General features: G+C 42.3%; 1 protein-coding gene and 1 non-coding gene across 2 annotated transcripts; both read right to left on the reverse strand.

Annotated features, from left to right (window-relative positions):
• Positions 1-2687: 2687 nt before the first annotated feature.
• Positions 2688-79604, reverse strand: KPNA3 (karyopherin subunit alpha 3). Its single transcript, XM_056132758.1, has 17 exons — positions 79316-79604; positions 48122-48166; positions 38397-38486; positions 38237-38266; positions 38096-38148; positions 37869-37964; positions 32800-32885; positions 28297-28383; positions 27761-27930; positions 26355-26399; positions 12621-12752; positions 11459-11587; positions 9373-9477; positions 9216-9287; positions 8892-9054; positions 6427-6521; positions 2688-5282 (listed from the first exon to the last, which is right to left on the reverse strand). The coding sequence occupies exons 1-17, from the start codon at positions 79382-79384 to the stop codon at positions 5184-5186; spliced, it is 1566 nt and encodes a 521-aa protein (XP_055988733.1). The 5' UTR covers positions 79385-79604; the 3' UTR covers positions 2688-5183.
• On the reverse strand, positions 41220-41362 carry LOC130041003 (small nucleolar RNA SNORA70). The gene has a single exon (XR_008795037.1). It is a non-coding gene; the product is annotated as a small nucleolar RNA SNORA70 (small nucleolar RNA).
• Positions 79605-144179: the final 64575 nt, after the last annotated feature.

A 144179-nucleotide genomic window follows, 5' to 3' on the forward strand; every position in this document is an offset into this window, starting at 1 on the left:
GCATGGGCAGTTCAGCTTGATCTCTCTTCTATATGGGAATGACAGAAAATCTGAGTCTCATAAGTTCACTTATGAGTCACCTAGGAGCATTGGTTTTTATTCAACGGGAAGATAAACCTTGGTAAGAACTAAGGTTATTCAACAAAGCAGAACAGGCTTCCTGGGCTGGTGACTAATCATGTGCTTCTCCAACTCTTCTCTCACTCCTGCAGGACTCTTTCCATAAAACGGCCTGCTTCAAAAATATGATTCCAGTTAAAAATGTGTCCCTTATACTTTATTACCATACAACTCCTTTACTTACCAGCACATTCAAACTCTGCCTTGTGAAGAGGTACTTTGCTTGTCTTGTGGTTTTACATGTGACCTGGCATAGGGCCCCATTTATCAGGACCAGTTGAAATTAGATTTAAGCAGGTGGATTGGGCTGCAGTGATAGCACAGCAGGTAGGGTGTTTGCCTTACACACGGCTGACCCGGGTTTGATTCCTCTGTCCCTCTTGGAGAGCCTGGCAAGCTACTGGAAGTATCCGGCCCGCACGGCAGAGTCTGCCAAGATCCCTGTGGCGTAATTGATATGCCAAAAATAGTCACAAGTCTCACCATGGAGACGTTACTGGTGCCCGCTCGAGCAAATCGATGACCAACGGGAGGACAGTGCTACAGTGCAAGCAGGTGGATGATAATGTTCGTTAGGGCAAGGAAGAAGAAATCACCCACAAGGAAACCATACTTAATAGCATGGTTCGATCAGTTTCTTTGGTTTAAATAATTTAAAAATAAATTTCTAAGTGCCCTATTACGGCTGATCACTCCAACACTTCATAAGCATTTTTCAAATTTCGTTGTGATGTTCTGGTCCAACTTCAGCTTCCCAGGCCCAGAGAATATATGATCTCAACTAAGAATACCTAAGGGGGGGAAACCCACAACTAAACAGCTACAGGGCAGTATTGAGAAGATTGTGGGCAATCAATGCATATGATTATTTCACACGCCTTCCCTTTTTCTTAGGCAGAAGACACATTTAAGAAGGCAACTACTCCACATTCCAATTTTTAGCCTAAGTCCTTTGCAAAAAAATAATAAAGTGCATTTATGTGAAAATTTTCTTTAAAACTTTAGACAAATGAGTTATGGGTTCAACACAGAGAGCTCATCTTGGATTATATACATTTAGATTCATAGCTTAATATGCAAAAATATTATACTCCCTTTCTCCAGATCTAATTAAAATTCTCCAGTTTAACTAAGGTTAAAAGTCATACTCGGGGCTGGAGCAATAGCACAGCAGGTAGGGTGTTTGCCTTGCACGCGGCAGACCCGGGTTCAATTCCCAGCATCCCATATGGTCCCCTGAGCATCGCCAGGGGTGATTCCTGAGTGCAGAACCAGGAGTAACACCTGTGCGTCGCCAGGTATGACCCAAAAAACAAAAACAAAAAAAACAGTCATACTCATCTTTGCAGGAACACTAATGTTCATGGAGTTTCACTTGCAATAATCAAATTATTAACACTCTGAATTAAACTACTCTTCTGAAGGAAATTGTAGCAAGATTATTTTAGTGTATGATCATTATTTATTTACTTACACATTTTCTTTCAAAAGAATTTGAGGTGTCAGGGAGGTAGCACAAGGTGAAGTGTTTGCTTTGCATGCACCTGGCCCCAGTTTGATCCCTGACACTGATATGGTCCATGGAACACAGCCAGGGGTGATCCCTGAGCACAGAGCCAGGAGTAAACCCTGAGTACTACCAGGTGTGGCCCAGCCCCCTCCTCCCACGACCCCCCCAAGAAATAAGGCATGGAGAGAGAGAGAGTATAGGGGGTAAGGCATTTGCCTTATATGCAGCTGACCCTGTTAAGATTCCTGGCATTGCTGTGATCTTCCAACCACTGCCAGAAGAGTGATCCCTGAGCACAGAACCAGGAGTAAGCTCTGAGCACTTCGGGGTGTGGTTGGCCCAAACACCAAAAACTGAAAAATAATTTTAACTTGCGCTTGAAATAAAAATGGTTATAAACTCAAAGTCTGGCTGCTCCTTTGCCATCTGGATTAATCTAAGATTTATTTCAGAGCCACTACCTCTAAGAGGCTAAAACTTCCACGTTTACTTCAATGATATTCGATGGTTACTTATTTGTAGGAGTTAGATCTTACGTAAAGTTTTATCTTTGAAATCTGTTAACAAAAAAATCATCACACACTCTCCTCAAACGGCTTTTCTCCAAGATGTCATCTATAAGCCCGAGATGCAGAGAGAGGCTGGGGGATGTGACTCCAGGTCAAGGACACCCCCGGAAACTGGAACCACGAGGAGCCAGACAGGGCAAAGGCCCCCTCTCTCCACCTGAGACTGTCCTGCCACCATCGGGTACCACATGACTGGCCACCAGAACCAGGCAACTCGAAACTCCTACTGTTCAAAGTCACCTGGCTTGTAGTAGTTTGTTATTACAGTTTGTGAATTAATGTACAGAATTTGATTCTTCTCATTGGTCACAAAACGGTCGTCAATCTGTTATTGTTGCTGGTCATCCTGGTGTGTCAAGGTGGGATAGAATATTAAAAGACGATGAGAGCTGAGGCTGATAAGACTGCCACTATGGCTGATGCCAGCAAAGTCATTTCAAATTCACATTTAATTATGCATATAACAAAATTAGGGAGTTTTTTAGAAATAAGTTCTTCAATGTTTTATCATATTTGATAGCAGCTTTTTTTTTATTGGTTACAAAACCTAAGCCCATATACAAAATTAGGAACACATTTAGATGCCTCTTTTGAAAGAACGTTTTAGTCTTTTTTTAAACTGAGTTTAAAAAAAAAAATAAAAACAATGCAATTTTTTCCAACACTGTTTTGAAAACTTAAAAGTGCAGCGATATACTTCGTTTCCTTTATCTATGAAATGGTGCGGTTCCAATTCCAAACTGATAAGGTCACAACAAATTGAATCAAGCAAATGCATACATAAGTCTGCACTACTTGATGCTAATGTTTATGTATGTTAATTCGCACCTAAAACTCAAGAGGAAAATAGGAATCGATATAAGAAGAGGCCCAATTTAATCTCAATGTGTGCAAAATTTAAAAGGTAACTGTTGGTAAGTATGGAGAGTCCAGAGGAAACTAAACTGGAAGGGGGACAATTCACAATATCAAGAAGATTTGGACTTAAAGGGTTTCACCGAAGTTTGTGACCTTAGTAACTTTGACTTTGTTATTCCTACTTTGAGTGAACACCACACAGTTTGAGAAATTTAGACTACAGTGTCTGATACAGGATGCAGTTACCATATGAAGCTTTAACTCAAAACTTGGATTAAAAAAAAAGGCACAATGAACTTCAACTCAATTTTATGTGCACAAGAGTTGAAAAATCTGAGCCACCTTAAAGAGAAATTGATTCTAAAATTTATAAAACCTATAAATAATCAGAGGCCAAACCACTATATTAAAACAGATTCTCTAGCAAGTAAAAATCTTGCAGTTTAAACATACGCTTGTATCCACTTTAGATACAAGACAAAACTCACTCTTTAAAGTGGCTCTACCTTGGCAGATACATATATTTGTAATGAATGCACACCTGCTATGTGTTGTTGATCAGTGAAAACACCCTAGCTGATTTACAAAGCTCTGATGGCATCTGTCTCATCTTCCTCACAGTAAATACACCCCCCATCAGATAACTAAATTCGTTTAAATTTTTTATCCCGTTCACATCAATGCATTGGGAAACTATACCCAGTAAACAACAGCAACAAAGTCATTTCTGTGACAGCACAAATTATTCAGTTTGAAAATTTTCAAATTCATACTCTTTCATTAATAACTGGATCAGACAATTTACCAAAAATCAATGACTTTACATAGTAACACCAGATTTTGCAGAATTACTAAAATATCACTGCAAATCAGGTCTATGTTAAACACCTGCAGATTATTCCTCTACACAGATCCTTGTCTGAATCGTTTACTGTATGAATATGCTTTTAGAGTCGGATCTGAATTATCTTTCCCAATACTCAAAGAATGAAGTTTTATGACACTTCTAAATAGTTGCTGGTTTGTTGCCAACCACATTATCAAAAGCACTGGTTACTAAGTAAAAAATATTTTAAGACTAAATTACAGTAAACATGAAAGCTCCACAGTTTAAACCCAATATAAATCAACCATATCCAATTATCAATTTAAAACGAAAAATATTAACTCCTGAAAGCTGAAAGCAAGATTTTCGTGGTTTTTTTTTGTTTGTTTTGCTTTTTTAAAAAAACATCACCAATGGGTACTTTAGACCTTTTTGTTTCCTTATAGTCAGGGACTCTTGCTTTCAACTTAAACAGAAGTTCAAGTCCATAACAGGTTGCAGCTCAGGTAAAATACCATGCACAGCATTTGATTACTTCAAAACAGCAGGAACACACAGGCTGAAGTGAGTGGTCAAATAGGGCTTGCTGTTCTCAAAAATTAGGTATAATGGTGAAAGCATTACCATCCATAGCTAAAGTTCTTCCTCCAACCCTGGCTTCTGAGGCAGATAATAAACACATCAATTACTGGTAGATGAAGTACAGTTTTTTAAAAACTTATCTGTTGAATCAATAACCAAGTTTCTTTTTTTTTAAGTTTACTTTTTGTGTGATAGTTCCACCAATGAAAATCATTTGGCTTGTACTTTTAAAATCTATTCTTCCACATAAAGATATGAAAATATGTTTGTGGAGGATGATGATGGAGGCTCAGATCAGACTGCACCTCTTTAAAAAGTCTTCCAATGTGTATATGCTTCATCCCAAAGTGTCTTGATCCACAGCGCACCATTTTCCAAAGGAGTATCAAGTGGGCAGCTGACATGCCACCAACTATGGAATATTCTAATCTGAAGACTGCTGTTGTCAGCGTGTGGCACCAGGGAACGGGGGAAAGAGGGTAGTTGAGATCGTTAAGGAGAATTCTAAAACAGTTTAGGAAATCATGCATATGCATTTACAGTCCATGTGATAGTGACTTTTGGCAACTGCAAAGTGACTGAGACATGGCTTGCTTTAGAAGCATCGAAACGAAGAGGCATGTGTGTCTCGGAGCCTTTTGTTGCTGTTCTTGTCATTTGGTAGCCATCTGGTGGTGCTTCGTATTGAACGTGGGAAAGATGCTGCACTCAACTGAACTTAAAAATTAAACTCTTTTGTTTGAAGGTTGGCTGTCGGGTCAAAATTGTAAGTACCTCCTTGTGTGGCTTCAGGAATGAGGCTAGGATCTTCATCAATCTATAAAAAAGCAAGGGAGACTCTTATTACATGTTAATACACATTTGCTGCGTGCAGAGTTGGTCTCTTTTTCACAGGGGTGCTCGGGGCTGGGTGCTTAGCACTGCTCGGGTCCAGCACTGCTGGGGTCCCCACAGCTATCTGGGCCACGCTCTGGGGGCTCCGGTCTCTAGCCAGAAGTGCTCAGTGCAGTGGCAAGGACTGAGCACTAGGCTCTCAGGCAAAGCCTGTATGTAATTCCTTTATTTCTTCTTAAGAGAGAATTATAAATGACAACCGTAACTACTACCCAATATTAAGTAAATCAATACAACCATTAACAAGTGCCCAATTTTCTAGTTTCCGGTGTAAGATCAATCTGTTAAGATTTGACCTATCCGAACACACATCATTTCTGTAATGATTTTTCTTTTACGATCAATCATTTTCGATTTGTCCTCTCATTTAACAAATTACAAATCCAATAAGAACCTTATGGTTTGTTTTGGGGTCACATCCAGTGGTGCTCAGGGCCTACTCCTGGCAGTGCTTGGGAGACCACCTGGAGAGCCAAGGTTCAAACCTGGGCCGACTGCTTGCAAGGCAGGCATCCTACTCGCTATACTATCTGGCACCCCAACGAAAACTTTCGGAAAAACTTATAATAAAGTTTTACAGTACTTAGAACTGGATGGAAAACAATCATTGTGTTATTTAATTTAGCATTTTTTCCCCCTTAGTATGCCAAACAGTAACAACAAGTCTCACAATGGAGATGTTACTGGGCCTGCTCGAGCAAATCGATGAACAATGGGAGGACAGTGCTACAGTGCTACAGTGAAGCAAGGTAGGCTTTATTGACTGAAACTTGCTTAGAAAGATGTGAGAGGAGAGAAAGAGGGGAAACATGTTCCAGAGAGAGCACAGGTTTCTCCGGCATGGAAATATGCAGAGACAAGTGAGCGACTTACCTGTTCAAAGGAAAACACGGGCTTGAAGAGCAAGCCTGGATTTTTTTTTCAATAGTTGGAAAAGGGCTACCTTAATGGCTGTTATATTGAAAAACACTTTGGTCACAATAACACCAAAAAGAAGAAGTTTTATTAAACTTATATTTCATGCAGATTTTAATACACTTGCAGATACAGCATACTTTTATACTTACATCATCACCAGAGAAATACTGATCTATGATTTCAAACGCTAATTTATATATGTCTTCATTTTCATGTTGCTGTAAAACTTCGATTTTCTCCAAACCTGACAGAAGGACACAGAAAATAATTAAGCAGCTATAAACCTGGACCCTGCTGAATTTAATCATGGAAAACCCTAAGAACTCAGAGCATACTCCTGCTTTCCCCACAGATAGGGTGTTTAAAAAATAAATAAGAGGCCAGAGGTATGGCGCTTGCATTGCATATGGCCGACCCAGGTTCAATCCCTGGCATCCCACACGGTCTCCTGAGCACCACCAAGTGATTCTTGATTTAAGAGCCAGGAGTAGGCCCAGAGCATGGAGGGGATGGCCTAAAAGCAAAAAAAAAAAAAAAAAAAAAAAAAAAAAAAAAAAAGAAAAGAAAAGAAAAATGAAAAAAGAAACAGAATTTTAAATAAACCATCTTTAAAATAAACAGATAAGAACTTGAGCTGCTTTGGCTGGAGGACCACCCCCTAATAATTTCTTACTCTTTAGAAGCTTCTGAGGCACCTGGTCCCTAAGACAGGCAGTTTAAAAGGCACCAACACCCCACCTGACATCTGAGGAGGCCACGACACAGACATGTAAGGGACTGACTGCGGGCTGCGGGGGAAGTTAGCGACAAAGCCAATCTCCCTAGAGCTCCTTCACAAAGCATCCTGTTTCAAAGAGTAATTTCTACCTTAGTTATTGTTATTATTATATTGCTTTTAAATAACAAAAGAAAAATTTCAGGAAATATCATGATTAATTAGTATGAACCGAAGCTTTAAATTTGAGATAGTTTCTTTTAAAATGCAGACTGTAAATCATGAACAACTTTCTAACTGTGCATGTCATGGTGATTCAATTAAAAAAAAAAAGAGTGCTTATGTCTTACTGCCACAATGAATTTGAAAAAAATAATTTTTCAGAACATTAATGGTAGAGTCCTTTCTTTATATTCTCAACGTATTCATCCCATGCATTAGAGGCATAGGTCTATAAAGTTAAGTCCAAGACAGTCTTCCTTGAAATATCTTCTTTTGTTTTGTTTTTTGGGTGGGTCACATCCAGAGGTACTCAAGGGCTTACTTCTGGCCCTGTGACTAGCGGTCATCCCTGGTGGGTCATGGGTAGACCACATGTAAGGGAAGTGACTCCCTTAGAAATGGAAGTATTTCTGTAGTGCTTAGAAACAGAAGCACTATTTCTCCAGCTCCCTTGAAACATCTTTTTATAGCTAAGTTATTTTGAAACAGTGGATTTTTCTTCATACAAACCAGAAAAATGGATGAAAATATGCAAAGTGCTTTATAAAATCATAAAATATTCAGTTAATATATATATCATAATCACTAGTATTACTCCTACATAGAGTAGCAACTACAGTGATAGAAAGCTGAAGAATAATAATCTGTAACTCAAAATTTCTGAATTGAGTTTTTCTAAACCAGACAATGTTACTTTTAAGCTACTTTAAGAAGCTAGACATCTTTAAACCAGAACGATCACTGAATAGCACAAAGATCTGGACTTCATTTAGTTGTGCCTCTCTCTGTAGCTACATGATCATGAACAAAATTCCTTTACACTGTTAGAGTAATTTCTTCTTTATAATTGAAATTGTGTGAACTGACCACAGGTTCACTATGTAGATCCATGAATGCAGCATCCCAACCCTGTGTCTACAACTCACTGCACCCAACACCAAAATTCTAGTGCCATCCCCATATTTTACTCTGTCCTCATACAGCATGCAACGATGGAATCTTAAAATGGCAATCAAATTTCTAAAATGGCTTTGAAGTTGTTAACCTTTTCCAACAATACGGAAAAGTACTTCACAAAGTAAAGTCTGTCAAATTATATATAAAGCGCAACTGTAGCACTGTCCTCCCGTTGTTCATCGATTTTCTCCAGCAGGCACCAATAACGTCTCCATAGTAAGAGTTCTTGTTACTGCTTTTGGCATATTGAATACGTCATGGGCAGCTTGCCAGGCTTTGCCGTGTGGGCGGGATACTCTCGGTAGCTTGTCAGGCTCTCCAAGAGGGGCAGAGGTATCGAACCCAAGTCGGCCGCATGCAAGGCAAACGCCCTACCTGCTATGCTATTGCTCCAGTCCATAAAGCAATAACACGATTAAAAAAAAAAAAGCGTTCCACTGTTAGGATTTTGAAAAATACTGAATGCTTACAAGTTACTCTACTATAATAGTTCTCAGAGCATCTGATTTGCTCTAATGCACTTCAAGAGTACTTAGAAGTGAAAAAGCATGAGAATCTCTAGGAAGATTATGAAATGACATTCACAACTAATTTCTGCAAAGTGTCCACTAAAATTTTCTGGAACATTTCCTTGAAGATGCTAACTTTTTAGTAAGTTGTCTTTAAAGAAACTATTTCAGAGCTCTGGAGTTCCACCAATGTTCTTCAAATTACTCTTACCTCCACACTCTTCTATTATTTCAGCTATTGTGCTTGCTTCATCACCGGCCATTATGAGAATATTTTTCAGACCATCTAGAACCACCTGAACAACTTGAGAATCTTTCACTGATAGTAAATTACAGAATGGTGGTATTACATTCTGCTGTACAAGGTACTCAACCTAGACAAGAAAAAAAAGAAGCTACATAATTACCTTTCCTCTAAAAGAACACAAAACACATTGTTTTAAAGGGTTCAAAAACAATGAGCAACTCCTAACAATAAGAGAGTTGCAAACTTTCCAGTATTAAAAATCATACTAGTTAAATTTGCTGAACTCACTTGATCTTTTCTGCCGCTTATCGTTAAGTTGCTAATTGCCCAAGCAGCTTCTTTTTGTGTTCCAAAGTCCCCCTGAAAGTTAGAAAGATCATAAATAAATTCTTTTGAAAAGTCTTGGTTATATTAACAGGCGTGATAAGCTCATTGCTTAACTGACCTTAGCAAGCTGATGAATAATCATTGGGATTAATCCAGCATCAATTACAGCCTGAACTTGTTGCTGGTTGCCCGCTGTTATGTTAGAAAGAAACCACACTGCTTCCTATATTGAACAAAATAGAAGATACCTTTATTTAGAAAATTATATCCTTAAAAATATAAACATTGACATTTTATTTATTTATTTGGATTTTTGGCTCACACTAGGTGATATTCAGGGGTTAGTCCTAGCTCTGCACTCAGGAAATCATTCCCAACAGCACTCAGGGGACCATATGGAATGCCCAGGATTGAACCAGAGTCGGCCTCGTGCAAGACAAACGCCTTCCGCGCTGTGCTATCCCTTTGGCCCCAACATTCACATTTTAATGTTTTGATACATATTAATGAAATCTTCTGAGTTGCATTAAGAATATTATATCTAAAAAAAAGATCCTTACTCATGGAGCTTACATTTTTGATGCACTAGCTCTCTCTGAAAGCATTTCTCCCTGAGGCAGAACTATATATATACACATATATATACATACACACACATAGGCACGTGTGTGCGCACGCACACACACACACACTAACATTGCAACCTTGACGAATTTATAAGTCACAAATAAACACGTCTGCTTTGATTTTAATGTTAAGTACATACTATGTGACATCTCCAAATGAATTAGAAACTCATTTTAGTAATCAGTTGTGCCACGATGTTAACAGTCAGTGGATGGGTATTTTAGAATGTGTGTGGTCATGTGATCACTGAAGTATGGTTTAAGTTTTTTATAGGTTTGAACAATTTCAAACTAAAATGTTGAGGGGAAAAAATCCTAGTACGTAACTTTAACTTCAGGGTCACATGATGATACCAAGATGCAAAGAACATAAATACTCATAGTGAGAAATTCCTGAAGCAACTGACTGTCTGCTGCGATGAACAGGAGTCACAGGTACCCTTTCCTTTCTCACCTAAAGCACATCGCCAGATCCTATGCCCATGCTTCTCTCTCTCTCTGCTCTTTCTGTCTGACTGCCTCACTTTCCAGGCTGCTTACAATTACGGGATACAGTTAGCTGTAAAAATCACCTATATTATTACATTTTCTACAATAAAAATAACCGGCTCAGAATATGAAAGGCTCTAGGCTCTTTGCCTTCATCTGAACTAATGTTGCTATCATGTTACTTCTGACAACATACTGTCCCCTAAGAATCCAACTGTCAAATTATAACTCAAGCAACTATACAAATACAGCTAGACACAGAAGAAAGTGTCAGATTCTGCCAGCCTGGGAGATTGTGGCGTTTCAACATAATAAAACTGCATTAAATTAAATGCATACAAAATCATGAGATATCACATCTACCAAGTGGCCACAATAAAAATGACAAAAGAGGAATTAGAGCATAGAAATGCTGTTGCTGTTATGGGAAGCAGTTTGGTAGTTCCTCAAAACACTAAACACAGAATCACCACAAGACCCAGTAATTCTACTTCTTCTAGATATATAGCCCAAAGAATTCAAAGCAAAAACTTAAGCAGACACTTGTACGGCAATATGCATAGCAGCATTCCTTAAAACAACCCAAATGCGAGGCTGGAGCGATAGCACAGCGGGTAGGGTGTTTGCCTTGCATGCGGCTGACCTGGATTCCCTACATCCCATGTGGTCCCCTGAACACCGCCAGGGATAATTCCTGAGTGCAGAACCAGGAGTAACCCCTGTGCATCGCCAGGTGTGACCCAAAAAAGCAAAAAAAAAAAAAAAAAAAAAAAAACAAAAAAAAAAACACAAAAAACCAATCCAACTCTGCATCTGAGATGACCAGATAAACAAACTGGTATAAATGGAATATTTAACTGAAAATGGGATGAAGTTCTGAGATGATCTATATTCTTAGGGAGGTTACATTATAATCTATTTGCCTCTCAAAGATACCTGGGTTTCCTGGCAATCATAAACCTTTTTTTAAATTCAGTTTTGTTGATTTTGAAGAACATCACAATCAAACAAGTAAGAATAGAAATACAGGAGGAGTCGACAGTAAGATGAACAGAGAAAGCAATGCTTTCTGAATGTATGACGACTCACCTTGTTTATCTTCTCCTTAGGGTGCGACAAGAGGTTCGGGAAGTGAGACAGGACATCACAGTTGAGAACCACCTGGGTCTGCTCGTCCGTGCCCGTCACGATGTTGCCCACTGCTCTGAGTGCTGCCGTCTGCGTGAGGGTAAAATGTTTTCCATAAAATTACTTGTTACTAATGAAACTATAGTTTCCATAATCAAGAGAAATACAGAACTGCAAGAGGTGAAAAAGTGTCATTTATTCACATAAAACGTTAGAATGGAGAAGCAAACTTTGGGTCTTCATAGTCTCACAAGAAACAAAATCTACATGAAAAAGTGGAAATCGCTGGAAAAAGATTTTAAGACTAAAAATAAAACATGTAAGGGCCCACATTTCACAAGTATTTTTATCAATTACTAAATAGGCTTCACAGAAAGATTGTAAGAAAGCAGAATGGGCACACAAAAATGGAGAGAATTAGTTCTGGTAGGCAACTAGTAAGAGTGAAGAGAGGGGCGACACAATTTCCGGGGGCCTAAGTCCAATCTCATCACTTCATGAGCTCCCCCTCATGCCTACCTCAGCCCCCTCAGCACCCCAAGTGCAGCCTGGCGGTCCTCAACACTGCCTCGCCATCCACTGCCCCGTCAAATCAAGCGTCCCCCCGTGAATGCCCCCAGCCAGTCTCACCACCGTACCTGGAACTGCTCAGGGCGGCCTGACTAGAGAAAGGGAGGAGCATCTGGGAGAGATGCTGGAGGCAAGAAAAGGAGTCTCGACCTCAGTCAGCCGTAGGAAAATACAAATCTGAGGACTGAGTTCAAGGGGCAAGATTTTGGAACGTGGGAAAAATGAAAAGAGAGATCGAAGTTTCTAGCTCAGACTATGCTGCCGGCAGAAAGGGGATATACCGGAAGAACAAGAGGACTTTCCCAAACACATTTCACCCTGACTGACATGACACTGGGGTTCTGGGAAGAGGGCTGAGGGGCATGTCTGAGTGCTCGGGACCAAGGCTGAAAACCAGAGAAGAACAGGGTGCAGTAACAAGCCAAAAATCAACAAAATCATATTCAGCAGAACAGCAGGAGAAATACAGAAGACATTTGCACAGAACAAAAGCTAGACAGCTTACCTGGGTCCTACAAAGAGTTACACGTGAGAACAATTAGCAGACACTCACTTGAACTTTCACTTCCTGGTGGCTCAGGAGGGGCACAAGAAATGGCACAACTCCGGAATCAATGACCATCTGGATCTGCTCGTTACCGCCATCTGTCAGGTAGGACAGGGCCCAAACAGTATCTACAAGAATCTACAGGAAATAAAAAACAGTTGCAGCCCCATGTATTTGCCTGGATGCACACCGCCAGAGTGGCGACATCCATTGTGACTGTAGGTTTCAGTCTGGTAGCAAAGATTTGGTGATCTGACCAACCTGTTAAAAAATAATTTGTTTTTAAAAAACTGGTTAGGGGGCATACCTGGTGGTAGTCAGGGGCCATTCCTGGAGGGCTTGGGGAACAACTGTGGCACTGGGAATCAAACCCGAGTTAGCTGTGTGCAAGGCACGCTCCATGCTCCCTGTACAACTTCTCTGGCCCAACAAGAAAATAAACTCAGAATGACAGGAAATATCTAAGCTGCTTCAAGTTTAGATGAGACCAAATGGATGTTTTCAAATGTTTAGCAATAGAATTTTTCATATTACTAAACAGACAAAAGAATTGACTCAGCATTTTAAACTTTGGCAAAAATATTATTTCGAAATCCTTAAAAAATGTCCCCAGCTGAAGAGCTTTGTATATTAGTTATTCCTTATTTGCCTATTCAATTTTGCAGAAAAAGTTAACAAAAAAACCCAAACCAATAGGCTCATCTCACACATGAGTGAAATCCCGTGGAATCCAGGTAAGGCGGAACTTTGTGACCCTGGACTCTGGGCTCAATGGGACGCAGGAGCAGAGATCCTCTGCCCGGTTTCCCCAGTCTCTGGCAACCCAGGGTTCACACCCATAAGTCACCTCCTGCCGGCACCAGATAACCTCATTGGCCACCCTCCAGAACTCATGACTACTTCTCCCAGAAGGGAGCATAAATGAGGCCCCTATAGCCATGCCACTGGACTCTGTACCAGGCTGTTTTCATTTGGGGTACCCCAGAGGGGGGCAGGTGGGGGACCTCCCTGTCCCATGGGACCCAGCCCCAGCAACTGACCTCCACTACCCAACTTCTGCCACGTTCCAGGCCGCTTTCCACATGGTTGGGCCAAGCTTCACATATATTCCTTCACGTATATTCACATAGTGAATTTATTCCTGGACCTTTTGTGGCTGCGCAACACATCATAAGACACTCCCTACCTACTTTCCATAATCACCACATCATATTTAATGGGTTTCAGACAGTAGGCAACAAATCATAGAGGGAAATACATATATACATGCATATATACATATTTTCAGACATATATACCAAAGCTCACATCAACCAAACCATAACACGTTAGTGATAGCCTATAGGATGTCTTAATGACTCCTGCCAAAAGAGAACAATCTTCACACTGTTTTCTATATGAACACTTTTTTGTAAGCATGTCCAGCAGTTCTTTATAACAGACAACACAAAATATATTCTTTTGTTTATGTGTTTTGGGACAGGGCTTGGGGCTTGGGATGGAAACATCCCAAATTTGGTGGTGGGAAGGTGTAATGGTAGTGGGATTGGTGTTTGAATATTGAATGTAATAAAAAAAAAAATGAAATAAAAAAAGTGAAGTAACTTACAAAAAAATTTTAAAAAATAGGCTCAGGTTTGATGACTCATTCAAGTCGAAGAACTTCTAAATAACTTTTTCTGATATCTTCAGAACAAAGCAGGCACTGGTTTATGCAACTGAGATCCAGAGATATCCTTGTGAGGTTATTCAAATGAAATAAACTTGTTTGCACTAAAATAATAGCAGCCTCCTAAATTCAAACCTCTCCAAGTATCTTTCCAAAAAGTATACAGACAACTTAAGAAAAACAAAACAACATATAACCCATACCTTCAGCATCAAAAAATTTTAGATTAAACATAAAAAATATGAAGTCTAGCTTTTATTTGGTTCCCCTGCCCCAGTCAAAAGTTTCAGACCCGAGGGGAGTGACGAACTAAAAGGGATTATTTTCCTAAAAATTGTCATTAGGACATCATAGTTTACAACAGCTTTAATATTTATGTTCGAGACAGTCAATGTTACTGCATCACCCCACCACCATGAGTAGGTCCCTTCTCATCCAGCCCCTCCCAACACACCCCAACTGGCCTCAATTTCTTAGTCAAAGGGTTTATTGTCACTGGCCCATGTGTGTTGTATCCTTCTACATCCTTCCCTTTTTAAAATTAAGATCACACCTTACTAAAATTACTCCACATTAATGGGACAGATAACACAGAAGGTAGAGCCTTTGCCTTGCACGCGGCCCACCTGGGTTCAATTCCTCCGCCCCACTCAGAGAGCCCAGAAAGTTACCAAGAGTATCCCACCCGAAGGGCAGAACTTGGCAAACTCCCCGCAGCGTATTCTATATGCCAAAAACAGCAAGTTTCACAATGGAGACGTTACTGGAGCCCGCTCGAGCAAATTAATGAACAACGGGAGGACAGTGCTACAGTCCTACAGTGGGACAGTGCCCATATTACCTGAAAAGTCTACAACAGTTACCATCTGCCCTATTCACAAATTTATCCGTACTGCTTTAAGACCTTCACTTAACTGAGAGAGCTCTTGACTGAAGAAACAATTCATTGTGGATCAAAAACAAGGGCAAGGGTGCAGGTAAGAGCAGAATAGTAATCTATTTTGATGTATGGAAAAATGGGAATAATGCAATGTCAAAAATGGGCAAAGAGAAGCCATACCATCCCCCATCCCAGCACACATACAGAAGGCTGCCCTGACTCCGGCTGACAGCGTGCACTGTGCCTGGAGCAAAGCCTGAGGTCTGTCCAGTCTGGCAGGATTAAGATTTAAACTGCAATTAAAGCTCCAACAACCAGATAAATAGGCTACCACCGAAAGTAGCACATCACAGCAAGAACCAAGCAACTCAACTGAGAAGAGTCAACAAATGCCAACACCAAGAGCACAAGGACATTAGGATTTTTGGACTAAGGGTAACAGAACAAATATTTCAATGAGCACTAGAAACCTGCTTGGAACAAATGCTTTCCACAGCCATCATTTATTTTATTTAAATAATTTTTTATTAATGAATCACACCGTGAGGTACAATTACTGACTAATAAACTTTCTTGCTTGGGCTTCAGTCAGACAATGATCGAGTACCCATCCCTCCACCAGTGCCCATTCTCCATCACCAATGATCTCAGTATCCCTCCCACTACCCCCACCCATCCCCCCACCCCACCCTGCCTCTATCCTTTTGTGCTTTCGCTTTCTCTCTCTCTCTCTCTCTCTCTCTCTCTCTCTCTCTCTCTCTCTCTCTCTCTCTCTCTCTCTCTCTCTCCTTTTGGGTGTTGTGGTTTGCAATAGAGGTATTAAACCATCACTTATTTTTTTTCTTTTCTGGGGTCACAATCGATGTTGCACAGGGGTTACTCCTGGCTCATGCACTCAGGAATTACTCCTGGTAGTACTCAGGGGACCATATGGGCTGCTGGGAATCTAACCCGGGCTCGTCATGTGTAAGGCAAGTGCCCTATCTGCTGAGCTATTGCTCCAGCCCCCCATCACTTATTTTTTAAAAAATGTTATTCTATTATTTGTCTCACTCTCCCACCCCTTAACCATAGTTCTAGTATCAATGCCCACTCTTGTCTTTTTATTCTAGTGATCAAATTTATACTTTATACATGATTCATACAATATTTCTCTTTCCTTCTTTTATTTTACTTTGGACTGAGTCCTTCAAGTTTCTTTTTTTCTTGTGAACAGCAAACTCTCATTTTTTTGAATAGCTGCATAATACTTCACTCTATGCTCTATTCATTTGATCACCTTCCAATGGGCACTTCAATTGATTTTTGGCTGGGGTTTTAGTCTGAGGGAATCTAACTCTACCTTGAGTGATTAAATTTTTATCATATGAATGATAAGCAAATATGTTTTCTCATTCAGCATACTGGGCTGGAGCGATAGCACAGCGGGTAAGGCATTTGCCTTGCACGCAGCCAACACGGCCGACCCGAGTTCGATTCCTCCGCCCCTCTCGGAGAGCCCGGCAAGCTACCGAGAGTATCTCGCCCGCACGGCAGAGCCTGGCAAGCTCCCCGTGACGGATTCGATATGCCAAACACAGTAACAACAAGTCTCATGATGGAGATGTTACTGGGCCCACTGAGCAAAAATCGATGAATAACAGGAGTACCGTGACCGTGACTGTGATTCAGCATCTGAATAGACACTTCTCGAGAGAGGGTCAAGATCTTCAGTGATCATCATTTTAATTTTAGAAATATCATTAAAGGGGTTGGAAAAACAGTACAGCAGGTAGGACACTTGCCTGGTAGGTAGGCGACCCAGGTTCAATTCCTGGAACCCCATTTGGTCTTCAGAGCCCTGCCAGGAGTGAGTGATCCCTGAGACCAGCCCCAAGAGTAAAATCCCACACACCGCTGGGTATGGCCCAAACCCTCCCCCACCACAAAATATATTAGTAAATGTTATAATAGATTTAAGCAAAATATCATATAAATATTTCCACAGGCAAAGAAAAAGTCAATATTTATTCTTGATAACCTAAAAATGGATTTTATAAATATTTCTCACCATAACAGCTATAACTCAGAAAAATAGCTAGAGCCGATGAAGATTAAATACTTGATTACATAAAAGAAAAATTCTGCATAGCCTAAGACAAGCATAGCCATTGACTCAAGACAAGTAGGAAAATACTTGAAATATGTCACAAATGAACAATTATGAACCAGCTATTTGCAAAGATATAAAAATGACCACCAAGTATGATTATTTTAAATTCCACTAATTAAAAACAAGACAAGAAGTAAAGGAGATAGTTTCTTACAGAATGGAAATAACTGAAAACAGAGCAATACATTCTATTAGCAAGGCTAGGGACAACTTATGTTTGTACACAGCTTCTGGGGCAGGCAAAATGGCAAAACCTCTGAGAAAAAAATTTATCAGGGCACAAAAAAAAAAAAGTAAAGCATTTACTCTTCAATTCTCTTCTTATTTTCTTTGGGCTTCCCAGCAGTGCTAGGGGTCACCCAGGCTATCACCAGTGTTGTTCAGAAGGCAAAGTGACGGCAGCAGAAAGCTCAGGACCTGGGCCTGGGCGAGCCAGGCGTGCGCTACGGTGGGGACTATCTCTCCAGTCCAATGTGGGTTCTCTGACTCACAATCCTACTTCTAGGAATTACTAGAATATGTTATCTCCAATGATATGAAAACAAAAACAATCATTCACTGTTATGCTATTTATATAATTTGCAAAAGAAAAAAAATAATGGAAACTGCTTAAATGCCTCTCCCTAACAATGGTGCTAGAGACAACTGCGTCCACAGGACTGAATGCTGCGAGCCAGCTGCCGGCACCGCACCCTGGAACGCTTTGGGAGGTGGTGAATGAAACGCACTTGCTTCGTGAGTGGGTCTCTGCTATTTAAGAGTGCCGTCATTTTTCCAGCCAAAATATGTTACTATCGATTAATGAAGTATTTTTTTAAAACTGAGATCAGTTGTTTTTTAAAACAGAATTTCAAAAGGATTTCAAAAGACTAGCTGAGAAAAGGTAAACTTAGAATGAGGTCAGAAGGTCCCTTTCTTTTAATTTTGTTTTCTAACATAATGAGCTGTCCATTGTCCACTGTCCTCCCATTGTTCATCGATTTGCTTAAGCCGGCCCAGTACTTCATTAAAATTTTTATTTAAAGAAACTTAAAAAATTTTGAAATTTACAGCATGAGATTCTGGGGCCATTCTAGTTTTCTCTGCTTCCATCAATGTCTACTTTCCTTATCTCCATTATCAAGTCCACAGTTACTCAGTATCTTCAATGTTTGCAAATGTTTTTTTTAATGCAGGAGTATTCTTATTTATTCAGACATTGATTAGGCTGACTGAATTGGGCATGAGCTCTACCTTACTTTTTTTTTTCCTTTTTAGAAATTTATTTATTGAATCACCTTGGGAGCAGTTACAAAGCTTTTGGGTTTAAGTCTTGGTCATACAGTGATGAAACACTCATCCCTTCACCAGTGCCCATTTTCCACCACCAAAACCCCGAGTATACCGTCCCCCCATCCCACACCCTCCCCCTACCTGTGGGGCATATGATTTCCACATTACTCTCTCTCTACTTTGATCACATTCAATATTTCAACACCAGACCCACCATTATTATTTGGGATTTTACCCCAATACTCAGATTTGCCGAAAACGCAACCATAGACAATTTGTTTTCTATTGCTGATTATAAATAACATATGATGTTACACAGCCTCAATAGTGGCCACACAATTTTGGAATTCCAAAAATTTAACAATTAAATCTGGAGGGATTTCTGCAAAAGACTGCTGTGTTCTGAGATTTGTTCCTGAGTCTCTGGGATTATGGCCATTAAGCAGCTTGGTCAGGAGCCAGAGAGGCCGTTTGTGGGCAGCGACCCGGGATCTCACTGGGGCAGGGAGGAAAGGGCCGGGTCCACCCCCATCCCGTGAGGCTCTGAGTGTCTTGTCACTGCGGACCCAAACCTGACTGTCCAATGGCCTCTGGAGGATGGCGGCCACTTGAGCTGCCAGGGGGAACAGGCCAAGGCACGAAACCTATTCCCACCTGGGGTGGCCCGGTGCCAGTAACCTACTGCAGGGAACTGGAGGTATTTCTGCCAAAAGCCGTTGGGTTTCGAGATTTGTTTCTGAGTCTCTGGGATCGTGGCCATTAAGCAGCTTGATCAGGAGCCAGAGAGGCCGTTCATGGGTGGCAACTCAGGGTCTCGTTGGGGCGTGGAGGAAAAGGCTGGCTCCACCCCATCACACGAGGCCCAGCCTGTCTCGTCACTGTGGGCCCAAATCTGACTGTCCAATGGCCTCTCGAGGATGGCAGCCACCAGGCCGCCAGGGGGAACAGACCAAGGCACGAAACCTATTCCCTCCTGGGGTGGCCTGGCGCCAGTAACCTACTGCAGGGACCGGGCGCATTTCTGCCAAAAGCTGCTGCGTTCTGAGATTTGTTTCTGAGTCTCTTGGATCATGGCTGTTAAGCAGCTTGACCAGGAGCCAGAGAGGCCAATTATGGGTGGCGACTTGGGAAATGTTTACAATTTTTTTTAACTTGGTGCCATTTTCTCATCTGAGTTGCTTCAACTATTTTACATTTTCTTTTTTTCTTTGTTTTCCCCACTTCTTGAGCTAATTCCTTTTTTCTTTCAAAAAAATGCCATTTTTTTTCCCTTTCCTTCATGCATTTCAAATGCATGAAGATTGCTACAAACCTCATCTCTTGATACTCTACAGAGTATCAAGAGATGAGGCAAATACAGGCAAAATACTCATCAATGTTTTGAACTATGTTTTGGAAAATTGCTATCACATGAATTAAAAGAAAATCTCTAGTAATCTACCTGTCTTCCAACAAGAATATGCTCAGTTCGAAGAACTCCACTCATTTTTATCACCATTACCAGTAAATATGCTAACAAAAAAGGACCCATCAGACCTCCATTACTGAGAACCACTGCTAATACGTATAACATTTCCTAGAAAGTTATTCGTGGAATGTTCATTTCACACATGCTTTAGCAACAACTAGAGTGGAACCAAAGATACTGTGTTTATTTGTCTTTAAACAGTAGGTTTGGAGTGCTCAAATCCTGCATATTCTAAACAAAGATTGGCCTTTGATCAGCTGCTATGTGATAAACTCTGACTTCTTGTATTATGCAGCATATAAACCTGAGACTCTGGGCTGTGACACAGGGTTCATGCTTATCATGTGAATTTGCAAGGAACATTTATTTTTCTGTGCACTGGGCCTCTGCTTTGGTTCAGACATGCTGTAGTGTGCCTACAACAGGTTGGATTCTGAGCAGGCTCTCTATTCCTATGGCTGACCACCAATTAAAAACTCACGGACACCCAGATTCTGGAGCTTCCTTGCTGACAATACTTCAAAGCTGCAGACCTGGCAGTGGGAGAATACATTACAATTGGGGAAGCTCACTTCTGTTTTCTCCTAAACCACCTTTTGTAACTTCTGTCATTACTGATTTTTAATTTGCTTCTTGTTGCTATAATACACTATTGACATGTAACAGTTTTCTGCAATTCCTTCCGGTGAGTCAGAGAGTTTGAGGGTGTCTGAGAAACTTGGCAACACCTACCTTAAGTGTCACTAACAATCAAGTTTTTGCAGATAGTCAATCTGCTACAACCAATTCATTTTATCTGTATTAGCAGTGAAATAAGCTAGATTTGTACAAAATGTTGTATATAAAATTGTCTTGGCTTGTCGAGCCATGTATGAATAACTTCGAAAGAGCAGAAAAACCAATGCTGCAGAACAACTGCATTTGGAAGGAGCAAAATAGCAAGAAAGTGAATAAACACAAATCTGAAACCAACCAGATTTCTTTTAGTCCTTGGGGTCAATATTTAGTCTCCCTTCGTTAGATACATCACTTAGTTCCATAAACCACCTAATTAATTCCACATGCAGTCCAGCTTCTCCAGCACTCTCACTTCCGCTATTTTGTACCTCTTCACAGTGTTATTATTTTCTTTTGTATTATCTTGTAAAATGCAAGTCAAAAAGCTTGATATTACCCCTCACTCCTCTCACCAGCTACAAATACATCAAAACCAATAAATTTATCATCACACATTTCTCTTCTTCCTCCCGCCTCTTTTTCTTAGTATTCTTAATGTTTAATTAAGAATAATTGAACATTGTACTGCCCCTACTTTTCTCTCATCCACACCACAAAAATCACCACCTCTGTCTTCCTACTTCCAATTTGTCCTATATCTGTTATACTCCACTTAGTTACCAATCCTAAATACACAACAGATCATTATTCTTTGGTTCCCTATCCACTTTATAAAAAGAATACACGGTTCTTAAGGAGATATGATGCATGCATATACAAGTTATCTTAATATGATATTTAAAATCTCTGTGTGAGCAACAATCTGGCAAGTATCTGCCTTTTGGCCCTTACATTCTTTGTTTTATAACTCATGCTTTCTCCTTAAAAATAAAAAATAAAGAAAAAGAAAAGTCCTTTGCTGCAACTATTCAAATGCACAGAATTAGAGGTTGGGCTCTTTTCCTAAATCTTCCTCAATCTTGTTATTTTCAACAGTCCCTTAAAAACAAATATACCCTGAATATGCCCTGTATTTCTTCTGGGGGTGTTGCAATGGGAGAACAAGTGAATCAGATTGAATGTGCACCTGTCCTATAATAAATTCACCATCTTCCTCTTTCAGTTTCATCTTTTTGCATTATTTCTTCTGACGATTCAAGACATTACTAAACATTCAGATTGTTAAATTAGAATCCAAACAAATTTTTTCCTTCTTCTCTTCTGAACCTTTCCTCTCCAAGTTCTATTCACTTTATATCTCAAACTTCAAAAATGTGCTCCTCAGGTAGGGAGAGGGCATAGGATGGGAGTATACTGGGGTTTTGGGGGGTAGAGAATGGGCACTGGTGAAGGTACGGGTGTTTCATTGTATGACCGAGACTTAAACCCGAGAGCTTTGGAATTGCTCTCATGGTGATTCAATAAATAAAATTATAAAAAATGGGGGAAAAAAAGTGCTTCTACTCATTCCTGTTATCACTGCTCTGGTCTATACCTTCATCAGCTTCCCTAAACCTACTACAATTGCAAAACAGGCCTACCTACAATCAAACCGTCCTCATTCCAAACCCTCCATACTGTTTCTAAGTTATGTCTTATACAGTTACCTGTAGGATAACATTGGTTCATCCTTTCTCCTCTGTCCTTTTCCCTTCTCAGCAGGGAGCTGCTTAGGTTTACTGAGATATACCCATCAAAGTGCTCCTGAGACAACCCCATTCCTCTCTGCTTATCTTTAATTTCTCCTTTGCGCTCTGCTTCCTCTAATTGTTTATCACTTATCCCCAAATCAGACCCTCTAAACTGTAACGTCAGATTCTTCTAGGACTCTGGATTTTGTATATACAAATGAAATATTGCTTTTCTCTTTTATGTCCTTTGCATAATTTAGAGCAATGTCCTTTTTGTACAGACACAGGAAGACAGTTAATGCTATGTTCTTGTAACCTGGGAGTTAACTGATTCTGAATAATATTTACTCCTGGGCACCCATCATAATTACTTGACTCAGGCTTCAGTTGCTGTAGTTCCTAACACCCACAAAAGGGAGTTCCTGCCGTGGAGCAGGGATGGACTTGCGGTGAGTGGCAAAGCTACGGTGGCATCAAAATGGAAGTCTAGAAAGCACAAAAGCCGTCTTGATGCAAACTGTTATGACTTAAGAGACAGGACCCCCCATAGGAAAGGATGAGCTGAACTGGTCAGAGAACTCAGTCTGGGATACACAGTGAAATGTCCCCAGGAGAACCACCCTTTAAGTTTAATATATCTCTGATGGTACCCATAAAAATGACTAAAAATATTATTAAGAAGTAAATTTAATGCGGCCTCATAGGATGGGGGTCGAAACCGGCACGTCCTTGTTGCCCTGCTGAGACCACAAGTTGCCCCCCTATGAGCGGCTCTCCGGCACGGCCATGGACCCAGAGGCACACAAACCAATCTCGGAACTATTCAGCTTTTAGCAGAAATCCCTCCAGACATCCTATGGTCTTCATAACAGCAACAGAAAACAAATTATTTCATGAAGCCTTTTCAGCAGGTTTGTTTGTTGGGGGAAACTTCCACATAATAATGTTGCATCTTTTGTCGAAATAATGAATGTAATCAAAGTAGAGAGAGAGTCAAGTGGAAATCATCTGCCTCACAGGCACTGGGAGGGGTGGCATGGGGGTTTTTGGTGGTGGAAAATATGCACTGGTGAAGGGATGGGTGTTTGATCATTGTATGACCGAAACTTAAACCTGAAAGCTTTGTAACTGTTCTCATGGTGATTCAATAAATAAATTTAAAAAACAAAGTAAAATTTAAAATAACTGTTTAAATGAATTTGGACTAAGAAAAGGAGATGAAACTCTGCCCTTGAGAGGATCTCCTAGAAGGATGGGACTTTGTCCTAACTTCCCTGGAAGGGAGGGCTTTACATTTGCTGACTGTGCTATCTCACCTATGTGTAATTGCTACCCCCAACCTCTGACGGTTGGGCTCCTAACTAAAGCTGGGCGATAGGAAAAGGAGGAGAGTAAGACTGGAACAAGGCCGAGAGTGAAACTGGAAGGGAGAGTGAGGGTGGGAGGAGAGGAGTGTGAGTCTGGAATGGAGTGGTGGAGTGGAATAAACAGCGACTGACCACCAACTAGCTTTGTCTTGTTCCCTCCTTCATGTCTGTTGGCGGTGGCAGCCGGCCGGGGTGGGCAGGCAGCTCATGGCCACGGAAGGCACATGGCAAGTGCCCACATATTTTGAACACACATTTGCCTTTTTGAACACATAGTACTTATCTATGATGGGAATGCACCACACCTCTATTTAAAGTCCCCAGTGACTACATGCGTTATAAGCTATAACCAACACTCCTTAACACAAGATTTAAAACTCTACAACTTAATACCACAGCAAATTCAATGGGCTATTAACCCATTATCATGGGTTAATAATGGGCTATTCTCCAAACCCTGCATGCATTTCTTTGAGTCCTTAATTTTAAACCCTTAATAAGTGCTCACAATGAGTGCAACCACCAACACCACAATGCCATCATTTCTCTCGCCATTCCCTTTAATAAACACTTACTTTAAAATCACTGTCTCAGTGAAGCTTTCTGGTCTACAGAGAAAATGTTTTTGCTCTCTATTTTAGCATTTTGATCATTCTTCTATTACACTTTTTCTTCTGGTTTGTTTTCATACTCTCTTGTATGCTTATGTGATCATGGTATTAAAGAGTATTGGCCTTGGGTTTGGCTTCCATCTGAGTTATGTCATTGACTTCAATCTGAATCTTATGTCACTATATGGCCTTAGGTTATTTTACTGAGTCAATTTCCTTATTTGTAGAACAGGACTCTAAAACGTCTAAGTGTGCTTTGGTAAGATAAAAGGATACTACAGAAAGTAGATTCAGCAGAATGAGCTATTGACAAAGTTCATCTCCAGAACTCTTTTTGCCTGTTATAGATATGAAATTCACAGGCAGTAAGGTCCTTGTGTTACCTTTATTTTTGAGTCTACAATTTATGGCTTCAATGAACAATTTGTGCTAAAATTCACTATTCCTGTTAACTATAGTACTGTTATACTTTAATACCTGTATTTTTCAAGTCAACAAGATTAGTAAATGGCAGGATCTTTTGTCTATTACCAATTTCATAATGACATAAGGAAAATTTTATCTCCTTTATTGTCTTTTCTTTTTCTAAATCATTTTTACGTACTACCCTAGTAAATAGACATAAACTTGTTTCACGTCACTTTTATGGCATTGCAGGCTAATATGTCACAGGTATGACGTTATTATAGTTGCCTTTCAAAGACTACTAAGAAAAAAGAACCTAAAATGTAGAAATGTGGTTCAATATCCATGTATAGCACTGTAGCACTGTCCTCCCATTGTTCATCGATTTGCTCGAGTGGGCACCAGTAGCATCTCTATCGTGAGACTTCTTGTTACTGGTTTTTGGCATATCAAGTACGTCACGGGTAGCTTGCCAGGCTTTGCCGTGCAGCTGTGATACTCTCGGTAGCTTGCCGGGCTCTCCCAGAGGGACGGAGGAATCAAACTGGGGTTGGCCTGGGTCGGCCACGTGCAAAGCAAATACCTACCCACTGTGGTATCTCTCCAGCCGATCCATGTATGAATCTTAAATATATTCATATATGAATGATATATTCATATAATTTTAGATTGTCTAATAAAAAAGTTGCAGTCCGTATACAATATTTAAATCAATTCGAATTTCTCTGACAATTAATTTCCTCTTATTCTGTAAAATTATGACAATATCTAGTCTATTACAGGATTCAAATAAGCTGTTAAAATATGGTACTTAAAAAATTTTTTTTTCGCATGTTACAAGTTTTAACGTTTAGGGGGCCGGAGCAACAGCACAGTGGGTAGGGCATTTGCCTACACGCAGTCAACTCAGGTTCAGTCCCCAACATCCCATATGTCCCCCGAGCGCCACCAGGAATAAATCCTGAGTAAGAGCCAGGGGTAACCTCTGAGCATCCACAGGTGTGATCCAAAAAGCCCTCCCCCCCAAAAAAAAACAAACAAAAAAATACAAGTTTCAATGTTTAAAAATACTACCAATGGGTCACAAAAATAGTACAGAGGGTAGAAGACTTGCATCTGAATTCAGGCAACCCACTTCTATCACAGGCACAAAGCATGGTCCCCAAGAACCACCAGGAGTGAACCCCGAGCACATGTCCAGGCACTTCCGCCCTGAACACCACCAGGTCTGGCTCCATGTAAAAATCAAATAACAATAATTAAAAAAAAAAAAAACTGTTCGCCTTGCATATGGTTAATTTAATTTAAAAAAAATCACAAAACCAAAACAACATTAGCAATATACAAATAAGTTTTCATATGTGATCGTTTCTCTAAATCTAATGCTTTTGCTATCTGGATTACCTAAAGCTAATTTAATATTCATCTTATTTCTTAGAACTACTTATACATGTGGGAAACTGACAAATTATTAAGACATATGTAACACTATTAAAAGCCTAAAAAATAAATAATTCTCCCAGTTCATAAAGGGCAACGTCTCGAATCTAAGTTTCTGCTTTACTTACGTTTATGTCTGTATGGTATATGAGGACACACAACGCTGGCAAAATCTGAGGAAAGAAGAAAAACAGTAAGTCATACTAGAGTTGAGGACTATGTCTTTGTGAAAATGATTAACTGATATACAAAAAACATAAATACTAAGTACTATCATCAGGACAAGAAAGACAAAGTTAAATTTTAGTTGGACTCTCGATTAGGAAAATTAAAAGTTCAATCTGAAAATACCAAAAGTACGTTTCAGTTTTCCAATTGAAATATTCAAATAAATGTGGTAGAGATTAATACACATAAAAGGAAACACCTTTGTTTTAAATACCTTCTTTTTTGTTAAAAAATTTTTTTGGTCACATCAGTTGTGCTCAGGGCTCATTCCTGGCTCTGCACTCAGAGATCACTCCTGGCAATGCTAAGGGAACCATATGAGATGTCAAGGATTAAACTCAGTAGGCCGTATAAAAGGCATGGGCCTTTCCCACTGTGTTCTCAATATCCTTCTTTATAGCATATAATCTCAAATGGAAAGAATTCAAGTATACACTACATCCTTTACAAAAGCTACTCTTACAACTGCCATTTACAGTCTCACTTACCTGTTTAAAGTGAATGCAAGATTTTATTTAATAAGCTACTAGAGTCAAATTTAAGCTTTTGAATTTAAATTCAGTTAAGAAAATGAGTATGTAGTACAAAGTTTTATTTCTTTAAATTGAGGTCTAAAAGTTTTTTTAAAAATCTGGGAGGGAGGCAGCAGGGAATAGGAAGTAATTACACTAAGTATTCTTCCCATAATAGTAAAAGGTAGAAACTGAACAAAAATGCTAACTAAAATAAATTAGTCACTCTCCCTCTATATAGACAACTGACTAAAGGTCACAAAGACTTTTTAAACTTAAAGTACTCAGATCCATTTATAATTAGGTATAAATTTTAAAGCCATTACTTTGTTAAAATGAATTGAACACAAAATTTAAGAACACTAGCTTTTCTCAGTATTCAAGAGAAATTTCAAATTTAAATTAGTCTTAATACTAATTACTCAAGAGTCGATGCATATGATAAGTACAATAGTTTTAGCTGTTACAATTCACACCTTTGTTTTTTGATTTTAAGTATTTAAAACAGTTATGTCTGAACATTAAACAATAACAAAAATGAGATTTTATTTTCTCCTTTTATATTTTTGTTTTATTTTTATGAAAATAGCCACTAAAAATAGGAATTACAGTGGGCTGTCAAGTTCTTTCAGATGCCATAGAAATACTTGAGTGCCAAACTAAATACTATTATCTTAAAAAAATCTCAAACCTGCAGTAAAACTAATATATGTTATTTCATTCCCTGCGCATGAAAATCTAAAGCAGAAACATTGGGAAAATATACCATCTGGCCTTTGTAATTCTTCATTTACCTCCTGAACTGTCTCCATAGGCGGTGGGGGGTCCTTATTCCTGCAGAGATTGACAATGACCCATGTGACGTTCCGAAGGAAGGTGATGGGAATGGAGGGATTGATGAAGGACAGAAGAGGTTTGACAACTCCCAGTGATATGACATAATCTCTACATTGAGGACCATCACCTACAGAAATGAAAATTGTATTTAAAAAAAAATTACATTCAGGATGAGGAAGTCTGAAATGTATGCAATGGCTCATGTAGGGACGCTGATGCTCTATGTTTCCTCGCCAACCGTCAGGGGCGTCAGTGCTGGTGTCCCTCCAGACTCTGATTTGGGGAGCACCAATTTAGCCTACTCAGCTCAAGAGCAAATTGAGTATCCGTTTCAGAGAAATGTCATCTTAAGTTAGCATTTCCACACGGTAAGAAAAGAGTCAACTCCCATTAAAATCAGAGGAAACATAGGGTGTAATGGCTATGCCAATGTAGGAAAAAAGTTAATTAAGATTCTTAATTGGAGTCTTCTCAAACTTAAACGCCAACTTACCTATAATGTTTCCCAAAGCCCATACTGCTTGTTCACAAACATTCTGATGTGGTGAGTGGAGAAGTCTCAAAAAAAGAGGTACGGCATCTAAAAGGAAGAAAAACGAGTATTTATACTGCAAAATATTCCCGAATTTTCAGAATTCAACTTCACCCCATGTGAAAATACACTGAGCCTGGCACATTCACTGTCCAATTATAAATCACTAAATGAACAACTGTGACAAGTATCTTTACTCCCACAAAATCAAATTTAGTATTTTCCCCTACTAATATTCACGTAACAAACCCACTGACAGGATCTTAAAGCTATTGCTGTATCACTAAGCTGACTGCATGATTCATTTAACAATTAATTCTAAAAAATTAAAGAAAACTAAGATAGCTCCACAGCATTTCTTCTTACTGCATAAAAAGTTTCTGCTGCAAGTGTCATCTTTTTCTTTTTTCACTGATTTTCTTACAGATGTCCACCCCATCTCTTTCTACTTCCCCGCCCCCTCCCCAACTTGGTAATCTCAGTTCTGTTTCCAAGGGTTTGCTTTCAATCAATATTGTCCATCCTTTTAATCATACCATAATTATCCTTTTCCCTCTAACTTTTTCCACTTAACCAGACACCTTCTATATCCATCCAAGTTGTAGTGACAGACAGGGTTTCATCTTTCCTTACAGCTGAGTAGTATTCCACTGTGTATATATATGTACCACAACGTCTTTACTCTCTCAGCTGGCATCGAGGACTTGGGTTGTTTCCCGCTTGGGGTTATTGTGAACAGTGTCAAAATGAACACAGATGTGCATTTATCTTTTCAAATTGGAGTCTTGTAATCTTGAGGTAGACACCAAGGAGAGGGATAAGCGAGTGGTATGTTAGTTCTAGTTTTAATAGGTGAGGGGGAGGCAGGGATTGATGAAGAACAGGAGAGGTTTGACAGAGTTTCTACTCTGTCTTGATGTTGTCTCCTACAGGAAATGAAGGAAATGAACCCGCGAGTGAGGAGACTCTGACAGCACTGGGTGCTTCCAGTCTTCCAGACACAGGCTACTCTTGCTAGGGTGGGGGGTTGGGGGAGGATACCTCCTGATTTGCATTTCCCTAATGATCTGTGGACATCAACATGTTTTTCATATGTCTGCTGAACATCTATCTTCTTTGAGGAAGTGTCTGTTCAGCTCCTCTCCCAATTTTTTGATGGGCTGACTTGTTTTTCTTTTGCTGTTGAGTTATGAGTGCTTTCTACCTCAGAAATACAGACTATCTGAGAGATGCATGCTATACAAGTATTTTCTTCCATTTAGCAGTGTTCTGAATGGAAGAAAAAAATTTTTAGAGGGGTGGTCAAATATAATCATAGTTTTTCATTGATTATATGTAGGGTTTATTATTTAGATTTTTTTATTTATTGCTAAGGAACTTTTAAAAACGTAACCAGAGTTTATTTCGCTGTGCAGAAGCTTTTAATCTGATATACCTTCTTTTATTTTTGCCTCTGCTTTCTCTGCCAAAAGGCAGAATCATTGAAGATGACTCTGACATCAATATTATGAAGATTTCTGCTGTTTTCCTGGTGTAATTCACCTTGAATTAACTCTCGCATATGGTGAAACTGGGATCCAGCTTCATTTTTTCCCATGTGGTTGACTGGTTTCCTAAAATCACTTTCTCGTTCCACTTAATGCTTCCTAGGTTCCACTTAATGCTCCTAGGCACTTTGTCTTGTATCTAAGGGTTAACTTCTGGGTCCTCAATTCTACTTCATTGGTCTGAATGGGCTTTGACCGCAGTATCATCCAGTTTTGACGACTACTGTGTTATACTTTAGGTTAAAGCCAGGGAATATGATGCTTCTCATCTTTTTTAACTCGGAATTTCATTGGAATTCTGGGGAATTTTATAGCTTCATACAAACTTTAGTAGTATCTGTCCCAGGTCCTTAAAGGAGGCCACTGAAACTTTTGTAAGTACTTCACTGGCTCCATATAATGCTTTGGGTAGGATGGTCATTTTAATAATTCTTCCAATAAACATGGAATATTTCTCCCTTTCCTGTGTCTTCTATGATCCTTTTTTATAGTGACATGGTTTTCAATGTTTAAGTCGTCTTCAACTTCCTTGTTGTTTCCTTGGTATTTGATGCTTGTAGATACAGTTGTAAATGGGGTTATTCTTTTCATTTCTTTTACTTCTAGCTTGTTGTTTGAATAAAGAAATGCAAAAGTTTTTTTGTGAATTTGCACCCTGCTACTCTCCTTAAATAGGTTTACCGTGCAAAGGAAATGTGAGGACGGAGTTACTCAGTCTATATAATCTCAACTGCTGACATGAAATAAAAAACTGATAATATTTATATCAGACTTGTTTTACACTTTTAAATAGTTTATTAAAACAATTACTCTTTATATACTAATATGTAACATGTAAAAAGCAAAACATAACTTGACCCCCAGAATTTAAAATATTGGTATCAAACTCATTCCTATAATTTAGAAGCATAAGCCAGACCACTTTTTCTTAAATTACTACTGTACTACTCCTAAGATATTTTTGCTCTATTTCTGTACTACCAATACTATTCACTTCACATTTAAATTATTACTGACTCAGATTTATTGAGATCTAAATTAATTCAGTAAGTTATCTAAGTGTCCAATTCAATGACTGTTGGTATTTATACTGAGGGGTGTATAATATTCACTGAAATCTTTTGTATTTTTTTTACTTGTTTTGGGGTCACAGTAGGCAATGTTTAGGGCATACAGTTGGCTCTGTGCTCAAGGATCACTCCTGGCTGGGTTCAGGGAACCATATGTGGTGCCAGGAATCAAACCAGGGTTGGCTGCATGCAAGGCAAGAGCCTTACCTCCTATACTATTTCTTTTGTCCTTAATTTTATACTTCTATCACCTCCAAAAAATGCCATTCCCATGGTAATCCTACCACATAGTCCTCCAGAACTAGGCAACCAAAAAATTTTACAGGACATTTGCTTTCTTTCTCCATAAAATGCTTATTACGAACACTTCCTAAAAAGGAACTGCAAAATGTATGTTCTATGTATGTTGCCTGCCTGGTGTCTCTCATTGATAGCATCCTTCAGCACAACGCTCCTGAGTTTTATCCCGGTACTTGGGTCAGTATTTCACTCTTCAGTATTCCACTTTACATTTCACTCTATTCACTCATGAATTAAAGAACACTGGGTTATTTTCACTTTGGGGCAACTGCAAGTAATACTGCTATGTACATTCGCATCCAGATCGTTGTGTGGACCTTTTCAGTATCTCTTGGTTCCAATGATGAGTGAAATTGTTGGGTCAAATGGTAATTTTATGATTAACCTTTTGGTAATTTTCTTTCTAAAGAGGTTACACCACTTTACACCAGCAACGTATAAGGGTAATTTAAATTTTTAACCAATTCTATAAATAGAAAATAAGTATTGCCACAAATAAAAGATAAACAAAAGGGTTAATATTTCATGGAAACTTTGCTAAAAATATTGTTCTAGCTAGTCTCTAATAAAAAAAATCTGCTCTCTTTTTTTGTAATAACTACTATGTTACAAGGAACATTCTCTTTGATATTACTAAAGTATTTAAGAGTAGTATTTTTGCTACCTGACAACTTATTGATATATCCTGTACTATTTAAAAATCATCTTGAGTATCACATAAATCAGTTAAGTGATCCAGTTTGAGAATTTAGTAATATCTAATCTCAAAGGGTTCCCCCCCAAGTTTTGGGTTATGACACTAACAGTAATTCAACTTGAGGCAAAGCTTTACAAAAACCAATATTTAAAATAAAAGGCTTAAGTTACTCAGCACCTTAGAGAATAAGAGTCAGAAATTCACATTACTCTCAATAGTTATTCTCTACATTAGTTAAGAGTCTTGCCTTACATATGAGTGATCCTATTTCAATCCTGGCACCGAATATGGTCCCCCTAGGCATCACTGGAAGTGACCCCTGAGCACAGAGCCAGGAATAAGCACTGAGTATGGCTGGCTGTGGCCCCCAAACAGCTACTATCAGGAGAGAGAACCTCCACCCCAAAACAACACAGATCAATTCTCTTTTTAGTAATAATATTGTAACAATAATATAGTAATATAGTTGATACCTGTAAAAGGTATCAACTGGCAAAAGTAAATTATATGCAGGTCAGAGATGTACCGCAACACAATTGTCTTGCACGTGTGTGGTCTGGATTCCATTCCCTTCAACACACACACACACACACACACACACACACACACACACACACACACACACGGTCCCCCAAGAAAACAGTAAAGTGTCTCACAATTTGGTTGACCAGGTTTACACACACACACACACACACACACACACACACACACACACGGTCACCCAAGAAATCAGTAAAGTGTTTCACAATTTGGTTGACCAGGTTTAAAATATTACAAGATCAAATTTGGTTTTTATAAAATTTGCATTAAAAAAAAAGTCCAGGAAAGTAAAGCAAGCTACTTTACTTACTAGACTGTACAACAGCTTGAGTCTGTGCAGAAGTTCCAGATGCTATATTAGTTAACGCCCAAGCAGCTTCAAACTGTAATGAAGGGCTGTAAAAATAAAAATAATAGCAGTAATAAACATCTTTTCAGATATAATTAGTAAAGTACAACCCCCCCCCCCCCCCCAAATCTGTATGGCTGTCTTTTATTCTTTAAGTGCATCTAATTATTTACAATACCTTGTCAATATCACTTAAAACTCATTAACCCCTTTTGTGGGGAGGTCCGTTTCTGTTTTAGGGCCACACCCTGTAGTGCTCAGGGTTTACTCTTGGCTCTGTGCTCACTGGGGCTTGTGGGACCATATGGGGTACTGAGGATCAAACCTGAACCAGCCAGGTGCAGGTCAAGTGCTGTACAGCTGCACTCTCTCTCCAGTCCTTCACTGACCCTTAGAGACAGTCATCTTAGTAGCAACATTTAGTCTGTTCTTATTTTCCTTGACCTCTTCCTTTCCCACAGACATCTCCAATCAATGTCAAGTCCATCTCTTAAAATATTTCTTACATCGATAGCATTATTGCTGTTATCTTACACTAGTCACTGCTATATCAGCTAAATGATCTTAAAGATCATTAAAACATCATGTGGTTTTTATATACTATATATATTACAAGGATGTATGTATAATTTTGTCCAAAGACAAGATCGTTATAATTTGAACAGTGATAGAAGATCTAAGAAAGTAAGTAAAAACTAATTTTTAAAAATCTTTCTGTTTCTGGGTCACAACCACGGTGCTCAGGACTTACTCCCAGATCACTCCAAATGGGATGCTGGGATAGAACCCGGTTCAGATACATGCAAGGCAAACACCTTACCTGCTGTACTATTTCTCTGGCCCTAACTAATTTTTAAAAGGTGAGTAAGAACAGCAACACAGCTAGAAGTAATAAAATTACCATGGGTGGAGAGATTACGATATTTGTTATTGATAAGGAGTAGATGGAGAGAACTGAAGACAAAGATATTTGCAAAAAATTTCAAAGAATGAAACAGGCTACCAAAGGGTGCATGTTTGTGTAAGTGTAAGTGCCTGAGTCTGCTGGGGTGGGGGAGGCAGAAAATAGGACTCAAATTTCAGGCTTAACAATTATTCTGTAGTTATAAATATGGAATACTAATGAAAAGGGGGGGGGAATAAAATAAAAATTGAAAATTTAAAAAATCTTGAAATTTGTTTTGGCTATGTATGTATATAAAATATATACATATATGTGTTGCATATACAGCATTACTGAAAAAGGGGAGCAAAATGAATAATGTTGGTATCAACAGTTGGCAAAGATGAGTCTCACCCAGGGCACTCCAAACTGGGGTAGGTGAGCCTACCACCTGCACAAGAGTCCCAGCAGCCAAAAACCTCTAGAAGCCAATCCCTGCCATGACCAAGGCTTATTTCCACAGGCTTGGATGAGCCTCTTTCACCAGTGAATCTGTTGAAAAAGTCAGGCATGCAGGTTTTGTGACTGAAATCTCCAGGCTTTCACAGTTGGGAATGGCCCATCTACCCCCATCTCCCTATTCTTGGGTGTCACGCCCACAAACTGCCTCTGGCGCCATGTAAGCTCAATAATGGCCACGATCCAGAGACTCAGAAATAAATCTTGGAAGAGAACAGTAGGCAAAAAGATTTACAAAGGTTTCAGGTACTGCTGAGGATGTAAAAAGAAAAAAAAGTTATCGACAACAACTGAGAATAGGTTACTGAAAGACTATACAGTCACAGTCCTCCCGTTACTCATCGATTTGCTTGAGCGGGCTCAGTAACATCTCCATCGTGAGACTTGTTGTTACTGTGTTTGGCATATTGAATACTCCACGGGTAGCCTGCCAGGCTTTGCCGTGCAGGCGAGAGACTCTCGGTAGCTTGCCAGGCTGTCCAAGAGGGGCGGAGGAATTGAACCCAGGTTGGCCATGTTGGCCTATACATGCCTGTAAATAAAATACCAAGTGGACAAGCAGTAGTATTAAGTAAAACAAGGAAGTCAAAGGTTAGGGAATGATAAGAAAAATACTGTCACTGTCACTGTCCTCCTGTTGTTCATAGATTTTCTTGAGTGGGCCCAGTAATGTCTCCATTGTGAGACTTTGTTGTTACTGTGTTTGACATATTGAATACGTCATGGGTCGCTTGCCAGGCTTTGCTGTGCAGGCGAGATCCTCTTGGTAGCTTGCCAGGCCACCCGAGAGGGGCGGAGGAATAGAACTCGGGTCGGCCATGTTGGCCGCTTGCAAGGCAAACGCCCTACCCACTGTGCTATCGCTCCAGCCCAAGAAAATGACATAAACAGAAAATAAAGTTGTTAGTACCAAAAGGCTAGAAAGTTGCAAAAGAATAAAATATTTAAGAACAGGCTATTCCCAGACATAGAGGAAGCAGGAACGTTAAAAAGATGAACATGAGAAAGTGGATCATCAAGTATGTTGGCAAAAAGTGTGTGTGTGTGCGCGTGTGCGTGCATGTGCGCTGGGGAGGGGGAGGGGGAGAAGGCTATCGGAGGCAGAGGGGAAGTAAAAGCAGAAACAATGAGAAGAGACGTGCCGCCCAAGAATGAGAGCAGAAAATATGATCTGCTAGTCTAAGTGCTTTGGTAAAATACTAAAACTGAGGCCCTTAAAAAGGGAAACAGAAAGACATCAAATTAAATTATAAAGCCAAGGAAAATAGTCTAAGATATGTGTGTGTGTGTGGGGGGGGGAGGAATATTTAAAAAATTCATTAGTATAAGCAATAACAAATGAACACCTATTTTACAATTCCTGCTGTGTGAAATATTTTGTTATGTACCATTACAATTCCTCTACAATTGCCAAGATTTTGAATATCACGTATCTGAAGCCCAAAGCCCAAAGCCACTTGGAATTTGGTCAACAGAGAACACGGGATTTAAACAAGGTCTGCTTGGATTCATGGTCTTTTATATTATAACATAATTTCATAGGACAAACTCATAATGTCTGATTCAAATTACCAACAACTCGCTGTTTTGCTCTGGAGTATCATTATACAGGGTTATACATACTTTGGCATGTTTTCTGTCTCTGATACCCACACACGGAAGTCTAAGCTAAAGGTCACAAACGGAAAAGGAAGGAGTAAAGCAGACCAAGAACAAAAGGAAATCGCAAAAGGTGGAGACAGAACAGATTTTGAAAACAGCCAAAACACAACTTTTACTTATTAGGTCAATCTTGTTATAGAAAATAAAGAGGAGCCGGACCCTAAGATGCCACCCACGAACACCCCCCCCCCCCCCACTTTATTAAACTCCATAATAGTCACGATCCCAGAGACACACAAACAAATCTTGGAACCAAGTGGCTCTTGGCAGAATGCCTCCTTGCATTAGGCCACCCCAGATGGGGAAAAGGTGTCATCCCTCCACCTATTCCCAGGGAAGCCCCACGGCTGCCATCTTCCAGAGCTCATTGGAAAAATGCAGGTATGGGCCAGCAGTGACAACACACGCTGGGCCTCACCACAGGGGAGGAGCCAGTCCTTCTTCGCCCCAGCCCTGACGAGACCTCAATATGCTGCCCATGAATGGCCTGCCCCCCACCATGGTCATGATCCCAGAGACACGCAAACAAATCTTCACAAACAAATCTCGGAACCGAGCGGCTCTTGGCAGAAATCTCTCCAGACCCAATTATCAAAATTTTAGAATTTCAAGATTGCATGGCCACTCTTGCGGCCACGCAACATCATATGCTACTCATAACCAGCAATAGAAAACAATCTGTCTAATGTTGCCTTTTCGGTAGGTCTGTGCGTTGGGGGAAAATTCCAAATAATAATGGTGGGACTAGTGTTGAAATACTGAATGTAATCAAAGTAGAGAGAGAGTAAAGTGGAGCTTATCTGCCACACAGGTAGGGGAAGGGGTGAGATGGGGGGTATTCTGGGGTTTTTGGTGGTGAAAAATGTGCACTGGTGAATGGGTATTTGATCATTGTATGACCGACACACAAACACAGAAGTTTTGTAACTGTTCTCACGGTGATTCAATAAATAAATTAAAAAAAAAAGAAAAGAAACACAACTTTTACTTAGGTCAATCTTGTTACAGAAAATAGCTGTGTTTTTGTTTTTAAACAAGCGCTAAAAGGTTTTTGGAGGAATAGCTGTAGCACGTAAGGGAACCAGAAACCTTGGTGCAACAGCAATTGGCTACTCATCCTTATCCAGTCAGTTGAAAATCTCAGGTAACAGTGTGTAGAATACTCTATAGTTCAGTCCAAATGCTCTTGAATGCAAAACCAGAATTCGAAGTATTTTGGAGTTCAAACTCATATTCTCCCTAGTTAATTCAAAGCTATAAGGTTTAAGATATTCTTAAATACTACTATTTCTAAACATCAATAGAAAGTAGGGCCAGTACCTAAACTAAATTAATAAATAAAATAAAAAATAATCTCAAGTAAGTGTTTTTCCCTTTTTCATTCTGGGTATGAAAAACTCTGGGTATGCATAACTCTCCTGATTTTCACTTTGCCACAAATGAAAAAGCATAGTGTTGGATAACTGGTGTGACCCAGAGATGGAGTCCTGTTAAAGACTTTGCAGAGGCTCAGGGGATCAGCTGAAATATTTCCAGGGTAAGAAAGAGCGGCTCAGTTCTGGAAACCATTCATGTTGACTCAGTCATGAGGTTAATCTATATATAGACTCATAAGCAAAGAGTGACTCAAATACTATTTGAGTTGTTCTAAAATATAAATTAAAAAAAAACCTAACAAAATCAATAAATATGTGAGAGAAATGTCAGAATAATCATTAAACAGAAACCGAACTTTTTTTAGCTTCTTCTCAAACATAAGGCTCATAAAATAAAAAGAACTTTTTTTATTGTGAATAAGAAAACTACGATATGAATAAGAATCATGAATAAGAAAATTATACTATAATACATGACAATTGAAAAATTACAATAAATGCAAAACCAAGTCAAATTCACTGGTTAAAATAACAATCCTAAAATTTTAATTACTTGGAAAAAATGAAGAGGGAATCAAATTAATACTTACTTATCATCCCTTTCTAGACATTTGACTAGAATTGGTAAAATCCCAGATTTTATTAGGTCATCAATTGGTGGATTTCTGTCACTGGATAATAGCTTTCTATAAAAAAAAATACTAAAAATTAATTGCTATAGTTTTCCAAGCACGAACACAAATAACAATGTCATAACTGTAAGCTGTCAGACATCCTCGGCACAACAAACTGCCACTCTGGACAAAGCGGTATTCACCTTGCAGCCTGCACAGCGCTCAGCTGGACCACTGGGTTATCACTTGTGGCATTCTGCAACACCAAACGCAAATTTCAGAATATTTTTTTTCCAAAACTCATTTCAAAATACTTCAATGAGAATATTCAATTAATAACATACCTGCAATATAGCTTCTAGTGTTACATTTTGCTTAAAGAGAAAAAGAGACAGTTTAGCAAAGAGACTATAACAAAATTGTCCTTACATTAAAATTAAATCTTCCAGTTATTAAAAAAATGACTCCTATAAAAAGCACGTTTTTAGAAACAAGGAAACTTACTGCTTTAAAATCAGCATCAACATCTGAATCTTCCAAACTCTCTTCCTGGGGAACATTTCTTTTTTTCAGTAAGTGTTCATCTCTTTTGTTCTGAAAGGTAACCAATGATTAGCTAAGACGTCATGAAGTAGCTAATATTCCCTATAAAAGGACAATATGAATTAAATGTGCATTCTACATACTATGCCTCTGGTAACAATTAACTAGATAAACCCAAATTTGCCATTCTATGAAAAAAATTAGTTTGCACACTTCAAAAAAATATAGATGAGCAACTATCAAGTTGAAGGACAAAATGGGAACAAAATTGTATTATCTAATCCTGGGTTGCATCTTGGATTTATAAAGGACTTTATTGAGAACAGGTAGCCAAATATAGTTCCATCTATGGCTTAGTAGGAATTTGTCTATGTTAATTTGGCAAGTACACTGCTGTTACATGGAAAAGTACATAGCAGTAACAAAGAACCATGCCACCAATTTAAATGGTTTAAAATAAATATATCTATATGTATTTTAATTATACATATAGAAACTAGGAAAAATAAGGCAAAAATAGGAAAACACAATAACTGAGGTAAGTAGAGTGATGACACCATCATGATGAGTGACTTTTGTACTATTTTTGAAATCCTGAATTTCAAAATGTAAAAGTCCATGCATTGTACTTGTTATTTTTAATATACTTGGAATTCATTCAATAATAAAGTTTAAAAAGTTTACTTAACAGCTATAAAGCAAAAATAATGTATAACCTGGCCCTATTTTCATTCTGATTTTTCCAGAGCTTGAATAATCAACCTTCCAGAGGTCCTTTAGGTTCCATTCTTCCAGACCTCTTCGATTTCCCAATTCAATCAATCAAAGCATAAATACCACTAAAATTTCCTATGTACACAGATACTCAATTCAGGCATAGTGTTTTCTCATGCCGTATCATGTTTGCAGTCTCTTCTGGATAGACACCCTTAGAGTGGTAAGAAAGTTTCTTTCTAGTTCTAATTTGATGCATTTTTCTTTTGCCTTTTTAAAAGCATAACTGAGTGCTTAATTATGTCAAATTTTTACTTCTTTCGCATGTATGGAAATGCACATATAATTTTAACATGTCATTTATAAATGTGGTAAACTGATTTGCCTGTTAAACTTAAAATCTTGCAACATTAAACTTATAACCTTGCCAAGTCCTGGATAGACTCTTCCTAAAATTTAAAAATATATCTTCATTAATGGGTTCATCTTGCTACTGTTCTTTTTTAACCTAAGCTCCTAGGTGAAACTGATTTGCAAGCTTTTTTCTGTATGCGTTTTTCAGGCTATCTTGCCCACTTCTTTGGATCATGGTTTTGTAGCCTCAGTAAATGAGTCACAAAGTATGATGGCCTTACCTTCTCCGAAATCATGTTAACAAAGCTGAATGTTTTGAACATAAATGACTTCTTTAATTATTTTTCAGTTTGCTTTAGGCTTCCAATTTCTTGAGTGAATTTATATATTTTTTTCTGCCAGGAAATGCTGCGCTTCTACATTTTCCGATTTATTGGCGTAAAGCTACTCATCGTCATACTGCATACTACTCGCCCAAGAAGGCATGACTTTCCTTCTCCTGCCTCTTCGACAGTCTGATGCTGCACTGATTACAGGTGCGGTTAAGTGACTTGATTTGGCAATGGGATATTAATCAAGTGGACATGAAAACTGCTTACACATCCAAGCGTGTCCTCTCTTGCTATGCTGACAACACTAAAACCAAGTGAATTCTGAGCTAAGCATGCTGTAGGGTGAGGCCGCGTGAGGACAATCAAGGGCCTATGCAACAGTAAGAGACTGAGGTAAGGGCTGGGGACAGTTCCGGGAGAGTGCGCCTGCCTTGTAGTAGAGAGGCATCTGCAAGTAAGAACCTGGTGGGACCAGTGCTTGTGACCAGGCAGCACCAAGAAGTGTGCGACCTTGAGTCATCACACCAGGTGGTGGTGGGGGGCGAGGAGGGGGGGGAATTGCTTTTTTTAAAAAAGAAACTGGAATGAGATCATCTCAGATCACTCAGTCACCAGCTAAGCTACCAGCTGACCAGAGGAGCCCAGGAAACATCAGCTGAACTAGTCCAGACCAGAAGAACCACTCAGCCAACCCGCAGAATTACTAGCTGAATTAAGTGACTACTCTCTCAAGGAATTTAGTTCGAGGGAGGCTTATTATGCAGTAAAAACTGACAAGTCAATTTTTAAATATTACATTATAACCAATGTTTTAAAGACACCTGACATGCTTTTTAACTGCCTTCTGCAGTTCAATCCCTGGCATCACATGTGGCCCCCCAAGCTTTGCCAGGAGTGATCCCTGAGTACAGAGCCAGGAGTAAGCCCTGAGCATTGCTAGGTGTGGCCCAAACCACCCCATCCTGTCGCCCAAAAAGAAAGAGCCCAGTTTGAGACTCAAAAGACTTAGGGAAAAGGGGTTCCCAAATGGACCTTCCTCTCCAACACCAACATTTCTGAAATGACACTCCTGCCAGGCAGTGTCTGTTTACCCTTTAGTGTTTTTTTTGTTGTTTTTTTGTTTTTTTAATTTTGGTTAAGTTGGATTTATTCTGAGGCTGGGGGAGGGGTGGTCCCAGCTGGGGTGCACAGGGGTGCGCAGGGATGCTCCCCACTTCTTGGAGACCGGGAACCTGGACACAGAACCTGCATCACACACCACCTGCTGACAATGGACACGATGGACCTCGGCCACTGCACGCTGATGCTTCCAAAGCACCTGTGTAGCCACTTCGAGCCTAAGACAGAGGCAGAATAAGAGCACAGAAAACTGTCCACTGCAAAGGACTTTCTCCAAGGACCCTTAGAACAGCCCCGACACGCCACAGTTTTGACACAAACACTGCCAAGAAGGCTGCTCGTTGTTTCTGCAGCCACTGCAACTGAGCCCCACAGGGCAGAAACCACAGTGGGGACTACTGGCTGCAACCACTCTTACAACTCATATCTCATTTATATTTCGGAGATTCTGCTTTAGTGTTATATTTTGGTTAAAATTTTGCTAATGTTAAAAAAAAATCGTCTAGGGGAAAAGGCAGCTCAGATAGAGAAGGGAGCACCAAATAAAGGGTGTTGGGAGGATCCTTCCAGCATGGGAGAAGCATGCTGAAAGTAGACTACAGACCAAACATGACTGCCACTCAATGCCTCTTTTGCAAACCACAACACCCAAAAGGAGAGAGAGAACAAAGGCCCTGCCACAGAGGGAGGGTGGGATGGGGGTATTGGGGGGTGGGAGGGATACTGGGATCAGTGGTGGTGAGAAATGGGCACTGGTGGAGGGATGGGTAATTGATCATTGTATAATTGAAACACAAGCACAAAAATTTGTAAGTCTACAACTGTACCTCATGGTGTCTCACTAATAAAAATTAAAAAAAAAATCATTCTGGCTCCACAATGGATGCTTTCTTAGGATTTCCCCTTTTTACTCTAAAGTACTAATTTAGGGGCTGGAGTACATTGGGTAAGGCACTTGCTCTGCACAGTGCCAACCCGGATTTGGTCCCCAGCATCCTGTATGGTCCCCTGAATACCACCAGAGGTAATTCCTGAGCACAAAGCCAGGAATAACCCCTGAGCATCACTGGGTGTGGCTCCAAAACAAACAAAAAAGTACCAATTTAGTTTCCTAATTGAAATTTTAGTGAGACTACAAACTTGCTTGCATTTATTAATAGATAATGGAAGGAGATTCCTGATATGCTCTGCACACATTCCCCCAACAGTAATGTTTAGTGAAATTTTTATTATAATTTCACTACCAGGACACTGACATTGGCATAGCCTACCTACCAACTTCATTTCCATTTCCCATCTTGCCAGTATTCACTGTGTACTGTGTGTGGGGGGGGGGGGGGGGGGGAGGGGAAGGGACTTAGGCAGAGTACATTCTACACAGTTTTGTCACCTGTATAGCTCCATGAATCTACCTCCAGTATCTTTATATTTATATTTAATATCTTTATATTAAAAAGTTCCGGGGGCTGGAGCAATAGCACAGTGGGTAGGGCATTTGCCTTGCACGCAGCCAACATGGTCAACACGGGTTCGATTCCCAGCACCCCATATGGTCCCCTGAGCACCGCCAGGAGCAATTCCTGAGTGCATGAGCCAGGAGTAACCCCTGAGCATCGCCGGGTGTGACCCAAAAAGAAAAAAAAAGTTCCAAAACAGAAAATGACCTCTCTTAGCTCATATGTTGGGCATAAATACATACATAAATATGTTACCCAAAGCCACAGGACCTAAGAACTGTTCTACAGAATGAATCTCCCAAGGGGGTGGATGGAAGGGGACCTGGGCATGCTGGTGGTAGGTGTGGTATTAGAATCCTGTATGCACGAAACTCTGCCATTAACAGGACTGTAAATGACGATGTCTTAAAACAAATGAAAAATAAAGTCTGTGATTCATTTTGTTTTTATATTTTTAAATTTTTTTTTGTCTACAGAAGTACTACTGTTATAACACTATTTGTTGAAAAGACTCCACTGAAATACTTTAGCACCTTTGCTCTACCAAAAACTTAGTTTCGTGTATTTGTGTGGATTTATTTCTATGTTCTATCTTCTGGTTCACTGATTTATGTGTCTATCCTTCTGCCAACACCACGGAGTATTTATTTCAAAACCATGCTACTGGGTGGAGTAATTACTCAAATTTTTCCTTCAGTAAGGATTGCTAGAATAAACTATCTATGGATTTAAAAAAGTCTTCTCAGATTTTAGTAGAAAATGCATTAAACCAGTATATTATCTGAGAATAGAAATCTTTAATATGCTGAGTCTTTGCTGCTCCAATTACTGTTTTTTTTTAATTAAAATTTTCTTATCACTAATCTTCAGTATTATTAAGAACTTTTAAGTAATTAGCGTTACATCTCTACATGTAACTATCAGGACTCCCTCCACTAAGAACCTGATAGTCATCCTTCTACTAAAAAAGCTGCAAAGACTGAATACGAGTTAATGATGTTTGCCTTACATGCAGCTGATCCCAGTTCAACCCTTGAATATGGTCTTGAGTAATGCCATGAGTAACACCTGAGCATAGAGCCAGGCGTAGCCCTGTTCACTGCACAAACCCTCCCTGCAAAATATAAAGTCTAGCTTAAGTCTGATTTGATTTCTTGTTAACTAGGGAGGAGGGATGGACCACACACAGCAGTGCTCAGGAATCAGAGTCAGCTTGCTTGTGTCTGTGTGGGAGGGTGTGCTCCCCATGGTACTAGGGGGACCAGAGAATGCCAGGGATCAAAGCTGCATGCAAGGCAAGCACCTTATCCTCTGAACTATATCTGCTGTACGGGGGGGAAAAAAAACCCTCACAATTTGTTTTTAGCTTTTGTGTTTTGCTATTGAATAATAAATTCTTCTAAATTTTCTTTGGATTGACTATAAATGGTTCAATTCCTGGCAGCAAACACCCAAACACCACCAGGACTGACCGCTGAGCACTAAGCAGGGAGCAGTCCCCAAGCAGATAATCCGACCATAAAGACGGGAGAAGTTCTCTATAGTTTTCTGCACCTCCACAAAATCGCATCCAAACCAATGAGGCTCTGACTGCAGGTTCGGTTCTGTTTTGAGAAGGGTTAACTTTCAGCTGCTTGCTTGGGGAACTCTGAGATGTGAAATAAGGAATTGCTTAAGACTTCTTTTGTTAATTTCACTTTTGGTCTATTTCTGGAACTAAGGGCAATAGCTGGAAAGAAAAAAAAAGTTTTCCAAAAGGAGGGTGCGGTGAGGAGTATGGGCCAGGGCAATACTGAGTGTCTCCAGTGCGCAAACAAATGTGATCCTCAGGTGCGACTATGGAGCATTCTGCATTTGTTTCCTTAAAGAAGTACGTTTCGAGGGAAAAAGAGCTGAGTGATTTTTTTTCTCCCCGAAAGGGGATGGTAGGTCAAATAAGTTGGGAAGCTCTGAACTTCCATTCCCTGCAATGCTCAGGGGGCCATATGGGATGCCGGGGATTGAACCTAGGTTGGATGCATGCAAGGCAAGCACCCTACGCGAGCAGTATAACTCCGGCTCTAAGGTAAGCAATATTCTAAAAAGAGATGCACTCTGACAATCACACTTGCTTTGCATGTATGAAACCTAAAGTTCAATCCCTGCTGAGAAACCAAAAGCAAACAGAAACAGAAGACAGCACTATAGAAGGAAAATCAAAAATCAAACATTAATAAAGTGAGTTAATTTAGATTGAAGCACAGCAGATGGACTTAAAAGCTTAAAACATGGAGAATTCTCAATATACCAGAACCGATAGAAGGGTTTTCGTTTTCATTTCAAACAGGAAAAATTGGTCTTCTCGGCGCATGGGACAAAAGCAGCCCCGAGCCTTTGCCTCTTCCTCTTCGTCCCCAAAGCTGTACCCGTCTTCTTCCCCACCCAGCCTTTACCCTCCCACCAAAGCAGGTCCTGTGGGGGCGTGGCTTTGGTAGAAGTGGGCGTGGCCTAATTTTCGGCGGGCAGCCACTCATGCGGCCGCTGGTAATTTAGTCATACCAAGAAATCTACTCCCCATACCTACACACCAACATCAAGAAACAACGCAAATCCCCACCACGTGGGGAGGACGATGAAAAGAGTCCAGAATCCTCCATAGGTGCTACTCACCTAAGGGACCTCTCTGACAAAGAAATCAGATATGAAGTCATGAAGATGTTCAATGAACTCAATGAAATAGACAGATATCCAGTAACATGACAGAAAAAATCCAACATGAAAAGTTAAAGGAAAGTAAAGGTCCACATCTGGGGATAGCTAATGCTAGATAACAATAAATGAATAATTCCAATGAGAGTCATGTGAAAAAAAAAGCCACACACACAAAAAGGGTGCACATCATTCTATTTCTATAAAGCTAAAAATATGCAAATTAATCTAGACTATATTGTTAGACATCAATCAAGGTAATGTTCAATAATGGTCACCTTTGGGAACAAGTGGAAAGTCAAAGGGGCTTCAGGCTGTAGGTAATTTCCACTCCCCTCTTCGACTCTCCATCTCTCTTTTGGGGAGTGGGAGCTACACCTGACTATACCCAGACCTTACCCCTGGCTCTGAGAGCACGGATCACTTCTGACAGTACTAGGGGACCATAAAGAGTGCTGGGGATGGAATCAGGGCAGACTCAGAGCAAGGCCAGCACCCTACCCACTGTACTAAGGCTCCAGCCCCTCCATCTCTCTTTTTTGTTTTTGGATCATACCCAACTGAGCTCAAAGATCATTCTGGGTAGTGCTAGGAATCATATTTGGTGCCAGGAACTGAAGTCAGATCGGCTGCAATGCCTTACCTGCCTCTCTCTCTGGCCTTTTTTTTTTTCCTTTTTGGGTCACACCCGGCAATGCACAGGGGTTACTCCTGGCTCTGTGCTCAGGAATTACCCCTGGTGATGCTCAGGGGACCATATGGGATGCTGGGAATCGAACCCGGGCGGCCACGTGCAAGGCAAACGCCCTACCTGCTGTGCTATTGCTCCAGCCCCGTGGCCTTTTTATTTTTTAAGTGAAAGGAACACAGCAGATGAGAGCAGACCTATGTAGTCTACCACTTGAGCCATATCCGTGGCTACAAAGTTCTTTTTCTTGATGTAGGAGTTGGTTACCCAGATGCAGTGACTTTGTGAAAATCCACCAAACTGTACATTTGAGATGTGCTGACCTTTTTCTTTTTCTTTTTTTTTTTTTTGCTTTTTGGGTCACACCCGGCGATGCTCAGGGGTTACTCCTGGTTCATGCACTGAGGGATTTCTCCTGGTGGTGCTCGGGGGACCATACGGGATGCTGGGAATTAAACCTGTGTCGGCCATGTTGGCTGCGTGCAAGGCAAACGCCCTACCCGCTGTGCTATTGCTCCAGCCCCCAAAGATATGCTGACTTTTTGCATGTATATTAAATAAGAAGAAATAAAATAAGTCCAAAATGTTACTTCCAAGGAGTTCATCTTAATTTATTAAGCTAAGACTTCAGGTCATTTCTATGGTCCAAAATACCCAAGAACCTGATAAAACTTGAAAATATGACTGTAAAATCGCTATTGTTAATACAAACAAATTCATGAAGAAATTAAGAAATGAACTAACACCAAATCTGTACATTTAATTTAAAAAAAAATAGGGACAGGAATCTAGGAGAAAGGATTCTAGGATCTATACACTTACGAATGAATATACTATCAATTTTGGGGAAAAATTCAAAACACAATCAATGTGGCTATTAAATGAATACTTTTAAAGTAAATAAACACACATGTCTACTCAGTTCCAGTAATTCATGATAAGAGTGTGAATTCTTAGAATCAATATCTTCCTTCTCTCTAAAACCAAAGGAATTTTGGGAGTGAATTATATTAAGAAAAGGATCTAACCTAACACAAACAGAAAAGATTTCAAAGTAACTTTCAAATCTACTTTTTATAAAGATTCACATACAGAAAGAGAACCAATTATGTGTAGGACTCTAACTGGCAAAAACTTTTTTGTTGTTATTTTGTTTTTGTTTTGGGGCCACACCTGGCAGTACTTAGGATTTTCTCCTGGTTCTACACTCAAGGATCGCTCCTAGTGGGACTCAGGAGACCATATGTGGTGCTGGGATTGAACCTAGGTTGACCGCATGCAAAGCAATCACCCATACTATCTCTTCAGCCTGCAAAAATATTCTCTTCAAAGTGCTTTGAAAAAAAATCTTATAAAAATAACTCTATAATTCTTTTAAACAAAGGAAAACATGTTATGTTTTTTAAATAGCAATGTATGTTTTTAAATAGCATGTTAGTTTTTAAATAGCATGTTATGTTTTTTAAATAGCAATGTATATGTATTTTAAATAGCAATAGCTTTCAATTAATAAGATATAAAGCTGTTCTTTGTTTTTTTCAAAGTTTCTTTATAATAAGGTATGTAGAACTTTCTCATGAAAAGGTGAGGAAACCAGTGCAGAACATAGTCCATAGAAAGTAAATAAAGGGAAAAAAATAAAAGAGCAGGGCTGAAGCAATAGCACAGCCTGCAGGATGTCTGCCTTGCACGCAGCTGACCTGGGTTCAATTCTCAGCATCCCAAATGGTCCCCTGAGCACCATCAGGGGCAATTCCTGAGTGCAGAGCCAGGAGTAAGCCCCGTGCATCACTGGGTGTGACTCAAAAAGCAAAAATAAAATATAAAAGAGCAACTGTATCAGCTGTGAGAATTTTGACGATGGTGATAAAGTCCCCTCCATAATACTTATACTACCTCAATAAGGGCTGGAGCGATAGCACAGGGGTAGGGCGTTTGCCTTGCGCACAGCCAGCCCTGCCGAGCCGGGTTCGATTCCTCCGCCCCTCTCGGAGAGCCCAGCAAGCTACTGAGAGTATCTCGCCCGCACGGCAAGTTAAGTGTGATGTACTGAATATGCCAAACACAGTAACAACAAGTCTCAAAATGGAAACATTACTGGGCCCGCTCAAGCAAATCGATGAACAATGGGAGGACAGTGCTACAGTGCTACCTCAATAAGCAGAAGCTACTGTTAAGTATACACTATTATAAACTAATTATATATTTTATGCTATTTGATTTTCAGATGACCTACTAATCTGCTATATATTTTCACTATGCTAATGAAAATCACACAAAATTTTAGCATTAGAAAAATATCATCACTTTTTATTCAGGGCAAACCAATCTTACCTTTCGCAGTTCAACTGTTACTTCATTTCTGTGTCTTCGCATCGTCTAAAAAGAAAAACAGAGATTACACATATAAATACAGTAAAAATTTTAATTGCTGGAATTGCACACAAAGACTAATGGTTAAAGCATATGATCATTTTAACACAACACCAGATTCTGTATTCTATTTTATTTAATACTTCTTTTGTTATGGCATCTCTCTCACCTTTTTAAAATCACAGTGATAAATCACTTTTTAGGGGAAAAATGCAAAAAATGCCATGTTTTTCATTCCTAACTCAAATGCCACAAGGCTGTGTGTAGCTACTTTCTCATACCAACAGGCAATTCAACAAGGAACCTCTGGCATCCAAGAATTTAACTCTGTTCAGCTCAATTCTGACACTATCAACCCAGAGATGGCTCAGATTTTGTTGGCCAAGGTTTCAGCCTCTGTAGGCTGCCTCCACTGCAGGCACCATTCACAAACCCAGGGTGTTACCTGAGCTGCCAACCCCCAGGTCACAAAGTTGAGGTGCTCATAACTCCCTCCTCAGCTTCAATTATTTTGCTACAGCTGTGCACAGAATTCAGAAGACCAGCTTATTCACTAGATCACTTAGTTATTTCAAGTATAATATTTGGAAACAGCTAGCTGGAAAACATACAGGAAGGAATGAGTTTATGTTTTCTCACTACTCTGAGTACATGTTTGTATAAGTAATATTATTTTGTTAAGCTTGTTTTATTATAAAATAGTTGCTCATAGTGAAAGCTCTAAGGAAAAAAATCTATTGTCCTCACTTATCTCTAACAATAAAAGGCACCCTATTCATCCAAAAGAATCACAGAGGTGCGACTCAATGGTAAATCAATCGCCCTGCATGCATGATAGTGACCTTTGGCATATCAAAATCGACTGTGTGCAAGCCTGAAGACCAAATGTACGAAATCCTCAAAATCACAATAAAGGGAAGGCAATGGGAGGAAAGCATCATATATGTGTAAATGGCCAAATCACCTAGGTCAGTTAGAAACAGATACCAAAGCCACAGCTAATCTGTATGATGCGATACCCTTTGAGTTAGTCATGAATCATTCCAAGTTTGCATTAAGAAAAAAGCTCTGTCTTGCTCCTCATCCCTCTGACATTCTTCCCAAGTGATCTCATCTACTCAAGTTTTCAATTACTGTTTGATGACCACTCCCAAATATCTATCTTTAGTTCAACATTCTTGCCCAAGAGCTCTACATCTCTAACTATAAAACTCACTTGCTCAACAAAAATTTACTCAATTCAAGTAAAATGCACCAGGCAAGATGCCTGCAATGAGGATACAAGTACAGAAGTTGGTCTGGACAGCAGCTGACGAACTGCAATTTGAGGCCCCAATCCAGCAGGCAGTCTGCTTTTATAGAATTCAACCAAATCTGTTTTCACATTTTCGACTGAGTATATTATAAATGATACTAAGTGTCTGCACAAAATCCTCAGTTTTGTGTCCTGGTCCCCCAAAAAGAACTATCTGTTCTTTCAAGAAATTTTTTTCCCCATTTTAATATTTCAAGCTGGTCTGTAGAAAAGACAGTAATACAAATGTATTACATACTAAGACAGAAAAATAAAATTCTTTACCAGAGACATAATCAGAACATCAGGAAAAGGCTATCTAAAAGATCAAAGTATGTGTTTGCTGTGTATGTGTGAATTTAGAGGACAGATAATGCAAACTCAGTATGCTTACAAATATCTACATTTTGCTCTTGAGAAAAAAATCACGAACCTCTTATTATTCCACAAATATTCCCAGTATTAGGAAACAGTAAGACACTCACAATAACTCAGTCCTGGGATATAATCCATTTCTCCTCTTTCTCCATTCTTCTAACAAGTCAACAAAACAGGATTTAAAGCTAGTCCTCCGCCAGGGATCACTACAATACCCTCCTGACCAGGCTCTGGTACCTGGAACTGGTGAGAAGATACTTGTTTGGTTTGGGGGCCACGCCAGGCTGTGTTCAGGGCTTACTCAAGGTTCTGTGCTCAGGAATTACTGGCCCAAGGCATGCAGTGCAAGCCACTGAACTCTCTCCCCTGCCTGAGGGGGTTCTTTTTAAACGCAAACCTATGTTGTCCTTCTCTTGAATAAAACTGCTTACAGAAGTTTTTTCATTTCCTGAATTCTCCAACCCACCCATAACACTGTGGGTGAAGCCCCAAAACTAAAATAAATAAATAAATAAATAAATGTGTAAATTAGGCATGAGAACGTAATGTACAGTAAACTGGCTAGTAATTACTGTATATATGAAAGTTGCTAAGCCTAAATCTTGAGTTCTCATCAGAAGAAGAAAAATTTTTATTCCAAAACTACAACGAAATATTGTACCTACACTAATATGCTAATTCACCATGTATATACAAATGTGCAATCATTCTGCTGGACACCTGAATCTGAAAAACTGAAAAGGGTGAAACGGGGGAGGGGGGTTTGCTTTCCATGAGGCCGACCCGGATTCAATTCCCAGCATCCCATATGGTCCCCCAAGCACTGCCAGGAGTAAGTCCTGAGTGCAGAGTCAGGAGGAACCCCTGTGCATCGCTGGGTGTGACCCAAAAACAGTTAAAAAAAAAAAAGGTTGAACCAGTTAAAATGAACGTGGCAATAAAACTGATAAGCAAAGACAATTCTAAGTACACGCATAAGCCCTCAAATAAAACCACAGCAATGAAGCAGAGCAAATATAAAAATCTGTAAATAAAAAGAAATTCCTGAATCTTGAATATCTGAAATGAAATGCTGAAAGTGTATACCAAATACATGGGAAATCAATCCGGAAAAAAACACAAGATACATCAGTAAAAATTATGATAGGGGCCTGGGAGGAGCTCAAAGGGCCAAAAGTATTCAGGGGACCCCAAATAGTATCCCCAACTGATGGCTCCTCAGCGTCAGGGGGCATGGGCCTGGGGTCCTAGGCAGTCTCCAGGAATACCAAGTAAGCAGCATGATTTCACCAGCCTGAGCACCAAAATCACCAGACCCTCACTCTCAGGTCCTGTATCATTGGGGAGCGGAACATGACCTAACAAGGTAACAAGTGAAGCAAAGCAAACATATACTGCATAACTCTGGGTACCAGGCAAAACCTTAAGTAATTTGGAAAGCAGATCTAGTGAGGGTTTTTTTGTTTGTTTTAAAATGCTGTAAGACACAGAATTAAAAAAAAAATACTGGGGACAGAGAGGTAGTATGAGGGTGAAGGGGCTCACCTCGCACATGACTGACCCTGGTTGGGTACCCGACATTAGATTCCCCGCAAGCACTGCCAGGACTGATCCCTGAGCACAGAGCAGAGCTGGAAGTAAAGCCCCAAATACTGCTGGATATGGACAGAAAGCATAACAAAAACAAAAAAATACAAAACTCCACTGTATGTGATATACATACATCGATAAACAAAAAAGCACTGAGAAACACACACATACAAATATGCTCAATAAACAGACGTATAGAACAGGGAGGAAATCAGAAAGAGAACTCAAGGAAACTACATTACATTTGGCCTTTGGATCACATACAAGTGAATTTTACATGTGCATGATTAAAATTAAACTTTAAATAAAAAACAATCCCAATACGTAAATGTAATGAACCTAAATGTGCACCCAATTCGTGGCAGAGCTACGCCACCTCAAGTCACTTTCCAGTTTGTGGCATACCTGACCTCATGGAACTTTTCAACACAGTAACTTGACTAGGATCTCCAGTCAGCCTTAACTACAAGAGGAGTACCAAAAGAAGTCTTAATCTGTTTCCAGTAATCCTATTAGTGGTTTTACAGATAGCTATTCTGGGACTGCCTATAAAGGGAAGGAGCACGTGTGATATTCTATCACTCCTAACCTGTCCTAATGATCAGAGCATTTATAAAATGTAAATATTTGATATTTGAGTGACATCAGCTTGGCAACCAAAGGAAGAGAGAGCATCACCTGAGTAACCGATCAGAACATGAGAACTACTCCCGGAAGCCAGCCCATCAAAAGATTTTGGGTCCTCTAAAAAAAGCCGGTAATGACAAATAACAGTTCTGGAACCTTCAATAAAGGCCGAGCATCAAGTAGAGCTGTGTATAAAAGGATGAGTCGAGCACTGACAGAGACACCTGTGCACGGGACAAGTGAGTATCACAAGCAAGACTGCAGTCTCCAAGGAGCTCCAGAGTGCATCCCGATTCTCGCCACTGAGCAGCAACCAAAGGCCAGGAGCTTGTTTCGACTGGCGCAAGCCTAGAAACCAGAGGCACCTGATTCCTCAGTGGACGTTGGGTACCTGGATCTCCTAACACAAAGTGTGGGTTGATTTTTAAAGTTTGGGAAACCACATGAATCAAAACCAGAGTGATGTATGATGAATAGGATCTTGTGTAGATTGACTACATGGTGCAATACTGTATGAAATGCAATCAACAATGCTGAATGGTATATGCACAATCGTGTTGAATCCTGCATCTAGTAGATTGGCCACTACACTTAAGATAGAAAAATAATTTTAGGTTAGGATAAAATGTACACCGAAAAATGCTCAGCATCACTTACCATCAGGTAAATGCAAATCAAAACAAGAACGAGAAACAGGCACACATGACAAAGAACAAAAACAACCAGTGTTGGCATTGATGTGGGGAGAAAGCAACCCTCATCCACTGCTGGGGAAATACTGGCTATTTCAACCATTTTCAAAAGTAATCCATACACTCCTCCATATGACCCAGGAATTCCACTTCTCGACATCTACTCCAAGGGCTTAAAAACTATTCAGAAAAGACACCATTTGTAAGAACCAATTTGCTCTTTTACATGTTTTTTTTTCTTAAAACTTTTACTAATAATAGGAACAACTTCCTAATTACTTTAATAAGAAACTTAATGAACTTGGAATTAAATGTAGATCTGATACATTTAGCTAAAATTCAGCCTTTTAGGCAGAGCTGCAGACCAATGGAACAGGGTGGAATATCCATACACACAATGCCAAACGTATGAACACCTAATCTTTGATAAGGGAGCAAGAAATGTGAAGTGGACAAGGAATGCCTCTTTAACAAACAGTGCTGGCATAATTGGACAATCACATGCAAAAAAAAAAAAAGGGCTTAGACCTTGACTTAACACCATGCACAAAAGTCAGAACAAAATGGATTAAAGACCTCAACATTAGACCAGAATCCATAAGGTACACTGAAGACAAGGTCAGCAAAACCCTCCAGGATATTGAAGCTAACAGTATCTTCAAATATGACATGCCACTGACCAACCAAGTGGAAACAGAGATAAACAAATGGGACTATATTAAACTAAGAAGCTTCTGCACTACAAAAGACAGTGACCAAAATACAAAGACAATCTACAGAATGGGAAAGAATATTCACCCAATACCCATCCGATAAGGGGTTGATATCAAGGATATACAAAGCACTGGTTGAACTCCATAAGAAGAAAACATCCAACCCCATTAAAAATGGGATGACAAAATGAACAAAAACTTTCTCAAAGAAGAAATCCAAATGGCAAAAAAGCACATGAGAAAATGCTCTACATCATGATCATCAGGGAGATGCAGATTCAAACAACAATGAGATATCATCTCACACCACAGAAACTGGCCCACATCCAAAAGAACAAAAGCAACCGGTGTTGGCGCAGATGTGGCAAGAAAGGGATCCTCCTTCACTGCTGGTGGGAATGCCGACTGGTTCAGCCCTTTTGGAAAACAGTATGGACGATTCTCAAAAATTTAGAAATTGAGCTCCCATTTGACCCAGCAATACCACTCCTGGGAATATGTCCCGGAAACAGTCGAAATGACATCTGCACTTGTATGTTCATTGCTGCACTGTTCACAATAGCCAAAATCTAGGAAAAACCTGAGTGCCCAAGAACAGATGACTGGTTAAAGAAACTTTGGTACATTTACACAATGGAATACTATGCAGCAGTTAGAAAGGATGAAGTCATGAAATTTGCAAACAAGTGGTTCTACATGGAAAAGTATCATGCTAAGTGAAATGAGCCAGAGAGGGACAGACATAGAAAGACTACACTTATCTGGGGAATATAAAGTAACAGAATGGGAGACAAACACCCAAGAATAGTTAAGTACCAGAAGGTCTGCTCCAGGGCTTGGAAGCCGGCAGCACATGCTGAGGGGAAAAGTTATCTCAGCTAGAGAAGGGAACACCAAGTAAAGGGTGTTTGGAGGACTCGCTTTGGATGTGAGACGCACATTGAAAGTAGACTATAGACCGAACACAATAACCACTCAATACCTCTATTGCAAACCACAACACCCTAAGGAAAAAAGAGAGCAAAAGGGAATGTCCTGCCATAGAGATGGGGTGTGTGTGTGGCGGGGGAGGCTACTGGGTTCATTGGTGGTAGAGAATGGCACTGGTGGAGGGATGGGTACTTGATCATTGTTTAACTGCAGCCGAAACATGAAAGTTTGTAAGTCTACAACTGTACCTCATGGTATTTCATTAATAATATATATATGTATATATATACACACACACATACATATAAAGAAAAAACAAAAACAAAATGAAACAAAATGCAGCCTTTGAAATTTAATTAAAATACTTTGATCTGGGGGAGGATGGGCATATCCAGTGGTACTCTGGGATCTCTCCCCGTGGTGCAAAGCAGGTACTCTGCCCACAGAGCAAAGGGCTGCTGCCAGGATGTTTTAATACACAAAGGTCTTTTAAGGAGAACTTATTGTTGACACAGAATTTCAGGTGGTTCTTGGAGCTGGAGTGACAGGACAGCTCAGAGGGCGTTTGCTTTGCATGTGGTTGACCCCATTCGATCCCCAGCATCCCATACGGTCTCCAGAGTATTGCAGGGAGTAATTCCTAAGTGCAGAGCCAGGAGTAAATCTTGACCAACACTGGGTGAGGTGTGGTTCTAGAACCACTAGAGTCCTCTGTTAATGCCAGGTTAAGAATGTCTATGGCAGGGCCAGAGGATGGCTCTGTGGTAAAACCTGCAAGGACAGGGCCATGAGTTCCACCCCCCCATAATGTCCAGCTGTGATCACAATGGAGTGTGCAATCTTTGGTGCACTACCAGGTATGTGAGATTACTGCCACCAAGGTCTGGACTCTGGGGAACACACTGAAGACCTGTGCACACACTGTGGTCAGGAGTCCAGCCCCAGGGGAGCACCACAGCCTGAGTGTGCTCAGCCACCACAATCGACACAGTGCAAGGTCAGGCAAGTATGTTTCTAAGCGCCACAGCTGAAGTGTATGAGCAGAACAACCAGGTGTATGCAAGCCCTGGTCATTCCAAAAGCAGGAAAAAAAAGGGGGGGAGGGGGATTCATATAACAAAAATAATTTCAGAATATAAGGAAAGGAGGAAATTTTAAGTGGTGATAGAAATGTTCTAAAACTGAATTGAGGTGACAGTTATAAAATTATATTGCTTTTACTAAAAATCATCTTTACACTAACAATGAATTATATGGTATGTAAAATAAACCTCAATAAACCTTACAAGTATACCGAACAATACAGACACTTAAATACTTGTTTGGTAAACTAAAGACCGCTTTTCTAAATATACTAACTGAAGCAAGTACACATATTTCAATTGGGGAGAAAAAGGCAGAAGGCTATAAATACAATAAAATTACCTTCTCCAGTGGGAGAGAGTGAAAAGCCAACTGACATCATGCTGATACTCCCAAGATTGTCACCAAGTACAGATCTATGCTGCTAACTATCTGTGACAAGCTGACTTCTGAAAACCAACGGAAGCCACATCGCAGTGCAAAGTTGTCTTTGATGTGTTAAAAGAAGGCTAACCTTGAATTAAGAATTCTAATAAATATCACCGCTTTAGAATAGTCAGTCAATAAATTAATGGATACTGGCGAACCAATGCATTACAAGAAATGGACCTCACCTACATATGTAACCACAATGCTTCATAATATACACGTATATAGTGTGTGACACACACAAAAAGGACAACTGGGCACATATAAAAACTATATCTAACAGTGATTACTACTATTATGTTTGTAGTTTTTAAAATTAGTAACTTTTAAAAATATATAAGGTTAAAGCAGGAAATGAGTGCACCAATAAGAGTCCCCAAACAAATTCAAACATAAACGGAAACTTGATGATATTGCAGACCAGTGAGGAAAAGACAAACTATTCAATAAACAGTGGGCCAAACAATTATCCATGTGGAAGGAAAAAAGTGAAAGGGAATACCTACTATATTATTATACAGAAAAATACTTATTCCAGATGGATCAAAAACGTGTAAAAATGATACATGATACTTTTTAAAGAACCACTATCTTTATGATCCCTGAGTGATGAAAGATTTATTACTTTTTTGGTGGGGGTCAGGACTTGCAAACAGTGCTTAAGGTGCGAGGGGTCTCTTCACTGTTTCTCAGTCAGGCCAACGGTTCAGTCAAAGGTCTAAGACACAGTGATGCCCAGGCCTGAAGTTCTGGGGCTCACCAGGGACACCCTGGCAATACATGACAGCCACATACACCTTAACCCTCAATTATCTCTCCAGTCCAGCAGGAAATTTCTAAAACAGGACACAAAGGGACCAGGGCCAGAGCAATAGTACAGTGGGTAGAGTGCCTTTGCACGCGGCTTTGCACGCAGCTAACCCGGGTTCTATTCCCAGCATCCCATATGGTCCCCTGAGCATCGCCAGGAGTAATTCCTGTGCAGAGCCAGGAGTAAACCATGAGCATCACTGGGTGTGACCCAGAAAAGCCAAAAACAAAACAACCCCACAGGACACAAAAAATGCTGAAGAAAAAAAATTCAATTTTTTCAATTTTTCTTCTTTGAAAGAAGCCACACAGAATGAAAAGACAAAACTGGAAAGAGTGGAGTTCATGCCCAATTCAATCAGCTTAATCAATGGCTGAATAAATAGCAGTACTCCTACATTATGTATATATATATTTTTAAAAACCTGGAAAGATATGAACAGTGAATAATAAATATTAGAATATTTAAGTATTCATATAAAAAAGAAAAGACAATAGGAAAGAAAGGATTTCCTGAAACACAAAAATGTAAAAACACAAAAATGTAGTAAAAAATGTGGGGCACAAATCAACTCTCCATAAAAGTCATGAAAACAGAAATCATATCAAGCACCTTTTCAGATTACAATTTCAAAAAGGTAGAAATTAATCATAAAAATGAAACTGTGAAAAGCTCCAACACTGCAAACTGAACAATTAACTGTTAAAGAGTGGGTCAAACATGAATTCAAAGAAGAAATAAAAAGATTCACCTAAGCAAATGAGAACGAGACACAAAGTATCAGAATCTTTGGGACACAGCAAAAGGAGCTAAGGGGGCGGGTCACAGCATACACGAGTACACCAAGAAACAGGAAAAACTTCAAATAACCTAACCTCAGTTTGATAAACTAGGAAAAGAACAATAAATGAGTCCCAAAGTAAGTAGAAGGATGAAATAAAAAGGTTCACAAACCTATAGCTGGGCTCAAAAGGAAAAAGAACAAAAGTAACAAACGGGATCAGAGATGAAAGGGGAGAAATGAAAACAGATGACTCTGAAATACAAAAAATCTAAAGCGGATACCATGAACGAACAACATGAATACGCAACGAGCCATCAAACCTGGAAGAAACTCATTTCTAGAACCACACAACCTCTGAAGACTGAACCAGGAGAAAATACAAAATCTGAATAGTCTGCCAATCAGTAGTAAGGAAACTGAAACAGTAACTAGAAAATTCCCCCCTAACTGATCTCCCTCCCCCGCCCCCTCTTTTTTGGCAGTCACCCCCACAGGCCACCCCTGGCGCCATATAATCTCATCAACCGCCATGATCCAGAGACTCAGTATAAATCTCTTGGAAGAGAGCACAGAACCATACAACAGCCATGCTGCCGGACCCCACAACAGGCTGTTTCACTCAAGGAAACACCTTTCACCCCCAGAGGAGGGCGGGTGAGGTCCCTCCCTGCCCCAAGGGACCCAGCCCCGGCAGCCAGAAACCTCCAGAACTCAACCACCGCCAAGCTCCCTCGGAAGGGCCTCATGCACGAGGGAACCTATCCCTGGACATCTTTCTTAGACTTTACACCACCAATATACCAAGAGTAGCACACCACATTTGAAACAGTAACTGGAAAACTCTAAAAGTAGAATTTTAGAAGGTTTAAAGTAGAAGGCAACCAATATTAGGGGGAAACACACACACACACACACACACACACGCAAAAGCACACAAGGTTCAACCTTTAGCATGTTACTAATCTCTTATAGAAGGGTTTATGGCTCCTGAGTGAAATACAACAATCTTCACACACCTTCCTCCAAGAAACCTTTTTTGGATCCCTGATGAACACTGAGTAAACATCCTCATCAAAATCTTGGTGAAACTGAAGTCAACAATGTATCAAGAGGATCCTACAAATGATCAAATGGGATTCATTCCGGGATGCAAGGTTGGTTTTCTGTATGCTAATCAATCCAGGGAGTATACCAGTTCAACAAAAGGCAAGAGAAACAGCACCATCATATTCATTGATGCAGAGAAAGCTTTTGACAAGATTCAGCACCCATTCATCATAAAAGCCTTGAATAAAATAGGGATAGAGAAATGTACCTCATTTACAATAGCCATTTACAACAAACCACAGTCAACATCATACTCAAAGATGAAAAACTGAAAGCATTTTCTTTGAGATCAGGCATAAGGCGTTGCCTGGGGGACCATATGTGATGCTTGGGATCAAACTGGAGTTGGTCTAAGGCGAGCACTTCAACCCTTGTACTATCTCACCAGCTCCAGTTGTTTTAAATCCTTAACCTTCACTTCAGACTTGCCTCTCAAAAAACTGGAAGTGTAATCAGCAGTTTCCGTATTTAATAGATCAGGGTGCTTTGATGCAGACTGAACTTGGAGACCGCTTAACTCAGAGCAGAGTGTAATAGGAGAAGAGGAAGAGTTTGAATTGATAATAGGGTTGCTACTGAGTTGTAATTGCACCAGTTGGTCTTTCATTTCTTTTGTTTCTCTGTATACTGTAGATGATGAGATTATTTGGTATTTCACTCAATATGATACCCTCCAGTTCCAGCTTAGTTGCAGTAAACTGGAATAACTGCATAATATTCCATTTACCTTTTATCCATTCATCTGTCATTTGTTATTTGTGTTGTTTCCATATCATGGTTAGGTAACAAGTACTGCAATGAACACAACCGTGCAAGTATTTTTTGAATTAACGTTTTGTGGGGTAGATGTCAGGGGCCACACCAGCAGTACTCAGATATTGCTCCTGTCTCTGTTCAGAGTTCACACACGATGGGGTTAGGGAGCCTGTATGGGGTGTCGAGAATTAAACACAGGTTGACCACGTGCAAGGAAAGTGCCCTGCCCACTGTATTAGCACTCCAGCCCTGGGAGATTTCTCTGTTTGGTGCCTTAGGACATGCTGCAGAACTACTCCGGACTTGGTTCTGGGATCAGGTGCAGGACTTACCACATGTGAGGCAAATGCTCTGCCATTTAGTCTCTTCCTTCTTCTCTCCTTCCATCCCACCCTCCCCAGTTTTTCTATCACCGGTCATTGAATAGGCTCCTTTGTCATAAATTAACCTCATAAAGCTGAGGCTTTATCTCTGGATTCTCAGTTCTGTTTCATTGGTCTGAAAGTCTATTCCAGTACCATACACTTTTGATTACTATAGCTTCATAATACAGTTCAAAGTCAGCACATGCAGTACTTCCCATCTTTTTTCTCAGAATAACTTTGTCAAGAAGTGGAATCACTGGCTTGTATGGGAGATTTTTTTTGTGGGAGGGGGTCAGGGGCCTTGGAACTGCAGATGTGCCGTACTTGTGGTATTCCCATGATTGTGCTCAGAAGTAGCTCTGGGTCAGATGGAACTCAGAAACCAAGAAAGAAGAAAATGAGACCCCCCCCACCCCCCAGTCCCCCAGTCCCCTGCCAGCCTCCGGAACTGTATCATGGGGGTTTGTTACAGACACGGGCCAAATCCATAATCTGGTGGGTAGGGTGCTTGCCTTGCATGTGCCTGGCCTGGGTTTGATTCCCTCCACAGACCCCGCCGACCCCCTTCCTGCCCCCTCAGGGCTGCACATATGGTTGCCCAGAGCCCCACCAGGGTGCTTCCTGAGTTCAGCCAGCTGTGCTGAACCCCCAACCCTCCTCCCTCAAAAGACATAAAGGATGTTTTCGTGCCCTGGTGTGGAAAAAGTTGAGCCAGTCCTCCAGTCTTCAGGCATTAAAGGGAAGGGCCGGGAGTGGCAGGATAGTGGTAGGGCACCTGCCTTGCACACTGTTGACCCGGTTTGATCCTGGTGCCCCATATGGCATATGATCTCTGAGGCCTGCTAGGAGTGATCCCTGAGTACAGCCAGTGTGCCTCCCCTCCCCCACCACCAAAAACGAAGTCACAAAAACCAGTTAGTGAAAGGGAGAGGAAGACAGTGATAGAAATAAAAATGGACTAAGTATGGTATGATTTTATGGGATTGGCCTTTCCCACAGCTGGGCAGAAGCATGGGTCCTGCAGGTCAGAGAGAGAGACAGAGATTCTGACAGTTGTGCACCATTAAAGATGATCGTGAAGATGACTAATGTCGACTGAACACCTGCACCCCGCACTGTAATGAATTGTTTTCTTAGTAGCCCTATGAGGCATTATATCTTCGTTTATAAAGATGGGATAGAGTGCTAATAACATTCCCCAAAGTATCCTTACGTTTGAGTTGAGCAGGAGTTAGACCCAGACTTCTCATTGCCGAGGTGTTTTCAACTGCTGTGTTGTTCCATATTCAGTGGATTTTGAATTATTTACATTGTTCTTAAGTACTAGAGGGGAAAGTTGTTTAATAGGACTTTTCATTGCTTTCTAATTGGTGGTGATTGTGTCATTAAATATAATAGAAGTGTTAATCTAGAGTGGATTTCCAGACCATTAACAGCAACATCATTATTACTAGATCTTGGTTTAAACTTTTCTTTTTTCTTTCTTTTTTTTTTTGGCCATACCAAGCCGTGCTCAGGGCTTACTCCTGGCTCTGTGCTCAGGTAAGTTTAATTCTCACTCCAAAATTGGACTGCGAAGGGGAAGGAGAAAGGGCAGAGAAGGGGAAAGGAACAGCTATTACAGCTATTACCTCTTATGGGTAATAGAACCTCAATTCTAACCTCAAACTTCCAAAGCTGCCTCTTTGGAAACCTTTCTAGACTTCTGTAGATTTTGTGCAAAAGTCTCTGAAGCCCTCTTCTCCATAACCTCCTTTCTCTCAGCAGAAGAACAGGGCTCCCACTTGATTAAGGAAACAGAACATATGGGACTAGAGAGACAGTACAGTGGGCAGGCACTTTCCTTGCACGCAGCCGACCCGGGGTCGATCCCCAGCATCCCACATGGTTTCCTGAGCACCACAAGGAGAAATTCTTGAGTACGGAGCCCGGAGTAACCCCTAAGTATCAACAGGTATGTCACCCAGCCACAGCTACACACACACACACTCAGAAACTGGGAGTGGAGATGGGTCGGGGTGGCTGAGGTTATCTGTATCATCCTTGGTGCTAGCACAGGCACTGAACACAATCCCAGTAGCTTTGTTGTCTGAGTCCCCTTGTGCCAAAATCTCTGACTGCATTACAATTAGGTGTGTGTGAGCACGACAACTAAGATGATGTGTGAGTGCTGAGGACAGAAGCACCATCCTACAAGCCTCCAAAAAAGCCGACAATACTATGGCATGCTACCCCGTGAACACCCCAACAAGGCCAGTGTGTGTAGGATCCCAGTCACCCCCCAACATCAGTAAAGAAAGAAAAGGCAAGGGGGCTCTGAACAGACAAGGACTTGGAGTGAAGGTATAGTGGGCAGGGTGCTACCTTACATGAGGCCAACCCGGGTTCAAGCCGGCACTGCAAGAGTCCCCCAGAGTCCCCCAGGAGGAACCCCTGAGTATCATGTTCCTCTTGTTTCATCAATTACTCTGTGTCTTGCATGTGCCAGTCTTTCTCATGGTCATAAACAAGTCTGCGTCTCTCCTCCTGTTTATTCCTTTGCCCCGTCCCTTCTCTGCTGGCTGCTGTGCTGATGGGGGATTGCACGTCACTTCGCTGGGGTGCTCTCTCACACATTTCGTTTTGGTGCTCGCAAGGGGGTGAGTTCTGAGGCGGTGGTGCTAAAGCATCTTTCCTTGAGTGTCTACACACACCTGGCTCACTTGCAGCCCAAGGCACTGTGTTCACAGCAGGCACAGTTAGCCACCGAGCCATTTCCTGACACCCACTTTTATTTCTCTTTTGTCAATCAACATTTTCTTCTGATTACTGTCCCCTTTAATCATAATTCTGAAGAGTAGGCTACATTGCTCTTTCATTCATTTAGCCCACTCTCATCCAAAACCTCACTGACACTGCTCTTTGTCAAGATTATACACAATCTTCTATTTCTGGAACACAATCCCTTTATGGCATATCTATAGAAGAATACTAGTAATACTATTATTCATTTGTTCTCACCTCATTAATGTCCACAATACCACCCTCTTTGGCCTTCTTATTCCACACTGTTGCTCTCTCTGTTTTGTCTTACGGCCCAACAGACCAAGCTACCCAATCTACAAACCCCAATATATGTGTATACATATATAAGCATATATATCACATGTAGTGTTGTTATATATACATAAATTTAAATACACATGCATATATATTTCCATGAGTTCAATTACCAACTATAATAAAAACTCTAAATCATCTGGATTTGTTTTCTGATGACCTTTTAAACATGCTATGGGTAAAACTTTTCAGCAAAATAATAAAGAATACACATTATGTAAATGTACATATGTAAAAAATATTTATTTCTGAAATTTAAGATATTGCTTTTCCTAGCGCCCAGTGTTCAGTCTGAGCTGCTCTCAGTCACTGCATCACAGTACAACCATTTGTCTTCATTGTAGTTGTTATAACAACTTTGATGTAATTTGCGTAACAGTTAATTAAAACGTACAATTCAAAGTTTTTAGTATATGTAATTGTGCAACTCTCACAACATCAGTTTCAGAGAATGTTCATGACTAGACAAAATAGCCTGTATCCTTTACAGGTCATCTTCCTATTCTATCCATTCTCATACCCCAGTTTCTTGCAACATAAATCTATTTTTCCTGTCTGTAGATTTGCATCTTCTGGACAGTCAGATAAACTGAATCACACAGTGTGTAGTTATGTAACTGGCTTCTCTTACTCAGCAAAACGCTTTCAGGTTTCATCCATGTTGTTAGGTTATATCAGTACGTCATTCCTTTGTATTAACAATACTTCGTGGTAAGGACAGTCTATTTACCATCAGCTGATATACCACCAATTGTCAAAGAACTCCTGAGAGAAAGAAAGCAAGATGGCAGCATCAGGCTTCCTGTCTTCAAACTAAACTACAAAGTAAGAGTCTCCAAAACAGTTTGCTGCTGAAACCAAAGCAGATAGAGGGATCAATGGAATAAAATAGAAAATCCATTAAAAAAATCCACACATACAGTTAACTTATGGCAAAGAAGTATGTATATATAGCACAGAAAAGAGAGTCCTTCAACGACGATGTTGGTCAAGTGGGTTAAAGAGTTGGTTATTAGACCAAAGACAATTTTAAAACAGAAGAAAACACAGGTGAGACAGTCTAGATAATAACTTAAGAGGTCTTTAGAGTTCTGGGACTATAAGAAGACCCAATGGACTAGATTTTAAAAAGTAACCTCATTATCACGACTACCAAATTTAAAACTGAGTTTCTACTGCTTGGTTCTACTCTACTATTCAACCATAACTCACTCTTTTAAAAAAAATATTTTTTTAATTAGTGAAACACCATGAGGTACAGCTGCAGACTTACGAATTTTTCAACCCAAACTCACTCTTACCCCTCACAATCTAGCTCCCTGCCTCCCGCCAGTCCTCGTGCTCCACTTCTCACAGGCACCAGATGCCCAATGCAGTGATCAGCTCATACTGAGACCTCATCATCCTTCTCCACAGCACCTGATACTGAACATGTTACCTCCACCTTCACAGAACTCACCCCGTTTAAGCTCTGCCAGACAACTCTGCTCTGCTGTGAGCCTTCCACAGACCCATCTACAATGGCATTTCCACTGTCTCTTAAAATGATGTGGTTCTTCAAGTATCTGCCTCCCTTAACCTTCCTTCTGTTTTATCCCAGTAAGCCCTCAGTATATTATCGTCCTACTCGCTCTATCACTGCTTAGTTTCTAAATATCACCACTTGGCCACATCCACATCCTCATACAAAGGCAGGTAAACCGTGGCCGTGAACCACATCCACCCTGCCAGCCAATTCTAGCTCACAACCTGATTTTTCTAAGTAAAACTTTACCAAAACAGTGACACCCCTTCATTTGCTTATCATATACAGCTGCTCTCGTGATCGAAGCAGAGTTGAGCAGTTGCGACATGTAGTATAACCCTCAAAGCCTAAAATTTAGGCTTTATAAAATATGAAGGGCCTGGAGGCTGGAGTGATAGTAGAGTGGGTAGACCAGAGCGTTTGCCTTGCACGCAGCAGACCCGAATTCGATTCCCAGCATCCCATATGGTCTCCTGAGCACCGTCAGGACTAATTCCTGAGTAAAAAGCCAGGAGTACCCCTGAACATCACCGAGTGTGACCCAAAAAGGAAAAAAAAATGAAGGGCCTTTATTTTTAAGTTTGCTAACTTTTGTTCTTGAGAGCAAAATACGTCTATGAACAGTCCTAGTAAATTTTCTGCCTGTTGACTCCAAAGCCAGTACTATGAGTGAAACCACCTTTCTGTGACCCTTGAGAGTTTCCCAACTCCCGAATTCTCGTCACCCTTCACAATCCATCTCCTATGGAGGAACTAAAGCAATCACTCTAAATGTACAAGACCACTTTCTTATTTAAAACTTTCCCATAGAAAGTTTTCCTATAATCTGGCTCCTGCCAACACTAATTTTCTTCCAAAACACTTTCACCTGTAAGATGATTACTTTATTTCCCAGAACAATTCAAGATCGATTATGTCCAAATCCACCCTAGATACAGGATCAAATACCTGCACTTTTTTTTTTCAGTGTCAACTTAAGTAACCTCCATGAAGCCCTCCCTGATGCACCCAAGTCCAGTCTTTTGCTAACAAAGTCTCTGTCCACTCCCACATACTCCCATAAAACCGATTTTTCTTTGCTTTTACATTATTTCCATATTAATATACTCAATCCCTTGAACATGGCCATTGAGGCTAAGCTATCTAAGCACCCAGTTTTTAAGTAAGAAATCCAGAACTGAATGGCGTTTCTGCCTCTTCCCACCTGTATGACATTAAGTAAATTACTTAACTACTTTCTTCATCTATGTAACGACCAATTTTGTGATTGAGATTATTGTTATAAACAGAGTGGTTCACACATAGCAGTATCCAATAATTTTTGGTTAGCATTATTTCCATTTTTGTCTTCATTTTTAGTTTATGATTTAAGTACCTGTTAAGTGAAATAACTGAAACAAGGTAATTCTGCACACACTATTTTCAGCTACATATTAAATATTTCCTTCTGAATTAGATGGCAAACCCCAGTCTCTTCAATTCCCAAACTACTTCACAAATAGAGCAGAGTGACTAATTTATGAACCATCCCAAGGCTTTCCTGGTTCGAATATTCTAAGTCTTCTAACCAGAGTCCCTTAGTGCTGGGAAAACCGGAACAGTTGATCACCTGTGCTGTAAACAACAGAAAAGAACTCGGGTTAATTTTTAAAATAGAGGTGACAAAAATATAATTTATTGGCATAATACAGAGCAATTAATAAAACCAAAACAAATCTGAGGATCAGATCTATGAAAATTAAGAATGAAAGTAACTCTACTGATCTAGACGGCAGGGAGGAATTAATGAGCAATACTTCTTCATATTAAGTATTGCCAGGATAAAATCACTTAGGACCTACCATACAGCCACTCAAGATTCCAATGGAGAGCTGGAGAGAGTAGGTAGGTAGTAGGTAGGGCATTTGCCTTGCATGTGACTGACTCTGGTTCAATCCCCAGTACTCTGTAAGGTTGTCCTAAATCCACCAGGAGTGAGTCCTGAGCATAGAGCCAGGAGTAAGTCCTGAGTACAGCTGGGTATTGTAACAACAACAACAAAATCAAATGTCTGAGATAGCAAGTGATTGGTCTAATATATGTTATCTAGAAAAGGTAAGGCAAGACTTAAAAATTCATAAATAACTCTTAAGAGTTCAGCAAGCTGCAGAGTTGCCTCCAGACCCCACACCAGGTTGAGTGTCAAATCTGGGACACCTGGGAGGGGGAGTGGGTGAGCCCGCCAGTCACTCAAACTGCCCCAGCAGCTGAAAACTTCCACACTCCACTTGTTGCTATGCTCACAGCCAGACTCCATAAGCTTGGGATGTTTCTCACCCAGGAGTGAATCTGTTGAAAAACTCAGGTATGCAGGTTTTGTGACCGAAATCTCCAGGCTCTCAAGAGTCTGGGATGGGGGGGGGGGGGGCGGTTCTTCCAGGAGCCAGACAGTTACACCCATGAACTGCTTCTGGCACCGTGAAAGCTCACTAACTGACCATGATCCAGAGATTCATAAACAAACCTTGAAAGAGATCAACAAACTGCAGAGATGCTTCACGGAACCCAAGGCATCATCCAGTTAAAAATTTAACTCCATTCAAAAGTTTAGAATTCCTGGAGCTACATCTCATACTCTACACCACTGATATACCAAGAATAGCACACCATATTGGATGAGCTGTAAAGTAGAAGGCAACTAATCTCAATTAAGAAAATATTGGGGCTGGAGCAATAGCACAGCAGGTAGGGCATTTGCCTTGCCCGCAGCCAACCTATAGGTTTGATTCCCAGCATCCCGTATGGTCCCCCGAGCACCGTCAGGAGTAATTCCTGAGTGCATGAACCAGGAGTAACTCCTGTGCATCGCTGGGTGTGACCCAAAAAGAAAAAAAAAAATATAACACATAGGCTCAGTCTATAACAATATATTAGTAAGCTCTTATATAAGGGCTTAATAGCTCCAGGGAGAGATACAACAATCTTCACACACTTTCTTCCAAGGGATTCTTTTTTGATCAATTTATTTATTTATCGCTTTTTGATTATTTTTAGCAAATTACTCATAGCAAGCAATACAAAATGATCATTTAGGGCCTGCTATTGGGGCATGCTTGAGCAGTGGTTTGGAAAATTGGAAATAATGGTGGTGGAAAGGTGTAATGGTGGTGGGATTGGAGCTGGAATAGTGAATGTACTTCATTATGAACAACTTTATAAAACTAAAAAAAAATTTTTTTAAAGTAAGGCACCTTCATTAATCAAAAGAGGCAAGAACACCTAGATTAAAATTCCCAGCAAGAGATATCAATTGGGGGGCAGGAGAGATAGTACAGCAAATAGGACACTTGTCTAACACACAGCCAACCCAGCACCACATATGGTGGCCTGAGCCCTCCCGAAAGTGATCCCTGAGTGCAGAGCCAGGAGTAAGCCCTAAGCACAGTGGGTGTAGCCCAAGAGACAGAGAGAGAGACAGAGAGACAGAGCAACTTTTAAAAAAGCTGATTCTTTTAAAAAGCAAGGGAAGTGCAGACAAAGCAGGGGAAGAGTGAGAAAGAGACAAAAAGGAAGAACAAAAACTCCATAAGCATAAAAATTAAAGATAAAATTCAGGAGGGGGAACCAGAAAGAGAGAGATCAAATGCAGAAGCTTCCAAAGACCAAATCAAAACGCTGTTTTCAAAAGATGGGGGAAATGGACATCAACTGTTTTTTTCTTTTTAATTTTTTTATTTTATAAAGTAGTTTGGGCTGGAGCGATAGCACAGTGGGTAGAGCGTCTGCCTTGCACGCAGCCAACATGGCCGACCCGCGTTCGATTCCTCCGCCCCTCTCGGAGAGCCCGGCAAGCTACCGAGAGTATTTGATATGCCAGACACAGTAACAACAAAGTCTCCAATGGAGACGTTACTGGGCCTGCTCGAAATAAAAAGTTCACAATTTGATTACATTTAATAGTCAAAAACCAATCCCACCACCATTACACCTTCCCACCACCATATTTTCGGTGTTTCTATCCCAAAGAACCCCAAATCCATGCCCCAAAGCAGAACCAAAATGTTATTTCCCTCTAAGGTTGATTGCCTCCTACTCTGAATCTCATCAAATGTGGTAGGTAGTCTCGGAGTACGGGTAGGGTGTATCCTATGAAGTGTTGCAGCCACAAATGCGGCCTCACGCTCCAGGGAAAGGTTCACTCCTGGGTGAGGCTCAGCCCAAGCACATGAAGAGTGGCCGTGAGCGTGCAGTGGTTGAGTTCTAGAGGCTTTTAGCTGCTGGGGCCGGGGTGCCCAGAGTGAAACAGCCTGGCAAGAGATCCGGTGGCATGGTTATGGCAAGCATTGGACATCAACTGTTGTTTGAACATTTTTTCCTTTTTGTTTTTGTTTTGGGACCACACACGCTCAGGGATTACTCAGGGATTACTGCCAGGATGGAACCCAGCAGCAGCAAACGCCCTACCTGCTATACTGTCACTCTGGCCCCCATCGTCTGACCGTTTAATGCTGCATGACATGATCATAGCTATGTCATCTTTTTCCTTCTGCTTCTGCAACCTCCTTCTCTTCCTTCAATGCTTAGCTTCTTCCTTAAGTGTGATATTCTGTGTAACCTGACTCAATTTCTTCAGGTACAGCCACTCCCTCTTTCCAACAAAAAGAGAAGGAGGAAGATAATTAAAAATTTAAAAATGAAATGGATTTTCTAGATAATTTTCTATTTACATTTTCTGGAAACCAAGAACCCAAATTTCAAATGTTATCTAGTCACATTTCACCTGACTGACTCTGCTACAAATGATGCAGCTTTTGTAGCACAGAATCTAAGTATCAGATATCAGTCTCTCCACTAAACTTTCTAAGAATAAGCCTGATATAGTCTGGTATTATTTATCTTAAATCTCTGGCACTGAAATATCTACCTGGCATACTGCAAATGCTAAACAAAGGTTTAATAAATCTGTTCTCCAAGTTACTGGATGCATGAAGCATCAAATTAAAATGGAAGAAAGAATTTTCTCCAGGTGAACATGAGAGTCCTGAAGAGAAAGCTTACAGACTTAAAAAAAAAAAAAAATCAAAGGAAGTACAGATAAGAGAGAGAAAAAGACAGAGACAGAGGAAGAAGAACAAAAACTCCTTAAGCATAAAAATTAAAGATAAAATTTTGACAAATATGAGAACTTAAATGCATCACATAAAAGCAAAAAAAATAAAGCGGACACACATAATAGCAATTTCTCAAGGACCAGAAAATTATATTCTATTTAAGCGGACAAATGTATAAAACATTTTCAGAAACAACAGCACTTCAAAATAAAATGAGATGTAAATTAACTTATTCAACAGAAAACCATTCAGAATGATTAATTCCAAATAAATGACAGTTATGATTTATTTTACAATAACTGTTTATGGTGTAGTACAAGGCTATTTTCATTTTCTTTCTTTTTCAGTCTTTTGACTACACCCGATGATGCTGTGGCCTCTGCTCAGAGACCTCTCCCGTCAGGACCCAGGGCCACTGAAGTGGTGCTGGGGATTAAACCAGGGTCATCTGTTCCCAAGGCAAAAGCTTTAACACCTGTGCTTTCTCTCCACCCGAAGACTTTTTCCTTGCTAGCAAAACTACCACAAAGATTAACTGCATTCTCCTGACATTTTTACTATTGTTACCATCAAAGTAAAGGAACAGAGACTTGGAAATAACACAACCAAACTTTATGCTAAGAAAATGGGAAAACCAACTTCAGAATCCTGTCAGGCATGTGGAGTCATGCAAAGGGAATGCCCACTCTTGAAGTTAGGACTGTACAGGTACAGGGGCTCAGGGATTTGGGTGACGGCAGAGTTCCTGCCTGAGGCAGGGGGCTAAGGGCTGGCGCCGGCACAGGCTCACTGCAGTGTGCAGGCGCTGCTGTCTGTGAGCCCTGCACCATCGCCAGCGTACCACATCCACGTGTGTGCCACCCCATCACCCACAACAGCCAAGAACGGGAAAGCACCACAATTTAGCTGTCTGACCCCATCAAGCACCACAACAAACATGAATGTAAGCACCACAACGAAGTGTATGCAGGCCCGGGGCATTGCACCTACAAAGAGAAGGGGAAATAATTCAAAATGTAATGTTCTAGATACTTTTCTATTTACGGTTTCTGAATACCAAGAACCCAGGTTACCTGTCAGGTTACTTTTTATCAATTCAATTGTTATCCAGGGTTGAACCCCCAGTCACATTTCACCCTGTCACTGTCCTCCTGTTGTTCATCAATTTGCTCGAGAAGGCCCAGTAACATTGTGAGACTTGTTACTGTGTTTGGTATATCGAAAACATCACGGGTAGCCTGCCAGGCTTTGCCATGCCGAGATCCTCTCGGTAGCTTGCCAGGCTCTCCAAGAGGGGCGGAGGAATCGAACTCGGGTCGGCCACGTCAGCCGCATGCAAGGCAAATGCCCTACCTGCTGTTCACTCAATTAACTAAAATTCATTTCACCAAATATACTAACTTCGACATCAAGACATTAAATAATCTTTATCATCTGAACCCTATAATCAATTTTAGCATCACTACTGGGATATATCCTGAATTTCAGAATACATCCTCAGCACCAAACACACGCACACACCCACCAGTCATTAAAATTAAAAACTGACCTGATTTCTTCAACCAGTTAATGGTATTTTTACAAAGCAATGAACAATAATCAAAAGATGGAAGAAAGCAACCCAAACATCCATCAGTAGATTAATGAACAAAATGCAGTACAAACATCAGAATATTATGCATTTAAAAAAAAAGAAATTTTTGACATGCAACAACATGTATGGACATTGAATGCTAACTGAAATCAGTCAATCACCAACTGACAATAACGTATGACTGTATTTAAAAAGTGTTCCTTGGGACTGGAGCAATAGCATAGCGAGTAGGGCGTTTGCCTTTCACGCGGCCAACCCGAGTTCGATTCCCAGCATCCCAAATGGTCCCCTGAGCACCACAACGAGTGATTCCTGAGTGCAAAGCCAGGAGTAACCCCTGAGCATCGCCGGGTGTGATCCAAAAAAAAGGGCTAAACATAAAAATAAAATTAAAAAATAAATAAAAATAAAAAATAATAAATCTACCTAGCTCAAAAAAATAAAAATAATAAAGAGAAAGAAAGAAAAAAGAAAAAGAAAGGAAAAAAAAACATAAAAAGTGTTCTTAGGGCCATCAAGGAACCAGGAAGTGGAAATGTAGAGTGACTGTCTAGTCAGTGCAGAGTTTCAGCTGGGGAAGGTGAAAAAGTTCTGGACATAAGAGGTGATAAATTATACAATATGAATGCTTTTTAAGGTGCATTTAATGCATTTAAATTACAGAATGATTCAAGTCGAACAGTGAGGGAGCATACAGGATTTGTGCTCAAAGGCTTCTTCCACCTCTGAGCTTAAAGGTCCCTGCCAATGGTTGCTGGGATCAAATCAGGACTGGCCACAAGCAAGTCAAAACCTGACCCTCTGTACTACCTCTCTAGCCCCCAAAGGGCACACTTTGTGTATAATTTACCATACACACAATAGTGAGAAGCCTATTCTGGATCAAGTAAGATTTAAGAATATAACCATTCATCGATTTGCTCGAGCGGGCCCAGTAACGTCTCCATTGGAGACTTTTGTTGTTACTGTGTTTGGCATATCGAATACGTCACGGGGAGCTTGTATGATCAATTCTTGTTCAATCATAGTTTGAATAAACCAAATATTTTCTAGTGTTAACTCGAGAAATTTAATTGTGGACTGGATTAAGTGCACTAATTTTGTCATGGTATTCATGTAAGAATACATTATTTTTTTAAAGAGAAACAGACTTATTTAGGAATACGCTGTCCTCCTGTTGTTCATCGATTTGCTCGAGCGGGCCCTGTAACGTCTCCATTTTTTTGAGACTTGTTGTTACTGTGTTTGGCGTATCGAATACGTCACAGGGAGCTTGCCAGGCTTTGCCGGGTGGGCGAGATACTCTCGGTAGCTTGCTGGGCTCTCTGAGGGGGCGGAGAAATCGAACCCGGCTCAGCCGGGCTGGCTGCACGCAAGGCAAACACCCTACCGCTGTGCAATCACTCCAGCCCACTTAGGAATAAAATGAATGTTTTGTATATGTAACATGTCTGTCATCTATGGATAAACAAAAAATTACAGAAATGTGGCACATTGGCATTTATTACACTTGAGTAATATATATAAGGATTATTCTACTCTCCTACATATTAGAACACTTTACGACCAAAAACAAGAAAAACTTAAAAATCATTTCACTGTGAATGTCTTATCAACCTTCTAAAATTGTATATTTACTATAATAAAAAGTTTGGATTCGATGTAGGAAACAGTTGAAAAGGCATAAAAAATACACTTCAGGGCCGAAGCAATAGTAGAGGAGATAGGGCTCTTGCCTGGCACATGGTGGACCAGGGTTGAACCCCCAGCATCCAATGTGGTGCCCGGCCACTGCCAAGATTCCTGAGTGCAAAGTAAGGAGTAAGCCCTGAGTACTGCCAGGTGTGGCCCCAAAACAAACACACAAAAATACTCTTCAGCAAAATTACTGTGGCAGTGTCACCTGGTATGGAAGTCTTCTTTCAAGAAGTATCTAATACTTAGTTTCAGCCACTGTACTAAGAAAGAAGCGATGGAGACATACAGTTCAAAGTTTAGTAGGAGAAAGAGATAAAACAGAATCAAAAAACATTTTAAGTACAAGGAGAAAGATAGCTCTGAGTTCTTCAGGGAAGAGAGGAGGTAGGGAAGGCTATTCCAGTTGGACAGTCCTGAGAATAGAAACAGACTGGCAAGGAGAGGCGGGTGACCGACTATGGGTGAGTATATAAGAAATTCCATGTTGCTAGAACCTACAGGGATTAGGAAGGGGGTTGGGGCTTGAGGAAAGTTGAAACTGGAGAAATAATTAAGCATGAGGCTCTGTGAAAAATCTCATGAGCTGAAGGAAGAAGGTTCAAGCTGCAAGACTGGCATTTGCCTGAGTGTGGAAGATGAGGAAGGAGTCCAGCAAGGCTCTCAAGTTTCAAGTTCAGATCTCAGTGAAAAGGATGAAGCCATAAACAGAAAAAGAAATTACAAAAAAAAAGCAAAATACGACTTTGTTTAAACACTGAAACTGGAGAGCTAACATAATGCTCACGTGATTGATTTTCGACAGATAATTAAAACAGATTTAAGGTCCCCATACTGAAATTATGGTTGAAACTAAGGGGCTGCTAATAAGGCCAGAGAAGCTGTCTCTACGGTCACACAGACAAACCCCCAAAATATGGCGATTCACATGTGTAGGAAGAAGAGTGGGCCAAATCAGAGGAAAAGAATAACCAACAAGTAAGAAACCAAGGGAAACTATATGACCTGTTAAGTCAATTCAAGAAAAGATTATATAGCTACTATGAGACATACAGATTCCTGAAAATTTTTCTGTTCAGTAAAACTGGGAAGCGGAATATACACCACATTGGGGCAAAAAGCCCCTGTGGGACAGCACACGGGGTTAAATGGAGCTAAGAGAACAAGCAGCAATGGGTAATGTTCAGCCTCCTAAGCTTGCCGAGTTAACTGTGTTTCAACAGTTGAACGTTTATGTTCCTTTGCTGTAACCTAGATAAGCCAGCTAATGTGCTGGTAAAAATCAAATATGAACGAACGTAAATTTTGCATTAACTAACATCATTCCTTGTTAACCACTTAAATATGAATTAGTAGATGCTACAGAAATACACTACAGCAGAACAGACTGCTGAAGAGGGCCAGCAACAGTATCAATGGCATGAATTCAACACAAAGGAAATTATTAATGTCTCATTGCATGTTTAAGTTCTCAAATGTACTTTCCATTAAAAACTATCTCATTCACTTTTCAAATTTGTTGGGGGGGAACGTGTCTATTAAATCTTACAAACTGATCATGAAATAAAGAGTCCAAGGTTCCAACCCTTCGGTGGGTTCCTGATGAAGCCACATAATTTAACAGCTATATGCACATAGGACATTTCAGAGAAATTTCTATATCCCGAAGAGGTGAAAGAAAACTGACCCGGGAAAGCATCAGAAAAGAGAGGAAAGAACAGGAACTAAGAGTGCTGCTGTGTGATTATTGAAAAAGGAAATGTATGGTAAATGTTAGGGTTTTTTTCCCTAACTAACCTTATGAAATGGAGAGATCTAGAATCCTGGTGTTCCAGAGATACGTGAGGGAGGCTGAGAGAATTTTCCAGAATGAACCCCACTCAACTGATTGCAAAGACGGTATCCAGAACAGCACAAATAAATGCACCAAGAGGAATGCACAGAGTTTCCAGCATATTGTACCACAGCTGGCACAAAGGCGGTAAAAGGCAAAGGGGGGAGGGGAGGACACACACGACAGGCAGAACCTTCCGCGGAACTATGGAGAACATGCTACGGAGGTTGAGTTTTAGCCTAAAGGAGATTACCGCCAGGAAAGCGAGACAAAAAGATTCCAGAACGATACATAGGGGAGGGATGTTCTAGAGACAGGAAAAACAGGTGCATGGCCAAACATGGGCAGAAGAGGATGAGCAGCTTAAACTACAGCAGTGCTCTCAAGCGGGTAACAAACACAGGGACCTCAGACAACCAATATGGGTGGGTAAGGAGGAAAAGGGAGCAAAGCAGAGAGTTTTAAGCCGGAACAATCACACACCAATAGCTGTGAGAGAGAGAGAAGCAGGTTTGGGTTATCAGCACTAGTTGAATTTGTGGGCGAGAAATTATCACCCCAGGAATGAGAAACCAAAGCGCAAGGTTAAGTGTTAAGTCGAACGTTACCACTTTTCCGGGTAACCACCTAACTTGCTCCTGCTAATAAACTTTGCAAAGGGGAAAAGGGCAAATTAAGTAAAATGGAACTAGGAAAATCAAAAGAAAATTTTGAGCAAGATTTAAAAGTATCCAAGTAAGAATTTCTGTGACATGGTTAAGACATCTTCAATAATTCCCCCATTAGTTAACTTTCAAATGTGTTTTACACAAATTGAGCCTTCGGTTCCACAAAGTAGAGACAGCACAGCAAAACGAGCAATGGTTCCGAATTTAGTGTCATATTGCTACGCTGTAAATCCAGGCACTGCCACAAACCCTATGACTTGGGACTTGTTAGTTAAGAATTGTAGGACTCAAGTTTCCTCAGCAGTAAATAGGAATTAGAATAGCAGCAAATGTATTAAGATTAATATGAACATAGTAAATAGTGCGTAAACTAAAGTACTAAGTACTAGGTACATTGTAAACAATCAAAAAGTGCTAAGATTTGTTGAATACTTATTATTAGCTGATGCAAATGTCACCATCTCAAGATATACAGAAGCAAGTAAAGGAAAAGCTGACCTCAACAAGCAACTGTCTGGTCTGCAAGTATTTGGAGGAACAAACTTCCATTTACACATTCTATGAAACTGCATTTTAAAAGTTCTAGATACTTTTTTGAAAGAAAAAGTTTGGGGACAGAGAGCTAGTACAAAAAGTAAGGCACAGGCCTTACATGTGTGTGACCAGAGTTCGAGCCTCAGAAACTACATACAGTTCCCTGAGCTTTGCCAGGAGTGACCCAGGTCTGAGCCCAGGAGCTCCACTGTCTGAGCCAAAAACAAATTGAAGTTTAGTTGTACAGGGGCTGGAAAGGTAGTACAGGGGATAGGGTGCTTGCCGTGCATGCAGCCAACCTTGGTTTGATCCCCAGCGTCCCACACGGTCCCCCGAGCCCATGGTGAGTGGCCCCTGAGCCCAAAGCCAGGAGTGAGTCCTGAGCGTAGCGGGTGTGATCCAAAGAACAAAAGACAAGCTGAGTGGAGACTATAAAGTTCAACCTCTCTTTGATGGGTGAGTCCTGATTAAAGGCCCTCCCGTTGATCATCGATTTGCTCGAGCAGGACCAGTAATGTCTCCATTGGAGACTTTGTTGTTACTGTGTCTGGCATATCGAATACGTCACGGGGAGCTTGCTAGGCTCTGCCGTGCGGGCGAGATACTCTCGGTAGCTTGCCGGGCTCTCCGAGAGGGGCGGAGGAATCGAACTTGGGTCGGCCATGTTGGCTGCGTGCAAGGCAAACGCCCTACCGCTGTGCTATTGCTCCAGCCCGAGTCCTGATTAAATGACTAAAATTCTTTTCTTCCTCAGCCCCTTCCCCACTATTCCCTAGCATTATCCTAAGCTTTTCTTCTGTTGTCACTGTTTCCCCAGCTCTGTGTCTGGGGGATTCTGGGATATCAGAGACCAAGCCCAGGGCTCCCATAAGCAAAGCATGTGATCCAGCCTGCTGAGCTATCTCTCAGCACTTCACTTTTTCTTTAGAAAAAAAAAAAAGTACCTTATTCTTGCATAATATTTTATTGGCATATGTTTTATTTTTTTGTCAATCTATATGGAAAGAGGTAGAAATATTCTTCAAAGTGCATTCTACTATTTTGAAATAAGATGATAATGAATTTCTAATGGAAGATAGTTTCTGATTGGTAAGACTAGCTACGGTGCCCAATCTTATATATATGTGCATGTAATATATACATGTAACTAATGTATGCAGATAATAAATGTCTACAATAAAGACACCTGGAGAGATTCCACCTCAATTTACCCTTTAATTATATAGCATGTATTTCCTTCCCATAATTCTACACATGTTCTCACAGGGCTTTTCAAATACTGCTCCCTTAAGTCCGAAACGCTCCTTTCTTCCCCTACCCTCTGCTAGGCCCACTTTCTTTCATTCATTCATTTCATTGCAGGATCAGATCACGCCCATTCACCCTCTGGGAATTAACTAGACCATCTTCCTTGACCACTCAGTTCCAAGTGAGGATCCTCTCAATGTTCCTAGAACATACTTCCAATGCACTGCACTGTAATTACCAGTTTACTTTTCTGTCACTCCCACTCAACTACAAAATGCTTGAGACACTGAATGAATTTTAATTCTCTTTTGCATCCTAAGACCACCCAACACTGTCAGATACCTAATGGGCAGAATGAATGCTCACACACACTCCATGACCTTGTGCAGGCTAACACAAGCACTCAGCTAAAGTACTTTCTGCCTAAGTGGGATAATGCTGCATGTCACTCATAAAGTCATCATAAGGATTAAATGTGGTATCATGAGGCTCTCAGGAGCGTCTGTTGCACAGAACTACCATTTGATTGTCAGTTTTCATGCTTTAGTTACTCTGATGTATGCGGGGAAAGTGTGCTCCGCTGGGTGACCAACGCCTGCACACTGAGAGGCTCAACTTGCATCAGGACCCACTGGTTACTTCCCAGCATCCCTAGGACATGAAGGAGCCCTTACTGGGCATCAGGGCACTGGAAGAACACAGCAGGGCAGACGAGGAGACAAAGAGCCTGGCCAATATCCACAACAGGAAAAAAGAGTTAGGAATTCTTCTGTTCAGTGAATGTTTTTCAAACTCCCTAGGTTTTGCCTTGAATCGGGATAGCCGGCAAGAAAAAATTAATAACTGAAGCTGCTCCAAAGGACGGTCTATCTGCAGGTGAACCTAACAGGAGGAAGTTGCAAAATTTCACGCTGCTACTCTTAAGTTAGACTTGTGTGCAGAAATCTCTCTCTCCCTCTCTCTCTCTCACACACACACAATAACCACGAAGGGTGACACAGCTGACCTTTGTCTCATTCGAATGGGAATTCCACAGTATTTCCTTAAGTGCACCCAACTATGCCAACTACTAGTCAATTTGGTCGCTCTGGAAAAATGATCTGAGTTTTGTCTGCCACTCGACAAATCAGGCGAGTGGGATCTTCTCCCTACCATCTTCCCCCACGACAGGACAACTCTTGGCCACGCGAGCCCCTTGGCAGGGCTAACAAAACTGCAAACCTCGTGCCCACCGTCTTAGAAACGGAGGCTGAGGACCTAAACTCCTCCCCGAGCCCCGAGGTCAGAGTCCCGGGGAAGTTTCTGCAGAAGGCCACACTGCCATTCGTAGCTGCAGAGAGACCTCTAGCGCTGCCTCGGGAGCCGAGTTTGCAAATAGTACCTGCTAATGTCACCTTAATGAGACAATGGCAACGTGCTGAGTAGCAACGGACGGAGTAACCGCGACGAAATGTTTACAGTTTGGCAACTACGGGGAGATCCGACCAGCTGGGAAGCGGCGGGGGTAGCCCAAGCCGTCCGAATCCGGGGGGAGGTCTCCTTTCTTCCGTGAAACGTGTCAAAGAAACCACCGGGCTCGCCACGACCCCCCTCCCCATCCCGACTCCCCCACTCCGAGGAGCGCCGAGGAAAGCCGGTCCCGGGGCGGGGGACGGGGGAGGAGGCGGAGGTGGGGACCGCGGCGTCCGCTGCCCGGAGCCGCTGCACAATAGATGGCCAAGTATTGTCCACCTCCAGCGGCTCCCGGCGCCGGGGCAGGAACGGGAGCCGGCCCCGCGCCGGCGGCGAGGAAAATGGTCCTGGCGCATCCTGCCCTCCCCCACCAAGTCGGTTACCCGGCTGGTCCCCACCCCCCTCTGCGGGCCGCCGCCGCCGCCGCCGCCCGCCCGGGCCCGCCGCTCGCCAGGTAGGCGCGGACCCCGGGGGCGCCGCGGCTCCATGTGCGGCCGGCGCCGGCTCCGAGGCTGCCCGGGCGGCGGCGGGCGCGGGGCCCCGCGGACCGGCCCCCGCGGCCGCAGCATCCTCGCCCGGCGAGAGGCCCCGGCCGGCGGACCCCGCCTCTAGCCCCCCGCGTCCCCCCGGCGCCGGCGGCAGGCCGCGCCCGCGTGACGGGCCGACCCCCAACCCCCCACCCCACCCCACCCCGGCGTGCCCCGGCGCCCGGGCTGCACGGCGGCGCCGCGCGTCCCGCCGCCCGTTCCGCCCGGCCGCGGGGCCCCGCTCGCTCGCTCGCTCGCTCGCTGCCCGGAGGCGGCGGCGGCGAGGGCGGCCGCGGCCAACTCCGCGCCGCCGCGAGCGCCCGGACTCACTTCCACATCGCGGCCCTTGTTCTTGAAGCTCTTGATGCGGTGGTTCTCCAAGCCCGGGTTCTCGGCCATGGCTGCGCGCGGCTCCGGCGGCGGCTCCTGCGGCTGCGGCGCGGCGAGTCTCCACCGAGCGGGAGGGGGGCCGTGCGGAGGGCGCAGGGGAGGGGACAGGCGGGCACGTTCCGTGACGCCTCCGAGCGCGAGGTGGCAGCAAGCGCCGGGGGAGGCGCGGGCCGGCGGGCCGGGCGGGAGGGAGCGGCCGCGACGAGCCGCGCGCGCCGGGAGCTGCGCAGCACGTGACCGCGGGCGGCCACCGGCCTGGAGGCGGGCCCGGCCGCCCGCACCCGGGGCTCCCCTCGGGACGCCCGCCCCGCCCTGCCTCCCCACAAGCCCGCGGGGCGACGGGTCATGCGCCCGGCCCTGGAGCCGGGGCCGAGCGGCCTGCGCTGGCCCTCCCCCACGCCGCGGCGCCGCGGCGGCGAACTACAGTTCCCAGAAGGCCCTGCGCCGCGGCGTGCGGCGCTCCTGGGCCGGGGAGCGCGAGGGGCACGCCGGGAGCCCGGAGCGCGCGGCAGCCCGGGTGCCGGCCCCCGGCCGCCCCTGGGCGGGGCCTCCCGGGGCTGGGCGGGGCCTCCCGGAGCTGGCCGGGCCGCCCGGCGCGGAGGGGCGGGGCGGGGCGGGGCCCGCGGGGAGGCGCTCCGAGCTCCCGAGCCTAGGAAATTGCAAAGGGAGCGCGCGGTTGGTGCGCGTTTCCCTTGCTTCGCCGAGGGCTCCTGAAATAGTAGCCACCCGCGTTCGTCGTTCCCTTTGCTCCGCTTCGGTCTTATAAATAGCAGTTATTTCCGCCCGGCACGTACCTCTGCAACAACTGATACTTGTGTCTGTAGATGTGTAACCTGCTTTACCGAGCAGCATTAAGGCCAAGGACCTTACGCCGGCACTTGGTGGATGCCTGGTAAATACTTGCTGAATGAATTAGTGATCCGGTGTGTCTCGACTTCTTTTGTCGTTGTTCTTTGTTTTCCTTTTAAGTCCTTCGAAGTCAGTGCGAGCCTTCACTTCGGCTGCACTTGTGCACCCCCAATACCTCTAGTTCTACTGGTACGCATAGTCTGGTCGGTCTCCAGGAAGCAGTCAACCCTGGTCCACACTCGAAGATTTTGCGTCTTCCCTTAGAGACACGTGGGAACGATCAAGGGAAATCTGGATTTGGTGGTGGTGGTTTGTTTCGGTGCTCGGGGGTTACTCCTGGCTCTGCACTCAGGGATCGCTCCGGGCAGGCGTGGGGAACCTTATGGGTTGCGAATCTCCCCCGGGTTGACTGTGCACAAGGCGGGCATTCTTTTGCTTTACGATTTTCCCGGATCCCAGCTCTGGTCTTAATGCAATTGAAATCGTATTTTTGCCACTTTCCTTGACGGACTGACAGAGAAACCCCCAGGCTGTTGTTGCCCAACCACAATTTTAATTTAGCAAGATTCCTTTTTAAGTCTTTATCTCTTTCTACCACTTTTCTTCACACTAGTTGCTGTCATCAAATGTGTGTGTCTTTCATCATTTTAGAGTTTTAGACCTGTTTCGAGAGAGCTTTCCACATACCAGCCATTGCTCTAATATGAGGTATAATTGTAAACAAGAACGTCTTATTCCTGCCTCTGCATAGCTTTGTGTCTATCAGAGTAGACAACCAACAACACCAAAACCAACCAAAAATTGTAGTGGATATCCAGAAAGGGGAAGGAAGGCCAAAACTCAGAGTGGGGGGGATCTTTTTATTTTTCTATCTTTTAAAAGCTAATTTAGGGGCTGGAGTGATAGCACAGCGGGTAGGGCGTTGCCTTGCACGCGGGCCGACCCGGGTTTGATTCCCAGCGTCCCATATGGTCCCCTGCGCACTGCCAGGAGTGATTCCTGAGTGCAGGGCCAGGAGTGGCCCCTGAGCATGCCAGGTGTGACCGGAAAAGCAAAATAAATAAATAAAAGCTAGTTTAATATTCATGATTATTACATATGAGCAATCAGATTTTGGTGGGGGGAGGGGCTTCCGGTGGTGCTAGGGAGTTGAGGGTGGTGCCAGGCATGTGCACCAGTCCTTCAACTCGTCCCCCCCCCCCGGTCCGACAGTTAAAATTCTGAACAAACATCATGACATCCCAGATCCTTCCTGATAAAGGACAAGATTTGTCTCTCTAGAGACTCACATCCAGATGGTCAAGAACCATATACTGATCAGTGAATACTAAATCAAGGATGTCAATGTGTCAATGTAGTGGTTTTTTTCCATTCAAAGGCGAACACATTCTACTCTCCATGTGCAATAAAAAGAATTACTTTTATTTTTACGTTTTTTCCCATTTTGCTTAAACACCATGGTTTACAGAGTTGTTCATTGTAATTTGTTATAGGCATTCAGTATTCCAACATCAGTCCCATCACCACTGTCATCTTCTTCCACCATTGTCTTCATTATTCCAACCATCCCTCAAGCCTGCCCCCGTAGCAGGTCAGCAATAATTTATTTCATATTGCTCGTTACCACTAAATTAACAGGATGATTGAAAATATTTCAGAAGGTGAAAATTGTTGCATCTCACCATGGGGACATTAAGTCCTTGTTTGAAGGTTTACTGAGTTGTTGTTGAAAGTTAAGCCTTCTGTGTTGTTATTTTTGTTAGTCGAGATTGGTCAGCTTCTACATGGCATTCCCATCCAATCTGGTGTGCTACTACTGGGATGTCAGCATTACAGAGTTTGGAGATGTCATGTGACCCAAACTGCAACTGTGCACCCGGGAAAAACCCACACATGTTTAACTGGGTATCAGCCCCAAGGTGTGGTGGAGGCTTTGGGGCATGAGTGAGGTTGCTTGGGCTTTGGTTGGGCAGGCACCAGTGTGCCCCCCTCCCGAGACTGTCCAGAGATCTCAGCTGGGAGTGGGTATTCAAGAAATTTTTGTAGCTAGTTGATCTCTTTCGAGACTTATGTATGAGTCTCTGGAACAAGACCGGTATGTAACCTTACACGGCAGTGGTAGTGGGTGTGGTTGCCGGGGTGTCTGGATGTAGGGGGGGATGGGGGAGGGGAGGTTACCTATCGTGACTCCAAGAAGATCAAGTGTTTTCAGTCAGAAAAACTCCCGTGCACCTGGAGTTTTTGACAGCCTATGACCTCTGTGGAGCTCAGTCATGAGGCAGTGGAGGCATGGCCGTGGCTTTGGGGCAAGAGTGTGGCAGCTGGGGCTTTAGTAGGGCAGGAGCTGACCCACCCCCCTAGAGCTAGGAGATCTTTATAATCTTGTAATTCCTTGCCACAACTACTAACAAGGGTAAGATAGCATGTGGAGGCTACGTACTGCGTGTCTGGGTACTTTAAAATGACAAATCTAGCTCGCAAACTGAAATAGAATATATTCCTACCCCAACTATGGACATATGCATTTCTTCTACAACCTGAAGTCGGGTATGAATTGAACTGTCATTGGCTCTTAAACTTCTGCTTCAAAATGTCGCAGCGTGGGCAGCATTAAGACCATGTGTAAAGCATGCAAGTCCAGCCCCTACAGCCTGCTTCCTGTAACCCTTTTCATTTAGAGCCTGACTCCATTCCCTACTGGACCGGACTTCCTCAACCCTCCCTCAACGTCCAATTCCTCCCACTCACCCTGAAAGCTCCATTTACTACCCTCTCTACCTCCTTCCTCTACCTCTCACCAGGAGGCTGCTCTTGGCTGTGGCTCGGGTCTAGCATATATAAAGTAGTGGCACTGTCTGTTCTAGGAGTGAAATCCCAGGATGGAAGCCTAGGAATACCCCAGAAGCTGCCTAGGTCATTTGAACAGGGAACCCAGGATCCTAGGACCCAGAATTGGATCCAGAGGCGCAGGTTCCAGTGAGATGAGCTTCTGGCCCCCAGGTCTTCCTTCAGGGTGGGATACAAGAGCGTTAGATCAGGGTCATTTAAAAGGGTCAGTGTACAAAGCCACACTCCGCTTGCCTTGGTCTCCCTCATTTCCACCTTTGACTGTTATCCTTGGTCACTCATCCTTTCCCCAATATATGTATTTTTTTTAATTTGCATCTCTGTTGCTCAGTTTACCCAGAAAAACCCAGCCTTATGTCTGCCTATCAAAATTAGTCCCTATGGCTAGAACTACAGTACAGTAGGTAGAGCACTTGCCTTGAATGCAGCTGACTCAAGATCTATCCCCAGCATCCCATATGGTCCCTTGAGCACGGGCATCAATAACTCCTGAACACTTCTGGGTGTGATCCCAGAAAAAAATATAAAAATTTAAAATAGTCCCTCTTTAAATGTGCAGTTCCAAACTTACCATCTCCACAAAGCCTTCCCACTGTGATATATTGGAGGAAACTTTCGAATCTAAAAACTCTACCCTAAGACCAACTTTCTACCAGAGCAAGAAAAGACAAATCACTCACCTTCCCTGAATCAGCTTCTCACCTGCAAATAAGAACTGTGAATCACTGGGGTTTCGGTGAGAATTGACTTCCAAAATGCAAGTGGAAATGCTTTGAAATCGCTGTGTTAACAATAGTTGTTACTATCTTTATCTTTCCTTCTAAATCTGAAGAATTTATTTATTTTTGTATTGTTTCAATTTATGTAGTCTTTTGTTCACCTTTAGATCCTTCAAATGGGTTTTAGTTATGGCCAATTCCAGCACTGCAAATGGTCTTCTGAGCACCACCAGATTCCTGAGTAATGTTAGGAGTAAACCCTGAGCACCACCAGGTGTGGCCCAATGTCCACTCTCCCCAAACACACACTCAATGATTTATAAACATATGTATTCCTCAACTTAACATAATTGGATCTCAGGGGCAGGAGCAATAGTACAGCCAGTAGGGTGTTTGCCTTGCACATGGCCTATCTGGGTTCAATCCCTAGCATTCCATATGCCCCCCCCCCCCCAGTACCTCCTGTAATTACTCCTGTGGAGTAATTCCTGAGTTCAGAGCCCAAAGTAACCCCTGAGGACTGTGAAGTATGGTCTCAAAACAAAAACAAAAAATTGGATCTTATGATTAAAAAAAATTGAGTTATGTTATTAAGTTAACATACACTGAGTAAATCAACAAACTCTTTTCTTCCCTCATGATCAGTTTTTCTCTAATTTGCCTCAAAAGCACCTAAAACAAAAGCACACCAAAAATGAAATTAAGTGTCATCCAAATTCATGAACCCACCTACCTCAGTTCTCTTATGGCAATTATGACATAATAAAAATTATGGCAGTAAGACTGGGGTGATAGCACAGTGGGTAGGGTACTTGCCTTGCACACTGTCAACCCAAATTTGATCCCTGGCACTACTGTCCCCAAGCCCCACCAGGAGTTACACCTGAGCACAGAGCCAGGAAGAAACCTAGAGTATCACTAGGTGAGCCCCCCCCCAAAAAAAACCCCACCAGAGACAAACAAAAATTATAATAGTAAAGAAATCTAAAATGAGATTTTATTTACCAAGTACCTACATGAGCTCAGCATTTGTACACATCATTCCTAGTCCTTTGTAGTGTGAGTGGAATGATCTTTTCCATCTCCCTCTGGGTAAGAGCAAGTCTCTCGTTCTGCGATTCTAGTAGGACCAATAGATGCAACAAGAGCAGAGAAATTCCATTTGTTTATTCAGTGCTAGGATCAAGTTCAGGACCTCAAACATGCAAAACATATGCTCTATATCCCCGGCCCAAGAAATGGTTTCTGATGTTACTAATGTCTGTGACAGTAGTGATGAAGATACCTCAGAATACTTGAATATTAATCCTGAGGTCTACGAAAAGAAGAACCCCTTTCCACAGTGTGCCCCCTTTCCAGAGGACATCAGCCTTGGAAATTGCCTGACCCAACAGAACAACCATCTCATGACCCTTGACAGCAGCAACAAACATATTTTGGCATTAAAGTAAGAAGCCGGGAGCAATAGAGATTGTACAAAGATTTAAAAGTACTTGCTTTGCACATGGTTGATCCTGGTTCGATCCCCAGCACCACATTATTTCCCCCAGCACTGCCAGGAGTGATTCCTGAGCATCACTGGGTGTGGTCCATATATATATTCCATAAAATATATAGAGGTTAAGGCACTTGCCCAACTTGCATCAGACCCCTCGATTCCCAGTGTCATGTTTTCCCAAGCATACCCAGGTATTGTCCTAAACCTCCCAGCAGCCCAGCAGGGTCCAAGCAACATCGAATCCTGGCCTCTTGCTCATTCATGACCTGGATGGCTGTATCGTCAGTGCCCTCACCCCACCCCACATCCTGAGCACCCTTGTGAGTTCTGCTTCACCCCCCAAGAATTAGAGACACCTACAGTGATGCCTGAGCCTGGATAGTGAGCCAGTGAGCATTTACATTGCTTATTGTACTATAGCACTCACATTGCTCCACATACTGTAGTAACTATGTGGATACTACAGATAAGGCAACTTGATTTTACTGCAATGGGCCTAGACACAGAGATGGCACCTGCAGTATCATTCTCAATCACAATATAACACAGTGATCTTAATTTTAAGAAGTTAATTGGCATACTTAATTTTTTTAATCACCATGAGATGCAGTTACAAAGCTTCCATGATTGAGTTTCAGTCATACAATGACTGAACACCCATTCCTCCCCCAGTGAGCAATTTCCACCACCAGTGTTCCCAGTATCCCTCCTGCCAGTCCCACTCCATCCTTCCCCTGCTTCTGTGGCAGGCACCTTCCTTTTCAATCTCTCAACTTTTGGAAGCATGCTTTTTCAGAAGAGAAAAAAAAATCTAAAATCACAGTTTGTAAGAGCTGTATACATTATAAATAGTATTACTTGAATGAAATACACAGGCCAAAGTTTTGTTTTGCCTATAATGAAATAAAAGTTCAATGAGCTTCAATGTCCATTCTAAAATTTTAAAGCATGAAAAAAGGAATCTAAAATTCTGTTTGCCACCTAAATGTGGCATACATTTTAGAGAGCACTTTCACCCAGAAGATCCAGTTAACTTTTTTGAAAAAGACACTTTATTTGGAGTGTCAGGAAGTTAAAAAGGCATGTTTGTTTGAGTGCATGCACTCAGTGCAGACTGCAGACTGTGGCCAGAAAAAAATAGGCCTTGCATCTCTGACAAGAGACGCTCCTGCTTTGCAGCCTTAAGAGGAAAGAGGAAGTTCTTTCTAGCCCAGCAACATCCAGCCAATGACAGAATGGCAGGGCAGCAAATGAGAAGCCAGTACATCTGAAAGGCAAGTTTTCTCTGCTAATGACTCTCCTTTCACAGCTCCTCTAAAATCTACATAAAGGCATTTCTTCCTTTGCTCTGAGGAAGTATGCATATGTCTCTTTATTTTTTTAAATTAAGTAATTTTTTTACAAAGCTGTTCATGATTGGGTTGCAGTCCTACAGTGTTCTAACACCCATCCCTCCACCTCCCTCCACCAGACTACATTTTCCAGCACCAGTGCCCCCAGGTTCCCTCCCATCACCTGCATCCCCAAACCCTGCCTCTATAGCAGGAGCTCTCTCTCTCTCTCTCTCTCTCTCTCTCTCTCTCTCTCTCTCTCTCTCTCTCTCTCTCTCTCTCCCCCCCCCCCACCTTTTTGGGCACTGTGGTAAGCAATATTTACTGAATGATACAGAAAGGTTATCCAGAATATCCTTAACCTACTTTTATACTTTTAACCCTCAACTCTTGTCCAGAGTGATCATTCCCAGCTATTATTGTCATACCGGTCTCTTCTCTCTTTTACCTACCCTCAGCCCTCCACATACTTGTGGTTAGTTCCAACCATTGAGCAGTCTTCCTAACCCCTGTTTTCCCTGGCCATGTATTATTCTTATCCTCCACCCCTCTTGGAGAGCCTGGGAAGCTACTGAGAATACGGCAAAGCCTGGCAAGCTCCCCATGACGTATTCAATATGCCAAACACAGTAACAACAAATCTCAAAATGGAGACGTTACTGGACCCGCTTGAGCAAATCGATGAACAACGGGAGGACAGTGCTGCTACAGTGCTACTATCACTTAATCACTTAATCACTTAATCCCCGTTATTCATCGATTTATTCGAGCAGGTGCCAGTAACGTCTCCATTCATCCCGGTTGTGTGCTAGCATAGCCCAATGGTATCTGTTCGTCTTAGGAACATGTAGAGCCTCAAACCGATCATTCAGGGTCTTGACGAAGAAGTCTGACCATCTTGTAGGTGGGCGTCCACGTGATCTTTTGATGTCTCGTGGAATCCAATCAGTAATGGCTCTAGTCCAGCGGTTGTCTGTAAACCTCATTACGTGTCCAGCCCATCTGATTTTTGATGTCTTGGCAAATGAGACAGCGTACCTGATTCTTGAGCGTTGACGAAGATCAGAACTCCGGATTCTATCTCTCATTTGAGTGAATCGTGATATTCCAAGCATAGTTCTTTCGATTCCTCTTTGAGAGACCCGAATAGCGTTCTCATCCTGTTTTCGTAGGGTCCAGGTCTCTGAGGCATATGTTAATGCAGGAAGAATAGTGGAATCAAAGAGATGTGCTCGTAGCTGGAGGTTCTTTGTCCTTTTAGTTATTTCTTCAATGCTCTTGAGGCATTCCAAGCCGCTCTCTTCCTCCTGCGCAACTCAGGTGCCAGGTCATTCATCATGTTGATTTCTCGACCTAGGTATATATAACTGTTGCATTCGGAGATGGTGGTTCCGTTGAGAGCGAATGGAGCATCAGGAACAAGGCTGTTTCTCATAAACATTGTCTTCATAAGATTTAGCTGCAGTCCGACCTTTCCACATTCACGGTCAAAGTCGTTCAGCATTTGTGCCGCTTGGTTGATGTTTGGTGTTATTAGAACGATGTCATCAGCAAAGCGGAGGTGGTGTAGTTGCCGACCATCTATCTTCACTCCCATGTTTTCCCATTCCAGTCATCGCATGATGTTCTCGAGGGTGGCACTGAAGAGTTTTGGTGAAATGGTATCACCCTGCCGAACCCCTCTCTTGATATGGATGATTACTTCTTTGTAGAATGGTGAGATCTTGGTAGTGAATCCACAATAGAGCTCACGAAGAATCCTGATGTATTGAGTTTGTACGCCCTGATTGGCTAGGGCTTCCATGACCACTTCCGTCTCAACAGAATCAAAGGCCTTCTTTAAATCAATGAACGTTAGACAGAGCGGCATCTGGAACTCCCGAGATACCTCAATGAGCTTGGTTATTGTGTGGATATGGTCGATGGTACTGAATCCTTTTCGGAATCCAGCTTGTTCACATGGTTGTCCTTCATCTAGTGTTCTGCTAATCCTATTCAGGATGACTCGAGTGAATAGTTTGTAGATGACAGACAATAGGCAGATTGGGCGATAGTTGCCAATGTCATGGATGTCTCCTTTCTTGTATAGTAGTACAGTCCTGCTGGTTTTCCATTGGGATGGAACCTTGCATTCAGACAGGTAGCGTGTGAAGAGTCGAGCCAATGTATTGATGAGTACTGATGGTAAGTTCTTCAGGTGTTCAGGTCTGATCTTGTCTGGGCCAGGTGCTCTTTGTTTCTTTACCGACAAGATGGCATGTTGGATTTCGGAAGGGAGAACATTGGGAACGACATATCCATCATGTGGTATGTGCTTTGTGGGCAAGTGGATGTGGCTATTAAAGAGATCTGAGTAGAAGTCATGAATAATCTTCTCCATTGCCCTTCTGGAAGATGTGATAGATCCATCATGATGTCGGAGGGCAGTCATCTTGGTTTTGTAGTTGGTGAAGGACAGGCGGGCATTACGAATGTTTTTCCCAGCTTCTGCTGCATCTACCAGTACTGCTGCTCTCCTGTTTTTGAGGTCATCCTTGATGGCTTCTCTGTACTGTTTTGCCAGTTCGGACGTTCGCTTGTGGTTGCCTGAGGCACGTGCCAAGCCACGTTGGCGAATAACTTCAAGAGTGTTCGAAGAAAGACTTTTTTTGTGGTTATCTCTCTCTTGGCATTCCTTGCACAATCATGGAGGTGCTGAATCATTCGATCGTATTCCTCATCAATGTTGTCAATGACGGCATCTTTCCATGTTGCCGCAATAGAGCCAAAGAGCTCCCAGTTTGTGGTTGTTCTGGGAGTCCTCTTCTTAAACCTTGCATTCTTTTCTCCTCGTTCTGTGAGGTAGAATTTTGCACGAAGAAGACGGTGGTCTGATCCCGTTTGGAATTTTGGGACAACAGCAACATCGGTTAGGCAAAACCACCGATTGAATCTGATGTGGTCTATTTCATTGTGGTACCGTCCATCGGGAGACTCCCATGTCCAACGTTTAGATTCAGCCTTTTGGAATTGTGAGTTACAGTGCTACTATATATATATATATATGTATATATATATATTTGTGGTATATTTTAATCACTTAATCACTTAACTTCCCGTTAGTCGTCGATTTGCTCGAGGGGGCGCCAGTAACATCTCCATTTGTCCCTGTCACGTGCTAGTGTAGCCCAATGGCATCTGTTCGCTCCGGGAACATGAAGGGCCTCAAACCGATCGTTCATGATCTTCACAAAGAAGTCTGACCATCTGGTAGGTGGGCAGCCACGCGGTCTTTTGACATCCCGTGGAATCCAGTCAGTAACAGCTCTAGTCCAGCGGTCGTCTTTAAATCTCATTACGTGACCAGCCCATCTGATTTTCGACACCTTGGCAAATGAGACAGCGTCCCTGATTCTTGATCATCGACGGATGTCAGAACTCCGGATTCTTTCACTCATTTGAGTGAAACGTGATATTTCAAGCATAACTCTTTCTATTCTTCTTTGGGAGACCTGAATAGCGTTCTCTTCTTGTTTGCGTAGGGCCCAGGTCTCTGAGGCATATGTTAATGCAGGAAGAACAGTGGAATCAAAGAGATGTGCCTGGAGCCGGAGGTTCTTCATTCTCTTAGCTATTTCTTCGACGTTCTTGAAGGCATTCCAAGCCGCTCTCTTCCTCCTGCGCAGCTCGGGTGCCAGGTCATTTGTCATGTTGACCTCTCGACCTAGGTACACATAAATGTTGCATTCGGAGATGGTCGTTCCATTGAGAGCGAATGGGGCGTCAGGAACGAGGCTGTTGTTTCTCATAAACATTGTCTTCGTAAGATTCAGCTGTAGTCCTACCTTTCCACACTAACGGTCAAAGTCGGCCAGCATTTGTGCCGCTTGGCTGATGTTTGGTGTTATTAAAACAATGTCATCAGCAAAGCGGAGGTGGTGTAGTTGCCCACCATCTATCTTCACTCCCATTCCTTCCCATTCCAGTCGTCGCATGATGTTCTCGAGGGTGGCACTGAAGAGTTTCGGTGAAATGGTATCACCCTGCCGCACCCCTCTCTTGACATCAATGATCACTTCTTTGTAGAATGGTGAGATCTTGGTAGTGAATCCGCAATACAGCTCACGGAGGATCCTGATGTATTGGGCTTGAATGCCCTGATTGGCTAGGGCTTCAATGACCTCTTCCGTCTCAACAGAATCAAAGGCCTTCTTTAAATCAATGAACGTTAAACAGAGCGGCATCTTGAACTCCCGAGAAACCTCAATGAGCTTGGTTATCGTGTGGATATGGTCGATGGTGCTGAATTCTTTGCGGAACCCGGCTTGCTCGCATGGTTGTCCTTCATCTAGTGTTCTGCCAATCCTATTTAGGATGACTCAAGTGAACAACTTGTAGATGATAGACAATAGGCAGATCGGGCGATAGTTGCCAATGTCATGGATGTCTCCCTTCTTGAACAGTAGTACGGTCCTGCTGGTTTTCCATTGGGACGGAACCTTGCATTCAGACAGGTAGCAAGTGAAGAGCCAAGCCAGTGTATTGATGAGTACTGACGGCAGGTTCTTCAGGTGTTCAGGTCTGATCTTGTCTGGGCCAGGTGCTCTTTGTTTCTTTACCGACGAAATGTTGTGTCGGATTTCGGAAGGGAGAACGTTGGGAACGACATATCCATCCTGTGGAATTTGGTATGTCGGCAAGTGGACATGGCTATCGAAGAGATTTGAGTAGAAGTTATGGATAATCTTCTCCATTGCCATTCTGGAGGATGTGATGGATCCATCAGGACGTCGGAGGGCAGTCATCTTGGTCTTGTAGTTGGCGAAGGACAGGTGGGCCTTACGAATACTTTTCCCGGCTTCTGCCGCATCTACCAGTACTTCTGCTCTTCTCTCTTTGAGGTCTTCCTTGATCACATCTCTGCACTGCTTTGCGAGCTCGGACGTTAGCTTGCGGTTGCCTGAGGCATGCGCCAAACCACGCTGGCGAATTAGCTCAAGGGTTTTTGAAGATAGGCGATTTTTAGGTATATTTTATATACCACAAATGAATGCAATCATTCTATATCTGTCCCTTTCATTCTGACTCATTTCACTCAGCATGATACTCTCCATGTCCATTCACTTATAGGCAAATTTCATGACTTCGTTTTTCCTGACAGTTGCATAGTATTCCACTGTGTAGATATTAATTGGCACAGTGATTTAATTATCACTGTATCACTGTCATCCCATTGTTCATCGATTTGCTCGAACGGGTGCCAGTAACATTTCCATTCATCCCAGCCCTAAGATTTTAGCAGCCTCTCCTTACTCATCCTTCCCAACTGTGCCGTATTGGAGGCTCTTTCAGGGTCAGGGGAAAGAGGCCCGTTATTGTTACTGTTTTTGGCATATCGAGTACACCACAGGGAGCTTGCCAGGCTCTGCTGTGCGGGCGGGATACTCTCAGTAGCTTGCCAGGCTCTCTTTAATTATAAGGAGGATAATTCAATAATTCTGACTATACTTAAATAACTTGCTATGTCTTGAGGTCATGCTTTTGGACCTCCAAAATCTACATTATTCTAGATATCGAACCAAATGGTATCCTAGAATGAGCACCATCTTGGGAGTTTAAGGCTTTCTGGATCTCTGACAAACCCTATGTCCTGGAACAGGTTATTTTACATCTCTCACAAATTCCTTTTATAAAGGAGTAGATTGGACTGGATGATCTCTTGGGATCATTCATGGGTATAATTCTGTGAATCTGGGAGCTCATCCATTCAATTCAGTGGCATCCCTCTCTCCCTATACTACAAGTGAAAAATCAGAGACAGTAACTAATTACAGTTAGCAGGAAGACTAGACGGCCACTGTTATAACTTTCCAGTAGAGTCTAGCCCTCCTTGGGCCTCCTGAGTTCCCTCAGAATCCTGCTGCAGGTCTGCCTTCTCCCCAGTGCTTTTGGCCACCACACCATGTGGCCCCTAGTATACAGAGGTATCTAACCTGTCACCAGCATCCATCAGCTGCTCCTTAGGCCAGAGAGTGGAGATTCAGCCCTTGGTATCCAGTTGCAGCTAGTCCATGCTGTAAATTATTTTGACCAAACCAGGCAAACAGATAAACAACTTTTTTTTTCTTTTTGGGTCACACCCGGCAATGCACAGCGTTACTCCTGGCTCTGCACTCAGAAATTATTCCTGGTGGTGCTCAGAGGACCATATGGGATGCTGGGATTTGAACCTGGGTTGGCTGCGTGCAAGGCAAGTGCCCTACCTGCTGTGCTATCACTCCAGCCCCAACAACTTTTTTTGAATACCTGATATGTTATCCTTTTCTATACCAGCTTCTCCCATTAACATGAACACTTGGAGCAACATACTTAAGTCTCTGTCTCTAAGATGGAGATGTGCAAGGTGTTTCCCGCACACATACTGGGCCCTCAGTGATGTTGGGTGGATGCGCAGAAGTCTGGGGCAAAACCTGCCTTGCAGGTGGGTACCCTGGGTTCTTTGCCCAGCATTGCTGTGTGTTTCCTGAGCACCACATGGGAGTAGGCCCAGAACACCGCCAAGTATGGCCAAAATAATGGGATGGATAAATAAATGCATAAGTTCAAGTACATAAAACCATTAAACTGACTGAAGGCAAATTTATAAAGGATTAGTTTTATACTGAGGAACATATTTCTTCATAGTATAAAAAAGTCATTATGGTGAGGGCAAGAGTTACGACTGAAAATCACGTTAATAATCATGAAGGGTACATGTGTCTAGTGTTATGCTGAACTATTACTAGGATGACTTTCACAGTACTATATATATAAACTATTTTTTTAATATTGATTGCTTTGTTTTCAGCTAATATGGCTGATTTTTGAAGTGATCTTAGGATTGTGTCGAATTTATTCTTGTACTTTACTATTTTTTTAAATTGCAGTGAGTGGTTTATGTGCATATCAATGCTTATGCTTTAGGGGTAATACCGCACCCACCATCCATATGCTGTGTCCCTCCACCACAATCCAAAGGACCCACCACATCATTTTACATTCCCAAGCCCCCTTAAAGAATTTTTGTTTTATATGTGTCTAGGAAGAAAACCAGGAACTAACATAAGTGAGAGGAGTCCTAGTACCAAGCCACATACCTTGATAGTTTATTAGAGGTCACTCCGAGGAGTTTGGGCCTGATTGATGTGTGTGTAACGGGGGGGGGGGGGGCGGGGGGGGAGGGCATGGGGTGCAGGTGATGGAACTCTGGGCATCTCATATATGACGCATGTCCTCTACCACTTGAACTATCTTCCTGGTCCATAGACACTCTTTTTATCCCCATTTTATAGATGGATAAAGTGAGAATAGCTTGTTCAGAAGGAAGTAGGATCCAGGCCATTTGGTCCTGGGGCTCAAGTTTGTCATTAGTTTTTCTGAGAGTAGACCCAGAGAGATGGGTCCAGGGATCAGCTGGTGTGGAGACATTTGGCTGCTGACTTTCTGCAGACTCCTGTGAGCCACATAACACCGTTCTGACCTAAACAAAAGAGTTTCCATGGGACAGTGAAGCTATCCTCAAAGTTTTTAAAGTCTAAGTAAACTGATTACCAAGCAAGTGTGAAAAGCTAGTGTCTGCTGAAAGATTTTATATTTAAGGCCACAAGTCTAGAAGCTGGGCTGGCCCTACTCCAGGAGGCAGGCAAAGAAAAAGGGTTTCTCAGCTGGAGTTCTAATAAACAGACATCTCAGTATCTTCTACATGCCACTACATAATTGTTATAACATTGAACATTAAAGATGTATATTTATAACCCTCTAATTCTAACTTAAATGGCTTTGATTTGAAGAAAATGCTTTTTCCCCAACTACTTCTTTACAGTTGTTCTCCTGAATATCCACATGTCCTCCATTGAGAACACAGTAGACTGTGATTTTATAGACCATGCAGTGTAATGTCCTAAAGCCGGATGGGCAAGAAGCTATTGAATTTAAATTTTAATTAATTGAAGTAAACAATTTAGATTCCTTATCATCCTCATCTCATTTCTAGATACTCAGTTGTCACTACATTGTGCTACCAAATTGGGCCAAGGGACAGAACGCTAGAAATACAGACCTACATTTTGTTCCATTTTTTATTAGACCTGTAATCAAGTTTCTAAAACTTTTTTTTTGGTAGAAGTGGGGTTTGGACCACACCAAGTGGTGTTCAGGGCTTACTTCTGCTCTATGCTTAGGGATCACTCCAGGCAGTGCTCAGGGACCATGTGTGGTGGCGATCAAACCCAGGTCAGTTGTGTGCAAGGCAAGTGCCCTGTCCATTCAATTCCCAAGTTTCTTAAACTTTAAACACTTCAGTTACTTAAACTGTATGATACTGCCTATCCTGTAAGTACACAGCATAATTTGTGATAACTAGTTAATTGCAAGCCATAATAAACTTATTATTAATCCTTTGGAATAAAAAAATCAAGTTTTTTCATCTGTCATAGAAGCAGGCAGGGCATGGGGGGTGGGGAGTGATGGGAGGGAACCTGAGGACACTGGTACTGAGAAATGTACACTTGTGGAAGGATGGGTGTTGGAATACTGACTGACTGAAATCCAATCATTAACAGCTTTGTAAGGGTCTAATTCACAGTGATGCAATAGAAAAGTTTTTTAAAAATTAAGCTTTTCTGAGGTTCACATTAGACATATATTTTCTTTATATAATAAATACTCAATAAATATTGATGGGTATTCAAAATAATTCAATTAAAATTAAAAAACACTGAGGGCCTGGAGCAATAACACAGCGGGTAGGGCGTTTGCCTTGCATGCGGCCAACCTGAGTTCGATTCCCAGCATCCCATATGGTCTCCTGAGCACTACTAGGAGTAATTCCTGAGTGCAGAGCCAGGAATAACCCCTGTGCATTGTCGGGTGTGACCCCCCCCCAAAAAAAGCAAAAAATAATAATAAATAAATAAATTTAAAAAATAAAAAACACCGAAAGACACAATATTTTTTTTTCTTTTAAGACATCAAAAAAGACAAAAAACAAGCTAAATTTTTATAGGACAAAAGACAAACTGAATTTCCTTTGGAGAAACCTCAGACTGGGGTATCTATTCAAATTCATAAATTGATTCCAAGATAATTTTGAGATTCCCTAACTACCTCTGATTACACTCCCCCCCCAAGAGATTTTTGATTCACTAACCACTTCTGAAATTTAATGCAGGAATATATTTGGGAAAATTTGGGAAACTGCTTTGGCAATAGTATCTGTTTGTATTTGTATAAGCAGTCTTTTGGCTGCCTAAGTTTGCAGAGCAGTGAGGCCAAAATGCACCCACCACCACCACCCTTTAGACTAGAGAAAAAACTAAGCAAGAAACATACCCCAGCACTTCCATAATAACTTATGTACTTTCTGTAAAATGTGCTCTCTCTCCCTCTTTTTCTCCCTGCCCCTCTCCCTTCTCTCTTTCAGATTAATACGGAGCCTTGTACATCAGCATTCATAGTGGAGAGAGCTGTAGATAATGTGTCCACAGAGCTACTCCCTGCCACTTTCACAGAGGGACACATTACAGTCAGGAATCTGAGCTGCCAAAGCCAAGATAATTCTAGACTCAGAACAATTGTTCTATCCACCACAACTACACAAAACAACCCAAACAGAACAACCAGAAGAAGCTATGAGTAACCTGCAGCTCATTATGATATGAATTAGTAATGTCACACTAACTTGGAAATTCCAGTTTATCTCCACTTTTCAAAAAGAAGCAGCAGAAAGCTTATACTAGAGATAACAAAAAGATAGAGAACAATACTGTCTTTACTATTCTCAACCAGATTGCAAAATATACTAACTAAAGAATCCTTTCATTTGTCTCCTCCTTAGATCTTTAGTTAGCTTTACTTGGGCAAACAGAACACTTGGGTACTCTTTCATACCAAAGAAGTACAAATAAAGTGAGTTATCACTCTTGAAAGAGCCAGGCCAGCAACCGATGGGAACACAGCTGGGGTAGGTGAAATACGTGTCAGAATGCTGTAAGTATCTTTTCTGATCCACGCTATTGCAATTGTCACTGCCAAGTAAAAACTCTGAACAAAAACAGCTTCTGTCATCTAAATCATAATTCTGAAAAAATGAAGTCCTTAATGAATCGTTTTGTTGGAGCAATGCAAATAATGGTGTCGTCAACTAAGCACTTAATATGTTCTAAGCAATGTTTTAAGTGATTCACAGATTTTTATACAACATCTCTGCGAGGGAGATGGATAATATTTCTCAAGTTACAGATGATTAAAGGGAGGCACAGAGAAGTTAAGTGGTTCATCTAAGGTCATACTGCTGATCAGTGTGAGAGCCAGGTCCCAAATGTGAGCGACCTGGATTCATTTTACGTATATTAGAAGCTGGAAAAATAATAAACTTATGTAAACACCTAGTTCTTTACTTCATACAGACCTATGACCATATATTCATACTAACATCATAAATTTATGTTTGTAGAAACCAACCAAAAAAGAAATACTCAAACCATTTGATTGAAGCCAAATTATCATAGCAGACCCATTTCTGGGTCTTTAAAATTCCCAGTAGCAGGGGGATTAGCAAAATTGGTAAGATTTCTGTCCCTCGATAATTAAAAAAAAATCTTGGGGGGAAGCGTGGTAACATTCTTCGATCTCTAAATCAAAACACAAACGAAGTTGTAAGATGATGACTTCGCCCCTCTCTCCCTCTCTCTCTCTCTCTCTAATTAAATCACCGTGAGAACTATTACAAAGCTTTCAGGTTTAAGTCTCAGTCATGCAATGATTAAACACCCATCCCTTCACCAGTGCACATTTTCCACCACCAAGAACCCCAATATACCCCCCACCACTCCCCCTGCCAGTGATTTACACTTTACTCTTTCTCTCTACTTTGATTTCATTCAATTTTTCGACAGAAGACCTATCATTATTATTTGAAAATTTCCCCCAACATTCAAACCTGCTGAGAAGGCATCATTAGATGTTTTCTATTGCTGATAATGAAGAGCATATGATGTTGCACGGCTGCAATAGAGGTCATGAAATCTTGGGTTCCTGATATTTTAGTAATTAAGTCCTGAGGGATTTCTGCCAGAAGCCACTGGGTTCTGGGATTGGTTTGCGTGCCTATGGGATCATGGCCATTCAGGAGCTGGAGGAGCTGTTTGTGGGCGGTAACTCAGGGTCTCGTTGGGACAAGGAGAAAGGCCAGTTCCAGCCCCCATCCTGTGAGGCCCCACGTCTCATCACTGCAGGCTTGTACCTCTCAGTCCAATAGACTCCGAAAGATGGCGGTCACCATGCCGCGGAGGGGAAGAAGGCGGAAGGGACAATGCTCTTTCCCACTCAGGGCAGCATGGGGCTGTAGCTTGATTCACAGTCCAGAAGCATTTCTGCCAGAAGCTGCTGGTTCTGAGATTGGTTTGTGTGCCTCTGGGATCATGGCCATTCAGAAGCCAGAGGAGCCATTTGTGGGCAGCAACTCAGGGTCTCGTCACATTCGCCTCTCTTTTTTATGAGTGATATGTTCCCTTTTGTAAAACCTATTTGAACATTACTATTAGCAGTGTTATAACTCATGGTGGCTAAATAAAATAAAGATAAGGAGGGGCCAGAGTGATAGTACAATGGTTAGGGCATTTGTCTTGCACACTGATGACCCAGGTTCAATCCCTGGCATCCCATATGGTCCTCCAGCAATGCCAGAAGTAATTTCTGAGTGAGCCAGGAGTAATCCCTGAGCTGGGTGTGACCCAAAACGCCAAAATTAATTAATTAATTAATTAATTAATGTAATTAAGGAATTAGAAATTTATTTGAATTCCAACAGAAAGATTTTGAAATACCCTCTGCTGTGAGATTTCAATTTAGCCTGTTGTAGGTTGTTTGTAGGTCTTTTAAAAAAATTATTTATATTTACTGTGACTCAGCTTGCTTTTCATTGGTTGTACATCTTAGTTATACTTCCTGCGACTCAGCTTGTTTTTCATTGTAATTTAAAAGCAATAGTTCTCCAAAAGGGAATGCCCTGCCACAGAGGCAGGGTGAGATGGGGGGTGGGGGGTGGGAGGGATACTGGGATCTGTGGTGGTGGGAAATGGGCACTGGTGGAGGGATGGGTATTTGATCATTGTATAATTGAAACCCAAGCACAAAAATTTGTAAGTCTATAACTGTACCTCATGATGTCTCACTAATAAAAATTTTAAAATAAATAAATAAAATAAAAACAATAGTTCTCCCCATCCAATTATATAATTATTATATATAATATGTATAATTTATTATAGAAATTATACATGTATAATTGAAGCAATATTCTATAGCCTCAACCTTTCATTAAATATGTCCTATGTTCTAAGCATCATTTTGGTAATTGACAGATAGGCTCTCCAACTCTTATATAACCTTCACATACCTTAGAAGTGCAGCTGTTTCCAAGTACCAGCAAGGCACCATTCTGATAATTACCTTCTTTCACATTTTCCAGAACACTCCTCTAGTACCAACAGTGTTCAAAAGCAAGGTGAAGTTTCATGGAGCCTTCCCAAAGGACTGGGGCAGAAATCAAAACCCCTGACAGAAGGGACTTTCCCCAAATGTCTCATCTCCTGTGCTACCAATTCTCTTCCTTTTCCTCCTCCTTCTGTGACTTAGCACCTTCTATTTTATGCTAAATTTATAACAAAGTAAAAGGAAACAGGGGATTTTTTCCTTTATTTTATTTTTTAATTGAATCACAGTGAGATACACAGTTAAAAAGTTGTTCACGATTGGGTTTCAGTCGTATAATGTTCTAACACACATCAACAGGGGAAAATTTATTATAACTGAAGGTATCATTTCCAGGCAGAGTTAATCCTGAAGCACGATGTCCTCAAGGCACAAAGGAGATTACAGGAGTTAGGATGTTTACTTGGCATACAGCCAACCTTAGTTTGATCTCAGGCACTGCCATATGCTCTCCCCAGTACCACCAGTTATCAGTTCTCAGCACAGAGCCAGGACACCTCCAGTTGCACCACCCCCAACTTCAAAAAAATTAAATAACGTCACAAAGCACCCAATTTAGACATTTTATACCTTTCTTCTTTGTCATTGATAGCCTATAGTTTTTCATCCTTGAGTTGTCCCTCATGATTACATCTGACACAGAGGGCCTTCTGCTAAGTCAAAAAGAACAATGTTTCTTTCCGACTCAGGGCTTGCGTTTCATGTTCATCTCCTAGAAATCTAAGTGAGTATTAGCATGTTTAGCTTCTAGAATTGGTGGAAGGGCAGAGCAATAGCACAGTGGCTTTTGCCTGCACAGTGGCTGACCTGGCCCCATATGTTTTTCCCGAGCACTACCAGGAGCAGAAATCAAACTCCACACACAACTCTTGAGTGTGGAGCCAGGAATAATCCCTGAGCACTGTCAGTGTAACCCAACACCCCCCCCCCCAAAAAAAAACCTAGAATTGGAAAGCAGTCCTGGTGGTAAAGACCAAGGATGGGGAGAGAATGAGAATGACTGTTGAAAAGGAAATATCCAGACTTGACTCACAGAACAGCCTGCTACTGCAACCACTTCTGGGTTCTGCAAAGCACGTTGCCTGCCTGTTAACAGACAAGCTCTCAGGCGCTACTTACAGTCATACAATAGTGAACCTGTTATGGCCCCACCCTGCCCCAAACTCTAGTGGGAGTAGCAAAACTGAGGATTCAAAGCTCCTCCTTAAGAGTTCCAGTGGAAATGCTACCTTTCCTGCCACCTCTGTCCACAGAGCACTTCTACAGTCTGAGAGATATTATCTCATCTGACAGAGATGGACACAGAAAAGCAGAGAATTTAAGTGCTTTGGCAAGAGTCAAACACCTACTAAATTATAGATCAGAACTGGAATCCGGGACTGTCTGGTTCCAATGTCCTTGTTACTAGCAAAAGCAGAACCACTACAAACCCCAAAAAGTACCAAAACAATGACCTAAGTAAGATACAATAGGCTTTAAATTTACTGGGAGGTTAAATAACTTGAAAACCACGGCTAGGTTCTAAGGAGAAATGCCATTTCTGTCCTTGCTATCTTTACAAGATAAACTAGAGCCCGGCTTTTAGCCCTTGGCTGAGGATACCGAGGCACTCTTAAGAGTCTGAATGAATGAACACCAGCCTTGCCTCTGAGTTCCTGACACCCAAACCCTTTAAGTGGAGCCTGGGGAGATCCTCATTCAATAGCAAACACTTACCCAAGACTTGGCCCCTGCCTCAAAAAAGGAAGTCTGAGGCCAAGAAGTTGGGTAAGCAGATATTTTTGCCTCGGTGCAGTCAGTGCTATTATGGCGGCATGAAACATGGGACTGTTGGAGCTGGTAGGGGGAGGATGGAGTGGACAGAGGTTAGAAAAACCAAGATCCCATCACTCTGAGGGAGGTCAGGCCATTCCAGTACATGGTAGTCACTTATCACAGCAGGACCCTGAGGCAGGAGGAAAGAGCTCAATTGAATTCAGTGTTCTGTTGCACAATCCAGTGTTCTATAGCAAGTGAGGAATGGCTTATAGGGATAACCTTCCAAAATAGCTGTGAAGGAAGACCTGTGAGCAATACTGAATGTCTGCTCCAGCTTTTGTTTATTCTGAAGTGGTGTGTGTGTGTGTGTGTGTGTGTGTGTGTGTGTGTGTGTGTTTCACAGCCTTTTATACAACTCAGTGGCTTTACTTCAGGTACCAAAGCAGTTTGCATTGATGCTCTGTATCATAGAGTTTACACTGTATCCCATTTTCCCACTTAATTGAAAAAATGTTTCAATCCCTTTCTCGACTCTTTCAGGTGCTGAAACTAAGGATCAAAGAAGTGAAGTGTCTTGTCCAGGTCTCTACCTTCCCAACAGCGGGACCTTCCCTGCCACGAAGTCAAAGTGCCATCTAGGAAATCCATTGTCTTGCTGCAGAGGTAGACATGGGGTTTGATTGCTGGCCTCACACTTCAGTAGAAAATCCACAATATCACAAAATGGCATCAGAATAGTTGGAAATGATCATTTTGGACAGGAACTGAGGGTTTAAAGTAAGTAAAAGGATATACCTGAAAACCTTTCAGTGTCTGTATTGCAAACCATAAGTCCCAAAAGGGAAGACAGAAAGGGAGAAGAGAGAGAGAGAGAGAGAGAGAGAGAGAGAGAGAGAGAGAGAGAGAGAGAGAATGGAAATGTCTGCCATAGAGGCTGGGGAAGGGGAGGGAAACTGGGGACACTGATGGTGGGAAATGTACACTGGTGAAGGGACAAGTGTTGGAACATTATATGACTAATCCCCCCCCCAAAGTGTAAAGCTCAAATGTAAAAAATTTAAAAATAATTAATTCAAAAACAAACAAACAAAACCCAAAATGATCATCAGGGTGGATTAGGAGGAAACAGAGTAGAATGTTAAGTGTGTGTGTGTGTGTGTGTGTGTGTGTGGCAGCGTTGGGGGGAAAGCGGAGGAGGGAGATATGCCACACCTGACAGTGCCCAGAGCTTATTCCTGGCTCTGTGCTAAGGGGTCACTTTGAGAGGGTACGTGGGGAACTGTGCATGGTGCCGCGGATTCAACTAGGGTTGACTGTGTGAAAAGCAAGGACTTAAACCCTGTACTATCTTTCCATCCATGAAACTATGTTTTAGGTGGGTATGCTATAATGTTCTGTTCACACATATATTTCTGTATTTATTAAGACATTAATGTTTGGGGCCCACGTGCTACCTGTGTCCATGTGTTGCTGCTGAGTACACGGTGCCCGAGCACATGGGTCACCTGCATTTCCTCTGTTGAGATGTTTACTTTTATGCTTTCGAATCGAACATTGGGATGCCACCGGGGCTCCCTCTCCACTATGGAGAAGCCCTTATTCTCTCTTAAACATGTTCCTCTCTCTTTCCCCTTTCCTCAAAACTTCCAAATAAAACCTATTTATTTGTTTATTTGTGTGTGTGTGTGTGTGTGTGTGTGTGTGTGTATGCATGTGGGGGTGTTGGGGGCGGGGGAGGATTCACATCTGGAAGTGCTCAGGGCTTATTCCTGAAACTGCACTCAAAAATTTACTCCTGGAAGTGCTTGGGGGACCATATGAGATGCCGGGGATCTAATCGGGTTCAGTCGTGTGCAAGGCAAATGCTTTACCTGCTATACTATCACTCTGGCCCCTAAAACCTATTTTTTTTTTTTTTTTTTGCTTTTTGGGTCATACCCGGCGATGCACAGGAGTTACTCCTGGTTCTGCACTCAGGAATTACCCCTGGCAGTGCTCAGGGGACCATATGGGATGCTGGGAATCGAACCCGGGTCGGCCGCATGCAAGACAAACGCCCTACCCGCTGTGCTATTGCTCCAGCCCCAAAACCTATTTTTTAAAAAAAAGAAAAAAAATTAAAGTTTGGATATTTTGGGGGTGAGGGGTTTTCATTTATGGAGATGCTCAGGAGATCATATCTGGTGCAGGGGGTAGAATCTAGATCAGCTGCATGCAAGGCAAGCACCTTAACCCCTATGCTATCTTGTCTGCCCTAATACACAAAGCATTTGTCGGGGCACACTTGCCAGTGCTCAGGGGCCCCTTCTGTGTTGATGGACCACACCTGGCCATGCTGGAGAGTACCATATGCAGTGCCAGGATTCAAACCTGTGTTGTAGCTACAGAAGCCACAAGCAAGGCAGGTGCCTTAACCTTTGTTCTAACTCTCTAATCCTAAGGAATTAAATTTCAAAATGAAGAATTTGGCCATAGTGAGCATCTCTTCGGATGGCATTTTCTTTTAAAGCAAATTTACAGATGTGCTGCAACAAGTGAATAGGTAAACAGCACTGAATCTAGCGCCCTTCTGCACCTAGGAAAGACCTCTCACTCAGAAAGCTAGAGATGAGACTGCAGGATAGAGTGGGATTTCTGTGTGGAAAGAGGGTCTGAGGTTGGGGCAGAGGTTGTCTATTCCTTGGTAGATTTCCAGAAGTGCAGATCCTCAGTACCTGCCCAGATCTACTGAATCAGAAACTGCATTTTTTCTAGCCATGAAACTTGTGGTTCAGACTTTGAATCGTGCTGCTCTAGACAGATGTCCCCTGCTTCTCCTCCTCTCTGGAATCATGTCTGAGCCTATGAAAATCAAACACAAAAGACCTTGTTGTGGGCTCTAAAAATGGTTTGGGTTTTTTGTTTGTTTGTTTTGGCTTTGAGTTTTTGTTTAGTTTGTGTTTATATGTGTGTGTATGTGTGTGTGTGTGTGTGCGCACACACGCACATGCACACCACACCTGAAGATGCTCAGAGCTTACTCCTGGCTCTGCAATCAGAAATCACTCCTGGTGGTGCTCATGGGGCCATATGGGGTGCCAAGGATCAAACCTGAGTTGACCACGTGCAAGGCAAATGCCTTACCCACTGTGCTATCTCTCTGGTCACACTAAAAATGTTTTGAATAAAATGATATTTATTATCTTTTTCACTGGTCTTTAAATTTTTAAAAAATACTCGATCTAATAATTTCTTTTGTAGGAGAGAGAGAGAGAGAGAGAGAGAGAGAGAGAGAGAGAGAGAACTAAAAAAAGAAGAAAGTAAATTGGAAAAAAAAAAGTAAATGGGAACGGAAAGGAAGTGCTGTTTTCCAAAGGCACAAATGGATCCTGCAAAACCCTTGATGTGTCCTTGAATTCTCCCAGGGTCAGGTGCAAAGTCCTTGACCTGATGTGCCGACTGGGTGGTCTGGGTTTGAACAATGGCCCCTCCCCTCTGGAGCCTTTGCTATTTTGCCAACATTTCCATGGCTCTGCTGAAAGCCACGAAACAACAGCTGGTGAATAATCTCATTTTATATTAATAGAGCAGTGTGGACCCATCCAGCTCCCTCATTCCGTTCCAAAACAGAACATCCTTTCTGACGCAGGCAAGGGGAGACCCGCCACATTGCATGGTGGCCCCGAGCAGCCCCGTGAGGGCAGACAGAGCCTTCTCCTGTTGGAAAGGCACGGAACTCTTGGAGGTGAACGTGAACATAGGTGGGAAAGGATTTCTGCTTTTAATCACCAGGCTTCACTCATGCTAAGAGGCGGCCAGGGAGCGAGAAGATTCCTGTCTCCATCGTCCTTATGTGAAACTGTTTCTGTGAAAGGGGGCAGAGAAGTCAGGTGACAATCCTGAATGATAAATCTGGGCTATTTTTAATACCAGGGCTAGTTGGCGGTTTAATATGAGTGGAGTCACATAAAACCAAATGTGACAACAGCACCAGTTAATCAGTGGCCCTGCCGGTAGCATTTTCAACACTGTAAAGACCCGCAAAGGAATAAAGTAGAATCTGCAAATTCAAGGCCATTTTCTTTGCTGGAAATTTAGCCGAGAAAAGATATTTAAGATCTAAATACAAAAAGATATATACCTCACCCAATTTTACCTTCATTGATAAAAATATTTTGATTAAGAAAAAAATATTTTCTCACAGAGTGGGAAAGTAAAAATAGTTTGATTAAGCAACATTTCTGGAGATTTTTGTTAAGACTTTTCCCTAGGAGAACAGGAATGCTTTCCTGAATGTTATTTAACAGCGACTAAAACTGAACTGGGAATTGTTGCCCCAATTCTTTCAGTGTGGAAGAAGCAAAAGTTTCTAGAAGGGAGATGTAAGGCAGATATTTTTCATGTCACCGTAATAAGTTGTGTCAGGACCAGAACCTGGGGTAAGCCTCTGATTAGAGAGAGAGAAGGACAATGGGAATTCTTTCTTAGAATAGTACTTTCTATGCTCTACCCTTTGTTTGGGTCAAAGGTCCTTTGAACAAGGTTAATTTAACAATTCAACTTGGCTTGGCCATAAACTATATGGTCAAGCATTATTCTAGATATTTCCATGAGGGTGTTTTGGGATGAGATAAACATTTTCATTGGTGAACCTAAAGAAAACAGATTGTCCTTCATAATGTGGGTGGGCCTCATCCAATCAGCTGAAAGCCTGCCTGAAAAAAAAAAAGACTGACCTCCCCACAGAAAAAACAATTCTCTAGCCTCACATCCTGGACCTGAGATATATCATTAGCTCTGCCTTGCTCTCCAGTCTACCAGTTCGTCCTGCATATTTTGGATTTGCATTTTTAAAAATATATTTTTATGTGTTTTATGAGCCAAATATTTAAAACACACATTTTCCCCCTTTCAAATAGATTGTTAATATTGATATTATTGTAGACATTCAGAGTTATAGCTTAATACCTCTCTACAAATGGAGAATTCGATGCACTCCCCCCCCCCCACGAAGTTCTAGCATCATCCTTCATCAAAAAAGACCCTCCTGGAGCTGAGAGATAGCACAGAGAGTAGGGCATTTGCCTTGCACGTGGCCGACCCATGTTCAATTCCCAGCATTCCATATGGTCCCCTGAGCACGCCAGGAGTAATTCCTAAGTGCAGAGCCAGGAGGAACCCCTGTGCTATGCAATGCTGGGTATGACCCAAAAGGCAAAAAAAAAAAAAAGACCCTCCTAAGGCTGGAAGGCTGGAGAGATGGTACAGAGAAAGATGCCTTTCATGCTATTGACCTAGATTTGATCCCAGACACCACATCGGATATGCTGAGCCTCCCCAGTAGTGATACCTAAGCATTGAGCCAGGAGAAAGCCCTGAGCACAGTTGGGTTGGCCCCACCCCAATTTTTTAATAAAGACCCTCTACCATGCTTTGCACAGAAACGGTGTCATAGCCAATGAGGTTGAGCCAAGGTGCAATTATTGCCAGTTGAAAAGTCTTCCCAATTGAATGGGAGAAAATATTTTCAAACAATATATTAAATAAAGGGTTGATATCCAAGATCTATCAAGCATTAACAAAACCTCAACAACCAAAAACACCAATAATTCCAACCATATATGGGGAGAGGAGATAAATAGATAGTTCACAGAAAAAGACATACGGATGGCCAAGAGTGATGATGAAAAAGTTCTCCTCATCACTCATGATTAGGGAAATTCAAGCTAAAACAATAATGAAACATTATCTCATGCTGGTGAGAATGGCCTCGAGCAGGCCCCAATAACATCTCCTTCATCCTAGCCCTGAGATTATATTCAAGGCTCTTTAGGAGAATGAGACCCATCATTGTTACTGGTATTTGGCATATTGGGTACGACACAGGGAGTTTGCCAGACTCTGCCGTGTGGGCAGGCTACATTCGGTAGCCTGCCAGTTTGTCCAAAGTAGGAATGAGATATTAAGATGTCATAATAGAAGAGAAGGGCCACATGGAGGGCGGGAACCACAGATACCGGAGAAAAAAAAAACAGGTTCCAAAAAGAGCCGAGATCACCGGGAAGTCCCAGATGGGGTAGGTACCGCATCCCGCCTCCCCCAGATGGAACCCCGGTGACCAGAAGCCTCTACAAGCACAGCTCAAGTATGTGGGAACTAGGACTTTTTTTCAAAACCGCGCAGCCGCTTATGCGGCCGCGCGACATCTCTCTATATACAAAGTGATCAATGGGAAGTAAACCACCCAACTTTTCTCCCTGAAAATCAGAGTTAAGTTTGGAGCACGGCCACAGCCCCAGAAACACAAGGACTTAATGCAGAACCCAGCAGCTTGGAGCAGAAAAGTGAACGGACTATGTGTTAATCCAGGCCATCATGTCTGCCCGGAGGGGAAAGGGTGTTGCCCCATTCGCCCTCTCTTCTCTGGAAAGAAAGATGGCGGCCACATGGGAGCCTTGGGGACAGCAGGTATGAGCCGGGGGTGTGGGGGCGACTAAAACCTCATGGGAAGGGGGGCGTTCCGGTCTGTCCTTCACGCCCTACCGAGGTCAGCAGTTGCCCCCCATGAGCGGCTCCCCAGCACGGCCACAGCCCCAGAAGCACAAGGACTTAATGCAGAACCCAGCAGCTTGGAGCAGAAAAGTGAACGGACTATGCGTTAATCCAGGCCATCAAGTCTGCTGGAGGGGAAAGGGTGTTGCTCCCTTCCGCCCTCCTCCCTCTGGAAAGAAAGATGGCGGCCACATGGGAGCCTTGTGGACAGCAGGTATGAGCTGGGGGTGTGGGGGCGACTAAAACCTCATGGGTCGGGGGGCGTTCCGGTCTGTCCTTCACGCCCTACCGAGGTCAGCAGTTGCCCCCCATGAGCGGCTCCCCAGCACGGCCACAGCCCCAGAAGCACAAGGACTTAATGCAGAACCCAGCAGCTTGGAGCAGAAAAGTGAAAGGACTATGCATTAATCCAGGCCATCATGTCTGCCCAGAGGGGAAAGGGTGTTGCCCCATTTGCCCTCTCTTCTCTGGAAAGAAAGATGGCGGCCGCATGGGAGCCTTGTGGACAGCAGGTATGAGCCGGAGGTGTGGGGGCGACTAAAACCTCATGGGAAGGGGGGCGTTCCGGTCCGTCCTTCACACCCTACCGAGGCCACCAGTTGCCCCCCACGAGCGGCTCCCCAGCACGGCCACAGCCCCAGAAGCACAAGGACTTAATGCAGAACCCAGCAGCTTGGAGCAGAAAAGTGAATGGACTATGCGTTAATCCAGGCCATCAAGTCTGCCGGAGGGGAAAGGGTGTTGCCCCATTCGCCCTCTCCTCTCTGGAAAGAAAGATGGTGGCCGCATGGGAGCCTTGTGGACAGCAGGTATGAGCCGGGGGTGTGGGGGGCGACTAAAACCTCATGGGAAGGGGGGCGTTTCGGTCCACCCTTCACGCCCTACCGAGGCCACCAGTTGCCCCCCACGAGCGGCTCTCCAGCACGGCCATGACTCCAGAACACAAAAACCAATTTCTTAACGATCTGACTTTCAGTAGAAATACTTCCAGGCTCTATAGGTAAAATAGCAGAAATCCAAAACCAACATTTAATTCTTGAACCCAGCTGTAGAAAGCAAATCACTTCACAATGCTTTTTCAGCATGTCTGATTTGGGGGGGGGGGGGGTAAACTCTAAATAATAGTTGTGAATCTTTTATTGAAACAATGAATCTAATCAAAGCAGATAGAGTGTTAACTCGAATTCATCTGCCTCACAGGGACTGGGAGGGGTGGGGGGTGGGGTTTTATTGGGGTTCTTCATGGTAAAAAAGAAGTATTGGTAAAGGGAAATGTGTTTGATATTTGCATGACTGAGACCTAAACCTGAAAGCTTTGTAACCTTTCCCACAGTGGTTCAATAAATAAATTAATTAATTAAAAAAAAAAGATGTCATAATAGGATTCCGGATGTCGTAATGTCATAATAGGTTCCGGGAGCTGGTTTTTATAGTCTCTGAGTCTTGGCCATTGATGGGATTACACGGCGCCAGGGGGCCAGTTGGTGGGTGTGACCCCCGCCTACTGGAATTTGGAGGATCTGGGTGGAGGATGCTCGGCCCAAATCCGAGTAGGCTTGGAGATCTCGGCCCCGGAACCCGCGTGACTTTGTCCCTCTGCCAGTACCTTCATGTGTGCAGAGAGTGGTCTCAGCATGGTGGTGGCTGGTCCTGGAGGTCTTTGGCTGCTGGAGCCCTGGTTGGGGCGGGGAGGAAAGCTCAATCCGCTCCCCTCCAAGGGGCCCCAGCGGCGAGGACAGTCAGGTGAGAATGGCACATATCCAAAATCTGTAAACAGCCAGTGTTGGTGGGATTGTGAAAAGAAAGGACCCTTTATTCACAGTTGATGGGAATACCATCAGGTTCAGCTTTTATGGAAAGCAATATGAAGATCTCTCCAAAAATAGAAATTGAAGTAACATATATTCCAGCAATATCACTTCTTGGCATCTATTCCCAAGACATACAAAATTTCACTGGAAAGGCTATATGCATACCAATGTTCATAGCCACAGTGAGTACAAAAGCCAAGATACGGATCAACCCAAATGCCCAACTAGATAAATGGGTCAAAAAGTTGATTATATACACAATGGAATACTATGCAGCTCTAAGAAAGAATAAAATAATTCAATTTACAGCAACATGGATAGAACTAGAGGATATCATGCTGAGTAAAGTCAGTCAGAATGAAAGCAACAGACATCCAGTGATCTCACTCATATGTGGGACTTAAAGAAACACAGCAAGGTAGCAGCAAAGGTCCAAAGGCAACATAATGGGAGCACTCATCCACAATGCTGAGTTGGGTGGGGTCTTAGATGGTAGGGGCTTATTGGCTATGACACTGTTTCTGTGCAAAGCATGGTAGAGGGTCTTTATTTAAAAAAATTGGGGCGGGGCCAACCCAGCTGTTCTCAGGGCTTTCTCCTGGCTCAATGCTTAGGTATCACTACTGGGGAGGCTCAGCATATCCCATGTGGTGCCTGGGATCAAACCTAGGTCAATAGCACTCATCCACACAACTGAGTTGGGTGGGGTCTTGAAAGGTAGGATCTTTCCTTGGGAGAGAAAAGAGGTTCACTGGTCATGGGAATGGTGTTGAAAATCTTATCATTAGAAGGGATAACTTAATAGATATACTTGAAAAGAGAACAAAATGAAGAAAGATTGACTTGATCGCACCATTATGACCCATTGATCTTAACAGAGATTCAAGGCTGGATCCTGAGGAGAGACCAAATTCAGAGGTGGGGCTAGAGCAGTGGGTAGGACATTTGCCTTGCATGTGGCCAACCCGGGTTCGATCCCCGGCATCCCATATGGTCCCCTAAGCACCATCAGGAGTAATTCCTGACTGCGAAGCCAGTAGTAACCCCTGAGAATCGCTGGGTATGACCCCCCCCAAAAAAAAAAACAAATTCAGAGATGGCACAGGGATTCCCAGTGGGTGCCATACAGGGGATCACTCAGAGGGACTCTGAGGACTGTAGTTTCCTGCAGCTGTGAGGTGAAAATACTGGCTTTTAAGGGGCAGAGCTGCACAGAGGCAGACAGAGATAGGCAGAAGAGCGGGGTTTTATGCGTCAGTCAATTGCTGACCCTGGTCATTGCTTAGGTAATTGAAAGTCTACTCACCCCACTTCTCATCAGATCCCACCAGAATAAACCCTGATTTTCAGTCTCTTCCATCAGAGGAAAACAGTGTGTCTTCCCAGAAATAGTTGCCCTTAGATCTACCATACTTATAGATAATTGGAGGAAAAAGTGCGCTAAAGGGTAATCTATCTAATAATGTGAAGGTGGCAAATGAGGACAATTGTTATCATCTGTCATGTAAAAACCTTTCTTTATGACTTCTATGTTTGTGCTTGTCCCTCCCACCTTAAAAAGCTTTATATTATTGGAACATTTCAAATGTACATAAACAACAACAACCACAAAACCTATAATGGATCATCCAACTTCAATAATCTATCAACACATAGAAATCTCATTTGATCTACTCCCCACTCTATCTCACTGGACTATTTTGAGAAAAGTCCAAATTTTAATTTTATGTAACTCACATGCTATAGTATGTATTGATCTCCAAAACATGAAGATAAAAATAATTTCAACAGCATTATCATAACCTGTTAAAATTCCTTCACTCTATCAAATATTCAGCATTAGTATTAACAAAGGGCTGGAGTGATAGCACAGCAGGTGGGGTGTTTGCCTTGCACTTGGCCCATGCAGCCCACAGGAGTTCGATTCCTCCACCCCTTTCCCAAGCTTCTAAGAGTATCTCGCCTGCACCGCAAAACCTGGCAAGCTACCCGTGACGTATTCGATATGCCAAACACAGTAACAACAAGTCTCATGATGGAGACATTACTGGGCCTGCCCAAGAAAATCGATGAACAACAGGAGGACAGTGCAGTGCAGTGCTACAGTATCAACAATAGTAACAAAAGTTAAAAATTTGAATTTTTTCTTCAATTTGAAAACATTACTATTGGCCAGGGAGATAGTTCAAAGGGTTGAGCCCATGCTTTCCATGGAGAAGCCTTGAGTTTGATCCATGCTACTTGCATGGTCTCCTGAGCACTGCTGGGAATGATCCCAAGGGGGAAAAAAGTATCCAAACATAGTGCACTTGGGTGGGTTGGTTGGTATCTCTTCCAGGTCTCTTTTAATCTTCGCTTTCTTCCCTTGTAATTTGCTTGTTGGTGAAACTGGGTCATTTGTCCCACAGAGTTTCCCACATTCTGTACTTTTGCTGACTGCACCTCTGTGGTGTCATTTAACCTGTTTCCCTAAGCCCTGTGTTTCCTGGAAAGTGTTAGATCCAGAGCCTTCACTAAACTCAAGTTCCTTTATCAGAGAAGGAAGACTTCATAGGTGATGCTACGAACTTATGACATAAACCATCGCATCAGGAGCACAGGAGATCTGCTTCTTGTCTTATGATGTAATATTGGTAAGTAGATATCAGGCTGGCTAGCCTGACCCATTCATCTCTTAGCTCCCCCAAAACCTTCCTCCCCTGCTCTCCAAGCCCAGTGGCTCTAGCTGCCATTGATGATTTCCTCATAGCTCCATGACTTCTGCAGGGATTACAATGGAATTCTAATTCTGATTCCTCCTTCTTATACTAGCTGGAATGCTTCTAAAAGAAGAACATTTCCTCAACAATAATGTAGCTATCCTGAGATTAATTTCATAGAGAAAAGACAAGACAAATGTTGGATTCTTTCCCTTTTTAAACCAGTTTTTGAAGTAGTGAGTCAGTTCCCTAGCAACCTGTAAAGGTGACCTATGAAGGATTTTTTTTGGGTATAATTATAAACTCATGAATCTTTATGTATTTTATGTATTTAAATTCGTTGCAGATGCTCAAATCATCGCCACGGAACACTGCGTGTTTCCATACATTGGTTCCTAATTCAATGACAGAACCTGATCATCTTTGAAGACTTCCTTGCTTTCCAGTCAAACAAAATGTTTCTTCTTTATCTGATTCCCCAACCCTGGAATCAGTAATTCTCTGAGAAAGTTTGGCTTCACCATCGCATCGCATCATATTGAACTGAGAGACCACGTTGGAGTGAAGTAGCCCCCTGGTGTAGCCTCCTTTATAACCTTTTCAGCAGCCAGAGTGAACCTGACCCCTACGGGATCTCATCTTCCCGCCTCTCCTCATTCTCTGGATCCCAAGCACATTTTCCTTCTTGCTTATTGCCTATAGCCTCTTAAAAAAAAATAGAGCAGGCAAGTCCAAAGCACTTATCCCTACCCAGTCACCACTAACTCTCCTCTCATGGCCTCTGTCTGCACTCCAGTGTCCCTTGCTCAGAGAGACCTTCCCCCATGATCTCCCTGCTGACGAATATGGCTGATGTAAGTCCTTCTGGTCTGGCCATTACCAGACTCTTTTGGCAAACATTTACATTCTCCCAAAATTAGAGACTTGAGGCCTATGTGCTCTCACCACAATTGTCAAGTTGGTGAGAGTAAATTTGACCATACTTGAGTTTATTGGCCTCATAGTCATGCTAAGGAACCTGTGATTTTATTTTGGTGGTGGTGGTGGTGTTGTGTGGGAGCTCTCAAGTGGTGTTCAAGAGACTCTGGGGCCCCATGAGTGGATCTCAGCCACCCTGGCTGTTGATTCAATTCAAAGACCTGAGGCTGAGATGCTGCTGGGCCCTAGGGTTCCAGGCTCCCTCAGGCTTCCATGATGATGCTGAAGATGTTCAGGTAACCAGGTGATGCTGGGAACTGAACCTAGGTCAGACATATGCTGGGCACGCATTCTACCCACTGTCCTACCCGACCTGGGGTTCTGTATTTCAGACTGAGTGAGATGAGGGGTTTGCAAAGAAACACCTGAGGGTGGTTCTCTAGAGTCATGCTATTGGCTTTTGGTCCAAGTCCAGACTTAAGAGTGTAATTTTAATTTACTAAAATGAAAAGTAGGGGCTGGAGCAATAGTACAGTGGGTAGGGCGTTTGCCTTGCATGTGGCTGACCTGGGTTCAATTCCCAGCATCCCGTATGGTCCCCTGAGCACCGCCAGGGGTAATTCCTGAGTGTAGAGCCAGGAATAACCGTTGTGCATTGCCAGGTGTGACCCAAAAAGCAAAATAAATAAATAAATAAATAAATAAAATGAAAAGTAAATGGGAAAATTCTGGTTTTGAGCAACAGTTTATGTTGGTTTGGGGTATTTTGGTGTTGAGGTGCCAGGAAATATTGAAGTGTCAGGTGGGTAAGAAGGATTTCACATTCAGTGGAGAGGTTCTGACTGTAAAGATCTGTTTGGGGACCATCAATATTTAAACCCATGAGACAACAGGATTAGAAGAGCTGAGAAAGAAATCAGGTATGATTGACTCAAGATAATCCTTGAGTCAGTGAGAGTCCCAGAGCCAGGGTGACAGAGAGGAATCATCAAAAGAGGAGAAACGACAGCTTGTTTGGCTGTAGGAACATATGGAAAGACGACAAAGGTGAGAGATATCTTAGGTGCTACAGTAGGTCAGCCCCATGACTGCTGGGTCCCAGGTAGTGGCTCTCTTTAATAAGGCTTCTCCAACTTTGTCTTCAATGAACCTTATGGATTCCGGTCTGATGTCGAGGTCTTTAATCCATTTTGATCTTACTTTTGTACATGGTGTTAGGCAGAGGTCTGAGCCCACTTTTTTGCATGTAGCTGTCCGGTTTTGCCAGCACAATTTGTTAAAGAGGCTTTCCTTGCTCCACTTCACTTTTCTTGCCCCTTATCGAAGATTAGATGATCATCTGCTTGGGGGGAGCAGCACTCTTTACAATAGTCAGAATCTGGAAAAAACCTGAGTGCCCGAGAACAGATGACTGGTTAAAGAAACTTTGGTACATCTACACAATGGAGTACTATGTAGCTGTTAGAAAAGATGAAGTCATGAAATTTACATATAAGTGGTACTACATGGAAAGTATCATGTTAAGCGAAATGAGTCAGAAAGAGAAGGATAGACATAGAAAATTGCATTCATCTGGGGAACATAAAGTAACAAAATAGGAGACTTACACCCAAGAGTGGCCGAGATTAGTACCAGGAGGTTTGCTCCATGGCTTGGAGGCCAGCCACATATGCTAGGGGAAAAGGGAACTCAGATAGAGAATGGAGTACCAAATAAAGGGTGTTGGGAGGATCCTCCCAGGATGGGAGAAGCATGCTGAAAGTAGACTATAGACCAAACACAATTGCCACTCAATGCCTCTTTTGCAAACCACAACACCCAAAAGGAGAGAGAGAACAAAAGGGAATGCCCTGCCACAGAGGCAGGGTGGGATGGGGGCGGGGTGGGGGGTGGGAGGTGGGAGGGATACTGGGACCCTTGGTGGTGGGAAATGGGCACTGGTGGAGGGATGGGTATTTGATCATTGTATAATTGAAACCTACGCACAAAAATTTGTAAGTCTACAACTGTACCTCATGGTGTTTCACTAATAAAAATTTTTTAAAAAATAAGGCTTCTCTCAGGACACAGGTCAAAACAAACACACATGCTTCCTGGGCCAAATTATAAAGCAGCAAATCCTACAGCAAATACAGTAGGTTTCTGGATGATTTTCTTTTCTATAAAGTTTCATTCCCTTTTTTAAAAATTTTATTTTCATAAAGTTGTTCACAGAAATTGATTACATTCAGCATTTCAATCCCACCACCATTACACCTTCCCTTCACCATTATTTTGTATCTTCTCACCACTACTAAAGCTCACCCCACAGGCACACGCTAAATAATTTATTTTGTTTTGCTTGTTATGAATATTCTAGGATGTCACACGGCTGTGAAAGAGACTCTGTGTTCCTGGATATCCATGACAGCCAGGACACCGGATGGATGAGGAGATGGGGAGGGACAGCCCATTCCTGCCTGTGTGGCCTGGAGTTTTCATTCACTGGTCCCACTTTCCTGGGTTTTTCTTCTGGGGATTTGTTGCCACAGGGGGTTTGGAGAAAGAACGCTTGCTCCATCTGAGGCACCCCAGTGAAATCAACTTGGCACGGGGTTGATCTCTGTGGTGAGCTGCCATCTTCCGAGATTCATTTGTGAGTCTCTGGATCATGGTCATTAATGGACTTAAATGGTCTTCTTTTCTTTTTTTAATTGAATCACTGTGAGATACACAGTTACAAAGTTGTTCAAAGCTGGGTTTCAGTCATACAATGTTCCAGCACCTACTCCTCCACTGATGGAGGACATTTCCCACCACCTATGTTCCCAGTTTCCCTCCTACCATCTTCTGACCCCCCAACCCCTGCCTGCCTCTGTGGTGCTTTCTCTCTCTCTCTCCTCTCTCTCTCTCTCTCTCTTTAATTTTTTTTATTAGTGAAACACCATGAGGTACAGTTATAGTCTTATAAATTTTTGTGCTTGGGTTTCAGTTATACAATGATCAAGTACCCATCCCTCCACCAGCGCCCATCCTCCACCACCATGGGTCCCAGCATCCCTCCCACCCCCCATCCCCCCCATCCCACCCTGCCTCTGTGGCAGGGCATTCCCCCTTGTTCTCTCTCTTCTTTTGGGTACTGTGTTTTGCAAGAGTCTCTCTCTCTCTCTTTCTTCTCCTTTTGAGAATTATGGTTTGCAATACAGGCACTGAGAGGTTATCATGTTTGTCCCTTTACCTACTTTCAGCACTCAATTCTTTTTTTTTTAAATTTTATTGAATCACTGTGATATAGTTACAAGCTTTCATGTTTGGGTTACAAACACACAATGATTAGACACCCATCCCTCCACCAGTGCACATTCCCCACCACCAATATCTGCTGTATGCCACCTGCTTTCCCACCCTCCCCCTGCCTCCATGGCAGACATTATTCCCCATACTCTCTCTCGACTTTTGGGCATTATGGTTCACATACTGAGAGGTTATCGTGTTTGGTCCATTATCTACTTTCAGCACACATCTCCCATCCTGACTGGTTGCTCAGGCCATCATTTTCTTAGTGATCCCTTCTCTATTCCAGCTGCCTTCTCCCCTTTGCTCATGAGGCAGGCTTCCAGCTATGGAGCAATCTTCCTGGCCCATGTATCTACTATCCTTAGGTGTCAGCCTCATGTTATGTTGTTTTATGCTCCACAAATGAGTGCAGTCCTTCTATGTCTGTCCCTCTCTTTCTGACTCACATCACTTAGCATGATATTCTCCATGTCTATCCATTTATAAGCAAAATTCATGACTTTATCTCTCCTGACAGCTGCATAGTATTCCATTGTGTAGATGTACCAAAGTTTCTTTAACCAGTCATCTGTTCTAGGGCACTTGGGTTGTTTCCTGATTTTGGTTATTGTGAACAGTCAGCACTCAATTCTTATCCACAGTGATCACCTCCAAGTTTTATTGTCATCGTGTTCCATTCTCTTTCCCAACTGCCTTTTCCCCCAGCAATTAAAGCAGGCTTCCAACCGTGGACCAATCCACCTCACCCTTGTTTCTATTGTCCTTGGGTATCAGATATAGAATGATTGCACTCTGGATGCTTTAGACTTGGTGGGGCTGGTGTTTCACCTAAGACCAGGCTAAGGACCAAGCAGCCTGGCCTTTCCTTTTATTTTTTTTTTTGAGGCAATCAGGCCATCATACACATACTCACATAGCCAAAACATTGCCTTAGGCAGGAGTTAGAGAAATGCTCTTACTCTTGGGAAGTGCCACTCCTGGGTAGCTCCCCACACCTGAGCTAAGGGGAGGAGAACTCTGAGCTGGCAGGCCAAGTAGAAAGGGCTGCCTGGGGGCTGCCTGAGCCATCTGCCCCTTCATTTGATCATGCTCCTGCACCTCCAGCTGGGGTCCTTCATCCATGAAATGTTCATGTCTTCAGTCGATTCCCCTTTCCCCAACTTCAACTGCCTCAGCCTTGTCACAAGAAAAGAGAAAACTTCAGGAAATGCCATGATAATTAAAAATATATCATCTCAATACAGGTGAAGATAGAAAATCTTTCCTTTTATGGAGCACCCCCCAACCCCCTCCCCCCTGCCCCCCCCCCCACACACACCACCAACCTGGACAGCTTGCTTCTTTCCAAATTTGGGTATAAGGACCTGTAGGGAGCATGACAAGCAGGGGACTGCTAAGTGAAATTTAATGTAAAATTCAAGGAGGGCAGAATATTTCACCTAGTCCATGTATCCTTGAGTCTCTTGTAATGAAATGGTTTTGTAGTTTAATTTTTCTTTAAAGCTTGTTTTTGGGTCACACCCTATGGTGTTTGGGGATCTCTTCTGGCACTGCTTGGGACTATGCAATATCAGGATTTAAACCCAAGGATCTAGCTTGCAAAGCATGCATTCCACCCACTGAGCTGACTCTCTGGCCCTGCGTGTACAGATTCTAGTCAGCACTTTTGCCCTTGAAGTTTTACTCATTAATCTATTGCAGGATAGAAGGCTGATTGTGAACTCACAACTTAAGAAGAGTCTCCCAATTGCTCTATCCTGAAAATACAACACTCCTCAGTTACACAAAAATTTAGACATTTCTGCCTCAGCATAAGTGATTCCATCCCCTAGGTATGTTAGGTAAAAAATGTTAATTACCAAGATACCGTTTTTGTAAAAGAAAATAAGAAGAGAGTTTGCATAGGCACATAATATTTCTGAATCCTTAACAGATTTAATAGAAAGAAATCTTTCTTACTACGTATCCTTTTATACCTTTGCAATTTTTAGAATGTACAAAATTATTTATTTGGGGATTTAATAATAAATCAATCATTTATTATTAGTAACCCGGCATTGCACAGGGGTTACTCCTGGCTCATGCATTCAGGAATCACTCCTGGCGATGTTCGGGGGACCGTAGGGATGCTGGGAATCGAATCCGGGTCAGCTGCATGCAAGGCAAATGCCCTACCCACTGTGCTATTATTCCAGTTCCCAATCATTTAATTTTTAATTATAAAAGAAAACATTTACTTCCCTCCCCACCGAGACCACGAGTTGCCCCCCATGAGTGGCTCTCCAGCACGGCCATGAACCCAGAGGCACACGGACCTAATTCGGAACCCAGCAACTTTTGGCAGAAATGTGAATGAACTATGCATTAAGCTACGGTGCCGTGCCCACCCCCCCTCCCCAGGGAGGGAAAGGGTGTCTGTCTCTTCCGCCTTCCCCCCCAACCCCCCCTCCCCAGAGGCATGGTGGCTGCCACCTCAGAGCGTTTTGGACAGCCAGGTATGAGTTGGCAGTGATGGGGCAACTGTGGCCTCATGGAATGGGGGGGGGGGGGGGAGGGGGCAGAACCGGGACGTCCTTCCTGTCCTGCCGAGACCACGAGTTGCCCCCCACGAGCGGCTTTCCAGCACAGCCATGAACCCAGAGGCGCACAAACAAATCTTGGAACTATGCAGCTTTTGGTAGAAATCCCTCCAGACTTAATTAGCAAAATATCAGAAATCCAAACTCCCGTGGCCGAAATAGCAGTCACGCGACATCATATGCTCTTCATAACCAGCAATAGAAAACAAATTATTTCACGATGCCTTTTCAACAGTTCTGATTGTTGGGGGGAAATTCCAAATAATAATGGTGCATCTTTTGTCGAAATAATGAATGTAATCAAAGTAGAGAGAGAGTTAAGTGGAAATCATCTGCCTCACAGGCAGGAGGAGGGATGGGATGGGGGGTATATTGGGTTTTTGGTGGTGGAAAATATGCACTGGTGAAGGGATGGGTGTTTGATCATTGTATGACCAAGACTTAAACCTGAAAGCTTTGTAACTGTTCTCATGGTGATTCAATAAATAAATTTTTAAAAAAACCCATTTACATGGCTAATTCTCTTATTGTTTGATTGATCATGGGTTTCCAAGGAGAATTTGTAGATAGAAATTTCAGAAGAAAGGGCTTTTAGAGGGTTATTCTTATCCTAGGGGTTGTTTTTTTGTTTTTTCTCTTGGCTTGAGGACCACACATGGCTGTGCTCAGAGATTCCTCCTGACTCAGGGGTCACTCCTGGCAGAACTCAGGAAACAATAAGCTGTGCCTAGGACTGAACCCTAGTCAACTACATGCAAGGTAAGTTCCTTGATCCTGTACTGTGGAAATTCACCGAACCACGCCATGAGGGGCTGTGAAAATCCCCACGTGGTTGGGGATTACACGTGAAAGGATGTTCTCGGGCTCTCCATGCGGCTCTCTCTCGCCACCTGCATTCGGTGTTCTCAAGCCACTTTTCCACCCAGGACAGCTGTTGCCTTGGACTGACGAAGGAAGAATGAAGGCCAAGCTGGTTGCTGGTTAGTTGCCGTTTATTCAATCTCTCGTCTCTTCCAGCTCTCTCCAACCCTCTCTCTGTGTGTGTCTCTGTGTAACCGCACAATTCTTTCTTCCCACTGTATCCGTCTTCTCTCTCTCTCTCTCTCTCTCTCTCTCTCTCTCTCTCTCTCTCTCTCTCTCTCTCTCTCTCTCTCTCTCTCTCTCTCTCCCTCTCCTGTCTCTGTAACTGTCCTTCTGACTCTGGCTCTCCTCTGCTTCTCACTGACTCCTGGATTCTTTCTTGCTTCTAGCTCCAACAACTCCCTGACTCTCTGCTTCTTCTGACTGGATCTGAATTCCCCTTCCGATCTTACAGTTTTAGTTTATATAGCAATCACGTAGAGTGGTGATACAAAGGTGGGGTTAAACATTAACAAATCAACAAAGAGAGGTAAGGCCACTCCTCCAGGAGATTAACTCAAGGACAAAATCTCATCTAAGGAGATTACTCTAGATTACTAGATCTGCTCAAGGGCGGGACTCCATCCAGGTGTGTCGCTTTCTTCTTTCCTCAGCTAGCAACCCATTTGAATAGTTGTAGTAAATTTACTTCTAATATTTCTAGCAATGTCATTCTATATAAGCACAGTAAGAGATACATCAAGCTAAAAGTTTGGTTCTTCCTAAGGACATCTCACTATATATTCCAGACCACAGTCCTCAGACCAGCTTAGTCTTCCTAACCCCAGCAGGGTCCTTATCCAGTTACCTCATTTGGGTCATGACAGAGTTTGTCCATGAATGTGCTCTTAACTTATAGTTAAGTATTATGGTGCTTGGCCTGGCCCATTTTGATTCAGGGTAGCTCACAGCTTTCCCTGGGTCCATCCAGTCCCTCGTTGGGACCCTGTTTTGGGGGTGCTAGGAACTAAGGGCAACTGAGTCAAGAAAGCATATGTCCACAAGTGAATATTATTTGGAGTCAATTAACTCCCAAGTCACAAAAGCATAATATTAACTCTCTTCCTGTGTCCATACAAAAAGGACATTGCTTTAAGGTAAACTATGCAAAAGACATAACTTACAACACAAGTTCAGTATCCTAAGAAGAATCTGATCTTACAAGTTAACAGAATCTGATTAGGGGAAAAAGGTGATTAACTGGTTGGAGAGGAGAGCACAGAGAAGAGTTTACGGATAAAAAAAAGAATGGGAGTCGAGGCTAAATCAAGAAGATCCGAATACCTAAATGGTCCTATTAATATCAAGGACATCGAAGCTGTAATCAAAATCTTCCCAAAAACAAAAACAAAAGCCCAGGGCCAGATAGATTCACTAGCAAATTTTTCCAAATAGGTTTAAAGAGGACCTATTGCCAGTTCTTCTCAAGCTTTTCCAGGAGATTGAAGAAACAGAAACTCTCCTAAACAGTTTCTATGAGGCTCATATCTCCCTAATACCAAAAGCAAACAAAGATATGACAAAAAAAGAAAACTACAGGCCGATATCCCTGATGAACATGATGCGAAGATTCTCAACAAAATACTAGCAAATAGAATTCAACAATTCATCAAAAAGATCATACACCACGACCAAGTGGGATGCAAGGATGGCTTAACATTCGAAAGCCAATCAACATAATACATCATATCAACAAAAGAAAAGATAAAAACCATATGATTATATCAATAGATGCAGAGAAAGCATTTGAAAAGATCCAGCGCCTGTTCATGATGAAAACTCTTGCCAAAATGTTGTATAGAAGGAACTTTCCTCAATACAGTCAAATCTATCTACCACAAGCCTATGGCAAGCATCATCCTCAATGGGGAAAAACTAAGAGCCTTCCCTCTAAGATCAGGGATGAGACAAGGATGCCCACTCTCTCCACTGCTCTTCAATATAGTACTGGAAGTACTTGCAATAGCGGTTAGGCAAGAAAAGTATATTAAGGGCATTCAGATAGGAAAGGAAGAATCAAGCTCTCACTGTTCGCAGATGATATGATACTATACTTAGAGAACCCTAAAACCTTTACCAAGAAACTCCTAGAAACAATAGACTTATATAGTAAAGTAACAATCTATAAAATCAATACCCAAAAGTCCATGGCTTTCCTATATGCAAATAATGAGAGAGAAGAAAGTGACATTAAAAAAGCAATCCCGTTCACAATCATGCCTCAGAAAATCAAATATCTCGGAATCAGCTTAACTAAGGAGGTAAAGGACTTGTACAAAACGCTACTTCAGAACTAAAAGAGGACACGAAAAAATTGAAAGATATCCCCTGCTCATGAATTAGGAGAAATAAGGTAAAGGTAAAGGCCCTCCCGTTGATCATGGATTTGCTCGAGCGGGCCCAGTAACGTCTCCATTGGAGACTCCTCTCCTCTCCTCTCGGAGAGGAGAAATAACATTGTCAAAATTGCAATACTCCCCAAAGGATTGTACAAATTCAATGTGATCCTTATAAGGATATCGATGACATTTTTCAAAGAAACGGTGCAAATTTATATGGAACAATAAGCCCCCACGAATATCTAAAGCAATTCTTGGGAAAAAGAAAATGGAAGTAATCAACCTCCCCAACCTCAAAATCTACTACAAAGTGGTAATAATTAAAACAGCAAGGTACTGGAACAAAGGAAGAGCCGCAGACCAATGGAACATGGTGGAATATACTGACACACTCCTCCAAATATATGGCCATCTAATCTTTGATAAGGGAGCAAGAAAGTTAAGTTGAGAAAGGAAAGCCTCTTTACAAATTGTGCTGGCAAGACTGGACCTCTACATGCAAAAAAAAAAAAAAATGGGCTCAGATCTCTACCAAACACCATGTACAAAAGTCAGATCAAAATGGATTAAAGACATCACATCAGACCAGAATCTGTAAGGTACATTGAAGACAAGGTTGACAAAACCTTCCACGACATTGAAACTAACAGTATCTTCAAAGATGACATGCCACTGGCCAAGCAAGTGAAAACAGAGATAAACAAATGGACTATCTTAAACTAAGAAGTTTCTGTGCCTCAAAAGAAACAATGACCAAAATGCAAAGACAGTCTACAGAACGGGAAAGGATATTCACCCAATACCCATCTGATAAGGGGTTTCTATCAAGGATATACAAGGCACTGGTTAAACTCCACAAGAAGAAAACATCCAACCCCATAAAAAATGGGGTGAAAAAATGGACAGAAACTTCCTCAAAGGAGAAATCTGAATGGCTAAAAGGCATATGAGAAAATACTCTACATCACTAATCATCAGGGAGATGTAGGTCAAAACAACAATGAGATATCACCTCACATCACAGAGACTGGCCCACATCCAAAAGAACAAAAAGCAACTGGTGTTGGCGCGGATGTGGCGAGAAAGGGACTCTCACTGCTGGTGGGAATGCATACTGGTTCAGTCCTTTTGGAAAATAGTATGGACGATTCTCAAAAATTAGAAATTGAGCTCCCATTTGATCCAGCAATACCACTCCTGGGAATATATCCCAGAGAGGCAAAAAGTACAGTAAAAATGACATCTGCACTTGTATGTTCATTGCAGCACTGTTTACAATAGCCAAAATCTGGAAAAAACCTGAGTGCCCAAGAACAGATGACTGGTTAAAGAAACTTTGGTACATCTACACAATGGAATAGTAATGCAGCTGTTAAAAAAGATGAAGTCATGAAATTTGCATATAAGTGGATTAACATGGAAAGTATCATGTTAAGTGAAATGAGTCAGAAAGAGAGGGACATAGAAAGATTGCACTCATCTGTAGAATATAAAGTAACAGAATGGGAGACTAACACCCAAGAGTAGTAGAGATAAGGACCAGGAGGTTGGCTCCATGGCTTGGAAACCGGCCTCACATGCTGTGGGAAAAGGCATCTCAGATAGAGAAGGGAACATCAAGTAAAGGATGTTGGGAAGACCCGTTCTGGTTGAAAGATGTGTGCCGAAAGTAGACTATAGACTGAACACGATGGCCACTCAATACCTCTATTGCAAACCACAACACCCAAAAGAAGAGAGAACAAAAGGGAGTGCCCTGCCGCTGAGGTGGGGTGGGATGGTGGGGGATGAGGTGGGGTGGTGGAAAGGATGCTGGTAAAATTGGTGGGTGAGAATGGGCACTGGTGGAGGGACGGGTAAAAGATCATTGTATGACTGTAATGCAAACACGAAAGTTCATAAGTTTGTAACTGTATCCCACAGTGATTCACTAATAAAAAATTTAATGAAAAAAGGGAGTGACTCAGGAGCACTATGATAAGTGTAACCTGATAAAGCTAAGTTCCCTGTGACAAGGCTGAAAGGACAAACCAATGTTATTCTGCACTGTACAATCTGTACTATCTCTCTGGTTCCTAGGGAAGTTTTTAAGGCTGAAGGGTCTAGGTATAAGAAGTGCAAATACTGTCAACAGGCACCCAGAGACAATTGCTCTTGAGAGAACCTGTGAAGTAGTTAAACTCATCAACACTTAAGAAATTGTACCCTAGCTGCAATGCCATTATAAAATGTGAGAATGGACTTGTTAGAAAGCCCAGGGAAGTTACTCCAGGTTTTGGGGATCGTGTGTCTCCTCTCCAGTCTGACAGGATTGTGTCAACCTGCTGTGGCTGCCTGGGTTTTTTTTTCTGGCTTTAAGTGGGGAGGTGGGACAAAGGTTTATAAGTCCCCATGAAAAACCGAGAAGGGGTTGGAATGCTCGGGAATTACCTCTAACCCTGAACTCAGGAATTATTCCTGGTGGAGGCTCAGGGAACCATATTGGGTTCCAGGGATGAAACCCAGATTGGAGGTTGGGTGGTTGGAAGAAAGAGGCAGGCTAGCAGTGACATAAGGACACTGCTGGAAGATCTTGAGCTCTTTGGTGATGGCGAAGGCATAAAAATTGCACAAAAAAATCTCATGATCACTAATACAATCATGCTACAGTTTTTTTTTTAAATGGGGAGTTACACTCCACTTCCTGGAAGGCAGAGCATCTATAAAAGTTATTAAGAGAACTGGAGCAATAGCACAGCAGATAGGGCGTTTGCCTTGCAAGTGGCCAACCTGGGTTCGGTCCCTGGCATCCCATATGGTCCCCTGAGCACCGCCAGTGCAGAGCCAGGAATAACCCCTGAGCATCTCTGGGTGTGACCCAGAAAGCAAAAAAAAAAAAAAGTTATTTAGAATTATCTTGAGTGGAAGATGCCTAACAATTCTCATTTATTCTTTTATTCAAGAATTTGTTTATGGAGGGGAGGTGGCTCAAAGGGCTGGAGCACATGGGTGGCATGCCCAGGGCCCTGGCATTGACTCCCTGGCACCGCCAGTTTCCTGAGTTATACTAGAAGCAACCTAAGAGCCCCTAGCCTCACTGGGGACCCTCCCTAACCAAACCAACCAAAAGAATTTATGTCAGGATTAAATTATTGATTTTTATATAAAAACTATTACATTTATATCTATATAATGTATAACTTACATATAAATGTAAAACATAAATGTAGTATTTATACAACCTTTTGGTCATAATCCAGTATTCTTGATTTTGTAGTTCAAATGCTCCAGTTTTGGCCGTCCTGGTGCCAACTGCTTTTCTTTGTTTGCTTAGCACTTTGGGGGGGTGGGAGGCAGGGGCCACCACAGGCAATGCTCAGGTGTTACTCCTGGCTCTGCACTCAGAAATTACTCCTGATAGTACTCAGGAGACCTTATGGGATGTCAGAGATTGAACCTAGGTCAGTCACATGCAGGGAAGCGGCCTACCCACTGTGCTATCTCTCTGGCCCTGCTTAACACTTTCTTTTCTGGTTCCCCAAAGTGTTCCAAGTTCATCTGGTGAATGTCCTGCAATGGTCCTAACACTAGTCATTTTGCAAGGAGCCTTAGTTCTTTTCAGTGAAGAATAAATCAAGATCTTGGCATCTCGCTATAGGGGTGTTCTTGCTTCCAGAATGTCTGAGCTGACAGAGAAAGGGAATACATGGGTCCCTTTCATCTTACCAAGCAAGTTTGAAAAAAACCCAAACAATTTCACTCTCTTTGGCAATTCAGTCTCAAGTCTCTTTTGCTTTCCATTCCGCTGCCTGTACCTTGGTGCCAGTCCAAGCCAGTTTGTCCTATGCTCCTTGCCCTGGCCCTCTTCTACTCCCTGTGAGTGGGTGCTAATGGCAGAAGCTGCCTTTTCTAGGCATGCATGGCAGCCTCTTCTGGCTGTGCCTGGCCAGCGGAGGGCTGAGAGCTGCACCTTCAGCAACAGAGGCAGCTTGTCAGAGGCCCCAGTTCCTGCCCGACATTGGAACTCTCAGCTCTGCTGACCTCGCTGCTCTCCTTGTCCTGCCTGCTGCAATGGGCAGAGGCTTCAAGCCTTGTTTCCCTGCCCCATGGACAGCTTCTGAGCTTCCTATAGGGCACACGTAACCATGACCCTAAACACACATTGTGGAAAATACTCAGTACTTCCAACTTCCTGCTTCGACCTTGAATAGGACTGGAGTGTGGGAAGGTTTTGACTGAGGAAGAGAAGTGGGTCTGGGTAAATGCAGAAAAATAAATCCAAAGCTAAACTTTCCAGCTTCTGCTGAGGGCAACTGGGACATGACCCCACAGGGGAGTCTGGTGTTGGGCCTCACAATCACTCTCACCCAGCTCCCTTGGTGACTCACAGGTAGCCCAAAGGTGGGGAATTCTTCATGTTTTCAGGCTTTCACACTTGTCTGAATGGCCCAGTGGGTCTCCTGGGGCCCATACTGGGTGCTGCCTGGTGTCCCCATGTCCATTCCAGTGGAGTGTCAGTGGACCATTAAAGGGAAGGGCTAGGGGGTCCCTGCCCCCAACAGCCATGAAATAACTCAGTCATTGTCCTCACGCCCATTCTCCATCTGGGCTCCCTGGCTCTACCCTCTGCCCTCTTTTCTTCTCATTCTTCACTCTGAACAATCTCACACAATCTATACAGATGTAGAAAGATCAAAGTTTGCTTTGTGCTTCATTAGCTAAACCCAATCAAGAACAACCTTGTGACTGTGTATCTCATAGTGATTCGATGAAAAAAATAATTTTTTAAAAAAGAGAACAAAATCGTATACATTTGTCGTCCCACTAAAATGTATTTTCTGTGCAATGCTCACTCATATTTAAAAAAACAAAAAAGAACCACTGACATACTTAGCACTGTAGCACTGTCCTCCCTTTGTTCATCTATTTGCTTTAGCGGGTACCAGTAGCGTCTCCATTGTGAGAATTGTTACTGTTTTTGGCTTATTGAATACACCACGGGGAGCTTGCCAGGCTCTGCCATGTTGGAGGGATACTCTTGCTAGCTTGCTGAGCTCTCCTAGAGGGGCAGAGGAATCGAATCCGGGTTGGCCATGAGCAAGGCAAATGCACTACCCACTGTGCTATCACTCCAGCCCTGACATACTTAACTTATAAAAATTCCCCTTGGCAGAAAAAAAAAAAACTTTAAAAATTTTGCTAAGAATATGGAATTTTAAATACTGTTGAAGAGTTTGTCGCCAGATCAATGAGGTCAGACCCAGTATGTATTTTATGACAAAACTAGCAAGTGGACTCAATTTTCTAGTAAAATTTCAGCAGTGGGTGATAATTTTAAGTGACAAACACATATTTTGTTTACCACAGGCATTTTGATGAATACAATTTTGTTTAACAAGTATGAATAGTTTCAAGATTTTAAGCCAATGTTTTGTGGAAGAGAACTACTGAAATAAAACTATATTCAATTTAAATATTATGGTAAGGGGGCTGGAGTGGTAGCACAGTGGGTAGGGCATTTGCCTTGCACGTGGTCGATGCAGGGTTGAATTCCAGCATCCCATATAGTCCCCTGAGCACTGCCAGGAGTAATTCCTGAGTGCAAAGCCAGGAGTAACCCCTGAGCACCGCTGGGTGTGACCCAAAAAGCAAAAAAAACAAAAAACCAAATAAATATTATGGTAAGAAATATGTAAATATCCCCTATTGGCTATGGAGAAATAAAGATCTAAAGAGAAGTACGTATATGAGTAATTATGTAAACTAGTATTTTCATAATGTTCTACACCTCCATATTTTTTATAATTTGCACAGTAAGAAACTAATATATTTTTCAGAAACAATATTTTTACTTACCTAAAAACTGGTATTACTGTAAGTTGGTCTGTAACTCTACACTTTGTTTTCTGTGTAATTTAAGAGATTAATGCTTTGAAAAGAATGGTTAGTTTGACTGCATAGAGTGCATAAAGATATAATTTTGCTACCCTCAACAATCAAAATGGGCTGGATGATGCTGAAAAGGATTTTCCAAGGAAGCTCTACTGAAAATCCCGTGAATGGGGCAGGCCATGCAACCCAGAGCCCAATGTGAAGGACAAGTGGGGAAGACACAGGTCAAAAAAAGTTGGAAGGGCACCAAATGGGAAAAAGATTAAGAAACACGGCTGAAAAGGAGCAGAAATATTGTGCATGATCTTGAAGTTAAGCTAGTGTCAATTCAAATTGGAGTGTTTTAAATGTAACTTCCATGGTAACTACAAAGGAAATAGCTAAGGAATACACACAAAAGGAAATGAGAAAGGAATTCAAATGTTTCAGTACAAAAACTCAGCTGAACACAAAAGAAGATAGTAACGCAGAAGACAAGGAATAAAAAGCTCTCGGGTATATAAAAAAACAAATAGCAAAATGCAGGAACAAAATGTGCGCGTGGGAGGGGCCGGCAGGGAAGACCCGACAATGTGATGGAGCCCTGGGCTCTAACTGCATCAGCACCTGTAGCCTTTTAATGGCTCCAGATCCAGGCTTGTCCCCCAGTCTCCAGGGGTCACCCCCCAGTTCCCCTTCCCCCCTCAGCCCCAGGCCCTGAGAGGGAGAGAAGGGCATGTGCAGGCCAGGCAGAGGAGCCAGCTGTCATCCTCAGGTCCAGAGTGGGCAAAACCATTTTTGTTGGTTGGTTATAAATTCCATTCGAGACTTACATATGAAAGCCAGGAATTTAAACAAAACTTAATTTCTGGCTTCTTTGGGAAAACTGGAAGCTCTTACAACCAGAGGCTGCCGTGACCTATAACTAAACCATGGCAGAAGCTGGCCTGGGGTACCAGCTATATAGCCCTTTCTCATTCCTGCTCTGGCTGCTTTTATGGGCACGGGGGTTGAGGGATTAGAGGGTTTCTTCAAATGCCAGACTAGATTAAAACATCCAAGTACAGGGCTAGAGAGATACAGTGAGCTAGTTCAGCTTGCCTTCCATGTGGCCCACCTGGGTCCCCGGAGGCAATTGGGAGTGATTCCTGAGTGCTGAGCCAGGAGTAACCCTTGAACACCTTGGAGTGTGGCAAACAATAAAAATAAAAATATTTATTTTTTAAATTTTTTATTAAAAATAAAACACCCAAGTACTTTCTCTCTCTCTCTCTCTCTCTCTCTCTCTCTCTCTCTCTCTCTCTCTCTCTCACACACACACACACACACACACACATCCTAAACTCTTGTTATATTGAAGTTCGTTTTCTTGCTCTTCTTCCTGAAAAGCGTCTTTCCATTCTCTCCCTCGTTCTCTAGTTCCTATAGCTTCTTCAAAGTGTCACCTCTAGCAGAAAGAAAGCTTCCTGGGCCCCAGTGACTGATGATTGCAGAGACAGACTTCACAGATGCCAGAGAAGCCATGACTATTCCCAGGGCAGATGTGGGTTCTCCTTCCCAGGAGATCCTGTTTGGTGTGGAACTTCCCGAACCCTGGTTCTTCTAGCCCACTGCTCTCTGTCCAGAACAGACTTAATGCATTACGTACCAAGGACACAGTGTCCTTATTGCATTGCGGTGCAGCACATAATTTTTAGGGGCCAGAAAGATAATATAGGGTTATGTCACTTGCATGTGACCATCCCTGGATTGATCCCCAACAGTATATATGGTTTTCCAAGAATTATCAGGAGTACCCTGGAGCACAGAGCTAGGAGTAAGATCCGAGCACTGCTGGATGTGGTAAAAAACAAAAACTTATTTGGTATCTCTAGTAACTAGCAGAGAATCTGGTGCATTGTTATTGAAAGAAGCTTGGATCAGTGATTCATTTCTAAGATTTCATTTTAAAACTTAGCTTCCACTTTCAACACCCATTTAACCTCTGATTTAACCTAGTTCCTGTAGCTTCTATATCGAACAAACAGTCTAAATTCTCTGCTCTTTCATCTGCTCATATATTCTCTCAGCTTGATTTCTTTGTTATTGATTCATTTTATGGGGCCTGATCAAGTCTTCTAACATTCAATGCTAGAGTTTAAATCATACCAAGAAAGCATTGGTATTTACATTTAGTTTACCTTATTATATTAACCCACTGAAAAACTTTTTATTAGGTAAATTTTTAAACATATGCCAAAAGCTTTTAAGAGGGAGTCAAAATAATAAATCTCTCTTTCTTTTATTTAGCTTCACAATTAGTAACTTAATGCAAAGTTATCTCATTCACTCTTCAATCAACTCTTCTCTTAAATCTGATCATTGTTTTTGCAGATGTGGTGGTAGCAGTATTACCGGGTTGGGCGGCTGCACACTTGGTCATGACCTTGGGCGTGGCTGGGATCACACTCCACCTTGTGAGATTGTGTTTATTGATGTGGAACAGTGCCAGAGATAACTCAGAGTTTCATGCTATCGAGGCAAATTCTCTACCACTGGGCCATACTGCTACATCTCTAAATCTTCCCCTCTATATATTTAAATTTTGTTTTTTTTTGGGTCACATTTACAGTGCTCAGGGCTTACTTCTGGATCTGTGGTCAGGGATCCCTCCTGGCAGTGCTTGGGGGACCATATGGGATGCCAGGAATTGAACCCAGGTCAGTCAATGCAAGACAAGTGCCCTACTCACTGTACTATCACTCTAGTCCCCACCAGTTATTTTAAAGCAAATCCAATACATTGTTTCATTCATAAATATTTCAGTATATGTCTCCGAGACAACTCTCTACCTTCTCTGTAACAAACCACTCAGAACTGCACTGCCTTCAGCAGTGATTTACTCACACTCCTGCAGATAGGTAGGTTGAATCTACTCATGTCACTCCTACAGTGACCAATGCAGCTAGAGCCTGAGAGCTGCAGACTGGCTTGCCCAGGGTGGGAGGTTTCACAGTAACCTCACTCACCTGCCTGGGGTGTGAGTGCTAGTTGTCTGTGAGGGTTCTTTGTGTGTCAGCTCTCACCATTCAGCAGTGAGCTCTGGCTTCCTAAAGGACAATGGAAACATTGTAAGAGGTGACAGTGGAAATTTTAAGAATCCCTGAGACCTGGGCTTCAGAATCCACAGCATCCACAGATAATTTCATCACATGCACCACATTCTTCATGCACCATATTCTTTTTCTTTCTTTCTTTTTTTTAAGCCACTCCTGGCAGTGCTCAGGGGCCATGTGGTGCTAGAAGTGAAACCAAGGTCTCCCCTATGCAAAGCCTACCTTCCAACCTTTCAAGTTGTCTCTCTAGCCCCCACCTCATTCTTCTGTTCAAACAAATTACAAGGTCAGCCAGGATGCAGGAAGCAGAGTAGCAAATGCCTTCCCTTGATGAAGGGCAAAGTACTTTAGATAGTTTTGGGGTTTTGTTTGTTTGTTTGTTTTTAGTGAAACACAATGAGGTACAGTTGTAGACTTACAAACTTTCATGCTTGGGTTTCAGTTATACAATGATCGAGTACCCATCCCTCCACCAGTGCCCATTCTCCACCACCAATGATCCTTGTAGCCCTCCTACCCCCACACCCCATCCCCCCCACTCCACCTCTGTGGGAGGGCATTCCCTTTTGCTCACTCTTTCCTTCAGTGTCTTGTAGTTTGCAATAGAGGTACTGAGTGGCCATCATGTTCTGTCTATAGTCTACTTTCAGCATGCATCTCGCATCCTGAGCGAGTCCTCCAAACATCCTTTACTTGGTGCTCCCTTCTCTACCTGAGCTGCCTTTCCCCCCAGCATGTGCTGCCAGCTTCCACGCCCAAGAGCAGACCTTCTAGTACTTATCTCTACTATTCTTGGATGTTAGACTCCTGTTTTCTTATGTTATATTCCCCAGATGAATGCAGTCTTTCTATGTCTGTCCCTCTCTTTCTGACTCATTTCACTTAGCATGATACTTTCCATGTAGAACCACTTGTATGCAAATTTCATCATTTTATCTTTTCTAATAGCTGCATAGTATTCCATTGTGTAGGTGTACCAAAGTTTCTTTAACCAGTCATCTGTTCTTGGGCACTTGGGTTTTTTCCAAATTTTGGCTTTTGTGAACAATGCCGTATTGATGACTCTTTCAGGGTCAGGGGAATGAGACCCATTATATTTACTGGCTTTGGCATATCAAATATGCCACAGATAGCTTGCCAGGCTCTGCCATGCGGGCGGAATACTCTAGGTAGCTTGCCAGGCTCTGCCGTGCGGGCGGAATACTCTAGGTAGCTTGCCAGGCTCTCTGAGAGGAATAGAGGCTTTTGGGGTGGCCTCTAATTGCCTCTGTGTTCAGAGACCTGGGCCCTATGAAAACAGGATGTGAAGTCTATTCGGGTCTCCCAAAGAGGAATCGAAAGGGCTATGCTTGGAGTATCACGTTTCACTCAAATGAGAGAAAGAATCCAGAGTTCCGACCTCCGTCGATGGTCAAGAATCAGTGATGCTGTCTCATTTGCCAAGGTGTCGAAAATCAGATGGGATGGACAGCCATTACCAACTGGATTCCATGGGACGTCAAAAGACCAAGTGGCCACTCGCCTACAAGATGGTCGGTCAGACTTCTTCGTCAAGATGCTGAACGATCAGTTTGAGGCTATTTGTGATCCTAGAATGAACAGACGCCATTGGGCTACACTAGCACGCGACAGGGATGAATGGAGACATTACTGGCACCTGCTTGAGCAAATCGATGATTAACGGGGAAGTCTAGTGATCAAGTGAGCAAGTGATCAGTGAAGCAGTGAACATAGAAGTGCAGATGTCATTTTGACTGTTCTTTTTTGCCTCTCTGGGATATATTCCCAGGATTGGTATTGCTGGGTTAAATGAGAGCTCAATTTCTAACTTTTTGAGAATCGTCCATACTGCTTCCCAAAGGGGCTGAACCAGTCGGCATTCCCACGGGCAGTGAAGGAGAGTCCCTTTCTCCCCACATCCGCGCCAACACCCATTGCTTTTGTTCTTTTGGATGTGGGCCAGTCTCTGTGGTGTGAAATGATATCTCATTGTTGTTTTGATCTACATCTCCCTGATGATTAATGATGTAGAGCATTTTCCCATGTGCCTTTTTGCCATTCGAATTTCTTCTTCGAGAAAGTTTCTGTTCATTTCATCGCCCCATTTTTTGATAGAGTTGGATGTTTTCTTCTTGTGGAGTTCAACCAGTGCTTTGTATGTCTTTGATATCAACCCCTTGTTGGATGGATATTAGGCAAATATCCTTTCCCATTCTGCAGACTATCTTTGTATTTTGGCCACTGTTACTTTTGAGGTGCAGAAACTTCTTAGTTTAAGATAGTCCCATTTGTGTGTCTCTGTTTTCACTTGCTTGGCCAATGGCATGTCATCTTTGAAGATACTGTTAGCTTCAATGTCGTGGAGGGTTTTGCCAACCTTTTCTTCAGTGTACCTTATGAATTCCGGTCTGATATTGAGGTCTTTAATCCATTCTGATCTTACTTTTGTACATGGTGTTTGGCAGAGATCTGAGCCCATTTTTTTTTTTGCATGTAGCTGTCCAGTTTTGCCAGCACCATTTGTTAAAGAGGCTTTCCTTGCTCCACTTCACTTTTCTTGCTCCCTTATCAAAGATTAGATGATCATATATTTGGGGGAGGTGTCAGTATATTCCACCCTGTTCCATTGGTCTGAGGCTCTTCCTTTGTTCCAGTACCATGCTGTTTTAATTATTACTGCTTTGTAGTAGAGTTTGAGGTTGGGGAGGTTGATTCCTCCCATTTTCTTTTCCCCAAGAATTGCTTTAGCTATTCGTGGAGTCTTATTGTTTCGGATAAATTTCAGGAGTGTTTGCTCCATTTCTTTGAAGAATGTCATGGGTATCGTTATAGAGATTGCATTGAATTTTTACAATGCTTTGGGGGATTCCTATAATCTCCCAAGGCTGAATCAAGAAGATCTAGAATATCTGAATAGTCCTATTAATATCAAGAAAATTGAAACTGTAATCAAAAGTCTTCCCAAAAACAAAAGCCCAGGTCCAGATGGATTCACTAGCGAATTTTTCCAAACATTTAAAGAGAACCTACTGCCAGTTCTTCTCAAGTTTTTCCAGTAAATTGAAGAAACAGAAACTCTCCCAAACAGTTTCTATGAAGCTCATTATGAAGCTTATTTCTATGAAGTTCTAATACCAAAAGCAAACAAAGACACTACAATAAAACTACAGGCAGATATCCCTGATAAATATAGATTCGAAGATTCTCAACAAAAATGCTAGCAAATAGAATTCAACAACTCATCAAAAAGATCATGCACAATGATCAAGTGGGATTCATCCCGGGGATGCAAAGATGGTTTAACATTCGGAAATCAATCAACATAATCCATCATATCAACAAGAGAAAATATAAAAACCGTATGATTATACCAATAGTATGTATGATACAGAGAAAGCATCTGACAAGGTCCAGCACCCGTTTATGATGAAAACCCTTGCCAAAATAAATATAGTAGGGACTTTCCTCAATATAGTTAAAGCCATCTATCACAAGCCTATGGCAAGCATTATCCTTAATGGGGAAAAAACTAAGAGCCTTCCCCCTACGATCGGGGACGAGACAAGGATGCCCACTCTCTCCACTTCTGTTCAATATAGTACTGGAAGTACTTGCAACAGTGGTTAGACAAGAAAAAGATATTAAAGGCATTCAGGTAGGAAAGGAAGAAATCAAGCTCTCACTATTCGCAGATGATATGATACTATACTTAGAGAACCTTAAAACCTCTACCAAGAAACTCCTAGAAACAATAGACTTGTATAGTAAAGTAGCAGGCTATAAAATCAATACCCAAAAGTCCATGACTTTCCTATATGCAAATAATGAGAGAGAAGAAAGTGACATGAAAAAAACAATCCCATTCACAACTGTGCTCCAGAAAATCAAGTACCTAGGAATCAACTTAACTAAGGATGTAAAAGACCTGTAGAAGAAAACTACAAAACGTTACTTCAGGAAATAAAAGAGGACATGAGGAAACGGAAAGATATCCCCTGCTCATGGATCGGGAGAATTAACATTGTCAAAATTGGCCAGGTTTTTTTTTCCACCAAAGTCTCAGCTTTTTCAACAGAACTACAGTTCTATTGTCCAGCCTAAAAACAATCCATTCAAGTGCATAATGACTTTTTTAACGTAGAAGCACTGCTATTTATTAAACCATCGATTAAGCTGATAAGCCATTGATTAAGCTGATTGAACTGGACATGAACTCCACATTACTTTTAGGGCTTTTGCCTTGCATGTAGCCAACATGACCGACCCGAGTTCGTTTCCTCCGCTCCTCTCCGAGAGCCCGGCAAGCTACCGAGAGTATTCGATATGCCAGACACAGTAACAACAAAGTCTCCAATGGAGACGTTACTGGGCCCACTCAAGCAAATCGATGATCAACGGGAGGGCCTTTACTTTACTTACTTTTTTAATCGAATATTCGTGAGACAGACCATTACAAAGCTTTTTATAATTGGGTTTCAGTCATAAAATGATTCGGCACCCATCCCTCCATCAGTGTATATTTCCCACCACCAATATCTCCTGTTTCCTTCCCTCTAGCCCTAAACCCCCACTCCCCCACCCCCGGCTTCCATCTATGGGAGGCACTTTCAATCTTGCTCTCTCTCCTTTTCTTTCTATGCATTATGACTTGCAATATAATCTTCAGGCTTTCTCAGAGTTGGAATGGGCCACCTCCTCCCACTTCCTGGAAGCACTGGCAGTCAAGCCCATGAACCATCTCCAGCGCCACCATGTAAGCTCTTCTACTAGCCTTGCTCCAGAAACTCATAAATAAATTTCAAACGATATCAAAAGCCACAGTTAAACCCGGACCCGTATCTGGTTGAGCAGACAGGGGTAAATCAGAGGGGGAGAGGGTGGGTCAGTCTGCTGCCCACTCAAGCAGAGTAAGGGGCATCCACTTGCTCTCACAATCCAAAATCGCTGCCATAACCTTGGCCTGACTCCATTGTCTCATGATGGGACCTCATCAAGATACAATCTGCTGAAAATTAACAAACACCCATATTTAGGTCTGAGATTAACTGCAGCTTTTGATCTCTTTCGAGATTTATTTATGGGTCTCTGGAACAAGGTCGATAGAAGAGCTTACATGGTAGTGCAGGAGTTGTACCATGGGGAAGACTGCCAGTGCTTCCAGGAGTACTGGGAAGTGGGGGGACTTAGCCCATCCCAACTCTGAGAAAGCCTAGAGATTTCAGTCACAAAATCTGCATACCCAAAATTTCAGCAGATTATATCTTAGTGAGGTCCATCCTGAGACAAGTCAAGCCGAGGGAATGGTGGCAATTTCGGATTGTGGAAGCAAGGGGCTGCAGAGGGCTCTGCTTGGGTGGGCACCAGGCTAACCCACCCCTCTCAGATTTACCCTGGTCTGTTCAGCCATGTGCAGGTCCAAGATTACCTGCAGCTTTTGATCTCTTTTGAGATTTATTGTAGGTTTCTGGAGCAAGGCTGGTAGAAGAGCTTGTATAGCTGAGCCAGAGGTAGTCTGTGGGCATGGCTTCTACATACATAACTTTTTTTTTTTTACTTTTTGGGTCACACCTGGCAATGCACAGGGATCAGGGGTCATTCCTGGCTCTGTGCTCAGGAATTACTCCTGGTGGTGCTCGAGGGACCATATGGGATGCTGGGAATCGAACCCGGGTCGGCCGCGTGCAAGGCAAACGCCCTACCCGCTGTGCTATCGCTCCAGCCCCACATACCTAACTTTTGGCTATTTTTCTTGGTAAACTTGGTCCCAAGTTGTTGGGGTCCTGCCAAAGGCACAGTGACAATTTTGGGGTATCAGGAAGTCTGAAAACACCATCAAGCTGCTGATGCACTTGCCCCACAGGTACAGATTGACCTGCTGGCAGCACCATACCTCCTGTATAATGATTTCTTATTAATTTGTAACTTTAACTGAAAATCAAAAATATTGGTCAATACAAATATAATGGGCTGGAGTGATAGCACAGCAGCAGGGCGTTAACCTTGCATGCGGCTGGCCTGGCCGAGCCAGGTTTGATTCCTCTGCCCCTCTCAGAGAACCCGCAAACTACCGAGAGTATCTTGCCTGCATAGCAAAACCTGGCAAGCTACCCGTGACATATTCAATATGCCGAACACAGTAACAACAAGTCTCACAATAGAGATGTTACTGGGCCCGCTCGAGCAAATTGATGAACAATGGGAGGACAGTGCTGCAAATATAATGGTATTCTTTTTTCCTTTGGTTTTAAAATTGAGGGGGGGTTACACCTGTGCTAAGAGCTTACTCTTGGCTCTGTGTTCAGGGGTCACTCCTGGTGGGGCTAGGGGTTTGATCCCTGGCACCACATATAGTGATTTTTTTTTAAACTTTTAAAAATTAAATCACAGTAAGATAAGGTAAAGGTAAAGGTAAAGGCCCTCCTGTTGTTCGTCGATTTGCTCAAGCGGGCCCAGTAACATCTCCATCTCCACTTTGTTGTTACTATGTTTGGCATACCGAATACGTCACGGGGAGCTTGCCAGGCTCTGCCGTGCGGGCGATATACTCTCGGCAGCTTGCTGGGCTCTCCGAGAGGGGCGGAGGAATCGAACTCGGGCCGGCCATGTTTGCTGCGTGCAAGGCAAACGCCCTACCGCTGTGCTATCGCTCCACCCCCACAGTGAGATGCACAGTTACAAAGTTGTTCATGATTGGGTTTCAGTCATATAATGTTCCAACACCCATCTCTTCACATAATGGTATTTTTCGAGGAAGGTGCTTTCAGTTACTTTGTCTTGGGCAGATAACCCCAGTGGCATTTGAATCTGTATTAGAAACACAGGTTCTAATTGAAATCTCCATTAAAATCTCTAAGATTTAAATCTAATGTATCTAACCGGATTTTTGTAAAAACCAAAACAAACAACCCCCCCCCCAACTTCAACAATTAAAATGTTTCATGATGGAATGAATAAGAAGCCTCTTTTGAGAAATTAGGTATTAAAATCATAGCAACCTGCTCTCTAATTTTATGAATAAGGCAAATGGATTGTTAAGATTTTTATTCATGCTGCAACTTCTAAGAGTTTAAAGAAAAAATTCCAGGGGCCAAGCCTGCACCTCGTAACAATGAGCTAAGTGAGCCTTTGTGATAAGTCACAGCAGCTGCAGCTCACAGTGACTGCCAGCCTATAAGTGGCTCGAAAATCCCAAAGGCCAGGGAGTGGACCAGGTGCAAACTGTCCAGTGAATGGACATTCCCTCCAGCACCATTTCTCTATTATCGAGTCACTTGAGAAATAATTGAGGTCACGTGTATATAACTTGTCTTAACAGCAGTGAAAAAGATGTCTAGAGCAAGAATTAGAAACTAATTTACAAAAAAAAAATCACCGAAAAAAGCTTATGAACCCTTAGGAGGCCATGAACTCAACAGAAAGCAGAAATTCTTAGGAAACCCGGAGACAGCATTGACACAGGAATCATAAGGGCTGAGAGTTTTTGGAGTGGAGGACAGTTTTTTCCCCTGTTGCTATGTAACCTTAGACAACTTACTCTCCTAAATTAAATTTTCTACAGTGTTCCTTTGGGAATTAAATGAGATAATGCATGTAAAGTATTTATCAGCAAGCCAAACACACTTAAGCCTGAGCTATATGATAACTATTATTAGAAAGCATGTATTACTCATCTATATTTACATATCCTGCCAACGTGCTCAGTGCAATGTAGATGGCCAATAAAAGTTCAATTAATACTAACGAGCTAACCACAGGTGATAGTCCTAAAGATGTGCATTATTCCCTAGTGTGGCTTCTCTTTTAGGAAAAACTTGCTCTTTTTCCTTCCTTCTGCCTATTTGGACAGAACTTATTTGCCAAGAGTGGGCACCAGTACTCAGAGTGGCCAATCCAATGGCATTGGGCTTGGAGAAGTGCAGTTCAGAGGTTGATTGCCATGACCTCCTGATCAAATCCAGCCCACTTCCTGATTTTGTAAATAAAATTATATCAGAATGCAGCCACCCAATTATGCAGAATTATCCACCATTATGCTTGCGACCCAAAGACAAGAGTCGGGTTAAACAGTTGCAACAGAAAGCACAGGACTTAAAACTTGGCACACTTATCACCCAATCTTTTTTTGTTTGTTTGTTTGTTTTTTATTTTTTTTATTAGTGAAACACCATGAGGTACAGTTGTAGACTTACAAAAGAAAATGGGAGGAATTAATCTCCCCAGGGCTGGAGCGATAGCACAGCAGTAGGGCCTTCACTTTGCGTGCAGGCAGCCCGGCTGAGCCGGGTTCAATTCCTCTGTCCCTCTTGGAGAGCCCAGCAAGCTACTGAGAGTATCTCACCCGCACAGCAAAGCCTGGCAAGCTCCCTGTGACGTATTCAATATGCCAAACACAGTAACAACAAGTCTCACGATGGAGACGTTACTGGGCCCACTCGAGCAAATCGATGAACTAGGGGAGGACAGTGACAGTGACAACCTCCCCAACCTCAAACTCTACTACAAAGCAGTAATAATTAAAACAGCATGGTACTGGAACAAAGGCAGAGCCGCAGACCAGGGTGAAATATACTGACACCTCCCCCCAAACATATGATCATGCCACTGGCCAAGCAAGTGAAAACAAAGATAGACAAATGGAACTATCTTAAACTAAGAAGTTTCTGCACCTCAAAAGAAACAGTCACCAAAATACAAAGACAGTCTACAGACTGGGAAAGGATATTCACCCAATACCCATCCAATAAGGGGTTGATATCAAGGATATAAAAACTAGTTGAACTCCACAAGAAGAAAACATCCAACCCCATGAAAAAATGGGGTGACAAAATGAACAGAAACTTTCTCAAAGAGAAATCCAATTGGCAAAATGGCACATGAGAAAATTCTCTACATCACTAATCATCAGCAGATCAAAACAACAATGAGATAACATCTCACACCACAGAGACTGGCCCACAACCAAAAGAACAAAAGCAACCGGTGTTGGCACGGATGTGGCGAGAAAGGGACCCTCCTTCACTGCTGGTGGGAATGCCGACTGGTTCAGTCCTTTTGGAAAGCAGTACAGACAATTCTCAAAAAATTAGAAATTGAGCTCCCATTTGATCCAGCAATACCACTTCTGGGAACATATCCCGGAGAGGCAAAAAAGAACAGTCGAAATGACATCTGCACTTTTGTGTTCATTGCTGCACTGTTCACAATAGCCAAAGTTTGGAAAAACAAAACCCGAGTGCCTGAGAACAGATGACTGGTTAAAGAAACTCTGGTACATCTACACAATGGAATACTATGCAGCTGTTAGGAAAGATGAAGTCATGAAATTTACGTACAAGTGGCTCTACATGGAAAATATCATCACTGCATCACTGTCATCCTGTTATTCATCGATTGCCTTAAGCAGACTCCAGTATAGTCTCCTTCGTCCTAGCCCTGAAATTTTAGAAAGTGTCACATTCGAGGCTCTTTCAGGGTCAGGAGAATGAGACCCATTATTGTTACTGGTTTTTGTCATATTGAATACACCACGGGGAGTTTGCCAGACTCTGTTGTGTGGGAAAGATACTCCCGGTAGCCTGCCAGGTTCTCCAGAATAAAAACTAGATAATAAGATGTCGTGCGGCCGCAATTGTGGCCTTGTGCTTCCGGGAGCTGGGTTTTATAGTCTCTGGGTCTTGGCCGTTCAAATAGTCACTTTCAACTATTTAAATAGTTAAAAGTGAGTGGAAAAGGAGATCTGCAGAGGGAAGTAGAATGATACAGACAAGAGAGCTCTGGCAATAGAAAACTAGAGATCAGAGCAAGAGAGTAGCAAAGACAAGAAGGGCCTGGTAAAGCCTCAAAGAGCCAGTTCTAAGGGAGTAGTGTCTCACAGGAAGCTAGATGACTAAATGGGAGCATTTTTTGATGAAGAAGGAGGAGAGAGGTGAATTTCTGATGCTTCAGAAAGCAAATCACACCCAAGATGAAACGGATTCACCCAGGGACTTACAAAGTAGATTCTGATTCAGTAGGTCTGAGGGGGCCTGAGTTTTGGCATCTGCAGCAAGTTCATGTCTGTGTTATTGGTCCAAGACCACCTTTTAAGTCAGAAAGTGTATAGGATCAATGTAGGTTTATGGGCAGTGTGTATAGAGCTTTGTATCAGTATGTATAAAGCTTTGAGGTTGTGGCCATTGTTGTGGCAGTGTGTATCGAGCTTTGAGGTTGTGGCCATTGGTTCATCCTAAGGGGGCTGAGTGAGTCATTGCTTTTGCAGTTTGAGTACAGAGATGGAGGCAACAGAGTTGGGTTCAGTCACTTCAGAAGATCAAGGGGAGAGTGGTATTCATGAAGAAGACTTGTAATGATGGACCATTCAACTAAGATGGGTCAGGAATGAGTGAAAAACTAAGAAATGATGAAAAATGATAAGGCAAATAATCACGAGCTTTGAGGAAATCAAAGAAATGTTGAAATGGGAGCATTTTTTGGTGAATAAGGAATAGGACAGATCCTAGGTTGTGTGGGGGAGGGAGTGGCAGGTTCCGGGGAGCAAAACAAGGACAGATGGAGGATTGTAAACATTGGAAAAGTTAAAGAGACGACCAAATAAATAGCTTAAAGGGTTGGAACACATGCTTTGCATGTAGGAACTCCAGGTTCCATCCCTGTCACCACACGGTCCCCTGAGCACTGCCAGAAGTGGAATAAAAAGAAATTAGAAAGAGGAGGAGGTGACGAGGAAGTTAGAGACTCAGAAGTAATGACAAAGTCAAGCACACGACCTCCAGATTAGACCACTAAAGATCACTTCAGACAAGGCAGCCAAGGATCTGTAAGGCTAAAGTGTTCACTGGATCATTTCCAGACAGAGCCAGCAAGTGACAGTGAAGATTCTGAGCTCAATACTCAACTTCTCAAGAAACTAAGAGTGGCAAAAAGACTGACAGATGAAGGCAATAAATTAGGTGTTCAGTCTGATGGCACAGATCCTGGAGTTAGGACATTAAGCAACTTTGTTTCAGCCCTTTGCCAGGTACTGGGAATCCAACAAGCACAGTCCCTCTCCTGAATGCAGTGGGAACCATGAGGGGTTTATGAAGGTGCCGTAGACCAAATGTTAATGCCAAATCCATGATTTAACTCTTAATGCCCAATATAATGGTACTTAAGGGTAGGTCTTTGGGAGGTGAATAGTTTATAAGGGTGGAACTTTCGTGAATGGAATTAGTGCCCTTATAAACAAGACCCCAAACAGAAACTTTGCCCTTTCTCCCCTGTGAGTATACAGGGAAAAGAGAGTCCTCTGTGAACCCAGAGAAAGGTCCTCACCAATGTACTATTCTGCCGATACTTTGAACTTAGGCTTCTTAGCTTTGAGAATTAAGAGAAGAAAGTAAAAAAATTTAAGATATAGTATTGCATATTAGCAACTGGAACTGAATAAGAAAGCTAGGAAGTTATGTGATCCCATTGAGATTTTGCAAAGCTCTCTCTGACTACTATGTAGTGAATAGATTGGAGAGATGTTTGGAGGCATTAGGAGAACATTATATTTCTTTTATATCTGAGGTTTAAAGTATTTTAGTTTTAGCATTAGGAGGCTATTACAATTTTTTAGACCAGTATCAAGGAATATCAGCAGCATCACTGTCAGTGAAAACTTGTTAGAAATGCACATCCTTGGGTCCCATTCCAGACCTATTGAGTCAGAAATCCTATGGGTGGGGACTTGCAATCCTGCCTGTTAACAACCATTCCAGTGCTTAGATGAAAGTTAATGTCAGATAAAAGAAAAGGGTAGAGTGGTTGAGAGAGAGCATTGTGGAGCTATAGGGAATAGGACAGATACTGGGTTGTGTGGGTGAGGGAGTGGCAGGTTCCGGGGAGCAGACAAGGACAGATGGGGGATTGTGTAGAGAATGGGAAGGATAGAGGGAGGAGCAACTGTGCAGGGCAAGATCAAGAGTCGACAGAAGTTCTTGGTACAGAGAAAATGTGTTCTGGAGAAGCCAGCCAGAAACTAAAGTTGTGCTTAAGAACCAACCACGTTTCAGGCTGGGGAGATAGTACAGCGAGGAGGACATTTGCCTTGCATGTGGTCCATCAGGGTTTGATTCCTGGTACCCCATATGGTCCCCTGAGACTGCTAGGAGTGATGCCTGAGCATAGAGCCTGGAATAAGCTGCCTGACTACTGAATGTGGTCCCCCAAACAAAAAGACCCAATAAAACCCACATTTATTCCCAGGATGAACTTGGGTAAGTAGAAGAAAGAGAAAGAAAGGGAAAAAGGAAAGAAGAGAGACCCCCCCCTCAAATCTCCCTTACCCCTACCCCTGTCTACAGGAAGCTACACTGATTCCTATACATTGTGGGAGTACAACGCTATAGTGTAGTGCCTGTTACACTTGTCAAGATTCCACACTTATAGGTAATGCGGAACTTTGTACCCTTGGACTCTGGGCTCAACAGGACCAGGGAGTGGAGATCTTCTGCTCATTTCCCCCAGTCTCCGGTGACCCAGGGTCACACCCATAAGCCACCTCCTGCCTGTGCCAGATAATCTCCTCATCGGTCACCCTACAGAACTCACAGCTGCTTCTCCCAGAAGGGAGCATAAAATGAGACACCCCCCCCATAATCATGTCACCAGACTCTGCACCAGGCTGTTTTCACTCAGGATGCCCCAGAGGTGGGCGGGTGAGAGCCCTCCCTGTCCCAAGGAACCCAGCCCTGGTAGCTGACCTCCACAACCCAACTGCTGCCATGCTCCAGGCCACTTTCCACACGCTCGGGCCAAGCTTCACATATGCGTGAACATATTCCTGGACCGTGTGACTGCTTTCTCGGCCGTTCAACACATCATAAAATACTCCCTACCTATTTTCCATAATTACCACACCATATTTGATGGGGTTCAGAAAGTAGGCAACAAATCATAGATGGAAATATATATGTATATATACATATTTTCAGACATAAATACCAAAGCTCGCATGCCCCAAACTTTAACATGTTAGTGATATCCTATAGAATGTCTTAATTGCTCCTGCCAAAATAGAAAAATCTTCACATTGTTTTCCATATGAACATTTTTTGTAAGCATGTTCAGCAGTTCATCATAACAGACGATACAAAATATATTCTTTCTTTTGTGTTTTGGGGCTTGGGATGAAAACATCCCGAATTTGGTAGTGGGAAGGTATAATGGTGGTGGGATTGATGTTTGAATATTAAATGTAATCAAATATTGTGAAGTAACTTATAAAATAAAAAAAATTTAAAAAATAAACGATTTCACACTTACAGAG

Source organism: Sorex fumeus, unplaced genomic scaffold, assembly GCF_029834395.1.
Source record: "Sorex fumeus unplaced genomic scaffold, SorFum_2.1 ptg000095l, whole genome shotgun sequence".
NCBI classification, from domain to species: domain Eukaryota; kingdom Metazoa; phylum Chordata; class Mammalia; order Eulipotyphla; family Soricidae; genus Sorex; species Sorex fumeus.

Coding starts and splice junctions, on each gene's coding strand:
- KPNA3 (XM_056132758.1), bottom strand. CDS start 79,384: ATGGCCGAGAACCCGGGCTTGGAGAACCACCGCATCAAGAGCTTCAAG. Junction 12,753..26,354: donor TATACCATACAGACATAAAC/GTAAGTAAAGCA, acceptor TATTTCCTGTAG/ATTCTTGTAGATACTGTTTG. Junction 6,522..8,891: donor AATAATAGAAGAGTGTGGAG/GTAAGAGTAATT, acceptor TCCTTCTGTCAG/GTTTGGAGAAAATCGAAGTT.